Source organism: Pinus tabuliformis, chromosome 9 (assembly GCF_031772625.1).
Source record: "Pinus tabuliformis cultivar Carrire ecotype Pingquan chromosome 9, CPIR1, whole genome shotgun sequence".
Lineage (NCBI taxonomy): Eukaryota > Viridiplantae > Streptophyta > Pinopsida > Pinales > Pinaceae > Pinus > Pinus tabuliformis.
Genome location: NC_142307.1, coordinates 973,840,698 through 973,984,876, shown reverse-complemented (window position 1 = coordinate 973,984,876; position 144,179 = coordinate 973,840,698).

The following is a 144,179-nucleotide window of genomic DNA, read 5'->3' as shown; positions in this document are numbered from 1 at the left end:
AAACACAATCCCCTCTCCATGATAGTGTACTTAAGAAATAAATATCTTCTACCTAAATGGTTAGAGCGCATATACCAATATGAAATTTTTTCTCATTCACATTCCATGCTCTCAACAGAAAATCTAGAAGTTCTAGCTGAGCTCTCATCCCCAAGATCACAAAGAATTTGTATAATCCCCACTCTCGGAGTTCCAACATGGTGTTGGAATCATTGCATGTAATGTGATGTTGTGCCTCATGCTCTTTCTCATTCCATTGAAACATTTTGGTAGATGAAGAACCTGTTAACAAAAAGAGGAAAATATGTTAGATGACAAACACAATTTTTTTTGAGTTATCTCTAAGAAAAAATTAAAATTTGTTTTACCCTCTTTAGCTAAAGAAACTATATTTTATAGACAATGCAATTTTTTTGTATCCATGCCTTTCGGGCTCTGCGCCAATCTTGGGTCGGTGTAGGTCTCGAAATGGCATGCCTGTGATGGTCCAAGGGCACATTTTTCGTCCTTTGGGAAGCCAAAAAACAAAAAAAATGATCATTAAAATTGAAAATAAAGACTTTATAAATGGAGAGACATAGAAATATTACCTAAAAAAATGATGTCTGAAATCGTTCATTGGTTTTCCTATAATCAACTCCTAAAAATCAAGGGTAAAAGAGTTTTTTTTGCTCTGAAATTTGGTAAAACACAAATGGTAAAATAAAATTGCTTTTCATCCTTTTATAGGAATAAAAGACATTTATTATTATTATCTTTACTCCTTCTGCCTAATTTTCAATAATTATATATATATATATAGGGAAACTATGATGATTTTTGGGCTAAGTGTGCAGATAACATGTTAAATATTGAAATAAAATATTACAGTGTGAGTATAATTTTATCGCTTTTTTGGGCTCATTAAAATTGTACAAAAAAGGAACCCCCTGGAGTTCTCTTTAAGCTCTTTTCAAAATCTCCAAATATGAAAAGATAACTGAGCAAGCTTGATTCTTTCACACTCTAAAAATTATTTAAAAGAACATCAACCTAGTATAAGTTTAACACTTTTCTCAATTGAGTAGAATAATTATGAAAATGGAAAACTTTATTCAATCATGATTAGAAGGTTTCTCCCTTATATGGTTTTACCCTTTTTCAGTTTCAAGAGACTAAATTTATGAAAAAGAAAATTCTAAAGTTTCCTTTTTATTTCATTTTCAAACACTGTAAACATGAAAATAAGTGTACTTATTCCTTATTGGACTCATAAAACATAAACAATGCATGATTCATCCATCATGATGATACCAAAGAACCCATTCCTAGGGTTCATTAAAAGTACTTTAAATGACTGATCTAAATGATAAGCATATACTTCAAGCATATGTTATCCTCCTCAAGCTTGTGTAAAAATAAAGAGGTACTTGAGAGAGATGTCAGGGGAAATTGGGAGAGGTACATAAATTCTATATTTGAAAAGGAAACAAGTCACTCTCGAACATGACACTTTGTCACTCTTTATGTCAGAGTTGAGAAATCCACGTGTCTCTCTATTGATCATGTTTCATTGAAAATATTCATATTGGTCTCTGGTCCCATTTTGATTCAAGTGCTACCAAGTCATTGTCGTGTCGTCAACATGTTCAATAGAAGTTAAACCTAATTCAAATAAATTTGTATTAGTTAAAGAATTCTATCACATTAGCCATCCTTGAGTTAGTATTGAATCACTCCTATTTTTTTTATACTTCAAATATTGACACCTTTTTTGTGTCGCTGGTGGGGGATACATCAAGTCCCTCCTATGATGGATCACTTCCTATCGAATTTAGCGCTTTATTTAGGAATTCACCTTAGAAACTTTTCAATACCTTGGAACTTTCATGCCTCAATGTAAGTTCTTCTCACTTTTTATGATAGGTTTACATCATTCAGCTTTGATCAAATGATTCTAGGGGTGTTCGACCTGAGAACATTTATTCACACTCCATAGAATGTACCAATGTACCTTGAGGGCCATTAACACCATTAACGGTTCCTCTTTCATCTATTAAATATTCTCATCATTGACTGATAATAAGATGATTTATACCATGTTCGATCTCAAGACCCTTATTCACGTGGTTAGATTCAAACTATGGATAGATAGAGATGAAGGCCCTGGATTTTATTTTATTTACAGGTCACATGGAGTTTTCAATATAACATAGATCCACGGTGTATGTCTGGTGGCTATGGCCTCACTTTATTTACATGGATTTTTTTACATTTCCATACTTATGCTTAGAGTTATTTTTATTATGAGTGTGGGAATGCCTACCTCAGAGATGATAAAAAGATATTATTATCATCTTGCCTACCTCAAAGATGATAAAATAACTCTTATGCTTAGAGTTATTTTTATTATGAGTGTGGGAATGCCTACCTCAGAGATGATAAAAAGATGTTATTGTACTATAATATTTTGATTATTGACTTACAAGTTTCCAACCAGGTGTTCCTTGATTCAAAACTTTTCATGATAAAGCACTTTAATCATCATACCTTTTCTGACTTTGTACTTTAGGGGGAATTTGTTACACATTTTTTTTTCACAACTAGGAAATTGATGTCAAATATATATCTTCTACTATTCGAAGAAATATTGTCATCAACCCCCCCCCCCCCCCCCCCCCCCCCCCCCCCCCCCCCCCCCCCCCCCCCCCCCCCCCCCCCGAAATCCAAAATCGAAGACATGCCTCTCCATAAAAGATAAGAATCCTACATTACATACCTTAAGAAACCTATTTTTGAAGACCCTTGGAGGTACCAACATTATAACCTGCGACATCACACCTTAAATAAATAAAATCTTCCGTTGTCATTGCAATTTTATTTATAAAAAATGTGTTGGTATTTTTACATTGTGATGTTGGGTAATTTAATTGTTGGTTAAATTACTTATCATTAAATTATCAATTGAGGTTTGTATACTTGTGAAGTTCACTTACACAATATATGCTAAGGAAATCAACTTTCAATTTTAATTCTAAAAGAATAATTATAATAGTAAGAAATGAATGGTAAACCTACTCAAATGAATAAAAATAATGTGATGAACTAAATGAAATCTTAATCTGAAAAACAATTGAATTTTAAAGGCTACAAATGCAAGGAAAATCTATGAGATGAAATCTAGTCAAAGGACACACACATAATTATAATGGAAGCAATGAAATGACTATTCCCGAAGGTAGTGAAAGCAAAGGAAATATTCTAATCTAGTGAAAGCAAAGAAAATATATTCTAGGAAAGAAAATAACTTTTAATCTAATGAAATTGAAATGAACTTATGCTAATTAAAGAAATAAATCTAATCTAATGAAAGCAATTGAACTTAATATATCAAAGCATGACTAATTAGTCTATGAAAACATTTGAAATTTAGTCTATGAAATCATGGAAACCTTTAATATAGGAAAGCAAGTAAATATAATCTATGAAATCTTATAAATTTAATCAATCAAAATGATTCCATTTAACTATGAAAGCATTGAAGACTGTAAAGAAATTCAGAAATCTAGTGTGTGTTCAAAGCTATAGTTCATTCATAAATGAAAACATGATTTGCCTAAGAATGCTCATGCAAGAAAATTATTCTATGAAATAATTTATGCAAATGAAATGAGTGCACCTGATCTTGAAAATAATATAAATATAATGAGAAACAAAGAATCTAATGAAAATACTTGAAATAAGCATTGTAGAAAATGAGCATAAAAGAAACTAATCTGTCTTGCAAAAATGAAACATTAAAATACACACATACTCATCAAGTGACCATCTTGAAGTGCACGATAGGTGGAAAGTTCAAGAAACTATTGATGAGACACCAAATATCATCATGAAGGAGCAATTATATCAAAGGATTGTAATAACTGAAGTGAAATTCAATAGTATTCATACCATCAAATATAAGCGTAGTCAATCCTTAGCATTCCAGAACTTAACACACCTTTGAATGGATAAGGAACTCCTATTTATACAAAACCTAAGATAACTAATGAATAAATGTAGATCCACAAATATCTCATGTGGTTACAACCATGTGTTATCATCTAGCAAGTGACATCTCTACATATCCTATCAGCAATATCTCATAGCGTTTGATAGAAGACACATAACCCTGCTAGGTTGTGTCCAAGTTCAGTTCGGCGAAACTATTTGCCTGAAACTTTTGAGAGAGTAAATTATTTTGCCTGAAAGGGATGTATTACTCTTGAGTTTGATACTCAGTCATTTTGCACAGCAATAAGGCAGTTTTTTTTGTGTAAAAACAAAGGCATAGGCAATTTTTTTTTAAATTGCTGGTATTTAAACATTGGTATTGGAGATTATTGGTTTTTTGATACAAATGGCGAAAACTCAAAGTGCCCGTTTTGAAATTGAGAAATTTAATGGTAAGAATAATTTTGAGATCTGGAAGGTGAAGATGCACGATCTGCTGGTTCAACAAGGTGTGGCGAAAGCACTGTTGGGGAAAAACAAAAGACCTCCTTCCATGACGGAGGATGATTGGGATGAGATGGACGATAGAGCTCTGAGTGCAATTCGGTTGTGTCTGGCGGACGATGTTCTGTTCAACATTGTGTCAGAGAAAACCGCCGCAGGCTTGTGGTCAAAGCTTGAGAAGCTCTATATGACGAAATCTTTGACAAATCGGATTCTCCTGAAACGGCAGCTTTACGGTTTGCGGATGAAAGAAGGTACCTCAATTGCTGATCACCTAAATGTTTTTAATACTTTATTGGTGCAATTAGACAGTCTAGATGTGAAATTTGATTCAGAGGATAAGGCAATAACTCTATTATGTTCTTTGCCTGAATCCTGGGATCACTTTGTTACTTCCATAAGCTTTAGTACATCAGAAATCCTTGAGTTTGACGATGTTGTTGGAGCCTTGTTGGCTGAGGAGACGAGAAAGAGGTCGAATGCAGACACCTCTACATCAGAGGTAATGATGGCCAGAGGTCGCTCACGAGAGAGACACTCCGGGGGAAAGCATAGCGACTCTCGCTCAAAATCCAAAGGAAAGAAGCCAAAGGTGAAGTGGTGGCATTGTGGCAAGGCTGGACATCTGAAAAAGGATTGCTGGAAGCGAAAGCAGGCTGCTAAAGAAGGCTCTTCGACAGAAAAGAAGGAAGCCAACACCACAGATACAGGTTCAGTATCCGGTTCAGGTATGAGTGATGAAGTATTGTCAGTTAATGTTTCAAAACATGATCAACATTGGTTGTTAGATTCCGGGGCATCTAACCACATGTGTATACATAGAGATTGGTTTAAAACATATAAATCAATTGATGATGGTGTTGTGTACATGGGTAATGATGTAACATGTAATATTGTGGGAATTGGGAGCATACAACTGCAAATGTTTGATGGGACAACAAAAATATTAACTGATGTGAGACATGTACCAGATCTAAGAAAAAATCTAATTTCATTAGGAGCACTGGATACGAAAGGATATAAAACTGTAATTCAAGGTGGAGTTATGAAAATTTATAAAGGTATCTTACTAGTGATGAAAGCTAAGAAAGTAGGAAATCTATTTCAGTTAGAAGGTAGAACTGGGTCAGATCATGTGTCTGTGTCTGAACATGACAGTAGCTCCATTCACTTATGGCATCAAAGATTGGGGCATATGAGTGAAAGAGGATTGAAAATTTTGGCTGACCGAAAGTTACTTCCTAATCTAAGATCTGGAAAATTGGATTTCTGTAAACATTGTCTGTTTGGTAAACAAAGTAAACAAAAGTTTAAATCAGGCAAACATACTAGTAAAGGCATACTTGATTATATCCATTCAGATGTGTGGGGTCCAGCTCCTACAGCTTCATATGGTGGTTTGTCTTATTTTGTATCATTTATTGATGACTTTTCTAGAAAAGTGTGGGTCTACATGTTGAAACGAAAGTCTGATGTTTTTACAGTTTTCAAGCAGTTTAGATCATTGGTAGAAAACAACACTGGTAGAACTATAAAATGTTTAAGAACTGACAATGGTGGTGAGTTTTCCTCCAAGGAGTTTGATAGCTATTGCAAGGATGCAGCGATCGAAAGACATAAGACCACGGTTTATACTCCTCAGCAGAATGGAGTTGCTGAACGCATGAATAGGACTCTTCTAGAGAGAGCAAGGCGTATGCTGAGTAACGCCGGGTTGCCGAAGGAGTTGTGGACGGAAGCGGTGGCAACAACTTGTTATGTGATAAACCAATCTCCATCAACGGCGATAGGCTGCAAGGTTCCGCAAGAGGTATGGAAGGGACACCCTTGTGACTATTCTAAACTCAGAGTGTTTGGTTGTGATGCATATGCTCTAGTGCCTAAACATCAGCGAACTAAATTAGATCCGAAATCGAAAAAGTATGTCTTTGTTGGGTATGGTGATGGAACAAAGGGATATATATTGTGGGATCCTACTACCCGCAAAATCATCATCAACAGAGATGTAAAGTTTGATGAATCCTCTCTTGTATAGTTAGATGTAGATAGAAGATTGAAACAGGATGATGTATCTGGTTTCCAGCATATTTAGTTTGACAGCATTTCTAATGATAGTCATAACAACCATAGTTCAGATTCTAGTCATGAACAGGTTTCAGAATCAGATTATGAACAGGGTTCAGATGGAGGTCATGAACAGGTCTCAGATGGCGATCATGAAGAAGTTCCTACAGTTGATAGACAGCCAATTGTGGAAGCACCAGAAACATTCTTAAGGAGGTCTACAAGGATCAAACGCCCTCCGAGAAGGTATGATGATCATGTTACTTCAGTTGCTTTGATCGCTAATGATGATGAACCTTTGTGTTATCAGGAAGCTGTAGAAGGTTCAAATAGTGACAAATGGAAAGCAGCCATGAAGGAAGAAATGATGGCCTTAGGTAAGAATGGCACGTGGGATCTGGTTGAACTTCCCAAAGGCAGGAAAACTGTGGGATGCAAGTGGGTGTTCAAGGCGAAACGGGGTGTGAATGATACGGAAGACAGGTACAAAGCAAGGCTGGTTGCAAAAGGGTTTTCTCAGAAAGTTGGCATAGACTTTCATGAGATATTTTCACCAGTGGTTAAAATTGTTTCAATTAGACTTGTGTTAGCATTAGTGGCTTTGCTTGATTTAGAGTTGCAGCAGTTAGATGTTAAGACTGCATTTCTACATGGTGATTTAGATGAGGAAATATATATGGAACAACCGGAAGGGTTTGTTCACCGTCGCAATGAGAAATTTGTCTGCAGGCTCAAGAAGTCATTATATGGCCTGAAGCAGTCGCCTCGGCAGTGGTATAAGAAGTTTGATTCTTTCATGTTGAGTCAGAAATATGTAAGAAGTGAATATGATCATTGTGTTTATTTTAAGCAGTTAAATAATGGCATGTTCATTATCTTAGTGTTGTATGTTGATGATATGCTTTTAGCAAGCAAAAGCATTGAAGAAATCAACAGGTTGAAGACTCAGATGGCAAGGACGTTTGATATGAAAGATCTAGGAGCCGCAAGATAGATTTTGGGCATGGAGATTTTCAGAGACAAGAGTAATGGTAAGCTGTGGCTATCACAACAGAAGTATGTTGAGAAAATACTTTTGAGGTTTGGTATGAATAATGTGAAGCCTGTTTCAGTCCCTTTAGCTTCCCATTTTAAGCTTTCTTCGAGTTTATGTCCTAATATAGATGAAGAAAAGGATTATATGTCTCGAATTCCGTATGCCAATGTAGTAGGGTGTTTAATGTATGCGATGGTTTGTACTCGACCAGATATTTCACATGCAGTTGGGATTGTCAGCAGGTACATGGCAAATCCGGGTAAAGAACACTGGTCGGCAGTAAAATGGGTGCTTCGGTACTTGAGAAACACAAGTAGTTATTGTATTTCTTACAATAAGAGTAGTGAATTTGTTTGCGGATATGTTGATTCCGATTTTGCAGGTGATTTGGAGAAGAGAAGATCAACTTCAGGGTACGTCTTTACTCTTGCAGGTGGAGCTATTAGCTGGATGTCAAAGCTACAAAACATTGTTGCTTTATCCACTACTGAAGCAGAATACATTGCTGCTTCGCATGCTTGCAAAGAAGCAGTTTGGTTGAAAGGTTTGCTTGGTGAGTTTGGTAGGTTACAGGACAACATCAGGTTGCTTTGTGATAGTCAAAGTGCAATACATTTGGCTAAGAATCCAGCCTATCATAGTAAATCAAAGCATATTCCAATCAAGTATCATTTTGTAAGACAGGTTATCACTGAAAGGGGCGTTTCTCTTGAAAAGGTGCCTACAAAGGAGAACTGTGCAGACATGTTCACGAAACCAGTTTTGTTGGAGAAGCTACGCTGGTGTTTGGCTTCTCTTGGCTTGCAGAAAAGATCAAATAATAATAACAGGGCATCAGGCGAATTGTTGTCAAGGTGGAGATTGTTGAGATTTTCTGTTTGTAATGAAATAGGAAAAATCTCAGCTGGTGACAACAATAGGAATTCAGGTCCTAGATTAACTCCAGGTTGTTGGGAGGGAGTTAATGGCTCCTATATTTGATGTGAGGGAATTAATGAGGCTGTTAGATTCTCTAGGCTATATAACAGGCAACCATTCGGATGTTTGCTAAGAGAGTGTGAGGATTTCTTGATGTAATCTCCAATTTGATTAATAAATTCCTGATGCCTATGTTTGGTGGACGTAGCCCAGATTGGTTGGGTGAACCACGTTAAAAATTGTCTCCTATGTGCTTGATTGTTCTGCTGTGATAATTCTGTGTTTATTTAATTTTGTTGTGCACCTGAACCAACATTCCTCAAATATTCAAGATTTTGAAGAGAAAATTCGAAAAATATAACTTTGTTGGAATCTTCAAATATGTCTACACACATCACAAAACTCATCCAACTTTTATATATAAGTGAATACATGTTACTTGTTTAATATTTAACCATAAATTCACTCAAAATACAAAAATAAATTCTTTGGAAGACAATAAGTATAAACCATATATAATCATGAAAATCGTCTTAGTGTAGGATGATGGAGCCACATAATATGGTAAATAATGAAGGAAAGTGAGAAAAGAGAGTGAACACAAATGACATTTTGGAGACCAAACATTTCCCCCAACTGAAGATGTTTCATGTCCTCATGCAACTTTGCATTGATTCTCATGGATTGAAGTCTTCTTATTTTATATAACTTGTTTTCAATAGCCTTCAGGCATGTAAGACTTGTCTACAAGTCATTTTTTCCACTTTGAGATACCTCCAAGACTTGTGAAGTATTCTTCAAATGTTTCTTCTTTTGAATAGCTTGCGTATTGTGAATCTTATTTCTCTGAAAGATATCTAAGCCACAACTCTTGTGGTTGGTTCTTGTGTGGAAACCACAAGTATTGTATATTTTGGATCTTGTGTGGTAACACTTTCCTTTTATTCCTTTTCTTGCTAAAACAAAAAATACTTGAAAATACATTCAAAATTAATACCCATTCATATACATATTAAAATATCCTTACTCTTAATTTGAATCTTTTCAAAACATATCAATCTTTGAACCAAGGAGAAAAAAAAATCAATTGGGAGAAATGTATTGATTAGCAATATATGACGTTACGGAATATGGAATTGAAACATGGTAATGAATATCCCCTCCAACTGAAGGTGCTTTCTGTGTTTTGAAAATGCGGAATGAAATGTCACATGGGAAATCTTCGAAATACATATATTTTAGCATACAAGGAATTAATGATTAAATATTAGAAAATAACATACCTTCACCTACTTGAAAATTCAATAAGCTATGTATGAGATCTTCATTATTATTGATGGATCATGAAATATGAAGTGAAAGAATTGGATATCCTTCTTCATCTCTTGGTTGTATGAATAGTGGGTGAAATCTAAAATTGGAATCTTTGTTCCTTCTTATTATTGGAACTAAGATATAATTGTTTAACTATGAAAATGAATCTTCATTTATTGGAATGCTACTGTAAACTACTAAAATCATATAGTCTTCATTCATATCCACATTGTGGCATAATTCTTATCTATGTGAATACATTTTTTCGATCTCGAATACCAACCTTTAATTAATTACATTAACTAACACAGACTACTAAGCATTAGTGCTAATGAGAGTTAAGATGCCCAAGTACATCTTAGTAGGTGAAAATAAATGCATTGTAGTCGATTCACCTAGAATATCCAACAAACAAGGGACATTGATGTATTCTCACTTTTTACTAGCGAGGGAAATTTCCATTAAGGCATGCATGCCTCAATGTACTGAAAATATCTCTGGTCTCGAACCAAGATAATGTGTTGAAGTCGATGGGTCAAGAATTGTTAAAAGGGAGGCCTTAATGAATCCCCTGTAATCTAACAAGAGAATAAAATAATGATGTAGAGGCCCATAGATGAAATATTTGAAGTTATTAGCTAAGATTTATTTGGCAAAAGGAAGAGGATAATAGGTTAAATTAACATTGTAAGTGAGCTTAATAAAGTTATTCATGGGTTAGGGTGAATGTAAATGAGGCAGGAAATTATGAAACTTGCAAAGGGAAAATGGTTTTGAAGTCATGATCTGGTAGTAGGAATATGATAGAAAGTTGGACATCAACATGAATGGACTATAATATTAGAGAGAAGAAAATGGATGGAGTTCAGTTCTTCATGTTATTTCTGATAAAGAAATTGGTCTTTGAAAATAAATTGTACATAGATTGATCTTCTTTGACCATCCTGGAACCTACAAAAACTTAGCACTAATCTATGATAAAACATAATATTACCGAGGGAGAGAGGTGAGAAATCTCTCTTCATTTGATATATATGCGAAAAAATCACAAATTGTGGTAATAAAACAAATCCAAGGAAGATAAATAAAATTGAAATGCATTTTTACCTATCAGGAAGTGATGCATCTTGGACTATCCATCAATGTTTCATTGACAATTTATTCATTTGATATGTGATTTGAGTGACTAAAAAACAAGGTTAAATAAAATTCATATTAGAAACATGTTTTAATTATCTAATAATGTTTTTGAAGTCCAAATGCTACAAAATAAAAAAAAGGACCATTTTTAATTGTCTCAAATGTTCATGAAAACTATCCCACCATGTATAGCTTGTTGATATCCTTCCAATGATGCTTGAATCACCTCAAATGAATGTCGTATGAGAAAGTTATGCACATTTGAAGTTTTTGTGAAATAGTAAAAATAACTGCCTAGGGATGCCACATGGAAGCACTCAGAGTGATGCGTGGAAGCACTAGGGACATACACATGGATTGTAAATGCTATTTGTATAAGGTGATATTGCATGCTGATTTGGAATATTGACATGGACACTAATGTGGAGTGCTGATGTGGAAGTGACTATGCGATGACATGGAAGGTGAGTGGTCAAGTTGACATGGCATGTTGAGGTGGCACTTTATGAGGTGAGGAGGTTGACTAGATTTGATGATGTGTAGTTGCCACATAGGTCAATTGCGGGCTCCCATGTGGCAACCCATATTTGACCAAAATGGTTTTTAACTTACCATGTAACCTCGATGGGATTCAAACTTAGGATCTTCTCTGAAAAAACATAAAGACTTACGCTTATGGTACAAGAAATTTACGTAATATGAAATAAATAAAACTTTTTCTGAATTTTTAAAACTTAACAATGAAACAAAATGACGTACAATGCAACATAATGACAAATATCCAACCGACTGGATCTGAGATCTCAGCCCAACAAATCGGATCACACAATCATAATGACAACATGTTGCCTTATATTTTTGCACCGAGATGTTTATGTTTAATTAAAATCCTTCCACTTACCAAAAAAAATGCAACCATCCGTGGAATTTGATTTGTCGTCTTTCCATTATACAAATCAGAATTATGAGCTTATAGCTTGATGACTCGTGCAGGTTTTCAACGGCCAAATATTCCTACGACTCAACATTACCTTAATGTCGAAGCTCAAAGCCCATACGACCATTATAGTGTTTGCAAAGTCATTTTTATTTGTCCCACTTTTCTTTTATATAATCGTTTTCTTTTATTCTTGCATGTAAGGTTTTATTTTTTATCTTTCATGCATTTTTCTTTTAGATTTTATTATTGTTATCTATCTATATATATATATATTATGTTTTGTTTTTATGGTTTATCATTTATTTTTTAATTAACTTTTGTTTTATGTTTTAGTTCTTTTATATTTATATATTTATTTATATATATATATTTTTAATGTTTTTTTTGTTTTTGGGTTTTATTCTTTTTTTTTTTATATTTATTAATTATTTTTTTAGCTATTTTTTATTCGAAATGAATTATTTTTTTTTTAATTATTAAATTATGTTTTATTTATAACCTATGATAAAACTATGTGTTTTTTTTTCAATTTAAAGAAAAATATTATTAGCAATTTGGAGACTTGGACAAACATTTTTTTTTTTTTAATATTTTAAAAGAAAACTCTCTTTAGAAAAATTGAGACAAATCTAATTGAAAGTTGAGATCAAAATTTACTTGAATAGTAAATTTAGACTCCCTAGTCATTTCTTTTTGTTTCTACGAATTTTATTGTGAAATTTCAAAGCTAACTTATCCAAATTTCTTTTATATCTTTCAGGTTGCAAACATGTAGGAGAGGAAAGCATGCTTTGGAATTTTTCCAATTATTTAGTCATTTCAAATCTGAAATTTGAAAATCGAAGTAAGAAGAATTGATCTTAGGACTCAAATTTTAGCTCTCGAAACTCTACTTGTTCCCCTTCTTTACAAATCTACCTTTTCTTCTAGATCATCTTGCCAATTGTTAGTGAACAAGGTGGCTCTTACTGCACCATGAAATGAAATCAAATTTTAAAACAAAAAGTTCAAAAACTCAAAAACATTACCAAGATTTGTTTTATTCATTTATTCTATCCTACTCTACTTTGAGAAAGAAAAGCTTTTATCAAGTGTAGGAGAATTTCAAGTGAAGCCATTTATGGATGAAGATCTCTAGTATGCCCGTATCCAACTTTTAAAAATATACCTCAATGTACACTATCATATGAGGGACCAACTGTGGATTTGGAATTGGTGTTGGAATTTGTTGAAGAATGGAATAATTTTGTGATGTAGTACTTGTTTGAAACTAATATTCAATGTAGTCCTCTCTTTCCAAGAAATGCTTGATCATCATTCTAGATCTCATATCACAAATGGATTAGTATTGAAACTCTTATAATACCAAAATGGTTGAAATTCATGCATCCTAAATGATTTTTAACATGAATTTTAACTATGCATATAAAAATTAATGCAACCAAAATGAGATGCAATTGCAACAAATTTTATTAGGAAGAACCTCACAATTGTGATGTGCAAGTTCTTACCTCTCGTCTTACCGCTCCTCCTAAATAGAGTTTTGTAAAATAAAATAAATTCTAGATTGAAAGCTAATGCCTATGTATACTTCCCTCACAATGACACCAAAATTGATGGGTAATTTAATTATCGGTCAAATTACTTAGCATTAAATTATCAATCTAGGTTCATGTACTTGTGAAGTACACTTTCACAATATATGCTAGGAAATAAACTTCAAATTTTAATTCGAAAAGAAGAATTCTAATAACAAGAAATGAATGTTAAACCTATGCAAATAAATCAAATGAATGCGATGAAGTGAACAAAACCTTAATCTAGAAATAAATTTAATTTTAAAGGCTATAAATCCAATGAAATCTATGAGATGAAATATAGTCAATAGACACAATAATTCTGATGGAAGCAATGAAATGACTATTCTTGAAGGTAGTGTAAGCAAAGGAAATATTCTAATCTAGTGAAAGTACATACAATCTATTATAGGAAAGAAAATGACTTTTAATCTAGTGAAAGAAAAGACACTTATGCTAATTAAAGCCATAAATCTAATCTAATGAAATCATTTGAACTTAATCTACCAAAGCATGAAATATTAATCTATGAAAACATTTGAAATTTAGTCTATGAAAGCATGAAAATCTTCAATCTAAGCAATAAAGTAAATCTAATCTATGAAAGATTGTAAATTTAATCAATGAAAATGATGCCATTTAATTATGAAAGCATTAAAGACTATAAAGCAATTCAGAAATCTAGTGTGTGTTCAAAGCTTAGAGTTCATTCGTAAATTAAAACCACGATTTTCCTAATAATGCTTGTGCAAGAAAATTATGCCATGAAATAATTTTATGCAAATGAAATAAATGCACTTGATCTACAAAAGAATATAAATAGAATGAGAAGAAACGAATCTAATCAAAAGACTTGAAATAAGCATTGTAGAAAATGAGCATAAAAGAAATTAGTTTATTTTGCAAAAATGAAACATCAAAATACACTTGTACTCATCAAGTGGCCATCTTGAAGTGCATGAGAGCTAGAAAGTTAAGAAGTTATTGATCAGACACTAGATCCGATCATGAAGGCACAAGCATATCAAAGGATTGTATTAACTGAAGTGAAGTTCAATAGTCTTCATAACATCAAGTATAAGTATAGCTAATCCTTAGCATTACAAAACTTAACACAAATTTGAATGGAAAATGCACTCCTATAATTATACAAAAACTAATCTAACTAATTAGTAAATGTAGATCCAAAAATCTCTCCTATATCCACATATATCTTCTAGACCCAAAAATATTGCATGTGGTTACAACCATGTATTAACATCTAGCAAGTAACATTTCTACATATCCTCTCACAAATCTCTTACAGCTTTTGATAGGAGACACTTATGAAAACATCCATGATTCTTTTCCATGAAATGTGCTTGATCAATGATCTCAAATCATCCTCAAATCTTCAAGAGTTTGAAGAGGACATTCGAATTTGAGACTTAGAGGCCAAATATGACTTTGCTGGAATCTTGCAATATGCCTACACACATCACAAAACTCATACAACTTTTATATATAATTTAATACATGATATTTTTCTAATATTTAACCATAAATTCACTCAAAATACTAAAATAAATTCTTCTGAAATAATAAGTCTAAACCCATATATGATCATGAAAATCGTCTTAGTGTAGGATGATGGAGCTATGAAATATGGTAAATATTGAAGGAAAATGAGAAAAGAGAGTGAAGAAGAATGAAATTTTGGAGACCCAACAGGTAAAAAATAAAAAGGATCACAAAGCTTCCATTCTAGAAGCCTCATGGAGGTGTATTTCCAATCATTGAGGATGTGGAATCAAATCCATGAGCAAGTGGTTCTCATCCCTACCATAGTGGATCCCATTCTAGTGTTGTTTTAATCAACCTTAATTGACTCAAACTGCAACATTAATTGTCAGCCCAGGGTAGGTCTTGTTATTTCAATGGAGTTCGCACTGTCTGTGCCGATACACTCCAACCAAGAATAAGAAAGTGTAGAAAAGCTATAAAAGATGTCGATGATCTAAATTGTTGAATCAAACCATGTGTGTAGATACAAAAAACACTCCACATAATTAAATCACAACTTGCAGCTATTGAAGTAAGGGCATGCCACACAAGAACTAACATCTATTCCAGCTGGTTCCTATTAATCTGTTGTTTAACTCTATGTAACAACATAAGATAAATAGAAACAATAGCAAATGAAATCCACGATTTGTACAACAACAGTGAGAAACCATAAATCAATGAACTAAACTAAAATGTACAATACCTAATCACTGCAATCCCTGCCAAAGAGGAGGGCCCTTCCTCCTTAGTAGGGTGCAGGAAGAACACAAAAAGTGATTAATGAATCAGTTGGAAAGTAACAACATCACCGTGTCAATTGATATTGAATAAGTTCAGGATTACAGAAATACAGTAATGGTACTCTCCTATATGCCGTCTCCTAATACATAAAAGGTCGACTCTTTTATAATTATTACAACCCAAAAATTAGAAAGAAGATCAGTCATGAGAATATCTCTATTCTCACGCTGATAAAAAATAAAGAAGTTAAAACTTATTACTAAATAAATATACATCGGTTGCAACTGCTTCAGTCTTGTTACTTCAAAAATAAACAATCCTACTGCTGACAATTGTTATGTGGAATAATACCAATATTTTTAGCTTCAGTGCAACAACATTGAGCAAATGGTGGTTCTGGATGATGTGGCATAACTGACAACAACACTATTGATGTGACAGTGGATCCACTCGAGGTGTAACAACATCTGATGTGTAACAACAATCTGTAACAGTAGCAGCCTGTAATAGTAGCGACCTATAACAACACCTAGTATATAGCAACAGTCTGTAATAGCACTCAGGGTGTAATCGTGAACCATTCCACCCTTTCCTGTAGTTAAGCTTTGCTCCATGTTTGCTTCATAGCTTCATTCACACGAGCCAATACCCGAAAAAGATGAAATTCACAAAATACTCCTTCAATGCTCTCCCAGTTAGCCACAAAAAGGAATAAGGCCTTGTATTATTTGGTAAAATACAGCAAAGTAACATGACAATAAAATGGATTAAAAAGGTAAGAAAATAAAGAGCTTGGTCATATAAGGGCATAGGCTTATAGGAGAGAAAAGTCAAAACAGGGGAAGTAATGTGTAGAAAATAGGTAAAAAAACACACCCAACATCTCCCCCCAATTGAACCAACTACATGTCCCCATGCAGAATCTCAGTTCCTTCTATTATGCCCCTAGTGGAAATTTGTGAAATTGTAGGCAGCAATAGTATCATCACTCGGAGCTCTGAATCTTTGATCGACCATTAACTCACGTGGCCAAGATTCCTCTTCATAATCACATAACCGATAATCGGGCTGATACTCCTCTAATGACAACTAGATCAAAGGGAATTTGAACTTGAGGCCAATCCAGAATGCCCCTAGTGTCAGCACAATCTAAACATATTCCGACACTCGTGTAATAGTAGCCACGAAGTTCTTGTACTCATAGGGGTCTCCTTCTTGCAATTCTGCACTACAGGCCTTAGTGCACTTGAGACATCCGACTAGCACTTGGCTCCTCATGTTTGCAAACAAGTTGAGGTAGATCCTCATGATTCTCCTTTTGTAAATGGCCGATTGATCTCTGATTTCCAGATTTCTCAGGAACCATCTTAACTCTCGCCGGAGTTCGTAAGCCATTCCTGGTTCCGCCCTGACCCACATTGTTTTCTTTTCCTCGTTGGTCTCTATTGTTTTCTTGGCCAGTTGCCACTCAATTTGATTCCTCATAAATGAGAGGAATGCCCACAACTGCAAGTCTCCCATGAAATAAATGACACTCGCCACCATCCTCGCGCTCACATGTTCACACATCATATTGTGCAATAACAACTCGCACAACAAATTCTGATCATCAAAATCAAGAGAACGGAAAATTTCCAAGAATGTGCGGGTTAAAGAACCCATATAGGACTTGTTCTCAGAAACTACCCTTAATTGGAATAAGTAGTAACGTTCCCACAGGAACACAGAGTATGACAGGGATGGCCGCCTGCATGTTAGTAGGTTTAGAGCAAGTTCATGGAGTTTGGTCTTATCAAACATCAATTCAGAGACCTCCTAATGCAGCTGATGCAGCTGTTCATCCTTTTTCTTCATAATTTCTTTATGCCTCTGTGCCTCCTCTTCTCTTTCCCATTCTTATTTTAACCATTTTTCTCTCAGGGAATCCATCATTCTCTTGTGCGTCTTGAGTGGAATCACTCCCTCCTATAGAAAGAATTCTAACTGCTTCCAGTTTTTCAGCTCTACCAATATCAATAATTTCTCGAAATGCCATCCTTCAACAGGACCTGACATTCCCCCACATGCATCATCAATTAAAGGTGTAGCAGCCTCTTGAGGGTGAAACTGTCCCACCTCGGCTATTGGTTCTTGTGTAACAACAACTTCGTCAGTGGGTTTTATCACAGTTTCTTTATTTTCCTGGTCAACTTCCATTTTTACTGTTGGTTCTTGTGTGGCAGCAGTAATATCTGCAGGCTTCTATTCATCATTTTCCTTCAGACCAGCTTCAGTCTTTGCTATTGGTTCTTATGTAACAACAGCAGTGACCATCGGCTCATGGATATTACCTTTCTCTTTCTCCTCTTGGATGATTACCTCCTCCAGTGTTGTTCCTGGTGAAACAACAGTGTCAGCCAAGGGTTCCTGTGTATCCATTACTTGATCACTCCCTGTGGATTGTGTTGTCTAGTCTGTTGGTTCTTGTGTATCAGCAATGTCCTCGATAGGTTCTGGTGTAAGAACTTCCTAGTTTTCAGTTTGAAACCCCCTCGAGGTAGTGTCTGCTACACAAACTTTGAATCTGGCTTCCACCAACTTCTTAGCACAGGCTACGCACAGAGTGCCCAGGTTTTCTCCCCTTATGGCCCTGTCCACGACCTCTACCAAAGTATCCAGCCCTGGGGCTCTTGGCTCTTCCTTTCCTACTGTTGTACCTGTTTCTCGTAGGTAGTCCTTGGTTGTGAAAACTATGCTAGGAAACCAACTCAACTAGCCTTTAGGTTCAAGCTGGCCCTTGAACCAGAGGGGGCTCCCTTAGTTGTTACGAGGCTTTGTTTAATGCTATTCACCTATCACTAAACAACAGCCTTTGAAGCACAATGGCCAGATTTATTGTTTTAATTGGGGGTGGTTGGCGATCAATGACAATCCCTAATCATGATTAAAGGCCTCTCTCACAGGGTCCCTTCTGAAAGTGTCAGCTTCCAGCTTGACAGAATGACTTAGCTTTTTCAAGAATTATGGTAGAAGAATGTAAGGGGATTCCTAATAATTGAGCAGTCAAACTGACTACTAAACAACTAGGGAAACTTGGATGCATGTAGAATATTTCTACATCCCAACGAAACATATTCAGAGTATTCAAGAAGGCGAAACTGAAACCAATTCTAAGAGGAGCTATTTCAGATAGATAGTCCAATAAGCTGATCTCTTTTAATGGTTGTCAGAAAGCACAAAACAAAACTAGTTAAAGAGGAGTTATGATGAACAAACAATCCAATAAACAAATCTCTTTCTAAAGATAATGATTTTGCAGACCCTCCTATAAACAATTTTATCATCTGTAGAAGTAAGATATGAAAAACTAGAAAAACATATTCAAAGGAAAAAAATTTGTCAAAACTAGAGCCATAAGGCTTTCATTAGAAAAACTACAATAGAAGCCTTATTAAAGAGTGAAGAGTCTTGGCATCAAAAGCCAACACCAATTACTTCAATTGATGAAGTATTTATACAAATTCTAAACTAAAATATCTTGAAAAAATATCAAGATTTGTTTACAAATATATTAAACTGTTTTACACAAATAGAATTGAAATATAGGACTTTAAAAACTAATGTATCTACTTGGCACTATCATTATGCATTGCTGTTTACAAAAAATAGAAATTCAAATTCAATTGCAACTCTTAGTTGATGAGGTGGCCTAACTGTCTTTGATCATTTTCCTCCCGAAATTCTGCAAAATAGGGTCTAGTCATGCCTTTGTATATATCAATCCGAGATATTTCTGTAACAATTGGTAGAGGTTATTGTAGATGAATATGTTCTTGAGATAAATCTCTCTCAGTTTCCCAAAGTTCGGCTCCAACTGTTCACAATACGTTCTACAAAACGATGTCCAAAAAGGAATTTACACAGTCTGAAAAAAAGGCTATGAAGATGTACTTGTATCTCTAATTATGTAATAGCTGAGTAAAATCTGAAGTAGGTTATTGTACTTTAGCATCTTAGAAACACAAACCTCCATTTTCTCAAGAAGCATATCTGATTATATATAATAGTTTCTACAAAAAGGTGTCTTAAACAGGACATTGCACAACCAGAAAAATAGGCTAAACATGATGAGAGTGTATATACCAACCCCTGATACCTGTGTGAAAAGTGAGATAGGCTTTTTTATTCTGGAATCGTATGAACCAAAACATCTTCCAGTTTCCAAATATTCATCTTTTTTTAGTCACACTATCCTCTGCAAAAAGGTGACTATAATAGGAAATTTCTAGAAAACATTCCTTCAAAGATGCATTTGCATCATCCAATCCATAATATCTATTACAAAACTAAGAGATGTTTTTGTACATGAGGATGTTATCAACAAAAGAGTATTTTAGTTTTTGAAAATTCGTTCTCAGCAGTTTGTAAACCATGTTTGAATTTACTTTATTACATAATTTAATCATGTTTAAATGCATGATTAACTAAATCAACCAGCTAATGAAACTTAAATTTACAGTTTGAGGGCACATTTACTCTTGCAGACCCATTTATTATTTCTAAGATACTAAAACCTATTATATCATCAAATTTAAATTATCAAAACTAATCATGTTACAACATCGGCTCCAATGGGGACTGCTTCCCCTTGTGGGATGCAGAGAACTAGTATACGAGTTGTCTTTAGTGTTGGGCATGGAGTCATACCATAAAAACACCAACCACTAATTTGCCATATTATGTAGAAATATAACCAATCCCCATGGATCAATGTTGTGATTTGAATACTCTTCTACTACACACTGCAACCTACAATTGTAAAATGCAACCATAAGCCTGCACTAATTCAGATACTCTTTCACATTGAAATCTGAAACTTGAAAACTGCTGAAGTGAAACAACAGATAATGTAAGTGGAAATAAGCATAAGAGTTCCTAATTGATGGGCTATGGAGTTAATCAATTAATCCCTTGGAAGTCATTGCACTCAACCAAACCAAACTTAATACTGCAATCTTGAAATATAACTGAAACAATTGTAGATCTACTACACCTTGAATCTGAAAGTAGCTAATCAATCCCATACCTCTATCTAACTGAATTGAGAAACTTTACATTGTTAGGCGTAATATGATTTCCAATGTAACCACGTGCAGAGTGGATTTATTGACAAACCAAGTTGCCAGCAGCTGAAAATCTGAAGAATATATCCAATATGAACATGAAATCCCATGGAAAACTTATACTCACAAGTGTACTTTAAAAGTTGTATACTCCATAGACATTTTAGATTTTTGACCATGGTTGAGAGGGAAAGACATATACTACTGATTGTAAGTATCGATGAACCTTGCATTGTAGTAAAGGAAACTGAAATTTCAAAACAAGAGTGGGATCGGTAATCCAGTGGAATCACCATCCGACAAAGTGGAGTTGCCAAGTGAAAATAGTGCAACCAATACAAATGCCTATTCCTTATTCACCAGCAAGAAATAGATCTAAAATTTATCATTCCTCAGAGAAATATCTCTGTTACTTCGCTCCCCGACAATGGCGCCAAATGTTGTACCTGTTTCCCGTAGGCAGTCCTTGGCTACAAAAAGTACACCAAGAAACCAACTTAACCAGCCTTTAGGTTCAGGCTGGCCCTTGAACGAGAGGGGGATCCATCAATTGTTACGAGGCTTTGTTTAACGCTATTCACCTGTCACTGAATAACAACCTTTGAAGCACAATGGCCAGATTTATGGTTTTGATTGGGGGTGGTTGGTGATCAATGACAATCCCTAATCATGATTAAAGGCCTCTCTCACAGGGTCCCTTCTGAAAGTGTCAGCTTCCAACCTGACAGAATGACCTAGATTATTCAAGAATTATGGTAGAAGAATGTAAGGGGATTCCTAATAATTGAGCAGTCAAACTGACTACTTAACAACTAGGGAAATTTGGATGCGTGTAGAAGATTTCTACAGCCCAACAAAACATATTCGGAGTATTCAATAAGGCCAAACTAAAACCAATTCTAAGAGGAGCTATTTCAGAAAGATAGTCCACTAAGATAATGTCTTTTAATGGCTATCAGAAAGCACAAAACAAAACCAGTTAAAGAGGAGTTATGATGAACAAACAATCCAATAAACAAATCTCTTTCTAAAGATAATGATTTTTCAGACCTTCCTATAAACTCTTTTATCATGTGTAGAACTAAGATATGGAAAACTGGAAAAACATACTCGAAGCACAAAATTATTTCAAAACTAGAGCCGTAAGGCTTTCACTAGAAAAAATACAACAGAAGCCTTATTACAGAGTGAAGAGTCTTGGCATCAAAATCCAACACCAATTACTTCAATTGGTGAAGCATTTATACAAATTCTAAACTAAAATATGTTGAAAAAATATCAAGATTTGTTTACAAATATCTTAAACTGTTTTACAAAAATAGAATTCAAATATAGAAAATTAAAAACTAATGTATCTACTTGGCACTATCATTATGCATTGTTGTTTACAAAAAAAAGAGAAATTCGAATTGAATTGCAACCCTTTGTTGATGAGGTGGCCTAACTGTCTTTGAGGATTTTTCTCCCGAAATCCTGCAAAATAGGGTCCAGTAACTCCTTTGTACATCTCAATCCGAGATATTTATATAAAAATTGAGAGAGGTTATTGTAGATGAATATATTCGTGACATAAACCCCTCTCAGTTTCCCTAAATTCAGCTCCACTTGTTCAAAATGCTTTCTACAAAAAGATGTCTAGAAAGGAATTTACACAGTCCGAAAAATAGGTTGTGAAGATGTACTTATATATGTGATTATGTAATAGCTGAGTAAAATCTGAAGTAGGTTATTGTACTTTGGCATATTAGGAACACAAAACTCCTCCGGTTTCTCAAGAGTCATATCTGATTATACACAATAATTTATGCAAAAAAGTGGCTTAAACAAGACATTGCACAGCTGGAAAAATAGGCTAAACATGATGAGAGTGTATATAGCAACCCCTGACACCTGTGTGAAAAGTGAGATATACTTTTGTGTTTTGGAATTGTGTGAACCAAAACCTCTTCCAGTTTCCAAATATTCATCTTTTTTTAGTCACACTACCCTCTGCAAAAAAGTGACTAAAACATGAAATTTTTGGAAAACATTGCGTCAAAGATGCATTTGCATCTTCCAATCCATAATATCTGTTACAAAACTGAGAGAGGTTTTTGTACATGTGAATGCTATCAACAAAAACCACTTTCAATTTTTGAAAATTAGTTCCAGCAGTTTGTAAACCATGTTTGAATTTACTTTATTACATAATTTAATCATGTTTAAATGCATGATTAACTAAATCAACCAGCTAATGAAACTTAAATTTACATTTTGAGGGCACATTTAACCTTGTCTACCCATTTATTATTTCTAAAATACTAAAACCTATTATATCAGAAAATTTAAATTACCAAAACTAATCATGTTACAACACCTACTGCTAGATGTTCCCTCAATTCTTTAATTTCTTTTTCTAAAATGTCAATTTTCGACAACAAAGACTGGGTTTCGCTCTTACTAGGTGAAGGAGGTTTTTCTGGCTAAGCTTGCTACTCATCCTTCTTTTCGGCTACTTCTTTGTCCTTTCTTGACATGGATGGGGAATTTGGGTTCCCACTAACCCTTATTCTTTGCTTCGGCCTTCGTTGGCTAATCGGTTTATCAACCAACTTCTTGCTGACCCTCATTGTCAAGGACTGGGGTTGCTCCTTTGTCACTTCTGGAGTTTCCCTAGCTGTCTGTATTTGCCTTCTACGAGTGGTCCTGGGCCTTTTCTGCATGGTTTTTTCCCAATTTTTGCCCTGTCAGCTCAAGGCATCCAACACAATGAGTTTAATAACGCCATGGTTCATAACACACGTTTCTAGATGTGCAGCCATTTTCACAGCTGCAACCATGTGCCTAATATTTCCGAGCAAGAAATAAGGAAGGTTGATCAGCTGCTGATGGCAGAGATGGTTCAACAATGGAAAATTGTAATTAAACACAATTGTTGCCTTTCCCTCACAAGTAGTGTACTTAATGAGGGAGAGAGCAACATTCACCCACAACTAGGGGAGTGGCAGTCTATCAATTCCCCTGCCCTTGTTAACCAATGACTCGCTTTCCTAAAGAAAATCCCCTTTCAGTGAGGGGTCACTAACCTTCCTAGTAAACCATCTCTTCCAATTTGCTGGCAATCCTGTTACTCTGATGATAACTTCTTCTGTGACCTCTAATTTCAATCCTGTGACTCCCGTCTAGTTTCTTTCCAAGTTCTTTGCAAATTCCATGGACACGCCATTGTCTGATCCTTCCAATCTCTAGAAGAATTTGAACCAACCTGTGTCTTTGAAAACATGGCATGCCTCAGGGCAACCTTCTAGGGCTTCTGTGGACCCTGGCTCGTGTCGTATTGCTACTCCTCCCATTGGCTATGCAATTCAGTGTTGTTTCACCTACTTATCCTTCCCTTCGGCACACACTCTATGTGTTTCAGCCTGTAATATTATCATCCTCCTCTCTGAACAATCTGAATGGGGATTCAGTGCTTCCAGCAGAGGTAAATGGTAGGGTGGCAGGGTGGCGTAGGTGAAGATTTTGAATTAAGATTTTGCACGCATGTTTCATACTGCTTAAAGAAATTTTCCTTAATGGTGAGTCATGGGGAGGTCTCGTCAATGGTGCCCTTACCCTTTTTGGTATGTTTTGGCATTAAATAATGATAACTACTGGGTCACATGCCTTAATTACTAGATTTTTCAAATAATTACAAATCATCTGGCAGTCATGTCGTGATGTGATTCATTCCCCCCCTAGCTTAATTATGATAGTCATCTTCGGCCATCAATAGTCATGTTAAGTTACCATAATTACAAAATAAAATGAATTCATTATTACCTTTTTGATGACGTACCTAAGTGATGTGGAACTAATTAATGGGCAGCACAACGTTGAATCGTCCTTGGGCGGCGAGACGTGTGAACTTAAATCTGATGATGAGGCTCACGGTGATGTTTTTGTTGTTCATTATAATAGAATATCTTGTTTTATTACTGGAAATTCGTCGGTTGTTACAGGTGTAATAGCCAAGACAACTGATGCATATTAATTTAATATCTTCAAAAAGATAAAGAACAAAATATCGTGTAACAACACTTATCACATGATATACTTTGGAATAACAAACGCTGTTACAGAGGGTCTAACAGCTGCCACTAGGTGGTTTTCAACTGCTACACTTATTGGGAAAAATCATTTTTTTGCAGCACAATGGGGCTTTCCCGTGTTCTCATAAACTGTAGATTCGAATTTGCGACAATGTTGACAAATGAATCCTTCGAGGTAGGTTTGTGATACAACCAAAGACGATGCTCCTTTACAAGTAATGATGTCCTTGCACTATCAATGGTTACTAAATTTACAGTCCCATTGTCAAAGACTGCATCTACCTCATAAGGACCTTGCCATCTGGTGCAGATCTTACCCTTGAAGTCTTTAAATATTGAGTCATATAAGAGAGCCCAATCTCCTTTCTAGAGCTACTTCTTCTTTATAAATCCATCGTGCCACTTAGCTCTTTGATGTTGGATAATTTCTCTTTTTTGGATAGCAGCCAACCATTTATCCTCCAATTCATTGAGCTGGTTCAATCTCTGCATTTGTGCTATAGCCAAATCCAAATTGACCTGCAATGCTATCCTTAGTGTTTTGATTTCAAATTCAATGGGGAATAAAGGGTTATTGCCATACACAAGTTCATATGGTGAGAATCCAGTGGTGTTCCTCCATGTAGTCCTGTATGCCCATAACACTTCTGGGAGTTTGTCAACCCAATTTCTTCGATAACTAGCCATAGTCTTAGTAAGGATTCCCTCAATGACTTTATTAGTTCTTTCTACTTGGCCATTCACTTGTGGATGGTAAGGCGTTGTGATTCTATGATGGATTTTATATTTTTCAACCAACTCCCGGATCTTATGTGATGTGAGCTGTAGTCCTCCGTTTGTGACTATCTCTCTGGGTATGCCAAACCGAATGAAGATGTCTTCAAATAGAAAGTTTGGGACATCATGCTCCGTGGCTCTGGTTAGTGCCTTCACCTCAGCCCATTTCCTGACATAATCAGTACAGACCAAGATCTATGATCTCTATTTAGATGAAGGATTGATTGGTCCTACAAAATCAAAAGGCCACTTCTCAAAAGGTTCTATGATGATCTGGGGCTATAATGACATCTCATGTGATTGTAGTGGTTGGCCCATCCTTTGACAATTGTCACAACCCTTCCCAAACTTCTTGGCATCCTAAAATATTGTCAATGAGTAGTACTGTGTTGAAAGGAATTTCTATCCTATTCATTTGTCTGCGAAGTGTCCTCCGCAAGGTTCCTCATGGCAGGCTTTGAGGATATCAAATACCTCGTCCTCTCTAACACAACGTCTGATTTGGAAATCAGGTCTAGTGTGATAGAGGTTCCCATCTATCAAGGTATATGTAGCACTTTTTTGTATGATTTTCTTTTTCTCCTTGGAGGATACATACTGGGGAAACTTCCTTGCGGTAAGATAATTGGCTATATTTGCATACCAAGGTGAGTAAGTAGAAATAGCAAAAAGATATTCATCATGAAAAGACTCTTTAGTAGGAGTGCAACTGTCATGAATAGTTAGCCTAGAAAGAAAGGCAGCTACTACATTGTCTTTTCTAGTCTTATCTACAATAGTGATATCAAATTCTTGTAACAACAATAACCAGCGTGTAATCCTACCATTTGTAATTGGCTTATTCATTAAAAAATGAATGGAAAAATGGTCAATGTGTACAAATACTTGATATCCGGTGATGTAATGCCAGAATTTATTGATGGCATGCACAACTACTAAGAACTCCTTCTCGGTCACTGTGTAGTTGAGCTCAACTGGAGTTAGATTTTTACTTATGTAGTAAATAGTGTAAGATTTCTTATCCTATAGTTGGCCCAAAACAACACCTACAACAATATCTGATGCATCCATAGCTATTTGAAACGCCAATTCCCAATTAGGTCCTTGCAAGACCAGAGCTGCTGATACACATCATTTCAGCTTTAAGAAGACCTGCTCACACTTCCCTATCCACAAGAAATCAACATCCTTCATGAGCAAGGAAAATATTGGCGATGCAATTCTTGAAAATTTTTCTATAAATCTTCTGTAATACCTTGCATGACCCAAGAAACTACGTACCCCTTTCTACATTTTGGGGGTTGGAATTCTTAGAATTACCTCTATTGTTGCAGTGTCTACCTTGATTCTGTCAGCAGAAATGTAATGTCCAAGCACGATCCCTTCAGTCATCATCATGTAATATTTTTCAGTGCTCAAGGAAACATTAGTCTGTACACAACGCTCTAGCACTTTTTCCAGATTGACTAATGCTATTTCAAAAGCATCTCCATAAGGTGTGAAATCGTCCATGAGGATTTCTAGATAGTCATTCAATAAGTCAGAAAAAAAAATCCCAATATCGCCCTTTGAAAGGTTTTTGGCGCATTATAGAGCCCAAAAGGTAGGACTCTGTATGCATAGGTTCCCCAAGGACAAGCAAAGGTCATTTTATCTTGGTCTTCAGGGGCAATCTATATCTGATTGTAAGCACTAAATCCATCCAAAAATGAAAAGCTTTTCTTTCCGGAGAGAGTATCAAGGACCTGATCTATAAATGGTAATGGAAAATGGTCCTTCTGAGTGGCCTTGTTGAGTTCTCTATAATCAACACAGACTCTCCACATGCCATTCCTCTTAGGAATGGTGACAAGCGGTGACACCCACTAACTATCAAATATTGGATAAATAAACTTATCACTCAAGAGTTTTTATAGTTCTTCTTTCACCAGTTCCTTTAGTATAGGGTTCATGCGGCGTTGTGGTTGTCTGACTAGTTTGCAACCATCCTTCAAATAAAGACAATGAGTGCATAGGTTAGGGTGGATACCTTTCATATCCATATAATCCCATGCAAATTCCTTTTCATACTTCTGTAACAGTTGTAACAGCCGTTGATTCTATTCAACAGTCAAATTGGGATTTCAAAAATTTTCTAGATTCAATCTAAATTAGGCTGCTAGCAGTATTTGGAGCAGTTCTCATTTGTTCAAAATCTATGTCTTCCACCCTCTTCCTCCTCATTTGCATTTTTTACAGAAGCAACAGAAAGTGAATTACTAATAAAACCATTAATAACATCATCTTTTGTCTCATCTTTGAAATACTGGGTTTTCCCCAGAGTGAGGAGTGGTAGGGAAATATCTGACTTAGGCTCAAACTCATCCCACCAAGGGTTGTACACATTGACAATTCATTTTGGGGGATAAAGGTTAAGGTTTTTGGTTGCTTGGCCATCTAAGCTTACCATGGATCCCGTCCTGCAGCTTATGAATGCGTCTGTAGTGGCCAGCCAAGGTCTCCCTAAGATCAAAGGATGCCCCCCAAAATTGGATTTGGGCTATAGGGTAAGGAAATCAGTCGGGTATCTTCAAGAAGCTATCGTAATAAGTAGATCTTCTAACATCCCCTCGGGTTTAACATGGGACCCGTCTGTCAATTATAGCACAGTAGGAGTGTGTCTGAGTCCCTGTAGCCCGAGAGCGATAAAGAGACCTTTCATCATTACATTAATGGCAGCCCCAAGATCAATCAATGCATTAGCTATGGGTTGATCATTAATATAGATGATGACTGTGCGATTTCTTGGATCATGGTACTTAGTAAGGAGAGGTCAAGAAGACATTAATTCGAATAACTTCATAATCACATGTATGGTAGCAAGGCCTTTAGGCTTCCTCCTAGGCTTCTTGATGCACAAATCTCTCACTGTCTTGGCAGAGATGGGTACCTCTTTAAGGGCTTGCAGCAAAGGAATTTGTGCATACAAATTTTGCAACTCCCTAAGGAAATCAGATTCAGGTTGTGAAGTCATCCTAGGTTCGGCCAGTCTCTAAGGGTACAGGGGCTCCTACGCAACAACAGTTGAATTTGATGTTACAAGTGTATCAGCCTTCCCTGAATTAACTGTTACAGATGTAACAGTTCTTTGCGGGTCGGCTATTAAAGATGTGACAACTTCCTCTGTATTAGTTTTTGTAGATGCAGTATCCACCTCAGAGCCTCTGAATTCTCCTCTAGATGGTTCGCAGTCCTCCTCTGTAATGATAGGGGAGTGACTAGGGTTAATTACCATTCCTAATCGCAATTATATTTCATTAAGTTCCATGGGGGTAATAAAGTAGGTATGGAGGGTTGTAGGTGCCTCTATGCCCTGTGCTACTTTATTGTTTGGGTTTGGGTTAGGCTGCTGCAGGAAGAGTTGAATTCTAGGAATTTCCTCTCCAGTTCTGGTTCCAAGGGTATGGTTGGGATTAAGGATATTGAATAGGAGGAGATGGAGACCATTGGTTCTACGGTGAAGGGAATTGAGCTGAAGGAGGGGAAAAATATTGCCATGGATATGGTTGGTTATTATATGCATTTTTCCATGAATTGAAAGAGGAAACGTCTTGAGACATACCTAGAGGTCGCAGTTGCCATGGCCTCCTTGGTGCAATGAAGTAAGAGGGTTGCACCTCTTTGCTTGATTCTCTAAGTACTGCCTTTAGTCTAGGAAGCTTCGGACACTTCTCTGTTGAATATTCCAGCTCGCAGATGTTACACATGTAGATTCTATTCAAGTCACATTCCTTGTGAGGATGTTTCTTCTGACAAGTTAGATAGAACACGGCCAGGGGTGTTACACTAAAAAATGTCACCATGACTATTTGCAGTTAGTATGGCCCCATCCACTGTCATACTATCCTCCTTAGCAAGTCTCATGCCTCTGCTTTCCATGTCAAACTCAAAGAAAGAGAGAAAAGTCATTTAAAGTCAATTATCTCTGGGTACGCAGTTTCTCTCAGCCTTACCTGCGTGTACGCAACCCAAGTTCACAATACCTGCGTACTTGTACCCTCTGTATGTAAAGGGGTGGGTGCGTACCCCTGTAAAGGTCAAAAGGCGCGAGTTTCATCTTTAAAAAGTTACTTGTGGTCATTTCTAGAGCATTCTAGAAGCTTGTTTGACGTGTATGAAGCGCCTCCAGATGGTTCATGTATCCCTATAGAAGAGGAACTTATCCCATCAAGAGGGGAGCTAACCCACCCAAAGAGGGGCTTATCCCATTGATGGTGGACCTGATTAACTTCTTCTACAGCACTATAAATACATGCATTGGGCCAGAGGGAGGGGAGGTTGAAAGCTGAACATTCCTAAGGGTAGATGCTGCTGGAATTAGGACTTCCTTGTATAAGCTTGTGAGGAGAGATTACCATCTTTACTTGTTGTATTTGGAAGTGGGTGAGCTGATCAGAGTAAAGGAGGACTCTTGTGGACCCTGGGAGGAACTTGCACAACACCAAGGCTCAGGTTGTAATGGTTTCTTTTGTTACCTTTTAATACAAATAAGTCCATTCTTCTCAAAAATTTGTTATTTATGGGTTGTTTCATATACTCCTTTGTCTATATGTTAAATGTGTTTTATTTTATGTGATATTCAGGTGCTATTTAATCGTTTGATTGTTAGTGAATGTAATTTTCGAAGAGAAGGAGGAGCTCATCCGGATCAACAAAGCTGGACTACTACAACAGTGTTGGGTTACAGGTAAGATCTAAAACACTTGATTTCTCATAGTATAAATGCATATTTAGAGAAGGATTGCTCCTATTTGTCTTGTTTGTCACTAGAAAGTCTTAGGCTTCTAGGGAGGTTGGTTGTGTCCGCACTATCAACTCTTTCCGTGTGACAAAATGGCGACTCCACTGGGGACTCCATGAATGTGTTTGAGTTCTTTTTGATTTGATATTTTGGTCTGAGAAAAAGCGCTTGTTTTCTGATTTTTGGCTGTCTGACTGTGTGTTTGGGTGGGTTAGCTTAGGGTTAATTTAGATTTTCATTTTTCTTAGCTTTGCCAGCAGTACGCAGGCTTTGAGTTCAGCACAGTGCGTACTTGTACGCACTGCGACTGTGTGCACAGAGCGTACCCGCACCTGTGTAAACAGGTCACCTGCGTACCCCTGTCAAATTTGAGAAAATTGCAATTTTTTGCTTTTTTCTCTTTAGATTTTGTTTTTAATTTGTCTTTACTGCCCAGATCCATTGGTTTGCTGTCAGAGATCTTCACCTGATCTTGTTCCGTTAGTGTCGAGAGTTTTGGTGGAATTCATAGGGATTTTGCCTTAGGGTTTGATTTTTAACTGGTCCTGTAGTGACTTTGGCGTTAGAGGTTGTCAAACTTTGGATCTCCCTGGTTTTGTTCAACCCTCTTAGGAGTCGGGCCTGTCATAGAATTCACCCTTGTGAGAGACCTACCTTTGTGTCTTCTCTTTGCGAATCTCGAAAAAGTTTATTGATTGAACTTTGAATTTTATTTTTTTTTAAAAAGAACAAAAAGATTTCGATTTTGTTTTTTGATCAGTTTATGATTCTGCATGGATTGATCCTTAGTTACATTTTGACTGAGTAAAACATCCGGGAATTAACTTTGTAGGCTTTTGTCCTCATTAGTTTTACTTTTAGGTAAATTTCCCTTTGATTTGCTTTTGAGTGAATTTGCTTTGATTTTCTTAGATTTGTTAAATTTGATTTTTGATAAATAGTTTTATATGCTTTATTAATATAGGAAAAATACAAAAATTCTTTTGGAAAAAGTTTGCTTTGGTAGCATTTGTAGTCTTTTGAAGAGAAAGGAAATTTCGTGAGATAATTAGTGGTCATGAGTTGTGTGCTTTGAAAAGATAAAAAGAATTGTTTCTTTGATTGTCTTTGCCAAGAAAGTTGTTTTCTATAAAATTTGCATTCTCTCAACTCTCTTAGCTAGGAGTTTCATTGAAAAAGGAAAGTAGTGTAAATCATCTTAGGTGCATCGTTGTAGTTGTTAAGAGTCGAGTCTACACATCACCAGTTTCATCTCCACTACCTTTTGTCTTAAATAAAACCATAAAAATTAACGCTTAAAGTAAAATCAATTTAGTAACTTTTTATTTACTAGGGCTCTGAAACACCAATATAGATCAGGCTAGTGTCTTGGAGTAGGAGAGTAATTAACTCTCCAAGACAACAAAACCAAAAAAGTAGCTTATCTTGTGATAGATTAAATCCAGCTGTTTCATTTATACTCTGGGAAAGCTCCTCTTAAAGGAGAAGCACGAGCTCGTGTCCGAACCAGTGAGGGGATCAATCGTCCCTCGTTGGGAACGACGCGAGACACGCACGTATTACAAACGGTAAACCTCGGATTAACCATTGTCGAGGAGCCAGGGGTCACTTGTCGGTAAACCTTGGATTATTGTCAAGGAGCCGGCAAGGGGATTGAGCTTGATACTCTGCCCTTGCGTGCTGTCGGAGTGTAGACTGTTCCCCCAGGTGTATTTGTTGCTGTTGGTAACCTTAGTGACCATTATCTTTAGGATTCTACCGAGGTGACGGTGGAGGGAAGATCCCACTGTACCTGGAGCAGACGTTGGCTAGACTCACATGGATTTTCAGGGGGATTCACTTCACTCGAGATGGTTAAAGTGGAGGAACTTGTGCCGGTCTATTCATTAAGCAGGTTGCCGGGGTAATTGTTCCACCCGCCACTTCTGTATTGAATCCGGCGATGTTGGGTTTCATCTCCAACTAGCGTTTTCGGTCCGGAAGGCTACTGTTTGTGCTTGGTTTGACGCCCTAGATTCTTTAGGCGTGTGCTTCAAATTTGTTTGGTTCTTTAGAGACTTTAGGTGGTTTGCTTTGAGATTTTACTTTGTTTGTGTGTGTGGTAGTTAAAAGTTTTTAACTGTGGCGGAATTACCGAGACAGACCCGTAGACTTCGGGGCCAGTCTCCTGAGATTGTTTTCGTGGCCAAATTGTTGAGGACATCCCGTAGAATTCGGGGTGAACCTCCTCAAGACGTCCCAAGTCATTACGAAGGTTTGAAAGTCCTTGTAACTCCTCCTAGTGGCAGTAGAGTAGGTTCACCTGAAGAAGGAGAGTCTTTGTTGGTAGTCCATCCAGATTACCAAAGTCTAGAAACAGGTTACAATCCTGAAGCTGTTGCAGTTTCTGAGCTTGCTGGTAGTTTTTCATCTGCTAGTGATATAGGCGAAGAACCTGAAATATCTGAACCTGTTACTCCAACTTCTAGTGTTCCTGATTCACCTAGGGTAGAAAGAGTCATAACCGAAAATCTTCCTTCTGGTTTGATAGCTATTGAAGAACTTGCTCCAGAAGAAGAAGTAGGCCCTATTCTTGAAGATCAACCTACCATTGATCTAAGAGAGCGTGAATCTATCTTTTACAGTCCACCTAGAAGTACTACTTGGTACCTTTCGTTAACTAATTACTTAGACAACTCAGGGATAAGTTTTTCTCCACCTCGTACTCCTTATCCACCCGGAGGTATTTATACTCCTGTAAATATGTCTAGTCAGTCGTCCGTGTTCACTCAGTCTCCTGAATCTTTCTTGTATGGTGGTCCTTCTGTTCCTGCTGGGTATCAGTCACTTTCTGGTACTTTTGCAAGAGCATCTCCTCAACCCATTGGACATGGGTCATTAGCTGGAAACAATGGTAATAAACCATTGGGTGTAGGAGACATTTACATGATGTCAGGTTCAATTCCCGGTTCTCAACCTCAAAGTGGTCAATTACCGCCTGGGGGGCAGCCTCAATTAACGCCTGGGGGGCAACCTCAAGGTACACAACTTGCGTCTGGAGGGAAACCACAAGGACAGTATATACCTGTGGTACAATACATTCCTCAAGGTCAACCCCAGCCTCAATATGTACCCCAAGGTCAACCTCAGTATCAGTACGCGCCTCGAGGGTATCAACCCCAAGGTCAATACTCGAGTCAAGGTCAACCCCAGTATCAGTACTTACCTCAAGGGTATCTACCCCAAGGTCAGTACTTGAGTCAAGGTTATCAACCACCTCAAGGTCAATCTTACGTTCAAGGTACGGGAAATGTACCTTTCAATTATCAATCCTACCCTCAACCTGGTTACGGATCTCAGTATCCTCAACCTGTTACGGGTCAATACCCCGGAATGATAGTGTGGGATCCATCACAAGGTCAACAGGTGTTGCAGCCAAGTATACAGTTGTTACCTCAAACTGGACAACCTGTAGTTTCTGGTTCACCCCAGCAACCGCAACCCATCCAGTCAAATATTCAAACTTCTGTAACTTCGGTAGTTACTCAGTCGCCAATTGCACCTAGTACTCCATCTCAAACGACTGCTGCAACTACCGCAACATCTGTTCCTTCCACCACACCGACTTCTGGAGTATCGACAGCTCCGGTTTCTACTGTCTCTGCAACCACCCCTCAGACATCTTTACCGTTGTCCGGATCTACGATTCAAACCACGTTCCAGATGCCTGTAGGGCAGCCTGGTTTAAGTACTGTTGTAACAACTCAACCACAATTCACTTATCAATAGTACCAGGGACAGTACCAATTCGGTCCTGCTGTCCAACAACCGGTTTACCAGTATCAACCGTATCCTCGGTACACTTATCAACAACCTCAGCAACCCCAGTACGGTCCGGTTAATCCTGGTTTTCCAGGAGGATATAATATCCCGAATGCGATTCCTATTCCAAGTTATCCTGGATATCCTCCTCCTGGGACTGGTCTTGTGACCCAGAGTTTTAGGGATCCGAATCAATAGTTACCGTTTATCGCAACTTTGGATTTACCAGACTTGTCGCGCCTAACGAACGATCCAATACAATATCTTCCGTTCTGGCCGCCAATGCCAAATAAGTTGCCCAGCGATATACCCAAGTTCGAAGGTAAGTCTGGAGAGGATCCGTCCAATCATGTGATGACTTACCACCTCTGGTGTGCTTCAAATTCCATCTCGGATGATTCGATCCGCTTACGTCTTTTCCAGCGTACGCTCATTGGTCTCGCGGCCAAGTGGTACATTGAGTTACCACGGGCCTCTTTTTACAATTTTAGTCAGTTAGCTACCTCGTTCCTAACTCATTTTCAGTTGCCGGTCAGATATGATAATGGCACGAAACTACTAACTTCACTAAAACAGTCGACGTCCACTTATATTTCCGATCATATCCATGAATGGAGACGTCGACGGCGATTAGTGAAAGTTTTTATTCCGGACCAAATCTTATCTGAATGGTTTGTTAAATCATTATTACTGAAGATGTAGCTAAGGCCGGAGTAGTTACTGAAGAGCAAGTAATTGCTCAAGCGCAGTACCTTGACTTAATTTACACTCAGTCAGGTACGTTACATGAAAAGATCCCAGATCTTCCAAAGTCAAATCAAATCGCTGCTGCTCCTTCGGGATCTCATGCTGCTGATGGTATGATTGGTACGGTAAATACTAAAAGCAAGAAGAAATCTTCAAAGAATTCTTCGCCCATTATAACCTTACCAGATTCCCCGACAGGAGAGTCTTCTCCTGAAATTACCGCCGACGTTCACGCTGTAGAGTCATTTACGGCTAAATCAAAAAAAGGTGGTAAGAAGAAAGGCAAGAAGAAGGATAAAGCAGACAAGGCTCCAAAGGAGAAAAAAGAGAAGTCGGAATCTAATGACGAGAAGCGCAAACCTCGCTATCCTTGTTTAATTTGTGAAGAAGATCATTTCACAAGAGATTGCCCTCATCGGGCAGAGGTTGTGAAAATCGTTAAAGGTTCCCCAACTCCTGCTGTTTTGAAAGATCCATTTCCAAAGCAGGAGAGTAAGATGATAGGTTCTTCCTCAAGTGCCAGTGAAGAACCCATATTGATGATGTCTCATGTACGGATTGCGACTCGATCGCAAGATTATGGTAGTAAGAGTCCTGTTGATGGCAAAGAAGCAGAATCTTCTCATTCTAATCCATCAACCTCGGCTCCCGGTTCTGATCCACTACAGATCGAGAAACCTAACCCGGACTTGGTAATCAAACCGTCCGCCAAGGGTATACTTCGAAAGTCTGCTTTCAATCCACATGCGAGAGCAGCTCAGAATTATAAAATTGTTGAGGACTTAGCTGTTTCACCCTCAGCAATGTCGGCTTTAGAAGTGCTGCAATCATGTCCAGCACAACGAAAATTACTTTTGTCGGCTATAGGAGCTGTCGATATTCAGGACCCGAACCTGATAATCTTTGATCTAGAAAATAGTACACCGCGTCTCCCTCATCAGATGGCTTTCCAGATCCCAGTGATAGTCAAAAACAAGCCTATTCATCGGACTGTAATTGATGAAGGAGCTTCTACGTGTATTATGTCGATTCAATGTTGGAGATCACTTGGTTCTTGTTCATTGAACCAATCCCCGACGATTCTTAAGGCCTTTGACGGCCGTGGGTTCCATCCGTTTGGCATTCTACAGGATTTGCCCATAGGGGTTGAAGGAAAAACCGTTAGTCTGGATGTGGAGGTGGTTGATGCCCCTCTAGACTACAACCTTCTTTTGGGTCGAAGTTGGTCTTACGCTATGACAGCGGTCGTGTCATCGATCTTCAGAGTTATAAAGTTTCCACACAATGGCAAGATCGTGACAATAGATCAGTTGGCTTACTTTTCATCCGACCCAGCCTCTTCAGAGAGTATCCAGCATGTCGGTAAAACGACTATCCCTTATAAGGATGTTGGTGTAGGATTAGTTAAAGATTCCGGTTTACTGGGAACTTTTCCTTTTCCTCCAATCAACGTAGACCCTTCATTTTCTTTCATTCATATGATTACTTCAAACACTATTATTTATGATGATCCTTGGATTGTCCCATCTGAATCTGAGATAGACTCTTTCGGTGATGCTATGCCTTTGAGTCCATATGAAATTGCTTATGAGGCCGTGCAGTCTTTTACCAACTCGCGTTCAACCCAAATTGACCAAATGAATGTGGTCGGTGAAGAATCACTTTTCACATCAACCTCAGAACGCATAGTGTTTCCTGAAGTTGTGTCATCTGACGAACAACTTCGCGAAATCCTAAGTGTAGACGATCTACCATGGGAAGATCTCCATCATAGATCTTCGTTTTTACCTGAGAGTGATGACTTTGAAAATGATTTTTCATCAATCTTTACAGCTGAATATGTCAAGGACGCTCAGAATCCCATGAAACATCCTAATTCAGAGTTGAATTTGGGAAATATTTCCCAAACTATTGCCATTGACATTTCAGTCAAAACCGGAACTATTGAGAACATTCATATAGGTGCCTCGTGTACAAATGACGAAATTCAAACATACAAGGCCCTATTTCAAGAATTCCGTGACGTGTTTGCCTGGTCCTATGAGGAAATGCCAGGAATTGATCCCTCCATTGTTGTTTATGAGATCAAGACTTACCCGGACACTAAACCCGTTCGGCAATGTCTGCGTCAGATACACCCTAGGAAAGCGGCTGCAATTAAAGCAGAAGTAGAGAAGTTGTTGAAAGCAGGTTTCATTTATCCGATCCCGTTAACGGATTGGGTATCGAATATTGTTCCGGTTAACAAGAAACAAGGAACAATAAGAATATGCATCGACTATAGGGATATAAATCGTGCTTGTCCAAAAGACAACTATCCCACGCCCTATATCGATCAAATAATTGATGATTGTGCCGGCAGTGAAATATTTTCCTTTATGGACGGTTTTTCCGGTTACAACCAAATCAATATTCTACCTGCCGATCAACCAAAAACGACTTTCATTTGTCCTTGGGGGACATTTGCTTATTGCAAATTACCTTTTGGACTTAAGAATGCCGGAGCCACTTTCCAACGGGCAATGTCTTATGCGTTTCATGACATCAAGCACATTGTGCAGCCGTACCTCGATGATTTTCCTACTCATTCTTTACATCGAGCTGATCACCTTGTCCACTTACGATCTATTTTTATGAGGTTTCGGCATTATCAAATTCGGTTGAACCCACACAAATGTGTCTTCTGCATAGAAGTGGGACGATTGCTAGGATTTGTCATTTCAAAAGCCGGTATCCGCGTCGATCCCTCGAAGGTAGAAGCTATCATCAAATTGCCTCCTCCTTCGAGTCTGTGCCAACTCCAAAGTTTGCAGGGGAAAGCAAACTTTTTACGTCGATTCATTCCTAACTACGCCGAGGTTACAAAGGGTTTCACCCGGTTGTTAAAACAAAATGCTCAATTCTCTTGGGATGAGATAGCTCAGAAATCTTTTGATGCACTTAAGCACGCGTTGACCCATGCACCGTTGCTGCATCCTCCCAACTACAACCAGGATTACTTTTTGTATCTCGCCGCCTCCCACTCCACCATTGGAATGGTCTTAGTTCAGGAAGATGAATTCGGAACGGAACATGTGATATATTACCTTAGTTGGACGTTAAATCCAACCGAGCTAAAGTACTCGCATGTGGAAAAGTTGGCACTGGAAGTCGTTCAAGCTGTCCAGCGTTTTCGTCACTACATTCTTCTCCGTAAAACTACAGTGATTTCGGATTGCAACCCTATGATCTATATTATGACTAAACAATTTCTAGGGGGCAAGTACTCCAAATGGATCGTTATCCTGCAGGAGTTCGATTTGGAGTTCGAGAAATCCAAGTCTAAGAAATCCTTAGTCTTTGCCGAGTTAATGTGTGATTTCCCGCGTGCTGACACAGAAACAGTGGCAGAGGAGCCCATTGCGGACGAATCTTTGTTTCTTATCAGCACTTTAGATCCGTGGTATGGGGATATAATTGTCTATCTCCAAACCCAATCCTTTTGGCCCGAAGCTTCTAAGATGGAACGTCGGAAAATTCGATTCCAGTCCCAACAGTACAAAATAATTGGAGATACTCTTTATCGCCGTGGGGCAGACTTGGTTTTCCGACGTTGCTTAACTCACGAAGAGGCAGAAAGGGTTTTGAATGACTGTCACTCTGGGGCGTGTGGCGGTCATATGTCTGGGTATGCCACAGCTCAGAAGGTGTTGTGTGCTGGCTATTTCTGGCCGTCCATGTTTAAAGACTGTATCATTGCGGTCCGAAAATGCCACAACTGTCAAGTGTTTGATCGCAAGATGCGCGCACCACCAGCTCCTCTCCACCCTATAATTGCCATCGGTCCATTCGCCAAATGGGGTATCGACTTTATTACTTGTAACCCTCACTCGGCCGGGGGGCATGCGTATATCATCCTTGCGGTTGATTATTTTACAATGTGGGCCGAGGCGATGCCTACATTCAAGGTAGACGGCAAGACAGCAGCAATTTTCGTATTCAATCACATTATTGCTAGGTTTGGTGTCCCACAAGCGATAATCACTGACCATGGGCGCCATTTTCAAAACATTATGATGACAGAACTTACAGGCCAGCTTGGTTTACGTCACGATAGTTCTACTCCTTATTATCCCCAAGCAAACGGTCTGGTTGAGTCTATCAACAAAGTTCTAGTTATCGTGATCCGACAGATCATTGGTATTCATCGCTCGAATTGGCACAACATGTTATTTTCAGCGCTTTGGGCATACCGAACCTCAGTGAAAACATCAACAAGGTTCACTCCTTTCCAACTAGTTTATGGTTTGGAAGTCGTGCTGCCCATTGAATGCGAAATCCCGTCACTGCAAATGGCCATCGAATTACTCCCAGCTACTTTCGAAGAGGAGAAGCGTCTGTTATGCTTAACTAAATTAGATGAGACTCGACGTGAAGCTGCTTTAGCAATCGAGACTCACGCGAAACGAATGAAAGCTCAGTATGACCGAAATGTGACTCCTCGAAATTTTTCGGAAGGAGACCTAGTGTTGTTATATGATCAAGCTAATGATAAGTTAGGTGCTGGAAAATTCGTTCCTATGTGGCATGGGCCCTACATTGTCAAGCGAAAGCTAGCAAAAGGAGCCTATGAGCTGGTAGACTTTGACGAGGACTCTTTGGGTAAACCCAGAAATGGACTTTACCTAAAGAGGTATTATGCTTAAATGATGGGTATGGAGATTTTAGTTAGGTTAGTTTTCTCTTTCTAGTTGCTATGTGTGCTTAGTTTAGACTGTGTGATTAGTTTAGACAGTGTGCTTAGTTTAGAGAGTGTGTTTTTCGTCGTTATTCTGGCTTATCTTGGTTTTACTCTTGATATTGCAGATGTCGACGCCTCTCCAAACGTACATTGGATTTGCTGATGGTGCTTGTCGTAGTACACGGAATATCTCTTCCGCAGCTTGGGTTATCTATTCGCCCTCTGACGAGTTAGTTTCTATGCATGGGGTGAGCCTCGGTCAAACAACAAACAACATTGCAGAATACAGTGCAGTGATTGAGTTATTATCTGAATCTATTTCATTTGGGATTCGGAGTTTGATAGTGAGGTTAGATTCTGAACTCGTTGTATTACAGCTTAATAGAGTTTATGCCATTAGAAATCCAGTGTTATTAAGATTGTTTTTGAGGGTGCGTCTCTTGGAACGTGAATTTGATTACATTGAATATCAGCATATTCCAAGGTCTTTAAACACATTAGCATATGCAATTGCGTCTCGAATGTTAAATAGATATTTGCAATAATTGTAAATTTACAAACATTTCATCACACATGTTTAACAAAATAAGCCGGTAATAATGATATATATAGATAGAAATGTGTCAAAAAATATACATCGTCTTCGATCATAGGTTTAAAACACCTTATGATCGGCAAAAATGATAAGTACAAAAAACCAAAATGTCACATGTGTCTACAAAGTGACCATCCAATCACTGGTGATGCTCCCTATACGACACCACTGCACGGGCCACTCTACACAAAAACCTCCTAAAAGGTCCCGGGACTTCGACTACATAGCACTGAAGTCTGATAGGAATATCATCTATAGTAGTCTCTGGTATACCTGTCGTCAGATGCTCTAGATCCTGCTCCAACTCAGCTAGTGTCTCTACAGCCGCGTCCTGTGGGGCCGGTGCCGGTGCAACTGGATGTCTCCTCTCAAAAGTCCAGAGATTGGCTGGACGCCGTGGACCTACATCTACATTTTGAACATTTTTACTGTCAGTTTGAGATGATATATATAAAAAATAAAAATAAAAATTAGATAATTTAAAAACTTGTGAAAAACGAAGTACCTCTGTCGTCCCATTGTTCTCCCTGTGGAAGAACCATGTCCGGATCATTCCGAAAATCCATTCCGGCATAAGGAAAATCCTGAATCGCAAAGACCTGGTTCTCCAACCAGTGAAAGTAACCGTCAGGAAATCGGACAACTGCCGCTCCCTCATCAGGATGCCGGGCCATTACCGCAACCCATCTCGTCAACTTAGGCTCCCGAGGAGGCCCAACTGGAACAGTAAGATGCTGGGGGATCAGCATTGGAACTCTCTCTAGGGCAAAGCTCACAACTAAAGGCCCATATCCAAAGGTCTTCAATTGTCCGTTCTTTGCCCTAGTCAGTTGGCCCTTCATATTGGCCAACACAGCATCGCACCAGTTGAAAATGGTGCCTCGGAAGCAATCTATAGCCATCCGCATTTGGGACCCGGTGGCATTGTGCAAAGCGGCCGCGCCGCAAAGTCTGGTAACCGTAAAGGCAATTACCATAAGTTCAGGTCGGGATATGTATTTGATTTCTATCCCCTTCTCCTGGTTTTGATTGTTGCACCACTCTAGCCGGAGACTAGCAAGGGATTGGCCACCCGGCCTAGTCCCGAATAGAGACAGTTGCTCACCCCTGTTAGGCAAGCTAGTGAGAAAATATATGTCGGAGGGCTCTATCTCGAGCTGGTGCTCTCCGATGTAGAAACATTGATCCTGAATGTTCCGCCTTTCAACCAGCCACTCTAAGAATGGCACCTGGGCCCTCATGCCAGGTATGGCCCAGTACTTGTAGAGACCGCATGCCTTTAAAGCATCAATGGAAGGTTGATGACCTATTGCGGCCAAATCGACGTCTTCGTGTTCTCTTTCACGCCAATCTAGCATGGTGGGTGATCTACACACCAAAAAACAATGATTAGAATTCATTAAACAAAATTTGGTTGGTTAAATTTGGAGTTTGGGGTTTGAAAATCCGCTTTGTGCGGAGTACGCACCCCGCGTTCAGAAACAGAGCGGCGGTACGCAGCTGTTCTGACGGTGGGCTGCGTACTCCAACCATTTTCCCATTAACGAAAATGTCGGGGTACGCAGGTCGCCCATGGGGCACCTGCGTACCTCGAAAAGTGTATCCTAAAACCCCAAACCCTCTAAAAAATCAAATAAAAGCTTAAAATGAAATTCTAAATGGATGAAATTGAAGAGGAGGATGTTGTGAAATACCTGAAAGAGACGGCACTCGATTCCGACAGTCGGATTCTCCGCAATGTCCACGGGAAGTTTCTTGTCAAAAGCCCTTTTCTCTCCTTCAACAGTAAAATGGTAAAAATGACATGGTAAAAAGTCTTTTTATAGGTTTTTTGGATAAATGAATGCTAAGTTTGTTTATTTTTCACCGTGAAAGGATATTTTTCAATGTATTTTTGCCCATCTTAAACAGGTATGAGTAATGTGTTTCTTTTGTGCAGGACAAAGGGACTTTAGGCTAAATTATCATTTTTCACGTCAGAGTCATCTTTCAAGCCCTTTTCTGACTCCTAAAACATGAAAAGATTGCCGAGCGTTTCTTTTACACTCGTTAAAACGGAATTAAAAGACGGTCCTCTTATAGCCCTTTTCTGACCGTAAAAACACGAAAAGATTGCCTGGTTTTTGTCATTTCAAACTCGATATTGGAAATAAAACGACGTGTCCTTGATCGCTTTTTACTTTTCAGGTCAACGGCACTAAACATGAAAGTACTCCTTGGTCGCAAGATCAAGCGGTTCTCTCAGGTATTATTTTATACTTTTTCGGGCTTGGGAGACACAAATTTATGAAAAAGTTCACCTTGGAGTCTTCTTTAGTTTTTTCAGACTCTCTAAAATTGAAAAACGCCGAGTTTCTCCTATACTGGACTCGTTAAAATTTCACAGTAAAGGACCTGTTCAATTACAAACAAGAATGGACCACTCCTTCTTAGGGTCTGAATCTAAACTAAGTTGGACTCATCCGAAGGATGAGCTTATAATCAAGCATATGTTATCCTCCTCAAGCTTGTAAAAAATAAAGAGGTACTTGCCAGAAATGGTGGGGGAAAAGAGAGAAGAATGAACCTATTTGTTATCCTTTGTTACAGAAGAACCTTATCACCGCTCTTGAACACGACACTTTTCATTCACCTGGTTTGGGAAATCCTTTGCCTTAAAGTTGATCAAACCACTTTGAAAGACGTCAACCGTTTCTGGGTATTAACTTTGGGTCAATCGTCACCAAGCCATCTGTCGTGTCGTTATGTGTTCAAGAGGTCTCTGCAGATAAACCATTCATATGCAAAATACTTGTCATCCATTTTGACCATCCCTCAGTCAGTCCTTACAGCAACATTTCTTCAACTTGAACAATGATTTCGTGTTGTGGGCTTGCCTGCAACGGGTCGCTTTCTATCGACATCAGCACATTATCTAGAAAGATGACTTAGAGATCGTCAGTACCTTGAGGTCTGCATGCATCAATGGCAGGTTTCTCGCCTTTGACGATAGTTTACATCATTGACTTTCGATCAAAGGATTCCGTGACATGTTCGACATCAACTCATTCATTCACATTTCATGGATTGTACTGGGTACTTTGAGAACCATTGACATCACTGGTGGTCTCTCTCACACTTGTTAATAGTTTACATCATCGACTGGTAATCAAGTGGTTTCTGCCATGTTCGACATCGACTCATTTATTCACATGGATAGAATCGTACCAACTCGGGAAGTAGAAATGAAGACCCTGGATCTAGTTTCCACCATCCAGGCTGCGAGGAGTTTTCTATTCATTATATAGTAGACTGATCATAAACAGATGGTTGCGTCCATACTGTGTCTACAAAAGTCTATAATTGTGATGTACTGCAAAATCATTCCTGTATCAGAGCAGTAGTTAGATTGTTAGTTAAAGTTTTCAATCTGAGTATGGGAATGCCTACCTCAGCGATGATATCATCTTATATATGTATTTTGTGTTGAATATTTGCAGGTTCTGACTAGGCTCTCCGCAAGATACTCCTTGAAATGATAAAGTACTTCACCCTTCCTAGATCATATAAAACCCTAATCTACTACAGGCTTCGCACTTTAGGGGGCAGTCTGTTACACTAAAAAATGTCACCATGACTATTTGCAGTTAGTATGGCCCCATCCACTGTCATACTATCCTCCTTGGCAAGTCTCATGCCTCTGCTTTCCATGTCAAACTCAAAGAAAGAGAGAAAAGTCATTTAAAGTCAATTATCTCTGGGTACGCAGTTTCTCTCAGCCTTACCTGCGTGTACGCAACCCAAGTTCACAATACCTGCGTACTTGTACGCTCTGTATGTAAAGGGGTGGGTGCGTACCCTTGTAAAGGTCAAAAGGCATGAGTTTCATCTTTAAAAAGTTACTTGTGGTAATTTCTAGAGCATTCTAGAAGCTTGTTTGACGTGTGTGAAGCGCCTCCAGATGGTTCATGTATCCCTATAGAAGAGGAACTTATCCCATCAAGAGGGGAGCTAACCCACCCAAAGAGGGGCTTATCCCATTGATGGTGGACCTGATTAACTTCTTCTACAGCACTATAAATACATGCATTGGGCCAAAGGGAGGGGAGGTTGAAAGCTGAACATTCCTAAGGGTAGATGCTGCTGGAATTAGGACTTCCTTGTATAAGCTTGTGAGGAGAGATTACCATCTTTACTTGTTGTATTTGGAAGTGGGTGAGCTGATCAGAGTAAAGGAGGACTCTTGTGGACCCTGGGAGAAACTTGCACAACACCAAGGCTCAGGTTGTAATGGTTTCTTTTGTTACCTTTTAATACAAATAAGTCCATTCTTCTCAACAATTTGTTATTTATGAGTTGTTTCATATACTCTCTGGTCTATATGTTAAATGTGTTTTATTTTATGTGATATTCAGGTGCTATTTAATCGTTTGATTGTTAGTGAATGCAGGTTTCGAAGAGAAGGAGGAGCTCATCCGGATCAACAAAGCTGGACTACTACAACAACGTTGGGTTACAGGTAAGATCTAAAACACTTGATTTCTCATAGTATAAATGCATATTTAGAGAAGGATTGCTCCTATTTGTCTTGTTTGTCACTAGAAAGTCTTAGGCTTCTAGGGAGGTTGGTTGTGTCCGCACTATCAACTCTTTCCGTGTGACAAGGGGTATATTAGCTTTTTCTTGTGTCTTTTTGATCTGTGCTATTGTTATTTGGGCTGAGAGAGCACTGAGGATATTGGTCTTGAAATTTTTGAAGAAATTTCTGATCTCTGCTCTAGTTACTCCTCCACCTGTAGATTTTTGTATGCAAACAGAGGCAACCTGAATTGTAGTTCTTCCTTTAGACGATCCTCGAGAGCATTGTAGTTAGAGCTTTATAATTTTAGCGAATGGCTCCTGTGATATATCCACTTTTCCTAATAGGTTTAGGGTGTCAAGGCAGTCATCCCTCATTCCTCTGATGAATATAGTCTTCAAAATTTCTGGGTCTAAATCACTTTGTTTAGACCTCTGCAGATTGTAGTGGAACCATTCCACATAATCTTCCAGGCTTTCTGCCTCCTTATGTGTCATTCTAAATATCTCTTCCCTTAAGTCCCTAGTCCTACAATAGTCCTGGAACTTTGACAAGAACATCTCCTTCATAACATTCCATGTTGAAATGGAAGTGGGACCTAATCCCATGAACCATCTCAAAGTTGCTCCTTTTAAAGTAGTAGGAAATAGCTTTATTTTTTGAACATCAGTTGTATAATCATAACTTCTACATAGGACATCAAACTCAAACATAAATGTATCTCGATCTTCCACAGTCATCCCCTGGAAGGATGGTAAGGATGATAGAGGAATGTTTTTCATAGGAGCTTCACCTCCAATATTCTCGATTGGGAACTCAAAGGTGGTGGTAGTGGTGTCCTTTTTAGTATTGTTATCATTGTTGTCTCCCATGATGAATTCTTCTAACCCTTCCTATAGTATAAATTCTTCGAGCTACATTTTTGATGGCCCTGAAGGTGTGATTAATGCCTCAGATACCACTGGGGTTGGTTGTTTCACCGCACTACCTATATCAAGATATTGATAAATCAATAGGCGATTTTCCACCTCAGGAGTCTAATGTTCCCCCTTAGTTTCCCCTTGACCCTCGGTCCTCAAATTATAGCTACGAACTTCCCCTTCTTTCTCATAAATCAAATCCTTGATCTTGGGGGTATGAGTGCTAGCCTTAAAACGATATGGTCATGAGATAGAGGGATTAGAGGTTTCTTCTTTCGCTATGAGAGTAACAACCTTCTGCAGCCCCATTTTCCTTGCATTCCTTTGAGAGCTAGACTGTTCCTTTTCTGCCTTGGAGATTAATTCTTGGATAAATATCTTCCTTCCCAAATCTTCACCCTTTGTTTCCTTTTTACGACCTGTCATTCCTGTGACTTATTAGAGTGGGGGTTATTTCACTGTCTCTATAAGTCCTACAAATGCACACATGGACCCTATGTGTATTAAATCACACTCTACGTGCCTTAGTCTTTGACAATGGTGAACCCACCCAAGTATGTTAGAGTAATGCACAGGTTCTTACCTCTCGTCTTACTGCCCAAGGACTGAAGAGTTGAAGACACACTAATTAAAGTATCAAAATGTCCTAAGTGTCCTAGTGATCACAATGGTGGGCTCACCCAGGTATGTTATAGCGATGCACAGGTTCTTACCTCTCGTCTTACCACCCAACAACTGTGGACTAGGAGCACTCTATATCAAACAAACAACTTGGCTGATTATATCGTCAACTTGCCATCCCCAGAAATACTGCAAAAATGTAGTGCTATTTTAATCAACCTTAATTGACTTAGACTGCAACATTAATTGTTAACCTAGGGTAGGTCTTGCTATTTCAATGGAGTTCACACTACCTATGCTGATACACTCTAGGCAAGCATAAGAAAGTGCAGAAAAGATGTGAAAGATGTCGCTGATCTAAATTTCTGAATCAAACCATGTGTGTAGATATAAAAAGGCCTCTACAGAATTAAATCACAACTCATAGCTGTTGAAGTAAGGGTGTACCACACAAGAACTAACATCTACTCCAGCTTGTTACTATTACTCTGTTGTTTAACTCAGTGTAAAAACATAAGATAAATAGAAACAATAGCGAATGTAATCCAAGATTTATACAACAACAACGAGAAGCCATAAATCAATGAACTAAACTGAAATGTACACTACCTAATCACTGTAATCCTTGCCAAAGAGGAGGGCCCTTCCTCCTCAGTAGGGAGCAGGAAGAACACAAAAAGTGATTAACGAATTAGTTAGAAAGTAACAAGATCACCGTGCCAATTGATATTGAATAAGTTCAGGATTAGAGAAACAGATTAATGGTACTCTCCTATATGTCGTCTCCTAATACATAAAAGGTCGAATATTTTATAATTATTACAACCCATAAATTAGAAAGAAGATCAGTCATGAGAATCTCTCGATTCTCATGCTGATCAAAAATAAAGAAGTTATAACTTATTACTAAATAAATATACATCAGTTGCAACTCCTTGAGTCTTGTTTCTTCAAAAATAAACAATCCTACTATCGACAACTGTTATGTGGAATAGTACCCACATTTACAGCTTCGGTGCAACAACATTGAGAAAATGGTGGTTCATGATGACATGGCATAACTGACGATAGCATTGTTGATGTGACGACGGATCGTCTTGAGGTGTAATAGCATCTAATGTGTAATAACAGTCTATAACAGTAGCAAGCTGTAATAGCGACAACCTGTAATAGCACCTAGTATATAGCAGCGGCCTGTAATAACACTCAGGGTGTAACCGCGAACCGTTCCACCCTTTCCTGCAGTTAATCTTTGTTGCATGTCTACTTCATAGCTTCATTCATGTGAGCCAATACCTAAAAAATATGAACTTTCCAAAATACTCCTTCAATGCTCTCCCAATTAGCCACAAAAAGGAATAAAGCCTCGTATTATTTGGTAAAATACAACAAAGTAACATGATAGTAAAATGGATTAAAAAGGTAAGAAAACAGAGAGTTTGGTCATATAAGGGCACAAGCTTGGAGGAAAGAAAGTTCAAAACAGGGGAAAGAATGTGCAAAAAATAGGTAAAAAAAACACACCCAACACCCATCTCTTCCATTATGGATCAAATTACTACTGAAGTGGTCTCAAACCTCCATCCTTGGCCTATAAATGTAATACACTAAATGTGAAAGGGTTGGATTTGAGGCTTTGGAAGTGTACTTTCACTGTGCTAAAATATCCATTGAATTGTTTTAAATGTAATGTTTGAGTTTAGGATTATTGGGAAGAAGATATCCACATTAAGGAATTTGTTGTAACTCTCTTCTTTTCCTTATTAATATAAAATATATTTCATTTCCACATATGTTGTTTTAGTGTGCAAATATTGTAATGGAACTCCTTCATCATCCATTTAGAAGTTGGTGAGTATTTTATATATCAAATTCTTTGATTAGTTATTTGTTGGTGACATCATAGGTTTTGGTTTTGAGGATCAAAGGTAGAAAGGGATCTACAACAAACAAGGAGTAAGTGAGGACAAACTTCATATTACCAGGTATGTCCATGTTTACATTTTCAATAGTATTCTATGGAAATTTTCTATATTTTTTTGTGTGTTTTGTTTTAGTCTTTGGTTTCTGAACCTACGAAGATCACTCTTGTTCATAAGAGAGATTACTCCATGAACAATGTTCACTAGTCATATGGATGTGGTTGTTGTTGGGAAAAATACTGATAAGGGGGTGAATCAGTATCGTTAAAAAACTCACAATAATAATTTTATTTTCTAAAATGTATACGTGACTTTACTGAACCCAACTAGTGTATATACACAACTGTTGTAAAAGAAACTAGCGTATGCTAAGTAAACTTGTAAAACAACTAATTATTTATTTGTTAAACTTGAACCAGAATGTAAGAGATTTATCGCGCATTTGATAAAAAGTAAATAGGTGCAGTAAGAACAGAATTAAGTATCACACATAAGTAACACACATTAACACCAGGATTTAAGGTGGAAACCTAATGTGGGAGAAAACCACCGCTACTATCATCTTAGTCTTCAAAACGTATTAATATCAAAAACTTATTACATTCTTGTACTACTGCAGATTCATACCACTACATAGGCACCCACCTACTGAAGGCTACACCCTTCACTCTTTCCCCAGCCCCTACTAGAAGGGAGCTCCAACCCTCTGATTTGATCACCAACTACTACTAGCAGGAAGCTTCAACTTCATAATTTTTCACCCTCAGTAACATCTGTGGACCACGTTTCATAATTTTTCACACTAGATCCAATATCAACACTTAAGCTCAATATCAATAATCAAATTGTAATTCATCATTGTAATACAATCATCAATCTCTGACACAACTGAATAAACCAATCACTGAAACCAAATCAACTGACACTTAATCAAAACTCAACCAATCAATCTAGAATAGTCAGATCACTATAACTAGTACACAGAACTAAACTCATAATACTACATCAACACACAAAATCAACTGCAACCCTAATCATTCAAATGCCAAAACATATACATTACTTCACTTAAGGCAACCCGCATGTATAAGTGCTTTTCGGTAGAGAAACCTACATACAAATCTTAATATATTGAAAACTGAAAACTTGTAATTCTGAATCAAACATAGAGTTGACCAGAGGTATTCTGAAATATTCCATTAGCTTACAAAACCCTCATATGGTCAGAAACATCAATAATATTTTCAACCAATCAACATGAAAAAAATTCAACTTCATCATCAGTTCTACTTCAGACATTATTACTCAACCCAATTCAACATGAGGACATCATTGATAGACAACAGAGAAGCAGCAGCACAGATCAGGTTGATCTATCATTTATGAATAAAAACCCTTACTTTATATACATGACTTTGAAGAAGAGAACCTGCGTGTATATGCAACTTTACCGATACCAACCTACATAGATCTGCAAATTTTGACTTAAAATTGTGCAACTCTTCAGAACTTCAGAAAGACCCAGATCATAATATTCAAAGATAAAACCATGTTGAGTACTTAGATCTAGTCAATCCATAAGTAGATCACACAATGGAAAGTTATTTCAGGACTCATGATCCTAAGCCATCATTTTATTCATCGGTGAATAAATATTTCAGATCTATGTGTCAACTATGGCCCTTATAGTGAAAATATACTTCAGATTGAAGTATTCATCCAAACCCCTTTCACATACACACTTAACATTTTGATATTTACCTCCTTATATAGTTTAGCCCTTATCCAATACCACGGGTAAAAACTACACTAGTGTCTATGGTAATCTTTGATAGGATCAATATCTATTGTTGTGCTCACTACTATGGGCCAATACCATGTTAAACACCCCTAGTATTTAGAACACCATCTTGCAAGAACCATACGCTAATTTTCTTCACCAAACTCGTGTGTATACATGAATTGGCCTTGACGAACCCACGTATAGATTTTCAAATATTCACCTATATCAAAATTCTGATTCTGATCTGTAAACCTTTGACCCATCATTTTTTCACCTCTAAACTGAACTATGGATTCATCTAGTTACCATATACTTGTTCTGTTACAAGTGAGTTTCCATCAAGGACAACACATGCATCATAATGCCAACAATCTTCCCCTTTGGACTTGATGGAAACCATGTTGGTGTTGATCCCCTCAACCCGTAGAAACTTGTTAGATACATCAAACAACCATTATTAAAACACCAAGATATTCCCCCCGTTTGACATCAAGGGAAAAGGGTAGATAAAAGCTCATGTTTTTGGATATGATTTGCATTATATTGTCCATGCTCCCCCTGAGCACATGCTCAATCTTCAGAAATGTTTTGAAATGAAGAGCATGATTCTATAACTCAATAGAGTATGACCTTTCTATCACCAAGGACTCATACTTGCACCAATCACCCAACCAAGTGGGGATACATATTTGAATCAACCACCCAATGAAGTGGGATTACATTTTTGACACTATTACCCAACCAAGTGGGATTACATATTTTACATAACCTCAAAAGTCCATACATGATTGAATATGACAATTATTACATCATAGGTCTCCACATGAGCTTTACATCAAATGACAGATATGACATTAATAACTGAGACGAAAATATCTTAATAGTAGCATAATTCAGCAACTAAAATGCCAACAATGCATTATATTGTACAAGGCTAATGCTCCCCCTGAGCCTGTGCTACTTGTTCATTTTCAACAACTCATTCATCAAAGCATCTTCATAAATTAGATAAATATCAATGAGAAAAATATAACTCAATACCATATCAGTAGACTATACCCATCAACAGCAGACCAAGAAAAATCAAATCATAATTGTCAGAAGCATGTCAGAGGCTGACCTTGTGTCTGTCCCATTGTTTTTCTATCAGATAAAAACATACGCGACTTTCTACAAATAAAATCATGTATATACGTGACTATAATTCATGCAACCCATGTATAGATAACAACCTTCTAAATTTTCACCTGTAGACTGAGAAGAATGGATTAGCAACAAATTGAGGCAGAGACAAATATTAGTTTCTATCTGAGATATTCAAATGCTTCTCTGGGAAGGGGTTTAGTAAATATCTCAACAATTTCTTCTTCGGAGGGAACATACTCCATTTTAACCTTTTTCTAAAGTACTTGTTCTCATAGAAAGTGATACGTAATAGGAATATGCTTGGTCCTGGAGTGCATAACAAGATTTTTCTAAATACTAATAGCACTTGTATTATCACATAGGATGGAGATCGGTGGGGAACATTTGATTTGTATATATTATAATGTTTGCATCATCTAGAGAAGTTGTGTGCAACAAGATGCAATAGCCACATAATTTGCTTCCGCTATAGATAAGGCAATGGAACTTTGTTCCTTGCTGAACAAAGATACCAATCAGGGCCCCATGTAAAATGCGCCTCCACTAGTGCTTTTCTGGTCATCAACATTTCCAACCCAGTAAGCATCTATCTATGCATGAAGGTTAAGATCTGAATCTTTAGGAGACCATAGACCAAAGTATAGGGTTCCTTGGAGATATTTGAATATTCTCTTTACTTCCTAAAGACGTTATTCCTTTGGATTGGCTTGGAAATGCCCAACAATCCCAACTGCACGCAAGATATCTGGTCTAGTACCTATTAGATAAAGCATACTTCCAATCATAGACCTGTACTCTGGTTGGTTTACTATGGGAGAATCATCATCAGAACTAAGGCTACATCCTGTCATCATAGGAGTACATACAGGTTTGCAAATTTCCATCCCATACTTCTTTAGAATATGATTGAGATATTTTGTTTGTGAGAGAAAGATGCCACCTTTTTCTTGTTGCACTTGTAGACAAAGAAAATAGGTTAGTTCCCCACTTAAAGACATTTCAAATTCTTGCTGCATAACAAAAGAAAATTTTTACCTCATAGATTCTTCATTACTACCAAATATGATATCATCAACATAAACAACAATAATTAGCATCTTATCACCCTCAATTTTTGTGTACAAGTTGTTGTGTACAGATCCTTTTGTGAAACCTTGTTGTTGAAGATATTTGTCAAGATGATAATACCATACCTGCGGATGTTGTTCTAGGCCATATAAAGCATTTTAGAGTTTGCATACAAGGTTTTCATAATTCCCCAAAATGAATCCTTTTGGTTGTTCAATATATACTTCTTCTTATAGATCTCCATTAAGGAAAGAAAATTTTACATCCATTTGATAAACTTTGAAATTTCGAAAACTTGAAAATGCAAGAAACATTCTTATGGCTTCAAGTCTAGCTCTAGGTGCAAATGTTTCTTCAAAGTCTATACCTTATTCTTGAGCATAACATTTAGAAACAAGTCTATATTTTTTCCTAATGACCTCCCCATTTTCATTCAACTTATTTTTGAATATCCATTTTGTCCTAATAACATTTATATCATGAGGCCTTGGAACCAATTCCAAAGTATCATTGTTTTCAATTTAATCAAGTTCTTCATTCATGGCCTTAACCCAGCATTCACCTTTTCTAGCTTGATTTATATTTTGTGTTTCAATGGTGGATAATAAAGCTAGATAACTAGAGGTTCCTACAAGGGTTCTTCTTGTTTGTACCCCAGGTTCCTTTTCTCTTAGAATTTGAGTTTTTGGATGATTCTTTTGAACATACCTAGATGTAGCTTTTTCTTTGTCTCATGTGCTCTCCTACTGCTTCATTAGTTTCTTCTTATATATCATTGTGATTTGATGTGGGAAAGCATTCATCATCATCATCCTCTTTTTCTTATTTTACATTTTTTGGCCTTGTGCATGCTTCATATAATCACAACATCAATGCATTCAACAATTTTCCGATGTCTTTTATTGTAACATTTGTATCCTTTGCTTATAAATGAGTAATCAAGAAGTATTCCTTCATCTTCTCTAGCTTCAAACTTATCAAGGTTTTCATCATTATTTTTTATGAATTTTTTTTTCCAAAAACTCTAAAATTCTTTGCAGTCGGAGGCTTACCATGCCCAAGTTCATACAGAGTTTTATCACTATTCACATGAACATGAGCCTTGTTGAGAATATTTATTGTGGTATGTCCAGCTTCACCTCAAAAGGTGCCTAGAGTTCCAAACTCATCAAGCATAGAAAGAACTATTTGTTGAACAGTTCTATTCATTATTTCTACCATGCCATTTTGTTGAGGATTTTTAGCTACAAAAAATTGTCTCTTTATGCCATGTTGTTCACATAAATCAAAGAATTCATTTGATATGTATTCTCCTCCTTGGTCAAGTCCAAGACATTTGATTTTTAGAACTAATTCATTTTCAACTAAGGCCTTGAAGACTTTAAATTTATCAAATGATTCATATTTATGTTTCAATAAACCGATTCAACACATTCTAGAAAAGTCATCAATTAATAAGATATAGTGTTGTTCTCCACGAGGTGAATTCTTCCTTACTAGTCCACGCAAATCAATATGTATAAATTCAAGAGGCTTAATTGCTGATCCTTCTTTGGCATTGAATAAAACTCTGGTTTGCTTACCGAATTGACATGCCTAATATATGGTACTTTTTGGTATGGTGATGTAGGGTAGATCATGAACAACTTTGAGCCTGCTTGATTTTCTTATTTAAGAGAAGCTTAGATATCCCAACCTTATGTGCCATAGCTAGTTTTCTTCTGCCTTCCCTAGGTAGCATTGTTCGTGGCCACCTTTCAATATATACAGAGTTCTCAGGGTTCTTGTTTCTTTTATTATGGTCTTTCCTATGTCAAGTTCACGAACCACACATTATTGTGATCAGAATACCACCTAATTTCCTTCATCACACATTTGTCTAACACTCAACAGTTTATTCTTTAATCCATCAACATACATGACATTACCAGATTTAACTTTTTCTTTTAGAAAAACAAAACCTTTACCCTTAATGACAATAGGTGAGTCATTTCCAAAAGTGACATTCCTTTCTGTTTCTAAAGCATTGTAAGAATAAGTTTATCTTTATCACATGTCAAGTGTGTTTGAGCATCTTCTATCAATGTAGTATTGATTTTTTTGTCCTTCTGCAAACAATGTTATGCCACAACTTTTAGACTGTAACTCCTTACTTTTCCATACCATAGGATTTGTTGATATTTTCTCCTTTTGAGATGTTGGCTGTAATTTGCTCCTGCATTCAGATTACTCATGTCCAAAGTTATTGCAAAGTGAGCATTCCATTTCATATATAAGAGGCAAGAAGTTATTATAGGTGTTCTTCTTGACTCTTGTCTCATTCCTTTGTTTTCTTGCTTATCTGGTCATGATGGTTTTGAATGCAACACATTGAGAAGCCTTATGACCAAAATTATGACATGAGAAACATTTTCCATTAGAGAAGAAATTTTTTTGATCATAGAATCTTCTGGTGTTTTTTACCTTATGATTGGTGCTTCTCTTGTTGTTCATCCTTGGATTGGAGTGAACGTGATTTAACTATGGAATGCCTTTATTCTTTTTCTAAGGACCGAAGCTTTGCTGACTGGTTTTTGTTGCCTTTAGATAGCTTTCGGTGGTGGCTGAAGACTTTTCCATTTGAGATGTTTCTCCAGTGTATTCAAGATCCGTCTTCATAAGACGATATCATTGTACCTTTATAATTTCATTTAAGGTTTCAGATCCTTTAGAAAATCTAAGATTTAGAGTTTTTATTTTCTCAAGTTCCTTTCTTAGACTTACTACTTCACATTCTAACTTCTCATTATGTTTTTATTTTTCTATGAGTTGATGCTTCAATGTATCTATGGCTACTTTGTTTTCTTCCAATAAAATTTTGAGTTGAGTAATTTCTTCCAAGAAATATGTTTCCTCTAAAACATCCACAAATTTATCATTAGATTCATTAGTATTTTTCTCAAAAGTCATGAGTAATTTAAGATCTTGATCAGATTCTCCTTCTTCACTATGTGACATGCCATCACTATCTTCATGAGTATAATAACTCCTTCTATTGTCAAACCGTCTCCTATTACCTTTAGCATTATCCTTCACTTTGTCATTATTGTCTTTATGAGGACATTTCACAACATAATGACCAACTCTATCACAAGAAAAACATTTGAAGGGAATCCTACCTCTAAATCTTCCAGTGCCTAGTTGAATTTTATTTACAAAGTTCACCTCATATTGTTCTGATATGTATCCTAATTCCTTGTGCTCTTCCTTTTATTTTTCTTTTGCAAATGCTTTAAATGTGGCTTCTCTGACTTCGGAGGGACCCCCTTTACTCATTTCAAAAGTAGTCAGGATCCCATAAAGATGAACAATAGTAAGAGTCTATAGATCCTGCTTATCTTCAATAGAAGATACTTTTTACTTGAATTTAGGAGTTAGAGATCTTAAGATTTTCTCTACTAAAGTAGTGTCCCTTATTTCTTCACCCATATTTTTCATGCGAATTACAATCTCATCTATACGTAGAAAGAAACTAGCAATACTTTCATCATTACGCATTTTGAGAGTTTGGCGTTTAGCACCTTTTACTTTGGTATCACCTTCATAGCTTTGAATAATTTTGTCCCATATTTATTTTGTTGTGTTTAATTGCATAAATTTGACAAATTCATATTTTTTCAGACTTCCCAATAATGCATTGACAACTTTGGCATTGGTTTCAAACGTCTTCTTTTCTACTGCATCAGTGGGAGCTGCGGTTGAATATTGGTAACCTCCTTCCATAATTGCCCAAAGATTTGCTCCAAGATATTGAATATAGGATCTGATTCTTTTATTCTAATATAGAAAATTATTTCTGTTGAAGAGTGGTGGTGTGATAGATCACATTCCATCTTGATTTCTCATCTTGGGAGATCTTCCTTCAAGCGATCAAGCTTCTTTTGAAGGACCTCCTCTGATACCAATTGTTCGGAAAAATACTGAGAGAGGGGGTGAATAAGTATTTAAAAAAAAATCACAATAATAATTTTCATTTCGGAAATGTATAAGTGACTTTACTAAAGCCGACTAGCATATATACAAGACTATTGTAAAAGAAACTTTCGTATGCTCAGTAAACTTGTAAAACAACTAGTTCTTTATTTGTTAAACTTGAACTAGAATGTAAGAGACTTACTAGAAATTTGATAAGCACTAAATAGGTGCAGTAAGAACAAAATAAAGTATCACACATAAGTAACACACATGAACACCAGTATTTAAGGTGGAAACCCATTGTGGGAGAAAACCACCACTGTTATCGTCTAAGTCTTCAAAATGTATTAATATAAAAAAATTATTACATTCTTGTATTGGTGTAGACTCATACTAGTAAGCAAGCACCCACCTAATGAAGGCTACAACCTTCACTCGTTCTCCAGCCACTATAGGAAGGGAGCTCCAACCCCTTGATTTGATCACCAACTACTACTGGAAGGAAGCTGTGACTTCCTCATTGAAGGCTTCAACCCTCAACAACATCCATGGACCACGTTTCATAAATTTTCACACTGGATCCAATATCAACACTTAAGCTCAATATCAATAATCAAACTATAACTCATCAGTGTAATACAATCGTCAATATTTAACACAACTGAATCAACCAATGATTGAAACCTAATCAACTGACACTTAGTCGAAACTCAACCAATCAATATGTAATAGTCAAATCACTGTAACCAGTATACAGAACTGAACTCATAACACTGCATCAACACACAAAATCAAATGAAATCCTGATCATTCAAATGCCAAAATGTATACAATACTTCACATAAGGCAACCCACCTGTATACACATTATTTTGTATAGAAACCCACATACAGATATTAATATACTGAAAACTTGTAGTTCTGAATCAGACAAAAGGTTGACTCGAGATATTATGTAATATTCTATTAGCTTACAGAAACCTTATACAGTCATTAGTATCAATAACATTTCCAACCAATCAACATGAAAACAAATTCAACTTCATCATCAGTTCTACTTCAGACATTATTACTTAACCTAGATGAACATGAGGACATCATTGACAGACAACAAAGAAGTAGCAGCACAGATTAGGTTGATCAATAATTTATGAACATAAACCCTTACTTTATATACGCAACTTTGAAGAATCAAACCCGTATGTATACACAACTTTACCGAGACCAAGCTGCGTATAGATCTGTAACTTTTGACCTAAAATTGCGCAGCTCTTCAGAACTTAAGAAATACTCAAATCATAATATTCAGAGATAAAAACATGCGTCAATACTTATATCTAGTCAATCCATGATAAAATCATACAATGGAAAGTCATTTTAGGTCTCATGATCCTGATCCATAATTATATTCATCAGTGCATAAATATTTTAGATCTATGTGTCAACTATGGCCCTTACAACGCAAATACACTTCAAATTGAAGTATTCAGCGAAAACTCTTTCACATGCACACTTAACACTTTTATCTTCGCCTCCTTATATAGTTTATCCCTTATCCAATACCACAGGTCAAAACTACACTAGTGTCAGTGGTAATCTTTAACAGGATCAACATTCATTGTTGCACTCATTAATATGGGGAAATACCATGGTAAAGACCCCTTGCATTTAGAATACCATGTTACAAAAACCATATGCTACTTTGCTTCACCAAAATTGTGTATATATATGACTTGGCCTGGATGAACCCACGTATAGATTTTCAAATATTCACCTATATCAAACTTCTGATTCTGATCCATAAACCGTTGACCCATCATTCTAGTATTTTGTTCCATCATTTTGTCATCTCTGAACAAACTTGTGGATTCTTCTAGTTACCATATACCTGTTTTGTTACAAGTGAGTTGTCATCAAAGACAACACATACATCATAATTCCAATAGTTGTATGGGTTAACATTTCGTATTCAGAGGTTTCGATCTAGGGTTAATGCTCATGGTTTATAGGTTTGAATGTTGATACCATGTTCCCTCACATACACCCCAGACCACTCAAAAATGTCTATATGTGTGTGTTTGTGTGAATTTCTATGGCCTTAAGTGTGTAAAATGATCTCTTATGGAGAATAAGTAGCATAAAATAACTATGGAAAATATTGATCATAGTTCTGAGAAGTTACACTAATTATGGTTCTAAGTTCAAAGAAGTTACATTGATAATAGTTATGATTTCAAGGAAGTTACACAGGTCGTGGTTCTGAGTTTGAAGATAGAAGATGTATTCTATTCAAAATATGATTGAGTTGTTTTTTATATTGTTTTGAGCATGGTTTCTATGGTTTTATTGTTATGTAACTGGTTAAATAATCCATTAGTTGAATTTGAACTTGCAACCAAGGATGCCATTTGAAGCAAAGGTCGTAGATCTAGAACACACACACACACACACACATAATTATATATAACAACTTCTGGTTTTAGATGTATAAATAACACATGGACTCACTATTCGTGCTACATACATATATCTTTCCATTCATGGTCCTAGTCATGGATTGATGGTAGATGTTCGACTGAGGAAAAAATATTGGGCATAATACAACAAAAGACCAATGGTAGAATGTTGTCAGTTAAACTCCTAAATATAATGTAGAAGAGGGTCAATTGTACTAACTAAAATCTTGTTTTAGGTCATGATTGGTGTCAGCCCTATTGATGCCCAAGACTACCAAATAAAATATATACAAATGGTCTTTTGTTCCTAACATATCATGGCATATACTCAAATGAATAACAAGTAGTTATATGAGTTATGGTATATCAATTGTGTTTGCGATTTGATCGAGGGTTCTTGTCATGATTACAAAGTCTCACTTCTATTTTTGGTTACAAACGTAGAGAAGAGTTATATTATACCCATTTGAAGGGTTGTAACCATTTGTTGGATGTTTGTAGTGTTAGCACCTAAATCTGCCTTAGGCTAAAGGAAGGCAAAATTCAGGGTAACCACAAACCACGCTTAGTCTGGTAGCTAGCCCTACCAGAACAGGAGAGGGCTCTCTCCGAGTCACACTCAGCGAATAAGTAAACGGAATGGTCTCAGATGACTAACAGTGAAATATTGATCTTAGGCTAGTAAGTAAATATGGATACAAGAAGCAATTTTTTATGAATGACTGAGTTTATGGGATGGTATGGGACCAATGGACAGCAATGAGCAGAGAATTTAATACAAAGGCACAGATTACTTCGCGAGGCAAGACAGGCGGAAAGTCTAGCAATTTAGTTTGAAATAACGTGGAATGGAGGAATTTATTTGGAGGGTGAAAAGGGCATAAGTACATGAATCCTTTTCAACAGAAGAAGAACACTGAACATGAAATTTTCCCACAGGAAGAGCAATAAAAATGAATTCTACCTTATCTAACTTAGAAAAATTCACTGGAAATGAATATGAAATGAACTGTGAAACATTACGAAATACATATGAAACATAAGAGACACATTTGCTACACTCAGAACCACATGAATCTCATGAAACAGAGCCGCTGCCTTTCATTAATCCTTTGTCAAAATATACAATGAAGAACTAAGTTTCTCTCCCACAGTCTCCCAAAAATTACAAGCCAACCCTTTGCAAATGGTTTGCATACAATAAATATACTATGCCATGGGGAAATAGAACGACCAAGAGTTGGGGAGTTTTTCAAATCACTACAAAGTGGAAGTGGAAAGCCAACCATTAGTTACAGGTGCAGCGTTACAAAAATGACAAATGGCTTGGGTGACTACTCGCCTTCCTTTGCCACTTGGATAGGAGCCCACCTTTAGTGAAAATACTTTTTAATCATTGCCTTATTTGTCGAGAAAAATATAGTGTAAATGATCAGGCCCACTTGGAGAAAGTCGCGAATCGAAATTTCGGGAAGCAGGCGCGATTTTGGCCTTTTTCTCTATATGCGCCGCGCCCAAATCTATACGCGCCGTGCAAATTTGGAGGCTGTTTTGTGGCTCCTATAGGCGACCAAAATGTGCCCAAGTGTGCTTGTTGGAAAGCCTGGCCTGTCTACTTTCCAACCCAAGTGGTATTTCTGAATTTGGTGCTCATTTGCCCCTCCAAATCTTCATTCTCCCAAGACTGCTTCCTGTGTGTCAAAATAGGGGTAGAGAGGTCATTTTTTGAGTGTTTTCGACCTCCTGGGGACTCAAAACTTGCCCAAACTTCTTTTCCAAGCACCAACAGTCATGATTTTTCATGTTGAATCCAAAAATTCAAACCATTTGTGAATTGGGGCTCCCAATCCTAAGCGTTGCGCCAGTGGAGCGGCGCACAGATAGAAAAACCCTGTTTTGTGCCCAAAAATTTGTCATGTGACCAAAATTGCCCCAAATTTCTTGCAACTTGGGCTAGAGCTTCCTTATCAAGTGTTATGCTAGGCCAAAGAGGCTTCGGCCAATATCTAAAGTTGATCGAGCTCCCTTTGCCTCTTTTGCTTCTTGATTGCCTTTCTCAATTTCGCCTTCAAATTCCTGATTCGGGCTTTGCATACTTTGTTTCGCACCATGTAGTGGAAAGCCATGTGTCTCAAAAATGGATGGTCCTTATCGGCCTTGTCAATCAGCCTCTCCAAGTGCATGTTAACTCTCTCGAGATTGGCCTCCTGATCCTCATTAATCTCTTGCTCTAATGACGTGAGCTCAACTCTTCTCCTTTGTGCAACTTGGCGATGCTCACGAATGTTTTGTAGCTCCATGATCACTTGCTGATCCTCAAGCTGTTTGTTCCTCTACTCCAGATATTTCATGTTCCACTGAGCCCTCTCCAAGTCAAGGGATAAGGCTTCGATCTCTGATTGCTACTCCTGGATGATCTCTCTAAGCTGTGCACTTGGCGGATCTCTATCTGTATCATCATCATGAAGGAGAACAGATTCGGTCTCTCATTCAACTGATGGCTCACCTGAGGGCCCCTCATCCTGCATTGGCTCCTTGCCTTTGCCCTGTTCCTGTGATGCTAATGGAGGAAGCGAGGCCCCTTCCACCTCGGGTGGAGATAACACTCACTTTGTCGCTGCAAACAAACGTCTGGTGCCTTTTTGATATGTGATGAAAACCGGCACACTAGCAGTCTCATGGCGCTCATACCGACGAGAAGGTTCACCCTCATGCTTAACCTCTGATAATACCTGTGAAGTGTTGAAGAGGTCACGAGAGATGAAATCATCCCAAGTAATGCCCTGAAATCCCAGCTGATGAACCACCAAAATCTTAATAAGAGAAAAATGATAAACACTATTGAGTTGCTGTTGAGGGGTCTTGTGCTGCATGAAGGTGTTCATCCTCTCTATGTTCCTACAAATGAAATATGGGATGTTCATCATCCGTACCCTGGTAAAGTGCATGAGCAACCTGATGTGATAGGCATATAGACGAGAGAGAACCTCCCCTCATAGCTGAAGTACTTCATGATCAACTTCATGAGTGGAGCATATTCATCTTTCAAATATCGGAATGGAAAGACTCTTATGAGCTGCCTCAAGAAACTGGCTTTAATGTAAGGCTCATAATGTTGCCGATCAACCTTCTGTTTCTTGTGCCATGGTTCCCCAACATTCGGTATGCCGATTGCTAATGAGACAGTTTTAGGTGTCAGTGTGAAGGTGACACCGGCCAAGATAGAGTGATCTCCATGTATGTGAAGCACAAAAAGACGGGCCAACTCATGATGAACTTGAAAATTAGCCACCCTTTGACAAAACTAAAAACATGATAGATGCTAGAAGCATGACATGGCAAGAGGACAGGCCTGCAATTCATTGAGGGTGGTTGGCACATCCCTAACATGTTTGCCACTCTTGTGATGTCTCCTAGGAGCCTGTTCTTTTGAGGATGAATCACTTTGTGTCTCCATCTCATACTTTGATGAATGCTCAGTTGCCATGACTGATGTGTGTACTGTACTTGGGCTGCCCTTTGATGATGGTGTGAAACTAGGTGTTGTTGTGATATTTGCCACCAAGGGGAACAATGAAAAAAAAGGAGTATTAGGAGGGGAATAATATGATGGAAATAGGGGTTGTGGGGAGAGGTTTTGTTTAGGGATATATAGGAGGGTTTGGGGATTTGATAGGGTAGGGTTTTGGGGTTTTGATAAGGTAGGGTTTTGGGGTTTATATTGACTAAAGAGTGGAGGGATAAGGAATAGGCGTTTGGTAATATTTTAGGGTAGTGGTAATAGGGAAAAATGAGATAGGGGGGAAGGGAAAAATTGAGAGGAGGGAAAAGATGAGAGGTGAAAGAGGAGCCTTGGCATCAACACCACAATTTTGCAACCCTAGCAACAATGGCTTTAGTGTTTTCTAGTGGTTGGTTTTATGAATTTTAGTTGCCACTATAACTAGCCATGAACCACCATAACCTTCACAAAAATACATGAGCCATCGAGATTTAGAGCCTACTTGTCGATTTGAGGGGTTTCAAAGGCAACTTGAGGCAATTTGGCATGGTTTCGGGCCTTTATGGGTGTGCCCCGCACCCATTTTATGTGCCGTGCCCTTGTAAACTTTGCACTGTGGGGTGGCTCCGTGTGCGCCGTGCTCTGTATGTGTGCCGCGCCCCTTTGTGTGTGTGCCGCGCTCCTGAAAATGACTTCAACTCCCTCCAAACGCATGCTTTGCACTCTCAAACACTTTGCTATGTTTCTCAATAACCTTGATTTGCACAATGACCTTGTTTCCTTGTGGAAATTCTTATATAAAGACTTTGAAGTCATGGGTTAAATTTTTGCTTCTTCAAAAACCCACTTTGCTAATGTTTCCTTTTGACACTTTTTACTGACTTAAAGCAACACTGAATTTCTTTCTTCCCATTGAATTTTTAGCTAGAATGATGATATTTTCTACACTTTTTGCAGGGGTTTCATGACAAGGCATTTGGCCATGGAAACCATGACTGCACTTGAAGAAATAAACTAACGACTTTTTTGAAAATTTTATCACAAATGACACTATTTGAATTTTCTTCAAAACAAAGTTTTGAAGAACAGTCGAAGTCTGTCATCATGACGATGAAGATCTCTGAACCATAACTTTGTAAGGGCCTCCCTCAGGCCTGCAAGGCTTTATTGGACATATTTGAAGACCAAACTAACTAATCTCTAGACCTAGTGACGGAAAATGACTCTCGTCCATTAAAAGATCGAACATTGACTATCATGGACTTTAGTGAACCTTGACAAAAGACCCAAGCCAGCAGGTGCCAGATATGAGGGGGACTAACTAACAAGACCCTTTCCATCAGATTATGGCATGCCCCTAGCAGAATGCAGCTGAGTGAATGGAGAGGGACTCCTAAAAATGAAATGCATAAAGAGTTTTGATCTCTGACGGAGGACTGCCAAGACCGACTCTAACATTGGCTCCAATGGGGGATGGTAGCTCCAGCTCCTTGGAGGTGCCAAGAACTGCAGATCTTTGGGTGAGCAGACAGTGCCTTCGTCCATTGGGCTATGGAGTCATTATTTCGACAAACCACACAAGACTCTGACTCATTTATTGACTGAAACCTGACTCAGACCGACTTAATTATGGAACCAACATGACTGAAAAACTGACTCAATGCAAAAGGAAATGACTCATGACTGACTTAACTAAAACAAGAACTTACAAAACTTGTTTCAATGGCAGCAGTCCATCAAGATTCGAGGGTTTCAAATCATGATGACAGCCACCTGCGTACTAATGCAATATGTACAATCATGTGTAATGTGTCTTCCAATGTAACCAATCAAGTAGATGCCTCCCTGATTGATTCTCCTGATCAGATCTTCTGGTCAACAACAGATACTAGTAACTGGGCTTCCAAAAACATAATTGACCATGATCTCCTTCATCACTGAATACTACAATAATCACCTTCACTGCTGACTGCAACAAATCTGCCATTGGATCCTGAAAAGCATGAAGATTGACCTCTTGCCGGAAAAACAAGGTATCTTTTTCTCTTGATTCTAGTCTTTCTTCATAAATAAGAGTATGTTCTGGGTCTTCAAAAAATTATGAACAAGTGGATGAACAAATCTCCTTTTCAAAGAACATTTCAAAACATGAGACATATGAGGAGGAATCTGAAAGGGAATCTTGAATGGTCTGATATTCTGAAGTCTGAATATATGGTAGGTCATCTTCATATGATATGATAGCCAGATTCTCATTACATTCATCACATTCATCAATCATGAGAAAAGAAACTTCAGATGTTTCTTGAAACCTAACAATAACATTTCTATCATCTACCATAAATTCATCCAGAGGAACTTTTTCACTTGCTTGAGCAAAGATCCCATCTTGCTGTTCATGAGCTGACTGGATTACCTCTTCATGAAGACTGTGTTCTGATGACATGAGAACATTTGGATCCAAAACTCTGTCTTCTTCATCCCAGATGATTTCAGCAGTAGAGTTCTCTTTCATGGGACTTAGTACAAGGTTTTCTTGGTCATCACAATCTGAATCTACATCTGAAATGGCTGTCTTAACATTATCACATTCTGAATTTGAAACTTGATTTCTCTGCATGTTGTCTTCTTCTATGGACAGATCTGAAACGACACTTTTTCTTTCATCACTTTCAGCCATATGGAAATCTTCAACCTGCTGATCTATTTCATGTAATTCATGTTGACTGTCAAGATGCAAAATTCCTTCATTTTCCACCGTACAAAGATCTTGATTCTGCTGCAACATTTCCTGAGCATCTTGATGGGACTCCTCTAGTTTCTCTTCATGTTGCTGAAATGGATTCTCGTACAAGGCTTCCATGATCTCATCATCCATAAAATTATCATCCTCATAGTATTTTTCAAGGCTTTCAATAAAAGTAGAAGCATGTTTGCAACAGTCATGAACTAGATTTAATGATGGATAAGATTCTTGATATCTTTCAATGAACAGGGCATGAAAATCCTTTAAATAGTAAATACAAGCAGGTGGCAAATTTTCATACCAAGATTGGGCTTCACCTTCCAGAGTGGCCAGGAATATCTTCATCAAGCAATCTTCGGGAAAATCAACTTTCAACTTGCGAATATGCATGTGAAATCAAACTAGATGTAAAGTAGCGTCCTTCTTACCATCATCTTTAAACGTAGGCAGATTCCTTGACCAATCTACCTTCGAAATTTTATTTGGAAAACCTAGGATGTGATCTCAGCTCATGGGAGCGTATCTTCTTACAACCTGCTCCATTTTGAAAATCTCAAAGCTACTGATCTCTCTGCAGTGGAGTCACCGTGAAGGATTGATTGCTGGATTCTTCAGTGAATGGAGTCACCAGGTGAATGATTTCAGCCTTCTTATGTTTGATCGCTGTTCACCATCAACAATCAGCTCTGAACTTGAGATATGTACTGGGGCAAAACAATCTTCAAGCAAACCATTTTCGTCCCCAGTGGAGTCGCCACTATGTTAGCACCTAAATCTGCCTTAGGCTGAAGGAAGGCAAAATTCATGGTAACCACAAACCACGCTCAATCTGGTAGCTAGCCCTACCAGAACAGGAGAGGACTCTCTCCGAGTCACGCTTAGCCAATAAGTAAATGGAATGGTTTGAGATGAATAACAGTGAAATATTGATCTTAGGCTAGTAAGTAAATATGGATACAAGAAGCAATTTTTTATGAATGACTAAGTTTCTGGGATCGTATGGGACCAGCGGACAGCAATGAGCAGAGAATTTAATACAAAGGCACAGATTACTTCGTGAGGCAAGACAGGCGGAAGGTCTAGCAATTTAGTTTGAAATAACATGGAATGGAGGAATTGCTTTGGAGGGTTAAAAGGGCATAAGTACATGAATCCTTTTCAATAGAAAAAGAACACTGAACATGAAATTTTCCCACAGGCAAAGCAATAAAAATGAATTCTACCTTATCTAACTTAGAAAATTTCACTGGAAATGAATATGAAATGAACTGTGAAACATTACAAAACACATATGAAACATAAGAGACACATTTGCTACACTCACAACCACATGAATCTCATGAAAAAGAGCCACTGCCTTTCATTAATCCTCTGTCAAAATATACAATGAAGAACTGAGTTTCTCTCCCACAGTCTCCCAGAAATTACATGCCAACCCTTTGTGAATGGTTTGCATACAATAAATAGACTATGCCATGGCAAAATAGAACGACCAATAGTTGGGGAGTTTTTTGAATCATTACAAAGTGGAAGTGGAAAGCCATCCATTAGTTACAGGTGCAACGTTACAAAAATGACAAATGGCTTGGGTGACTGCTCGCCTTCCTTTTCCACTTGGATAGGAGCCCACCTTTAGTGAAAATAATTTTTAAACATTGAATTAGTTGCCAAGAAAAATATAGTGTAAATGAGTGAGCCCACTTGGAGAAAGTCGCGAATCGAAATTTCGCGAAGCGGGCGCGATTTTGGCCTTTCTCTCTATATGCGCCGCGCCCAAATCTATATGCGCCACGCCAATTTGGAGGCTGTTTTGAGGCACCTGTAGGAGTCCAAAATGTGCTCAAGTGTGCTTGTTGGAAATCCTGGCCTGTCTACTTTCCAACGCAAGTGGAATTTCTGAATTTGGTGCTCATTTTCCCCTTCAAATCTTCATTCTCCCAAGACTGCTTCCTGTGTGTCAAAATAGGGGTAGAGAGGTCATTTTTTGAGTGTTTTTGACCTCCTGGGGACTCAAAACTTGCCCAAACTTCTTGTCCAAGTGCCAGTAGTCATGATTTCTCATGCTGAATCCAAAAATGCAAACCATTTGTGATTTGGGGGTCCCAATCCTAAGCGGGGAGAAAAACCTTGTTTTGTGCCCAAAAATTTGTCATGTGACCAAAATTGCCCCAAATTTCTTGAAATTTGGGCTGGAGCTTCCTTATCAAGTGTTATGCTGGGCCAAAGAGGCTTCGGCAAATATCTAAAGTCGATCGAGCTCCCTTTGCCTCTTTTTCTTCTTGATTGCCTTTCTCAATTTGGCCTTCAAATTCCTGATTCGGGCCTTCCATACTTTGTTTCGCGCCATGTAGTGGAAAGCCATGTGTCTCAGCAATGCATGGTCCTTGTCGACCTTGTCCAGCAGCCTCTCCAATTTCATGTTAACTCTCTCGATATTGGCCTCCCGATCCTCATTAATCTCTTGCTCCAATGACGTGAGCTCAACTCTTCTCCTTTGTGCAGCTTGGCGATGCTCACGAATGTTTTGTAGCTCCATGATCACTTGCTGATCCTCAAGCTATTTGTTCCTCTACTCCAGATATTTCATGTTCCACTTAGCCCTCTCCAAGTCAAGGGATAAGGCTTCGATCTCTGATTGCTGCTCCTGGATGATCTCTCTAAGCTGTGCACTTGGCGGATCTGTATCTGTATCATCATCATGAAGGAGAACGAATTCGGTCTCTCGTTCACCTGATGGCTCAGCTGAAGGCCCCTCATCCTAAATTGGCTCCTTGCCTTTGTGCTGTTCCTATGATGCTAATGGAGGAAGTGAGGCCCCTTCCACCCCGAGTGGAGATAACACTCACTTTGCCGCTGCAAACAAACGTCTGGTGCCTTTCTGATATGTGATGAAAACCGACACAATAGCAGTCTCATGGCGCTCATATCGACGAGAAGGTTCACCTTTATGCTTAACCTCTGATAATACCTGTGAAGTGTTGAAGAGGTCACGGGAGATGAAATCATCCCAAGTAATGCCCTACAATCCCAGCTGATGAACCACCAAAATCTTAATAACAGCAAAGTGATAAACACTATTGAGTTGTTGCTGAGGGGTCTTGTGCTACATGAAGGTGTTCATCCTCTCTATGTTCTTGCAAATGAAATATGGGATGTTCATCATCCGTACCTTGGTAAAGTGCATGAGCAACTTGATGTGATAGGCATATAGACGAGAGAACCTCCCCTCACAGCTGAAGTACTTCATGATCAACTTCATGAGTGGAGCATATTCATCTTTCAAATATCGGAATGGAAAGACTCTTGTGAGCAACCTCAAGAAATTGGCTTTAATGTAAGGCTCATAATGTTGCTGATCAACCTTATGTTTCTTGTGCCACGGTTCCCCAACATTCGGTATGCCAGTTGCTAATGAGACAGCTTCAGGTGTCAGTGTGAAGGTGACACCGACCAAGATAGAGTGATCTCCATGTATGCGAAACACAAAAAGACGGGCCAACTCATGATGAACTCAAACATTAGCCACCCTTTGACAAAACTCAAAACATGATAGATGCTGGAACCATGACATGGCAAGAAGGCAGGCCTGCAATTCAGTGAGGGTGGTTGACTCATCCCTAACATGTTTGCCACTCTTGTGATGTCTCCTGGGAGCCTATTCTTCCGAGGATGAATCACTTTGTGTCTCCATCTCATACTTTGATGAATGCTCAAATTCCATGACTGCTGTGTGTACTGTACTTGGGCTGCCCTTTGATGATGGTGTGAAACTAGGTGTTGTTGTGATATCTGCCACCAAGGGGAACAATGAAAAAAAAAGGAGTATTAGGAGGGGAATAATATGATGGGAATACGGGTTGTGGGGAGAGGTTTTGTTTAGGGATATATAGGAGGGTTTTGGGATTTGATAGGGTAGGGTTTTGTGGTTTTGATAAGGTAGGGTTTTGGGGTTTATATTGACGAAAGAGTGGAGGTATAAGGAATAGGGGTTTGGTAATATTTTAGGGTAGGGGTAATAGGGAAAAATGAGATGGGGGGAAGGGAAAAATGGAGAGGAGGGAAAATATGAGAGGTGAAAGAGGAGCCTTGGCATCAACACCACAATTTTGCAACCCTAGCAACAATGGCTTTGGTGTTTTCTAGTGGTTGGTTTTATGAATTTTAGTTGCCACTATAACTAGTCATGAACCACCATAACCTTCACAAAAATACATGAGCCATCGATATTTAGAGCCTACTTGTCAATTTGAGGGGTTTCAAAGGCAACTTGAGGCAATTTGGCATGGTTTCAGGCCTTTGTGGGTGTGCGCCGCGCGCCAAACCCAGTGCACCGCGCCTGTTATATGCGCCACACCCTTGTAAACTTTGCACTGTGAGGTGGCTATGTGTGTGTCGTGCTCTGTATGTGCGCTGCGCCCCTCTGTGTGTGCGCCGCGCTCCTGAAAACGACTCCAACTCCCTCCAAACGCGTGCTTTGCACTCTCAAACACTTTGTTATGTTTCTCAATAACCTTGATTTGCACAATGACCTTGTTTCCTTGTGGAAATTCTTATATAAAGACTTTGAAGTCATGGGTTAAATTTTTTCTTCTTCAAAAACCCACTTTGCTAATGTTTCCTTTTGACACTTTTTACTGACTTAAAGCAACACTAAATTTCTTTCTTCCCTTTGAATTTTTAGCAAGAATGATGAAATTTTCGGCACTTTTTGCATGGGTTGCATGACAAGGCATTTGGCCACGGAAACCATGACTGCACCTAAAGAAATAAACTGACGACTTTTTTGAAAATTTTATCACAAATGACACTGTTTGACTTTTCTTCAAAACAAAGTTTTGAAGAACAGTCGAAGTCTATCATCATGATGATGAAGATCTCTGAATCATAACTTTGTAAGGGCCTCCCTTAGGCCTGCATGGCTTTATTGGACATATTTGAAGACCAAATTGACTAATCCCTAGACTAGTGACGGAAAATGACTCTTGTCCATCAAAAGATTGAACATTGACTGTCATGGACTTTAGTGAACCTTGACAAAAGACCCAAGCCAGCAGGTGCCAGACATGAGGGGGACTGACTAACAATACCCTTTCCGTCAGATTATGGCATGGCCCTAGCGGAATGCAGCTGAGTGAATGGAGCGGGACTCCTAAAAATGAAATGCATAAAGAGTTTTGATCTCTGACGGAGGACTGCCAAGACCGACTCTAACATGTAGCATCAAATTGATTTTGGTCTACATGTAATGATGTGGCTCTTCGTTGAATGATGATTGGATATGACCAAGATGCGGAAAAATAAAATGTATAAGTTGTGTTTTATCATAGGAATTGGTTTTTAATTTTCCACATCAACAAATACATGGTATTGGTTGTTGATTGGGACATCAAATTGATTGTTGATCAGGGTCATCGATTTCATTTTTGTATATTTTCACTTTTTTGATCATGTGGTTGGTCACCACAAAATTTGGTTATACACACATAGTGATTACTTGTGGAAATTCCAATCATAGATATATAATGACATTTGGAAAATATTAGAGGCCAATCATCTACATATAGTGGAGGCAGTGGGAAAAGGTCTATCGTGAAGGTATGGTTTTGCCTATATAGCTTAAAAATCTAGCTACGGTTCTAATATTGGTTTTGTCCAAAAATAATGACCAAGTTATGTTGTAATTTTGGTGGAGGTTTGATAGCAATGACTTGGAAAAGGGAGAAATATTGGCTATAAAACCACAGGTCCAATTTGAGTTAAACATTTGAAATCATATAGCAAAGGTAGAAAAGGTTTTACTGCTCCATTGAATTGATACATCAATTCAAACACCCTATCTATGAAGATTGGACGACATTTGGACACATCAACTAGTGCTTGGTTGGAACACATATAAATTGGTTAATTTATGTTTTGGTGATAGCCATGAACCTTATGATGTTTGATCAACACACATGTTAACAAAATTGTTCGCAACCATTGAATAATCCTTATAGTGCTATGGTGGGTTGGAAAACTTAGTGGATTATTTTTTGCTAATATGGATACTAACTAAATGGATGTGGAAATTTAATGTTGACTAATCAAATATTGAGACCTATTCTTAGTTTATGTTTGGTCAAATTATATGACATCAAATTAAGGTTATATGCATTATATATTAAGCACCATCACATAGAAGAGTTGGAAGAAGATGTGTATTGCACGCCTAGTGTCACATGTCATAATCTCTGACAGTTAACAAGTTACAAAATTATTTCCAAAAACATACATTTTGTAGATCCAATGTCAGAAAGGAGCCATTTTGTAGAGTGCACCCTAAAAAGGGCACTTTGTAGAACAATTAATTTAATATATGTTTTTTAATGGTTTCTGGGAGTTTACGGGCTCATTTTGTAGCCAAATTGGGTTCTAGATGAAGGATGGTGATCATGATTTAGAGGTGGAAAATTTTTAAGGCGGGAAAAGGCTTATCGACATATCCTTGATGATGAAAATATCTACTGTATGTTTTTAGGGATTATGAGCATGTTGCAATGTTTTGAGTATATGGCAGAAATAGGTTCCAAGACGAGTCTTTTGTGACCAAATTGATGAACAGGTTGAAGAATACTTATTGATAGGGTATGTTAGGGCATTAGTAGTAGTATGAAAAGAAACATTTATTCAACTTGAAGATTTATATTGTTTGAAAACTATGTGGCTTTAGTTTGAAATATTTGGAAAATAAGTCCATAAGAGGTTGAAGAAGGAGATGGGTGCCTCGACTAAGGTTGGAGCCTCAATCAAGTTGGAGCCTAGTGTAAGTATAAGCTTTCTCATCATCATAGTTGGTTCCTTAATCAATTTTTAACCTACAATGAGTTATTGCTTGCACATTTTTTAGTTTGGTTCCTCAATCAGGTTGTATCATACTGCAAGTAGTAGATTGCGTATTTTGGTGATGCGTGCCTCTAGTAGGTTAGTTCATACAAATATATGCAATGAATTGAAGAAGAAGAATAAAATAATTTGTGGTTTTCTCTCATATGGTTTTCCACATAAAATATTGTATCCTATTGTGTTGATGTGATGGATTCTTAATGTATTACTGATGTGATGATAAATTCACGATACATTGTTTTATTTATTGATATACTGTAAAGGGTTATGATTCATTGATACCAAATTTTTCATTGATGGAAATTTGTGAAATGGTAAAATTTCTCTCACACTGATTCACTCCCCCACTCAATGTGATCTTTGGTCCAACATTGGGAATACATATCTATGGACTAAAAGTCTATTCTTCCTTTAACCAAGCTAGGAAATGACTATGTATTTGTGGTTATTGATTGATTTTATATAATCACTATTATAACAACCTGCAAAAATAATATCACAGCGAGGGTCATCACAAAAATCTTCTTCAAACGAGTGTGGCTACATTTTGGGATACCATGGGAAATCATATCATATTGGATTGGAAGTTCCTATGCACATTTTAGTCAAGCCTTTGTCCACTACTAGACATCAAGCAAACAAAATTTATTTCCTTACACCCTAAACTTATGGCCAGACCAATATTGTTAATAGAATCATCATGCACATGTTGTGCATTTATTACTTGAAACATCCAAGCACATGGGATGAAAGTATCTCCTATATTCAACACAACTACAATAGAGCCCAAGATAGATATATTGCCCATAATGTTTTTTATTTCGGCCTAGGATTTGAACCATTAGGTCCAATTGATGTATCACAACCCCTTTGGTTGACAAGTGTTGAATCTTCCCATGCTCAATCTGAAGTAGAAAAATCTGCCAAATTCACTGAGAAAATTTATCACATTCATCAATAGGTCCATGATATTTTATAGAAAACCAATACTGGGTATAAAGAGCACCATGGTTAGCATTGGTTTCCACACAAATTTTAGGTGGGAGACAAGGTTGGTTACCATTATGGAAAGAGAATCTTACAGGACCTATCCACTTCGCTATGGAACTTACACCATCACCAAGGCTATGGATAACAATTATTTTGAGATAAGTATTCACCCATTCCTTGAGGTTACACCCAATGTTTAATGTGGACCTTTTTCAACCATACTTTACACCATTATTAGATGCATCAGAGATTCTAGATTAGTTCAATCTAGTAGAGCTCTACCCTAAATACAAGGAAGAAAAAACCATTGATTAGATCATGGACACACATATTAAGGGAAATATCCAATGGAGGATACAAATTTATCAAGTTGTCAAAGCAAAGCAGACTTACACCAAGGTAAGTTTGTCACCCAGGGCCAAATTTAGTAGAAATTTCCCCATATAATAGGGGCACTCAATATAAGAGCGACCATTGCTTCCTAAAGGGGTAGGATTGATATGAGTGTAAATTTGTGGTCATCCACCTTTTTCATGAAATCACCATGGTTAATAATTATTTTCTACTGTTGGTGGTTTCCAAACTGATGGTTTTGGTAAACACGACTATCCACCCATAGGAATTGAGAGGTGGAAGAAAATAAAAGAAAAATATATTTACACAATTAGATTTTACCATATAAACCTATTCATTAGCTTTTACCATAGTGATTTATGTGATTCACCCATGATATTTACAAGTGGTATTGGACTTGTGATGAAAGTGAATGAATCTAAGTGAAAATGAACCTGTTGTCGCTGCGAAAACGACCCTCCAAATGTTTTTCTTATGTCAATTTTTGAGCCTACAATAACTATCATCTCAAGCCCCTTTGAGTCATCATGTTGTTAGATTTGTTATCTATGTGTTTTTTCCTAGTGTTCCATCCTACTAAGTCAATGTTTCCTAAGCGTTACCACTTAACCACTAGAAAAGATTGAGTTATTTACTTCTTCGTTAGGTGAACTCAAGATCTTTCTTGACTTACAAACTTGCCTTATTGCTATGCACACACTCGAAAAACACTCAAAATCACAAAAAATAAAACAAAAGAAAGAAAAACACTCAATAAAGCAAAAGCACACTCTAGGTTGGTGAAGACATGTGCTTAGCTTGAGCACACTACTTCAACCCGAAGGAGTGTGCCCTCCTTGAGTGCACTCCTTGATGATGAATAGACACACCTCCATGAATGCACCTCTTTGTGTCTAAGATATGTTCCCTTTCTAGATGCATGCATGAGCCAACCTTGTTCCATGTGGTCACAATCCTAGAAAATAGGATCCCACTTAGCTTCTTTAACTAAACCTCTCATGTGACGACAAGTGACGCTCATGCATGAATCAATTTTTCATGTAGATTTCTTTAAATCTACTCAATTTATCATTCTTCTTGCATAAAAGTTCTATCTAAGTTAGGCACATTGTTAGGAATCAAGTATCTCTTCATCAACTAGTGTAGTAAGTAAGTTTTGCATGTCAAATATTTTCATCACATTTCATGATTTCACTGCCGAATCTTACTATCGATCGTTTATTTTTCATCTCATTTTCTTGCATTTATGTTGAATATTCATGTTGAAACTGTTAATATGTTGTCACATGTAGAAATTCTTCACATTATTGAAACCTTTCATGTTCAACCATGCATGTGAAAACAACAATAAAGCCTTGCATATATGTCTTCTTCTAATCTTTTCAACAAATCTTGTTGTTCAACCTTGTTTTTGAGCTTCCAATAGATAGATAACACTTCTTGGGCTTGAATCCAAATCAGTATTGAAAACTATGCCCTGTTTAGTTAAGTTTTTTTGTAGAGCACACTTCTTCACCAGGAAGAAATACGCCCTCTCTTGAGTGCATAAGCACATCATGAAGGCAAAGAGCTTCTTCCTTAAGTGCATTGGTGCATTGTTAAGGAATGAATACCTATCAACTCCTTCCTTTGTCCCTACTTTTCCTTGAGTGCATGGGTGCATTGTGAAGGCCTGAATACCTGTCCACCGCTTCCTTCATCCCTTCGGAGTGCAATAGTGTTCCCTCCTTATATCCTTAAGTCCACGAGCACATAGGGAATATACAAAGGCCCAACATTCCATCACTTTGACCCTTCGAGGTGTGGTGATGTGCCCTAGATGTGTTTTTCCCACTTTCTTGAGCACATGAGCGCACTAAAAAGCTCTAAATGACCCTGAATGTCCCTTCATGCTTTGAAAGTATACCCTCCTAGTTTGCATTCTAGTGTTCTCATGCATGCGATTTTTTTTGTGATATTGATAATAGTTTTTCATGTTCTATCATCTGCAATGGCTCTTTTTACATGATTTACAAGTATTACTGCATAGTTAGGTTTGTTTAAGTTGATATTTTCACTATGAGTGTGTTGCCCCAAACAAGTGTTCATGCTACAATTATTACCCCCTTGTCATCATCTATTGGGGCCATGCTGCCTTTCAAAGTGACCTCCAAATAACCTTAATAGGCAATTGCTGATGAACCTGTGGAAGTTACAAAGACAAATATTCTCATATATGTAGATACATAGTGTTTTATTGATAAGAGCACAAAGATCATATGGAGAAATATTTACAGCACATTCATGCAGGAAAGGTTTTTTGAGGACTTAGAATACTTGCATGCATACATCAACATAAAGAAGTCCAGAATGCACAGGATCACATGTAGATTCTTGATCATGCCATGTGTAGAGGTGATCAAATGGATCATTACACATATAAATGATTGTCACCTTATGTTATGCAATGAGAGTTGAAGTCATCTCACCACCTATTTTTTTTAATACATGTAGTCATATTATAAGATGTTCAAGCCCAATGAATATGCAAATGACTACTTATACATCAGATGGGCTACCCTCCACACACATGGTGTTATCAAATCGTGGTGGCAAGAGCCTACCAAGTTTCACCATCTCCCATCTGCATTCTATCCGACAAACATTATCATAGATGGATATTAGAATTTAATAGCCATGTATTGTCAGTTGGATAGGCACAAGAATGCTGAGGTGTTTGAGGAGAATTGCCTATACATGCTTAATATAGTAGTGACCAGTGGTATAAATTTTAATTGGGTGGATATCCTATCATTTGAGTTGCATCCAGGTTGGGAAGGAAAAAGCATCTTTACAACAAACTAGGTAGCAAAAACATTCATGTCCACATTTCTCTTAGATGGAATCTATGCATAATATATGTTCTTGAGAATTAACTAGAACTGGACCCCTTCAGAGAAGTTCCTAGTTTACTTCCACTACAGAGTGTTTTCAGAAGCAAGCTTCATAGGCGTATATGACAAAATGGTTGAACACTTCTTTGTAGTTATATTTCACATGATATTTGTGAGATCGATCCTCATAGCATGAACGATCAGGTAAAGGAGTCACTTTTAGATATCAGGGAATAGTTTGAAGATACCAAGGGGCCATACATCATGCACCTTGGTTTTCATATATCTCCTCATATTATGTCACGATATATGATCAACAAGGTGGTCATGTAAGAACTTTCAAATCAACTAGACAAGGGATTTTCAGAAATTCTTCACAGGAAGAAGAAAGCCCCATGGCCTATCTTTGCATTGAGGATCAGACTAGATGAGTTAAAGAGCTATAAGGTGAAAACAACAAGGATATAGTAGCTATAACTCCTACATTTCACTATTAGTGATTTCCATGGATACGATCCTAGGCGAATTGTTAGGCAACATTGTCAAAGGATCAGTCATAATACAGGGTACTCGTCGATGTCCACATCTAAAGATGAGAAGCCAAAGAAATGGTACAATTCCAACATGAATACACATCCCACAATGGAGACCCATTCACCCCATGATCCACCAGCTCAAGACTTGCAAATGCAGGAGGAGAAGGAGATAACACCTAAAGAAAAGAAAGTAGCTCATTAGAAAAGGATTAAGCATTCCTCGACATGCGAGAGCAACAAGAAATGGAAAGTTGATACTTTAAACTCAAGAGCCATTCAAGTAGAGTATAAGGGAAGAGGTGTGAAAGAAGAAGAGAGGAAGAGTCCACAAGATCAGTTTCTGGAGAAGCAACAAATAGAAGAAAAATAGAAGAGGAGGATAGGAGAAGAAAAACAAAGGCAGTTCCAGGAGGAGGAAGCAACATAAATATTGGAAGAAGAAAAATTAACTTAAAACATGGAAGAGGAACAATTCAAAGAATAAGATATCAACTAACCAATGGAGGAGGAACTAAACACTCTAGTAGAACATCATCTCACAGGCAGTCATCTTCCATTTGATGATATGGTGATCACACCTCCACCAATAGACAAAGTCGTGAATGTATTAAGTATAATGATCCATCAACTGAAGAAGAGGATCATTCAAAAAGGACATATATATTTCTCAAAGGATCCTTAGAATCCAATCTCAATATCTACTGAGAAGGTGATAACTCGTAACACTAGAAGGAATATGAGGGTAGTAATGGAAACAAAAGTTGTATTCACTATAGAAAATAGTATAACACTAAGTATGTTTTCAATGAGAATTCCAGGTCGAAAAGAGAACTTGCTATGGTGAATCTATAGGCAGAACATCTTCCAGAAAAGAATCAGTCTCTATCATCACAAAACTTCAACATTGCATAATGGTAGTCGTCCATGCAAGAAAGGATGGGACCAATGGAGGACACCATGGTGCGACTATATGATGAGATGATACTTATAAAGTAGGTCATGACTCCTCTCAATAGCATTTAGAAGAACGCACATGAAGTGGTGAAACTCCTGAAGATAGCAAATAGATAAGTTGATTAGATGCAAGAGTGGACTTCCAAATATCTGAATTCTATGCAACATTTGGAAAATAAGGAGAATATTGTTGTAGAAATAGATAGAGTTCAAATGAGACTCCACCTACAGAATTGGTCACATCTTGGAGCATAGTCGGTTAGTACTATGGTTATGTATAATCAACTACATAATGGGTTTGAGCCTCTAACAGAGAAACATGGGATGCCCACCATCATATCTCTTGAAGTAATTAGAAGCAGAGAATTCATCTTCAAGGAAATCAGAGAATATATTAAAAAAAATAAAAAAGGAAATATAACGGGAAGGCTTGGAGGTAAATAAAGACATTATTTTATAGTATTCGTTTGCTCCAGTCAAAGCACACATGAAGTTCTTATGGCTATGGAATAATGCACATTCAAGCTCCAAGAACATATTAACGGAGGCACTGGAGGTGAAGATGGGCTACAAAGAGGACTTTCAAGTTTGGGGCGAAGCCATCACAAAGGAGTTGAGAGCATGGCACATTTACATCACAATTGAAATCCACGAGGAAACAAATGATTTATCCATTTTATGAGTCTTTGTCCCATTTTCATTTTTTTCTTTTTCGGCCACCATATCATTTGGGAATTATCTTATGTAATAAATTTTATGTAATGAAGTCCAAGGGACACATGTGGAAAGTGAAAACCCACACATTGGATTGTAACGAGTCATGTAAAGAATATGAAAAACCATAGGAGTCAAAGAGTCATGAGGAAGGTTAAAGGTCATTGTCAATTATTATAAATAACTCCTCATAACTCAAGCAAAGGGATTTTGGAAGGCTTGAGATTCTAGAGGTCTTTCCTTGGCTTCTCTTTTAATACATAGGATATAGATAATTATTTGGAGAAGCAAGTTGTGGCTTCGTGTTCCACTGTTGGAAACAATGTTTCATTCATGTAACAGTGTACTTGGGATCTTACAATTTTAATCAGAAGCACAATGTGCCAACATTTCTTCATACATGTATCGTAGATGTATTTGGAATACATTGGTTATGTTTATGGTATATGTTGCTTTATTAGCATACTAAGTTAATGAACTAATTTGTTTCTTAGATATGACTATTATTTAATGAGTGTCATTACGTATTAATGATTTTTGTTTATTATGTGAACTAATTTGTAGGTATTCAACAAGTCTTTTTGTTTATCCCCAAGCCCCCCTTTAGGATAGTACTATTACTTTTCTAGCCGGTGGCTCATTTCCCTCACCTATCAAGGAAGTCTACCTCATATACCTTACATTGGATGTCTCACAAAGCTCACATTCTTGCTGCCCCAAAGTAGTGTGTGTTGTGTTGTGTTGGTTGGTAAACAAGGAGTATCTTTATATCATTGCAACAGTGGCCAAATCATATGACTGGATGGGACTCCTATACCAAATGGTATGAGTTCTAATTAGAACTTCACATCGAGGATATCCCTTTACAATGTTAGTGACATCAAGCACCTGCGTCAAAATTTTTGGTGCTAAAAGGAGGGCTAGATGACATGCGGAGCCTGTGAAGTTTGTTTGTTCTTACCTTTAATGGCTTCGTCCTAAATCATAATCTCGAGGTGGTTTACTGAAGCTTTAGATATTTCAATCCCCACGAAATTTTCACATAACTTGTCACGTCTTAAATTCGATAGCAAGGAACTACAACCATCCTTGATTGTGTGATTGAATTCATTCAATTTTGTTTTTCAAATGGTGCTTATTCTGAAGAAATTATTTGATGGTTGTTTACCCTTACATTGGATGGTCATGCAAAGAAATGGTGCTATTGTCTACCCATTGCTTCTATTACATCTTTCAAGCATTTGGTTAACAAAATTCATCATGTCTTTGACAAGTACAAATATAAATATGTTCTTAATGAAATTGATCAACTTAGAATGGAACCGAATGAATCCCTTGAACATTTCATTGACCAATTCCTTAATCTTTACTATGAGTTCCCAAATGAGGATGTGGAGTTGCAATTCTTAGATGATAAATTTCGTTTCCTAATCCATATTTCAAGGAAATATTTTGAACCTAATCTCTCATGTCCTCCTCATCAAAAAGAATTTTAGCATCATGACGAAGAACTAGACATGCCTTTTGTCCATGTCCTCCTCTTTTTGATGTTTTTTGTTTCGAACCTCAACTGATTATTAATCAATAGATCAATTCATTGATGAAGAAATAATTTTTCTTTCACATTTTTCCCTCAATGGTGCTTTATCCAATATTATAGATCAACCCTATACTAATATTGATATTTTTCCAGTCGACCCTTGCCCCGTTAATCAAATTCAACCCTTGGATTATGATAACCCTGATGATTTTCTTCTCTATGAATTATATGGTGATGATTGTTGAAGTAATATGGATGAATATCTGTTCTTACATGAATATTTGAATGTCCAATCATTTCAAATGGAATCTGAGGTGATTATCAACCACCTTCTTTCAAATATATCTCCTTTTGACCAAGACAATGACATGCTTATCATTGAATATTTCTGCAGGTATGTGGAAAATTTATCTTTTGTTGAATCTCATGATTTGAATAACGAATCATTTTTTCATAAGAAGTTGACTGTGTATTCCCAAATTTGTTATCAATCTTGTCAGGATTCAAAGTTAAGTTAGGTGAGTAGGACACTTCAACTACACTGATGGCTATGTCAAATTCCTATCATCATAATGATATTTTTTATTTTGGTTAGTTTATAATTGTTTTACACTAATTTTATAATTTATTTCATCACGTGGGACATAGAATCTCTCCTGATGGATTCTTATTTTCCTCACGTCTAATTTATCAACCCTCAAAGGAAGAAATTTATTTTGACTATGTTCTTCCACAGCTACCTCCCATCTCAAGAAAATATTTGATCTATAATTTAGAAACAAGGAAGAATATTAACGAATCCTTTTCATCATATATCAAGGAATCTCATGTGCATGACAACTTGGATTGTGGTCAATTTGATAATAGTTCTTATGACATGTATATGTCTTTGTTTAGTCTTTTTTATCTTTCTTTCGCTAAAGGTTATTTCCCTGATCCCATTACAGACTCACTAGAAGTCTCTTTTAAGCCGAGACCCATTTCATATGGCTTTTACTTGCACGCGTTTTGCAAAGTTTTGTATGGTCATAGTCCGGGCAGTTTTTCCTCTTGTGGGGTTTATTTCCTGAGAGTGTGATTGAGTGTAATACACCATTGTGGTTGCACTTCTTATTTCTCTTAGTCAATGCAAATGGTTGCACAGTTTCTTTTGTTCATCACACTGCTTTTTGTTTCAGTTATTTAAGATCATATGTTATGGTCTAATGGTCAGGAGAAACTTCTATATATGCATTGGAAATTCCAATTTACATGACATGCCCTTGTATATTTAGGTGAGGTTAGAATAGGTTCCATGTAGTTAGATGTATTGCATTCTTGTTTTGTATTTTCATCTTCCATATTTTGATTTTATTCTTTTGGTTTTATTTGTCTCTGAATAAAGTTGGTTTTGAGCTTTGAGATGACATGGCTAATATTTTCTGAATGAAAAATTGTAGTAGTGTGTAATCCTTGGCTTATTTGTTACCCTATTCCTCAATTTGGTTTATCACTTTCGAGTCGATGATTTTTTGATGAAAAATATGATCCTTCAGTCGGTAAGCTATAAGTAAACCATGAAGCCTGCATCTATTTAGGGTTCCCATTCCTACACTTGGTATTGTTATGTATCATGTGCTCTTGCTTATCTATATGTGTAGAGTAATGTAAGGGGAAAACTGTTAGTGAAAAAAGAATCAGAGATCTAAAAACATGCTTATGAAGGAACAACCTCCTCTGATATCAGTAGGTCAGGATCCCTCTTTTGCCAGTGAAAAATAATAAGTGGCTATGCACAATCCTATGAAAAGAAAATAAAAATAAAGGGTGAAATAAGAGAAAGGCTTCCTATGTAGGGAGGTGAAGCAAGCGACTTCACCGGTGCATTGTCCAAGATCGTTGGAAGTGAAGAATTATTTTTTTTCCTGAAGAGACACCATTGGGGTACTGTCCAGGATTTCTGGAAGTGAAGAACACCAGAGATGTAAAAATCACACTATAATTTCCTTTATTTTTCCATACTATATTAGCCTTACTTACATCGACAAGATAATGATACAACTTGTTATATGTTGTGTTTCATTGAGTAATGGAACAGGGGGAGACTATATGTTTAACAAGGTAAGAATGGGGAGCAAAGGTAACCCACTGACTAATTCAATACTTACTCAAGAAATGAGACTTTGTGCTTATAATGAAACCATTTCAGAGAAGCTGGGGTTCTCCCGACGTGTGGCCAAGTTTTGTCTCTATGAGAATGGCCCTCCAAAAAAATTTCTTATGTCAATTTTAGAACCCACAATTGCTTTCATTTCAAGCCCCCTTGAGTCAAAGTTTCCTAAGCATCACCATTTAACCATTAAAAGTGCTTGAGTTAGTTAGTTCTTAGTTAGGTGAACTCATGATATTTATTGACATGGAAACTCGTCTTATCACCATGCACTGGCTCGAAAAACACTCAAAAGCATGAAAAAATAAACAAAAGAAATAAAAACACTCAAAATAGAAAAAGTGCATGCTAAGTTGGTGAAGACATGTTCTCAACATGAGTTCACTCCTCCGGCCCGAAGGAGTGCACCCTCCTTGAGAAAATTCCTTCATGCTGAATAGATGCACCCTCCATGAGTGCACCTCTTCATGCCAAAGACATGTGCCCTTTTGAGATGCATGGACAAGCCAACCTTGTTTCATGTGCGTGCACTAATAAAAAATAGGTGCCCACTTCACTTCTTTAATTGGTGGTTTCATGCAACGATAAGTGGTGCTCATGCATGAATCAATTTTGCATGTAGATTTCTTTAAATCAACTCATTGAATCATTCTTCTTGCATAATATTCCCATATGATTTAGGCACATAGCTGGGAATCGAGAATCTATGCATTTCATCATTTCACTACTAAAACTTTCTTTCAATCCTTTTTTTTTAATTTGTTTGTTGGTGTTTATGCTGAATCTTCATGTTCCAAGTGTTAATTTGTTGTCACATGCATAAAATTTTCACATTCTTGAAACCTTTCATGTTCCACCATGCATGCGACAGTAATGATAAAGCCTTACAGATATTTATTCTCCTTATATTTTAAGAAAATATTGTTGTTCAAACTTGTTTCTTAGCTTCCAATAGGTAGATTTCACTTGCTGAGCTTGAAGCCCGATCAATCTCGAAATTTGCATCGTGTTTGATCAAGTTTTTCTCTAGAGCACACTTCTTCACCACAAAGAACTACGCCCTCCCTTGAGCACATGAGTGAATCATGAAGGCACAAATAATATTCCTTTAACCCTTCACCATGCGACATTGAGACCTCCCTTGCCTTGAGTGCATGGTCACATTGTGAAGGCTTAAAGACATGTCAACCCCTTCCTTCATCTCTTCAAGGTGTGAAAGTGGATCCTTCTTGTCTCGTTAAGCCCATGAGCTCATGAGTGGGCCCTCTATGATTTTTCCTTGCTTTCTTGAGCACATGAGTGCACTACAAATATCTGAATAACCCTACATGTCCCTTTGTGCTTGGAAAGTGTGCCCTCCTAGTTTTCATGCTTATTTTCTCTTGTATGAAGGTTGTTTTGCACTGCTAATCATAGTTTTTTCATGTTCTATCATTTTGTATGGCTATTTATATGTGATTTACAAGTATTTTTCATAGTTAGGTTGTTTTATGTTGATATTGTCACTATGAGTGTGTTTCCCCAAACAGGTGTTTGTGCTACAAATATTACCACCTTGTTGTCATCTATTGGAGCCATGCTACCTCACAAAGTGACCTCCAAAGAACCTTTAGAAGTAAGCACTCATGAACTTGTATAAGCTACAGAGAACAATATTCCCATATATGTAGATACAAAGTTCTTTATTGACAAGGATACAAAGGTCACATAGAGCAAGATTTACAACACATTTATGTAGGAAAGGTTTGTTGAGGACTTAGAAGATTTGCATGCATACATCAACATTAAGAAGTCTAGAATGCATAGGATCACATGCATATTTCCGGTCATGCCATGTTTAGAGGTGATTGAATGGATAATTACACATATGGATAACTCTCACCTTGTGCTACAGAGTGAGAGTGGTGGTCAACTTGCCCCCTATTTTAGTGAAGACATGTAGTCATATTATAAGATTCTCATGCCCAGTGAATATGAAAATGAAAAATTATGCATGATATGGGCTACCCTGGACATAGGTGATGTTATCAGATCATTATGTTAAGAGCCTACCGATCAAACAAAAGGAAAATCAAGTATCTTAGGAGAGTTGTGGCAATGGTGACCATCGGTGAAAAAATAGGAAAACCAATGCGAAACTTGTGAAAGGAAAATAAAAACTTAGAGAAAAACTTCTACAAGTTAAAATAAGTTGAAACACCAACGACCATGAAGATAAATAAGTAAAACAACACTCACACAAGCAAAATGATAACAAGTGATAGAAAAAGTTGCAAAAGACAACAAAAGTGAAACTCACATGGAAAGGCGATGACAATCCTACCAAGGGTTCCTTGATCTCCTTGGAAATGTTAGACATCCAATATCGTATGTGAAAATGAGCTCTAGAGGCATTGATTAACTAGATTTTAGGAAATGAGGGTTTATGACGTGCATGTCTAAAATCAAGGAAAAGCGACACTTGGCAAAAAAAATTAAAAATAGAAATGTGGCACCTTTAGGAAGCTAATAATAGATCCCTATTTCCTAGGGATGATTTTTTCCCTTTATTTTTCTTGCTTTAATGGGAAACTTGGCATGCACATTATTAGGAAATATTGCACAATTCTAGGGAACTAGGAATCTTTTTGGCTTAGTGCACTATGCATTTTCTGATATCAGTGAGGGATTGCACAATTTCAGGACTCAATGCTGGGTTTCCTTCCATGGATGTTTAGTTTCTGAGATCAAGATTAACTACTAGTTTGAACTACATAATTCCAATCATCAAGGTTGACCACCTTCAAGGATTTTGCAGTTTTAGGAAGCAAGCGCAAAACTACTGTGTGGCCAAGTCAGGAGGTTAGCTTGTGACTTAGAAATATCAACTAAGTGTGGAAACAAGAAAACAAAAGAAAAAATGAAAAAGATAAGTCCCAATCGAAGCATGAATACCTGAATCAGTGTAAGATAGGATCCTATGGATCTGAAGGAAGGATCCAAAATTGAAGCATAGGAAAAGTTTTGAAGGGTGGTTTTAGCTACTACAACACTAGCGATACATTGATAGAACTCCATCTGTCTGTATGGATCTTTTCTTATGAAAAACAAGTCTAAATATTCTAGAAGTATTGTTAAATTCATTGATTTTCACAACTTCTTCACTTAGGTTGAGTTAACGATATAGTCCCTACCGTGCTCTTCATCGGAAACACACATACCAAGGCAAGTCAGGATGATTTGTTTCAATTGGGGATGAGGAGTATATAAATGCACAAGTAAAAGAAAATATCAGAGTCTTAGTTTTCATCTCTGGTGTTGCTACACTTCTAGCAAGCTTGGATAGTACCCCGACGGAATCACTTTAGGAACACAAGCATTTCTCCACTGCCAGTGAGCCTAGATATTACCCCGGCAGAGTAGTTTTCTTCATCTCTCTACAAAGAAATCCCTTCTGTTCTTTCACCCTTCGTTTAATTTTTCATTTTTTTTCATTTTATTTGTTCAAATAATTGTGCATAGGCACTTATTTATTTCATGGGAGCGGAAGAGGGATCCTGACTTATTGAGAGCAGAAGAGGTTGTCTCTTCAGAGAAGGATATTTATATACACCACTTACATAATTGTTAAGGTTTTCCTCCCCTCCTTACTCTACTCGACTTATTTGACAAGGATTAACAGAAAAATAGAAGACCGATTAGAGTAGATGGTACTAGTTAAAAGTGTAATCATCATGATTTCACTATGACTTTCCCTGAAAGGAACATATTGTCCATCAGAGTATTATTAACTAAAAGAAATGCAAGATTCACATAGAGAGAGGGAATAGAAAGATAACGAAGCATTGATAACAGTACAACTTCCTCTTGGATTTCACTGAGCTTGTCTCAGAAGTCAAACACTGTCTCCTATGGAAGCTATCCTATGACTGAAAGAAAATGAAAAAACGGAAAGAAGTAGAGTGAAAGCAACTCAAAGTAAATAAAATAAAAGGAAAAATAAAAGAAAATAAAATCTACTCCTACTCCTAACTTAAATAGAGCATATGCTAAACTCACATGAAGTGATACTTCCAATGCAGCCATCAACGCATTGGTTGGCCTATGTGGGCGAGGAAATGCATGTCAAGAAAGATACAGGAGAAACATAGTAAACAATAAAGATAAGACAATATAAACCAAAACATCTGAAGTTTGAATGAACACACAGAAAAATAAATACAAAACGCGCATAAAAGACATTCTATGGATCCACCATGGTGTCTAGATACACGGAGAGTCAAAGTCATTGAGGCACAAACTCTCGATCTACGAAGACGGGTGAACATAAAGAAAGAGGAAAATTTTTATTTTTCCACAGTGATTGCCATGTATGACTCCTCCAATTACTGAGTGATAGGATCTTGCAATACAGATGGAGGATGTGAAAATTGTAAGACAATTTGATTTTGAATAGGTGTGATAGAGTGATGAGGAGCCTCAAAAGATTCAATACTTTTCAGATCAAAAGTGGAACTAGCCTCAATACTATGAGAACCTGACATAACCATCATCTCATGCTAAAGTTCCTTGGCATCTTGGAGAAGTTCCAACTCATCAGAAGGTATATCGTCACAAATCAGTGTTTGGGAAAGATTGGCAGTGGAAAAATAAGAATCATGACCAAATGAATCAATGAAGTGGTCGTGACAAACATCATCAGACATTTGAAGAGTGACAGACAGTGGAATCCTCATGATCTGATGAATCAGAAAGAGGGGAAGATGAAAAATGATAAATTTCACCCACTAAGTATTCAGAAAGATGAGGTAAGAGATTGGGAAGATCAAGAGTGGAAGATTCATCCTCTCCACATATGGAAGATGAACTGACATCCCACGTGTTTTGTAAATGATCTAAAGTAGTAACATCATCAGAAGCTAAAGTTTCCAAGATTCAACAAGAATGAAATAATCGTGCAAAATTTCATGATGATGAAGGAGTGGTGTGGAAGGAATAAAATCATCCTTCATCATAGATTCATGTTCAACTATGTGCTCCCACTCATAATCATCCTGAATGATATCACAAGTTGGATGATCAAAACCAACTAAATCCAACACTTTATCCTTATGAACATTACAAGAGAGAGTAAGAACAAGTGAACACAAAAGCTCACACTCTGGAGGATCAAAGGGACCAAAGGATGGAGGACGAGTAGATAACACTTCATTGTAACCATCAAATTCATACTACAAACCTACTCTAAAATTCTAAGTATCTCAGGTGGGAGAAGATGGTGGTAGATATAGAAATTAATTATCAGTCTCTCCCACCTCAAATTGTGGAACTAGAGATGTTTTATGAGAAGGGGATGGAGGGTCATTGCAACAATGACCTTTCCCATTGCATATTTAGAATTGCTAACACTGAGGTATGTTGGGAGTGGTTTGAAGGATTCAAGCATGTGTGGATTTTCTGAAAGGTGAAGAAGATATTGGAATATCCTGATGAGAAAGGCCAATCAACTTCATCTTTAGTAAATTCAAAATAAAAATGCATGAAGTGATTGTGAAAGCGATGCAGTGATTCATCAGGTGTTTTTCGCAATTCCAAAAAATTTTTTGCACATACATTTACGATGATACATATCAAAAGCGTGAAACAACTCTGTGACATGATGTTCAAAAGAGTGTATGAAGGCATTACACAATGTGCGATACCATTGAATTACCCACCCTTCGAACATGAGAATGAAAAACCTACAACCAACACCCTCATAATGGATGTTGTTCTCTGTGCATAATTGAAGAAAATGATAGTATGATCAAATACGGTTGTTTCATCCTCACCATTGAATTTTAGAGTTGACAAGTCATCTGTGACTGTCTCCAGCACTTGCAGACTTTCGTTTATGGAAAAAAAATCCAATTTTATGATTGTGGAAGAAGTCATTAGATGAGTGAGGAAATTCAAAATATATTTCAAGGGATCATCTTGTCATTTGGACCTCCTCCTAGCACTAGAAATGTTGATGGTGTTGGACCCACCAACGTTGAGGGGTTCTCCACGATATGAAGTCCCAACTAGACCTCACATCGTTTCGAGTAGGAGTCCCATTGAAAATGGGTGGTAATGTTATGCCTTCACTGCGAAAACACACAAAGTGAAGTACAATAACTTTGGGTGAGATAAAGTGTGTGACCTGTTAGAGCCTAGATTTACCTCAGGCTGAAAAGGCAAGATTCTAGGTCCACATCAAACCACGCTCAACCTCGTAGCTACCCCTACAAGGACAGGAGAGGGCTCTCTCTGGCTCAATCTCAGCAAAAGATGATCTATGGGGCTTGCGATGAGTGAAAAACAAACTAATTTTAGGCTAGGTATGAAGTGCAAGGATTTGATTTGATTTTTTGGGAGTTTTGTTGGAATCAAGGGAAAGGCAAATTCGGGTCCAGGGATGAGGCCAAATTTTTGCAGAGTTCCGGTTGGGGCAAGGTAGGCAGTAGTTTTGATGCTTTAGATTAAATGAATGGATGGAAAAGACCACTAAGGAGCTGAAGAGGGCAAGAGGCTACAAGAATCCTCTCCAAACTGAAGAAAACATTGAAAATTAAACAAACTAACAGGCAGATCACAACAAGCTAATGAATTCCACCTTTTTTCACTCATTTGTTTAATTTCAGTAGCAAATAGAAGGGAAATGGCATACATGAAGCATCAATGAACTTACAATTGCATGAAGAAAAGCACCATCAGAATACAGAGCCACAAGGATCCCAACAAGTGTCACAAAACCCTGGTCTTTCCTTTGCAAAAAATGCAGAAATCAAATGTACAATGAAGTGCCAAGCAATCCCAAGTGTCCAATCCTAAAAATGACTGAGAAATTACATGATATAGACAAGCGTAACTCCTTCCCATGCCTCTAGGGGTCGAGCTCACATGTTTAGGAGCTGATCCAACTGATTCTAAACTAGGAACTAGAAATTAGGCCATGAAACTGCCTGCCTCTATAAACTAGGGAACTGATTCATTCAGTTTCAAACAACTTTTTAACTGATGAATCTACCTTACCAAGTGAGAATTTGACATATTTACATCATGATCCATCAATATACATGAAATTACATCAAAAATTTTCCATTAAGGAAATGAAGAAGTCAAACTGGCCAAAACTGGGCAAAAAACAGAGCAATACTTCGTCAAACTGGCAAAATTTCCTTTATGCGCCGCGCTTGATTCTCTATGCGTATTTCCTGTTTGGACCCACTTTTGGAGGCCTTCCTGATGTCAAAAATTTCTCTAAGTATGCTTGTTGGAAGGTTCTGCCTGTCTACTTTCCAACCCAAGTGGAATTTTTCAATTTGGCCTCCATTTCCCCCCTCCCCCCCCCCCAAAAAAAGTCCATTCTCCCAACACTGCTTCTAGTGTATCAAAATAGGGGCAGTGAGGTCATTTTTTGAGCGACAAAATTTGACCTTGACACCTTAAAATCACTTTGTAAGAGCATGTTTGATCACTGGAGGAAGGCTACAAAGACTGACACTAACATTGGCTCCAATGGGGATGGTAGCTCCATGGAGGTGCCAAGAACTACAGATCTTTGGAAGAGCAGACAAGTGCCTTCATCCATTGGGCAATGGAGTCAAAAACTCAAGCTGAAATGCATGATTGAAAACTGAGGACTCGAAGACACAAATTGACTCTCACACCACTAAAAACTGACTCGATACTTAAACACAACTTACAAACTAGAAATGATGCTCAAAGTAGAGCTTATTCATCAAAACCTACTCTAACAGTTCTTTTCACAACCCGATCAAGTGAAATGGAACAGCCAATGCAACCATGTAAGCATCATGGCTGATATTTTATTTCTTCCCAAATGCTTTTTGATGTGCAAGAAAAGGGAAGAATCGAAAGGCAACTCCCATGAAAAATTGGAATCAAGTTGACTGCTGATAGACTTGCAAAACATGAATTGACTGGTTGACTTCAAGAATACTGCGAAAGGATCTTCATAAACATCGCTATTGATTTCCATTAACACATTACTACTCTGGTCCAAGTAGTCTTGATAGCTGAATATTAAGATTTTCCTCACATCTATGCTATCTTTCTTTGGTGATAGCAGCAGGCTGTCAAAAGGATCCTGAATTTCGTGAATAACCAAACTCTGTTGCTAATTCCAAACAGAACAAAAGTCTCCTTTATCAATCTCCTCATATGACTGCAAACCTTGGTATGGGGTATGCAATGAACAATCTGTTAAACAAGACAATGAAGGCAACTTTTGAATAAGATTATTATCAACATTCTTATCTGGCACATGGTTAGCCAATGGGGGAGAACTTTTACAGCAAAAATCATCCAACACATGAGCAATAGGATCATCAAAAATCTGAGAAGACTGCTGCGATGTATCCATTAAAACTGTATGAACTCCTACTAGCTGTTCATCTTTTCCTTTAGAGGTATTACGAAGATTCTGCCTTATAAACTGAAATGCTTCGAAACAAAAGGGTACAGAATCCTCTTGCATCATTAGATCCTGTATTTTAGATTCCATGCCTTCATCTATAATCTGATCTTCAATTTCGTTTGGTGGCTGCAAATCTGGTGTTAGGGAGGGTTTTGTATCCAAAATGATTTCATCAATCATTTCAGGGGAAGATTTCTCATTAACAACTTTCTCAATAATTTCGCTATCTGTCCTTCCTACAAGTTGTTCATTTGAAGATTTACTATGCAATTTACCCTTCAAAAACTGAAATGATTCAAAACAGAAAGGTAGGGAATATTCTTGTATTATTTGATCATATATGCCAGTTTCCATGTCGTCATGTGCAACTTGAAAATCAATGGCATTTGGGGGCTGGATATCTGAATATGAGAAGTCTTGAACAAGGTTTTCATTGCTCTCAAGATGGTCCAGATCAAGACTTATTGACAATTTATTTTCGAATGCATGAATGTTGTCTCTGATGAACTGAAATGAAGCAAAACAAAAAGGCAAAGATCCTTCACTTACTTCAAAATTTGTTGCACTTTCCTCGTCATTGTCATAGCTGATATGCATCATTTGATCACTGTATTCGAGTTGCTGAAAATGAACTTCCTCCTCCCACAAACTAGCTACTGTTTTGTCTGCAAGATTAGCTTCTACTTGGAGGACATAATCATCATCATAATGATCAAACTGAGGAAAATCATCAGTATACAACACATCATCAAGCATATATATCATATCAACAGATTTATCTTCTCCAAGATGATCTATAAAACAATCATTATCAGATCTATGACAACTAGGATAAGAAAGAAGATGTTTTGGAGCAACAACTTATTCTTCCTCAATCAACAAGCTATGGGCTTGAACGTCATAATCTTTCCATGTAGTGATCTTTTGCATCATCTCTTCCACTGCACTTACCAAAATGTCAAGCTTTACTTCTAGAGATGTTGATTTCTCCAGATCTCTGTTTTTCGTCTCTTCTTCTTTCAACCTTGCCCTTCGAATCAGCAGATGAGCCTCTACGTTTACTGCATTGTTCTGTATCTCTTCAAGTGTTGCAAGATTCCTTTCTCTCAACTGAAACTCCATTTCTGGATCAAAGGCACCCAGATAGTGCAAGAGAGCAGATCTAGTAGGAGGCCTTATATCAACTAGCATCGAATAATAAACATGGTTAAATCTAGTAGAAAACTGTTGTACTGTCTCCCCTGGTAGTCTTTTCAGCTGGTTATACTCTTCTATAATCAAGAAAGGGTTTTGTCTTACCACCCACCTGTCGAGGAAAACATTGACAAACTGCTGGAAATCAGAGATGCTCGCATCAGGTAGGGTTTTGAACCAACTCTTGACTTTGCCTTGTAGAGAAAGAGAAAAAATCCTAATACTAACATCTTCTTCATCGACTTCAAAAAGATCAAGAAAAGTCTCAACATTCTGCACATGTTGCTCAGCGTTGACATTCTTACATTCACCGTCAAATCTCGGCAAATATAGGTAATAATTTGCAGGGAAAGCATGGAGAAAAGAAGGTAAAACAAGAGGTTTATACCTATCTAGGACTATAAAAGGTGTAGGAGTATATACAAGAGCTACAGGATCAGGTTTGTTTTCTTTAGGCTCATCACGCTCAAGAGAATCATCATGAGATGTGGGAAAAGTTAGGAGGCTAGGATCAAAGGGAAACTCAGCATTTACACTTTTTGAATAGGTCGAGTGAAGATTTTGATCACCTTTATCATACAACAAATTCTGAAAAACTTTTAGGACAGCTTCAAGAACAACAAAGAAGTAATTTACAAGAAAGCAGAGTGGATCCTGAATACCATTCCACTTTGGATACCTAGACTTTGTGTAAGATCCTTCCATTTTCTCAGAGAAGAGTTAGTCCTCGAGTGGAGTCTCTACATTGAATTGGAGTCACCAGGTGAATGATTTCAGCTTTCTTATTTCTGATCGTTGTCCACCATCAACCACCAGATCTAAGTTGATACACGTACTGGGGTGATCATTTAGATCAGATGTTCACTTTATAAACTAGACCGGAGATTGACTGAAGCAGCCTTTATCTACTTGTGCTAATGCAAAGAAAAAGCGTTTTGAGGGCTACCTGGCTAACTTTAGGCCCTGTTTGTAGTTTATAAAGCAAGAACACTAATAAACAAATAAACTTTTCTTCCCCAGTATGGTCGCCACTATGTTAGAGCCTAGATTTACCTTAGGCTGAAAAGGCAAGATTCTAGGTCCACATCAAACCACGCTCAGCCTCGTAGCTAGCCCTACGAGGATAGGAGAGGGCTCTCTCTGGGTCAATCTTAGCAAAAGATGATCTATGGGGCTTGAGATGACTGAAATACAAACTAATTTTAGGCTAGGTATGAAGTGCAAGGATTTGATTTGATTTTTTGGGAGTTTTGTTGGAATCAAGGGAAAGGCAAATTTGGGTCTGGGGATGAGGCCAAATTTTTGCAGAGTTCTGGTTGGGGCAAGGTAGGCAGTAGTTTTGATGCTTTAGATTAAATGAATGGATGGAAAAGACCACTGAGTAGCTGAAGAGGGAAAGAGGCTGCAAGAATCCTCTCCAAACTGAAGAAAACATAGAAAATTAAACAAACTAACAGGTAGAGCATAGCAAGCTAATGAATTCTACCTTTTGTCACTCATTTGTTTAATTTCAGCAGTAAAGAGAAGGGAAATGGCATACATGAAACATCAATGAACTTACAATTGCATGAAGAAAAACACCATCAGAACACAGAGCCACAAGGATCCCAACAAGTGTTTCAAAACCCTGGTCTTTCCTTTGCCGAAAATGTAGAAATCAAATGTACAATGAAGTGCCAAGCAATCTCAAGTGTCCAACCTTGAAAGTGACTGAGAAATTACATGATATAGACAAGCCTAACTCCTTCCCATGCCTCTTGGGGTTGAGCTCCCATGTTTAGGAGCTAATCCAACTGATTCTAAACTAGGAACTAGAAATTAGGCCATGAAACTGCCTGCCTCTATAAACTAGGGAACTGATTCATTCAGTCTCCAACAACTTTTTAACTGATGAATCTACCTTACCAAGTGACAATTTGACATATTTACATCATGATCCATCAATATACATGAAATTACATCAAAAATTTTCCATTAAGGAAGTGAAGAAGTCAAACTGGCCAAAACTGGGCGAAAAACGGAGCAATACTTGGTCAAACTGGCAAAATTTCCTGTATGCGCCGCGCCTGATTCTCTATGTGTAGTTCTTGTTTGGACCCACTTTTGGAGGCCTTCCTAATTTCCAAATTCGCTCCAAGTGTGGTTTTTGGAAAGGTATACCTATCTACTTTCCAACCCAAGTGGAATTTTTCAATTTTGCCTCCATTTGCCCCCAAAAAGGTCCATTCTCCCAACACTGCTTCCAGTGTGTCATAATAGGGCTAGTGAGGTCATTTTTTGAGTGTTTTTTGACCTTTTGAGGGCTCAAAACCTGCCCAAACTTCTTGGCCATAAGTAGGCAAGCATAACCTTTCATGAAAAATCCAGAAATGCATAGATTTTGTGATTTGGAGCCCTCTAGCAAAAGCGAGTGCCACGTGGCGTGGCGCATAGGGAAGAAAACTCTGTTTTTTGTGTAAAAAATTTCCAAAATGCAAAAATTGCTCCAAATTTCATGAAATTTGGGCTGAGTCTTCTCTATCAAGTGCTATGCTGGGCCAAAGAAGCCTTAGCCAATGTTTGAATTCCTTCATCCTCTTTTTGCCTCTTTTGCCTCTTTGATGCCTTCCTTAATTTTTCCTTTAAACACCTGATTCGCGCCTTGCAAACTTTGTTCCTCGCCATGTAATGAAAATCCATGTGTCTTAGAAATGCCTTCTCCTTGTCAATCTTGTCCGGTAGTCTCTCTAAGTGGATGTTGGCTCTTTCAAGCCATGACTCTCGATCGGCATTAACCTCCTGCTCAAGTGAAGTGAACTCCACCCTCCTCCTTTGGGTCGCTTGGCGATTCTCTCAAATGTTTTGCCACCTTTATGAGGTCTCCTAGGTGCATGTACTCCTGTTGGTGAGTCACTATGTGTCCCCTCTTCATATTCATATGACAGATCAAATGCCATCTCTGCTAGTGGATGAACTATCTTGGAGCTGCCTTGATGAGAAATAGGTGAGTTGTGATGTGTTCAACTGTCTTGATGGTGTATTTTGACTTTTACCACCAAGGGGAAGAGTGATACAACTATAGGGGGAAGAAAAAATAATGAGGGATTTAGGGATTTCTAGGGGTAGGGTTTAATCAAGGGAATAGGGGTTAGGGTGTAGTTTGGGTGTTTTTAGTATGGGACTAGGGTTTGGGAGTTTGAGTTTGTGGCTTTGGGAATGGGGAGAGGGGATTAGTGAATTTGGGGAATATGGAAATCAAGGGAAAATGGATTAGTGAGTGATTGAGGTGAGGGGATAACTTGGCAGCCAAAAAATTAACACAAAACCATAATACTGTTGCTTTGGAGAGAGAGGTATGGTTTGGTTTCTTTAAACATTCACCATGCATCAACCACCATGAAACAACCATCAACCTGGGATGAAAGCTATGAGAGAAGCTCAACCTACTTGTACCAATGGAAATCCATGCGTTTTGGGCAATTTTGGAGCAAAATTTTAAAAAAAATTGGCCTTGGCAACTCTATGTGCTGTGCCTCAAGCCCAATGTGCCGCGCTACCTGCCCTATGCATAGCGCTTTTTGCATGAGACTTTTGGAGGCCTTCCTGGTGTCTAAATTGGGCACAGGATAGCTCGTTGGAAAGGTATTTGAGCATAGCTTCCAAACCAACTATAATTTCTCAATTTGGAGTTCATTTTTCCTATCAAAAATCAAATCTCCCAAGACTAGTCAAAATGTGCAAAATGAGGCTGCCTAAAGGCAAAGTGCTGTTGTAGTCAACTTTTGAAGGGCGTTTTCAACTCCAAATGGAGCTCATGATAGCTCATTGGAAATATTTTTGTGTCTAGTTATCATTTGACTCATCAGGAAAGTCATTTGGCCAACCAAGCTAGGAGAAAACGTGATTTTCCCAAGGTCACTCCAGAGGTGCATCAATTCTCCCGAGGCAACGGTATTTTTGACATTTCTCTAAAACCATGACACCTGTGTAAAGAGTGAAGGAGTTTTCTCTTCCTTGGCCTATTTTGGACAAAACCCTCTCTCCGTTTTCCAAAATTCATCTTTTATTACTCAGAAACATCATTTTAGTAAAACCTACCCCAATGTGTGGAACAGGGGATTTGTCAAAATGAAGGGAAATGAAGGAGATAAGGGCTTCTATATTCTTGAGAAAATTTTGGGAAGTAGGAAGGGATGTTAGGAGGCAAGGGAAAGTGGAATTTCAAATATTGAGTGAGGGGAAGGGGTCCAAAAGGGAAAAACACAGGCCTAGCCTAGAAAATTGCTAAGTTGTAGCAAGAAACTAGGGTTTGTGCGAAAATGAGGAATTTGGGGGAGCTGAGTGATGGGAAGTGTTTAATAAGTTACATTAAGGATAGAGGAAGGTGTATGAATATCAGGATACAAGTTTTTCTGATGATTTGACCATCCAAGAGAAAATGCCTTCAAAAGCCTAGGAGAGGGAAATGAACCTTACCTAGGCGCAACTGAAGCATGAACAAGGTGTAAAATGACCCAGTGGAACTTGACATGATGATGAAAAGCCTCTGAGTTATGGCACACTCATCTGAATGGTGACATGGACTGACATTTCGACAACTTTGGAAGGAGTAAAAGCAAACCCTAGACCTAATACCTAGTGACCAAATTTTGCTTGAAGACTCACTGAAATGACAAAATTTGACCTTGACACCTTAAAATGACTTTGTAAGAGCATGTTTGATCACTGGAGGAAGGCTGCAAAGACTGACACTAACATGACCCTACGAAAAAGTCAAGTGTGATGCATGAAGGTTCCAACATAAGAAAGGAAAAGGAAGTGCGCCCCTTGGAAGACTATAATAGTACACAAATTCAAAGGAACACATGAACATAATGAAATCAGAGGCTATGATGTAGAATAGTCCACAATTTAAAGTGATGAATTAATACAACAACACACATTCAACAAGATTTATACAAAATTTGAATGAAGTAGTTCATAAGCATAAGCGTAAGTTAAATAAAATACATTGAAAATACAAAAATAATAGTCCTACTATATTCACAACATATGCATGAAAGTGTGTCAGCTTTGATATTATTATAAGTGAAAGTTCCATTCATACATACACCATTAATGACCACTAACCTCAACCCTAGAACATTAAAGGAAAGAACACCTACTCCTCCAAAGAATTATACTCGCTCTACGCTACTGTTGAGCATGTTGGAAATCTGCCAACCAAGGGGATCTCCCATATATAAAGTCCCAATCAAACCTCACATCACTTGGTGTAGGAGTCTCCTCTGGTATAAAGGCCTAGGTCCCAAATCCTTAAAGATTTGCCTCGGCTCTAGTTATTAGCACAAGAGAGTGATGCAATGGTGTCTTCAAAAAGAAAGGTAGGTGTTCCTGGTGAGTGTGTAGTTGCAACAATGTTAAGCTTCCTCTAATGCACAAGGGAGATAAAAGTGAGCCTCTAATTAAGAGGTGATAGTACCACCTAGGAAGAGACTCACATGAAACATAAGGCTTCATCTAACATCCAACGGAATAGTCCACAGTGGGTGTGATAGTTGTTACAACCATCAAACAAGGAAAGATATGTCTAGTATCAAACAAAATAGTCCACAAGGATGGGACAACAATAACAACCATTACTACGCATTCTCAATAAGATAAGCACTAAAATAACCAGAATAGTTCAACTCTCTTAGTACATGTGAATGAAAACATGAAATAAAATCGTCCACATAATCATCTTACAATTATTCATATTCCATGCATGAAGAACATGCTAGCCTTAAAAGTCTTCTATTATTAAGCAAAAGTTCCAAGACACATGTTTACAATGTATATCACTAGCTCCAGTAGTGGGACATTGGAGGAACTCATTGCTCCTCAAAGAGCTTGTTGATCTCTCTAATTCCTTGTAGGAGGAGCCAAGATGAAAAGTCCTCTTCTCAACAATGAGGGGATATATATAACCAAGGGGTGATGCTTCCCCCTTGTGACTCTTTGACTACCCTCATGATTGTTAACTTCCTATGAAGTTTTAAACTTACATGACTCTTCATATTTATGGGTATCCTTTGGACTTCCACTTTACAATACATTTAGATACAATACACATGGTCCACAATAGTGATGTGGCATATGACTATTTATGACATGACATGACACTGTTGACATGTATTGCTTGATGATATGGCAATGTCAAGTCACTATTGCTACTGAGTGGTAGATGTTCTCTTGGATATTCTTTCTCTTTTACTCTGCATAGCTTCGTAATGTGAAGTATTCAATGATATTAAGTCTTGGATGGTAGTTGCAAACTTGTGTCCCTTTTCTTTCGCTTGATATATCCACTTGTGAGTTCGGCTACAAGAGAGTCTTTTGGCATGCTTCCCTCCTCCTTTTCATTCTTCATCATCTTGCCATGAATTGATAGTGTACTTCTTCCTCTAATTCACTCATGATGGGACATCATCAATTCGAAAACCCCCTAGTCTAAGATGATGCATTATTATCCATGAACTGACCCCGGGACAAGTCACAAGCTGGGCGAGAGGGATCAGTGGTTATGCATTGTGCAGTTCCAATAGACAAGGGGAGACCTTGATCACTGAGACTATGTAATGCGCAGCTCAGGCCAGACTAAGGGAAAATTTTGCACAATGCCCAATGAGGGAAAATTTTGCGCAGCGCCTAGAGAGGGAATTTTTTTTTGCAGTTCAAGCAAGCAATGGAGGCTGTGGGATGGGGCCCTGAGAGGAGAAACTACGTAGTTTCAGGAAGCTAGGGGGACTGGGAAACAAAGAGGCATGATGGGAAAATCTGTGTATTTTCTGAATGCAGTGAGCTCTGGCTAAGGGAAGGGCACTAGAGGAAGCATCTACGTAGTTTTGGAGGTCCAAGGAGGTAGGGATCTTTGTGCATTGCATAGTTCCAGCAGGTAAGGGAAAATCTTGAGGGTGGAAGATGCGAAGTGCGTAGTTCAAGGTAGATTGGGAGGCACAACTACACAATTTGAGTGGTAAAGGGACATTGTTGGACTCTGGAATTGTGTAGAAAAACAACTTTATATGAGAGTGACTGTGCAGTACACGGTTCCAAGCTGTAGAAATTTCACCTATAGAACAAACTGATATATGAAATGTCGTAAAGCATAATACTTATTCTACTTCTACAAAACATTAAGCAGAAGCATAATAGAATTCATGAGCAACATCAAGTAGAAACATGAATAACTGATCAAGAGAAATAATCACACATAACACAAGATATATCCAGGGGAAATCACCAGCATAAAACCCCAACCATGTATTATCAATCAAGTGGAAATCCTCTTCACAATACAAAAAGAATTAGCTCTCAAGCTATTCAGTTCTCAATGAACTATGAAGATATGAAGATATGTCTCATGAACCAACCAAGCCTTGTATATAAAGGCTTTACCTATGGTCCAATCCATATTTCCTTGCGTAGTTTGCTTAGGAAATAATAGCAAAAGCATATGCAATTAATTCCAAACATACCAAGTTAACCAATGGTCCAACTATGCACTCCTTGAGGGCACTAGTTCCTCAACAATGCAAAAACTACTTACTAGAAATAGTCAAGCATCTGATCTCAACTGGGTCTCTGACAGAATTGACATGCAACAATTATCCATGAGTGAATCCTTAGTTATCTAAGATAGTATTTGTCACATGCATGCAAGCATCAACAAGCTATATTGTATTATTTTAACAACTTGTTAAAATAATCTAACTGGACTTGACTAGTTAGAACTAAGTCCACTGATTCTTTCATTATATAACTCATACTTATTCCCTTAATCAATGGAGGAAATTAAGGATAAATTCCTCAATCAGTGGGACAACTCATGTGCATGCTCACAAAGACTTCAAATTTGAATTTCCTTAACTAATTAACTCAACTAAATTAATTAATTAATATTTCCAACTGCTCTTAAGACCAAAATTAATTTTAGTTCCTATAGATATACTAGGGACTGCTATAAATAGGAAGGGACCTAGAAATGCTACTTTTAGAGCTTTCTATTTTTATCAGTTTCACCTCTCATCCAATGTGGCCAATGACCTCACTAGTCAAACTGTTATTTTTAGACATACTATTTTTAGAAGTCCTATTTTTAGCACATTCTAAATTTTGCATTTCTTGTTGCACATTTTTCAACACTCCCTCTCAACAAGAAAGGCTTCCTCTCGAACCTGTAACTCTGGAATGTTCTACATGCAACACATCTACTCGGTCCACTTGCTCCAACAACTCTTGGAACAAAAAAGACTCCCAACTAACCTCTCTGTTGGGCTAGAAGCATACTCTGATGTTGAAGCTCTACTTGTTGCTAACAAGTGCTCCCTCTTTGACCTCTACGCTACTGCAACATCTCCATGCATCTCGCACCATTGCACACCTCTCTATGCCACCTAGCACTGTGCAAAACACTTGTGCCTCTCACATTGCTGCAACTTGCTAGCTATGCGCTATCCTGGGATTCCCTGCATTATCGCTCTCTCTGCCACTCCATCCACATTTGTCTCTACCCAATCAGTCAGTTTCGGCTACTCCACATTGGGGCTCCCGTAGCAAGGTCTCATCCAAGAGGTTGGGTACCTTAAGGATCCTGCCCCTCCTCCTTGGACGATCACTCTATGTCGCCCCACCTCCTACCTGGAGGTATGGCTACATGTGATCCCTCTACCCACTTAGCTCAAAGTTTCCCCCTACTGGAGGTCTCTGCATGAGTAGATGTCTCTACTCGATCTCCTTTCAGCTTCCCCTATTGTGGTTGCTCCATAACCTCCTGAAGCTACTGCACCAATCATGGCTCTTCCACAATCATTTGAGACTTCTTGTGGCACTGCATGTTGAGAGGTAACATACCCTCCCTCTCAACAACCAAGTCTCCATCAGTTGCCTTGTTGGTCAAGGCTTTGCATGCATCTTGAACCTCAAGAGCATATAGGTTCTTGACCCGTGAACCAATCTGCTTCACCTGTCTAGTGATGATGTGTCTAAGGAAAACCCTTCCCTTACTGAAGACTACATCACAACCTCTATCTTCCAGCATCGCGATCGACATCAAGTTTCTCTTCAGTCCTGGTACATACTTAACATCAGTCAAGGTAAGGTGAGCTCCATGCTCCCTCTAAAAAATAACCATGCCTACACCTAAGACACTATACTTCTCATCATTACCCATCGCAATGAGTATTTGGAGATCTTTATCCTCTAATGTACTGAACAAACTCTTGTCGCCGGTAATTTGGAAAGAAGATCCACTATCAAGAAACCAAACACTTCCCATCATGGATGAAACCATGCATGCGAAGAGTGTGAAATCCAACTCAAACTATGAAGCAAGTGCCTCACCTTCAGATCCTTCCTTGGATCCCTTCTTGGATTTCCTTCGTGGACAATTTGCATCATAATGGCCCACCTCATGACAACGAAAGCATCGCACTTTCGATTTGTCAAACTTCTTCCTATCATTGGAAGAACTGGATTCAGAAAGAGAAACCTTCTCTTTCCCCTTCTTCATCTTACTCACTAAGGCACAATTCTCCTCATCCTGCATAGATGAAGAATTGTCTCTGGTGCTTCATCTGATCTCCTCATGCATCAAATCTGACCATAGTCATTCCCAATTTGGCAGTTTCTCCCTTCCATTCACTGAGTCCTCGTAGCTATGCTAGCTCTTAGGAAGGCCAAGGAGTGTTAGACTCACCATATCCTCATCCGATGTCACAACCCCTACACTTGCAAGCTCATCCCTGCATGTGATGAGCTTGGTCAGATACATAGAGATCATCTCATCCCTTTCACACTTGATCTTTTGAAGTTTGTCCTTCAGTGCTAGCTTCCTCTCATCACTACTATTCTAATATAAATCCTTCAATGTTTTCCACATTGCATGCGGAGTCTCCTTCCCATGGAGGCTCTAGATAATGTGATCTCGCACTCCCTCCAAGAGAATTATCCTAGCTCTAGCCACACACTTCCTCCATTCCACCTGCTCAGTCTTGTTAGTAGGCTTAGGGATTTCTCGATCAATGAAATCCTTAAGAGCATTATTTTCCAAAACTGCCTTCATGTGATCCTTCCAAGCTATATAGTTTGAGCTACCGTCAAGGGCATACTCAAGCCTCAAACCATAGAATGCCATCGATGAAATAGATGTGATAAGAATTTGAGATCTATATCCTGAATAATAAACTTCAAATTTCTCCTGGTAGTATACTATTCTTGCTGATCACCTGTGCTCTGATACCATGTAGAAATTTCACCTATAGAACAAACCGATATATGCAATGTCCTAAAGCATAATACTTGTTCTACTTCTACAAAACATTAAGCGGAAGCATAATTGAATTCATGAGAAAAATCAAGTAGAAACATGCATAATTGATCAAGAGAAATAATCACACATAACACAAGATATATCCAGGGGAAAGCACCAACATAAAACCCCAACCATGTACTATCAATCAAGTGGAAATCCTCTTCACAATACAAAAAGAATTAGCTCTCAAGCTATTCAGTTCTCAATGAACTATGAAGATATGAAGATATGTCTAATGAACCAACCAAGCCCTATACATAAATACTTTACCTATGGTCCAATCCCTATTTCCTTGCGCAGTTTTCTTAGGAAATAATAACAAAAGCATGCGTAGTTAATTTCAAACATACCAAGTTAACCAATGGTTGAACTACGTAATCCTTGAGGGCACTAGTTCCTCAACCGTGCAAAAACTACTTACTAGAAATAGTCAAGCATATGATAGTACATTGTCCCACATCTGATCTCAACTGGGTCTCTGACAGAATTGACATGCAACAATTATCCATGAGTGAATCCTCAGTTATCTAAAATAATAGTTGTCACATGCATGCAAGCATCAACAAACTATATTTTATTATTTTAACAACTTGTTAAAATAATCTAACTGGACTTGACTAGTTAGAACTAAGTCAACAGATTCTCTCATTATAGAAATCATACTTATTCCCTCAATTAGTGGAGTAAATTAAGGATAAATTCCTCAATCAGTGGGACAACTCATGTGCATGCTCACAAAGACTTCAAATTCGAATTACCTTAACTAATTAACTCAACTAAATTAATTAATTAATATTTCCAACTGCTGTTAAGAAAAAAATTAATTTTAGTTCATATAGATAGACTAGGGACTGCTATAAATAGGAAGGGACCCAAAAATGCTATTTTTAGAACTTTCTATTTTTAGCAGTTTCACCTCTCACCCAATGTGGCCAATGACCTCACTAGCCAAACTGCTATTTTTAGAAGTCCTATTTTTACCACATTCTAAATTTTGCATTTCTTGTTGCACATTTTTCAACAGAGGCGACAAGATCACATCCAAGAGGGTTGAGACTGTGTAGTGTGTAGCTTAGTTAGGGCTTGGTGAAGCTAAGTTACCCAATCAGGAAGATTTTCCAAAAATGGCTAAGTGTGGGAAGGGAGATGGACTCGTGATGAACTTGAACTGTGATAAAAAACTTAGCATAATTTGATGACATGATAACATATATGATCAGAACAAAAAAACAAATCCTTCCCCTCTGTGTGACTGTCACATGGCAAGATGTGACAAGTGTGACACTTAAGATAGACTTTGGGACAACCGTGACAACACTTGTACAACAATTCTCAAGACTTTATGTATGGTTGTGACATATCTTTACATGGTTAGGAAAACTCATATACACAAAGATTGACCTTTGAAACCACTAGAAAAACGCTCACAAACATTATACAAAAGACAAGCTGGTGAGCACCAGTATTGCAGCAATAATGCTACAACTCCTGGGTTGCCTACTTTACTCTTAGCAACCCGGTAGTTTGTAACAAACTTGGAAGCATCGGTGTTGTATACACAAGTACTAGTTCTTACTGCAGGTTGTCACTTGGTCAGCCGGCGCAAGATTACTAGGAGCTGAAGCCAACTTCTATGGATTCTAGAAGAAGCTCTATATGTGATGAAAGGAGAGAAATATTACTCTACAGATGCTACTCTAACTGCAGAAATGAGAAAGACTGAAATGTAAAGCAAACCTAGTAAACCCTAATTAACCAACTAATCCTAGTTTTGCAGAAAGCACTATGAAAACCATGAAAGGAATTCCATTACCTACTCAAGGAAGTAAACAACATCTAACTAAGTTGTTTCTGGAAGTAAATAAGAAAAAAACATCTTTTTGGATTTTTATGTACTTTTATGTGGATTTGACATGCATGTAATTTATTGTGTGTGAATGTGGCAGCGAATAGGTGGCATTGGAGGGTGGTTTTGAGACTTGAGAGGATGTAGGATGGTGTGGATGGGTCCTAGGAGGTCTCAGGTGAACTTCTGGAGGCTTTTCCCACACTTGACCTTCAAAAGAAAGCCTACAGGAAAATCTACAGGAGGAAAACAACGTTCTATAGGAGGGCTATAGGAGGATGTCGAGAGTAGTTTTCACTTTTCTGAAGGTGTGAGAATGGGTGGAAAAGGTAGATGAAGGTTGGAGTGAGGTGTTAGGGCATGTAGGGTCCACCAAGAACCATTAGGAGAGAGAAAGATGATTGGATTTGCTCAAGGAGAGAGGGAGAAGTTCTATGGAAAACTGTAGAAAACTAAGGCAGAATTGAGGTGAGGTTTGGGTGACATGTAGGGCATGGATCAGATGGAGGGTGTGATGGCTGATAAGTTAGTCTACTACAAGAAAGGATCTGCTACATAAAAAACTAACAGTCAACCGATAAGATCAAGCAAGCAATGAAATAAGTGCATCTAGGAAAACAGAGTTTTGCATCAAAATAGTCTAAAATATGATCTATGGAAGGAAATGTTGATAACTACTGCAAGAAAGGAAAGCATGAAAGAAAAATATTGTAAATAAAGAAGTGTGCATGATGAAGAAGATCTGAAGTAAAGCAAAACTATTAACCTACAAAAAAGCTGCAAATACTAGAAGTCCTATGAATGAGGAAAGTCTGTGTTTTTGGGGTAGCAAGAGGGTCTTTGCCTCAAATCATGGTCCCAAAGGGAGGAAGAGAGGACAAGGCACTATTTATAGCCTTTTGGATCTTCTTTTTATCACTGCTTAACCTACTATAGAATTCACAAATGGAAGCAAACTACTGAATCATCAAAAGCAACCTATTCTTAACCATCAAAGAAATGCATTTAACAGCAACCTAATCTACAAATTGAAATAAAACATACAAATACAGGTAAAGAGTAGCTTGGCTACTTGGATTGGGCCCTAACCCAAGAGCTTCAGCCCTCTAAGGTAACTCAGTGCTAGCTCAAAAAGGATTCCGTCTTTATTTCCAAAACCATAGCAAGATTAGATGAAACTGTCACAAAAGTGATTATCTCGAATTTGGAGCAGAGTTTACATAATAAAAAATCCAAAAAAACTTCGACCCTAGTGAGGCCCTAGGCCTCTCTACTTATACAACTAAAGCTACCAGTAGCTTCCTTAAAATCAGGGAGGCTTGTCTCCAAAACCTCGAGATAATCATTAGTCACCCTCCACTTACTCGGTTGCCTTCTAGTGTATGACTTGGCTGCTTGTACTCCGAGCTGAATGAAGGGGAATTCGAAGTGAGGAGTAACAAATGAGGGGGATTCCCTCCTATAGGTCCTCTTCTTTGTCCACTTCGAGTTATTGCTACCATTTTTCCACTGGATCCTTGACTTTGACCTCAAAATTCATCAATAATTTGCATTAAACACATGTGAGACCACATGGCATCATAACTAACTCAACTCACTCCATAAGCATAAATATAATAAGAAAAATCATATAATAAGCTAAGAGAATGGTTGATTTCACTAGGTTAGGAGGTAAAATGAGCCCATATAATTACCCATTTATGAGGCTCATCATCACCCCCTACTAAAAGTGTTGCTCATCCTCTGAGCAACTTAGTCCATCTCCTCATCTTTGATGGCCCTAGTGGCCTCCCTAGCATCCTAAGCCTCTGATGTGGTCTCCTCTTCCTTGTCATAGAATCTTGCCTTCATTTCTATCTCTTCCCACTGCTCCTTCTCTTCTTCTTGTCTTCTGCCTTCCAGCATGCCTAACAGCAGTGGGGGACTCAATTTGAGGCCAATCCAGTTGACCTTCACCCTCTGCATGGAGCGCTTGTACAGTGGCACTCTTCTTAATGCCTCCTTCATCTTCATGGGGGAATGATATTCCCTGATCTGTAGACTGTGTGGTAAGGTGTTGCATCTCCTCATGTATGCATGCACATAGTCATCCCCAAGTATCCTTTCCATATCCTCAATGTGTGCAATGGCTTGTGCTTGATTAGTTATATATCTAGGGGCGATATGAGGAATATTGGCAAGCAGGTTATGTGTGTTGATGAGTGTCATTGGATCTGATGGCTTAGCTCTGATCATTAATGGCTCATTCTGCTCTTTTATCATCAACCTTCTTATTTATGTTTCCCTAAACTCTTTATGGTTCATCCATGAGGCCATGGCTATTAGTTGTAGGTCCACTAGCCTGGCATTGGGGTCCCACACATTCATGTCTATGAGGGCCATGTTATGTAGGTAGAAGTCTGCCATCTCTGCCTTATCTTCTGATGTGCTTTGGTCACACAGGTCCATAAATTGCATGTAATCTTGGAAAGGCATTGTGCCTCTTTGTGCCAAAATCTTTATCTAAAATTGCAACCATTGGTCCTTGAGATATAGGCCATAGGATTTTTTTGGTGTTCTACATTGCAATGTCTCCATGGATAAGCTGGCCATGCATGCCAGCTGGGTATCTTTCTCTTGTAGTTGCCTCCTTAGCAATTCAGTTTCAGTTTCAAGGTGGCTTCTTGTAATTGCTTCCCTATGTCTGATAGCACTCAACTCTCTACCCATTTCTCTAAGTTTGTTCTCCATATGGCCAATATCCTCAACTCCTTTGGATTTGTTGATTTGCATCCACCTATGTGTTCTTAGTCTCTCTTTCTCTAATTCGAAGAATAGTGGAATTGCAATTTTTTGTGGAATTATTCTTCCTCCCTCAAGTAGATTGTAGTAGGAGGCAACATTGGGCTGGTGATCAGGTTCTTGTAGCTCTGTTTCTTCCTCCTTTACCTGTGGCTATCCTTCCATTTCTTTCTCAAGATTTTGGGTCTCCTGTAGTTTTGACAGTGTCTCTTGTAGAACCGTTTGAGCCTCCTGTAGGACTGTTTTTGGGTCCTGTAGTTCTACCTTTTCTTTCCATGTGGAAGATCTAGGAGTCCCCCTTTCATATGTGATAGGTGCCTTGGAAGGGGATTCTTTTCCTTAGGCAGAGGGTGAATCTTCAATTGTAATTGGAACTTTTGAAGAGGGTTGAGGTTTCCCTGCTTTGATTCTTGTGATCTTCCTAGCCATGAAATACATGGAAGCCTACCTTTTCCTCTTTTGTTTTGGCTTGATTGGTGTACTGAGGGTAGTGAGAGCAGTTTCTGCCTCTCTTTCTAGAGTCTCAAGGGACACTTCTCCTTGTTTTGTATTTTTTTCCTCTTTCTCTCCTCCTTTTGTCTCTTTTTTCTGTCTCTGTTTGGTCCTGCTCTATTTCTTCAGGTTTCTCCTCCTCTATCTTAGTTTCTTCCTCCTTCCTTTCTTGTTCTGCTAAGTCACCAGTTGCTTCATCTTCTCCCCCTTGCTCCTCTTCCTCCTCACTGCCAGTAGGATTGATATCATAGGTTAGGGTCTTTATGTCATCCTCTGTCATGTTTCGGAAGATTTCCCATGCTATAGGGAGTGTAAATGTATGGAGGACTTCTTCCACTAAAATTTTAATTAACCCATGGTGAGCTAGCTGCTCTAAATTTCTTGCTTGGACCTTACTGCTGGAGTCAATGAGGGACTACAGGAGGAAGTAGGGGATGCTAAGCTTGTGAGGTGCTAGAGTGTCCATTCCATACCTTAATTCATGGAGGATTCTAAAGTGATAACCATAGACAATGTTGTACCTCCCCTCATAGGAAATATATTTGATTATTGGTAGCTAACCTCATCCCAAGGATATGGTATGCTAGCCCTTCTAATGCCATTTTTATCCTCTACAGGGGTTTCATTGTTTTGGAAAAAGTTTTTCTTAGCACTTTGGCCAATTGGTTTCTCATCCTTACTCCAAGGCAGCCCAAGAGAAAGGGTAGTGACTCTAATGATAAATTTAGGGGTTATCTCCATGGAAAGACCTCTAAAGGTGATAGTGGCATGTGTTTTTGAGTGAGGGACCAAAGAGTGGGAAAATTCTTGGCAGTCTCCTCATCAAACCCTCGGAATTTCTCAAAAAGTTCATCCAGTTTTCCCTTGTGAATATGTCCACTACTTGGGGATGTGCATGGAGCTTGGAGGAATTGGTGGGCTCCTTCCTCATAAATCCTCTTGTCATTTTGTTTATACTTCTTTGGAAAACCAAATGTAGAGATGGAGACAACAATTTTTGAAGAAAAACAGAGAAACAGAGGAGACTGTGTTTTTTGTTTTTTAAAAGCAAAAATTCCTTTATGTATTTTCTCCTCAAGTTGAAACCACTGCTTGCATATATTGATATTCAATGGGGGCATGCATGGGACCTACCTCCTCAAATCAAAAATAGAGTTAAAACCCATGTTTTCTCCCTTCAAACAATTCACTTCCCCTCCTGCAGAAGCTTGTTGTCCCTCCTATAGAATTCGTGTAGGTGCTCCTGTAGAACCTATAAGTGCTCTTGTAGAGAATGCCAAAAGTAGGAATATGGGAGATATCAATGGAGAACGATGGTTACGAGGTTGTGGGAGCACAAAGAAACTGATGTAGCTGAGTTTTGAGGAGAGAATGAAGGAAAAGGTGGTGAGAGTGCTCAGAGAGGTGTACTTATTGCCCTTTTTGGATATTTCTAGTGATTGAGGGTGAGTTGGAAAAGTGTATGTTGGCTAAATTTATACTGTTGGTCCCCACATACCTTGTCATCATGGCCCCTCCTCATAATCATCCCTCATGATTGCATGAGAGTTCACACTTCCTCCACTACCTGTCCTTGACATCTTTCTTGAGTTGACTATGCGCACGTGTGGGTGACATCTTCGGATGAGTGGAGTCAACTAGATGAAGGTGGCCAAGTTAACTGGCCACATTTCCCTCATTCAACCTCAACCATCTCATTACTTTTTCATGCCTTCTAATTACACAAGTGAAAATAGAGGAGCAGGTTAGTTACCTACCTGAGATCCGAATGTATTTGCTATGAGGTGTTATGGCTCTCTCTTTGCTGCATGCCTTTGTTTTTTTTTATGCATGTTGTCTTCTTGTTGATGTGTGGCTGTGTCTTGTGCAGGTTCTTCTTTGGTTGGATCTAAGCTTTAGGTGTCTTCTTCAACCTTCATGTTTGCACTCTCTTGTTGCTGATGCTGGATTTTAATGGGATCACTTGCTATAGGAATTCCTACATGATCTGATAATCACCCTATGAGTGACATCAGTTGAAGATTTATTAAACAAAGGTATTACAGACTCATGTGCTGGTGTGTGTTCTATGTTATTTAAGCAATGGATCGATCAGATTGCCAACACATAGACATTTAAATGGAAAGACAACAGAGAAATATAGTAAGCAACACAAAGACACAAGAATTTTAATAAGGAGTTCACCCTATTCTCTAGGGCTACATCTTTGGTCCAGCTTTTAGTGGTGGCCTTGTTTTATTGTGTCTTTAAGTAGAGAATTACAATGCAGGGACTCAATGTGAGTTCTCCTAAAGAAGATTTGCTTGGTAGGGTGGTTCTTGGATTCCCCAGGCCATTGGAGTACACAGACTCTTCTTCTTCCTACCAGCTCTGTGACCTTCTAGTCTACAGTGGAAAGAGCCAAATGTGGTGCTGAGTCTAGACAGATTCCTATATGGGATGGCTTGAATCTCTCAAGCTCTCTAGTGCTCGATGTTGCCGCTATTCAGCTCGGCCCTCTATCTCTTTCTGCTTCTGCTTTACTTCCTTTTTCTCTGGTTTTTGTCTCCCAGTGTTCATTCCTCCTCTCAGGGTTTTCTCTAACTAAAAAACTAACTGTGTATTTTGTCTCTATTCATGGCTTTTAGCAATTTGTTTCCATGCCTGTTTAGTTCCTCTTCCACCTTTGTCGATTCACCTTTTGCAGCTGCGCTTGGAGTTCCCTGTTTAGCATCATCATGAATGCTCACAGAGTGGCCACATGTCCTCCTCTAAATAGCGCCAGCCTGCTTCATTGGTTCGTCTCTTCAGTTACATCGTGGATGAAGTCTTTCCTCCACCGTGGTGGTCAAACAGACTCCAAATCTTTACAAATCGTGGTGTATTCCCTCATCAATTTTGCTTCCACCATCGAGCGCAATCTCAGTTGTTGGATCTGGGTCCCCAAGATCCAACATCATACGCACATCCCGCGAGGTTGACTTGCTTGACCTTTAACGCACGATCAACGGTGGTTTTCTCTCACCTCCACTTGCCACGCGTCGATTGATGTATGGAATCACTCTGCTCTCGTCCAAAACCTCTTACCGTTTTAGGGCACCCGATCAATACCGCTGGTTTCCAGAGTGCGGGTCCTGCCTTTGTACGTTTAGCATTTTTTGCCTTTTTCGCCCATGGTTCTCTGGTTCACCCTACATCCATGTGTTCGGGCTTCCCCCATTTCAGCCCTTTGCCCAGTGACGCACACATCAAAATCCACCTCCTTTTCTCGATCCGGGGCTCCCAGGGGCTACTTTCACCTCCTGAGCAGTCTCCATGGACCTTGGTCAGCACACTTTGACCGAGGTCCTCGTCATTCCACACTGGCTGCCATTGCCACTGGTTCAGGGGTGTTTTTGATCATTGCTTTGGAATTATTTAGAGATTTGTCTTGACTTGATACAGTCATGGTTCTTTGACAGTCTTTTATGGATCTAATTTGGATCACTACAGGAGCTCCTGTAGTTGTTTCTCCCCTTGAAAAGTCACCTTCTTTTTGTGCTTGGAGCTGTGAGGATGATACCAGAGATGTGGATAGAGATGGAGAGGTAATAGGTAGGCTTCGGGTGAGGTGGATGGTGTTGCTTCCTCTCTTATTTTTTCTTTTCTTTTCCTAAAAACTATTTTTTCTGTGTTTTTCTTGGACAAGAAGAAGAATGATTCTTGGGGTTGTGATGTAGGCTTGGAAATGGTGGCAAGGAGGGTTGAAGACTGCAAGAGGGTTTATAGTTTATTCATGAAGCTTCCCTGTCCCTCAAACTGCCTTTTATACCCATTTCTGGCTCTCTGTAATTCCTATTGGAGCCTCCTGTAGAAAACACAATTTTTGAAAAACAAGTAGAGTGAGGTGAAAGAAATGATAAGACTGATGGAGAAACGTATGGTAAGGTAGGATTGGTGCTGGTGTTGGTTTCAAGGCTCCCTTAGCACCTTCTTATACTTCCTGCAGTCCTCCTGCAAACCTGCAATGAAAATGAAAATTCATTTTTTCTTTTTCTTTTTTCTCTTATTTTTTGTTTAAAAACAACTAGGGTGCCTCAGGGAGGCTTTCACCCTAATTTCCTACCCTGGGCACCTCCAAGGTAGGTTTTCACCCAAGGGTCTTATTTTTCTCTCTTTTTTTTTGACATCACTGGGCTGCCTCAAAAGAGGTTTTGAACCCAATGATGGGACTCAAGCGCCTCATGGAGGTTTTCACTTGAGTCCTTATTTTTTATTTTTTATTTTTTCTTCAGTGAGAGGGTAAAGTGGAGGCTAAGACATGCTCCACTACCATCACTGTCTTATTCAAATCTTCAATGAACTCTCACTTAGAGAGGGGTTTCTTGTTGAATTTCAACTAGTGTCCATTTATAAGCATGTGGATGGCTTCATCATCAATGGTTATGATCAGAACTGAACTATTGTCATTGTATTTCTCCATAGTGTAGGGTCCCAACCATCTTGTCCTTAGCTTTCCCTTGAAATCTTTGTATCTTGAATCATAAAGTAGTGCCCAATTTCCCTCTTGGAATTGCTTCTCCTTGATATTTTTGTCATGCCATATCTTTCTCTGAAGCTGAACTACCTTTGCATGGAGAAGGGCCTGCATTCTGTGTTCATCCAATCCATTGAGCTGAAGTAATCTTTCTTTCTATGTATGGCTAAAGTCTAGGTCTAGCTGAGCTGCCATCCTTAGGGTATTGAATTCAAATTCTATTGATAGCAAAGCCTTCTTCCCATATACCAGCTCATAGGGTGTGAACCCTATGGTGGTCTTCCATGTTCTATTGTAGGCCCAAGTGGCCTCAACTAATCTGTCCGCCTAGTCTTTTTTGTTGCTGTTCACTACCTTTGTCAGGATCCCTTCCAATGCTCGGTTAGTGACCTCCACCTACCCATTGTCTTGTGGATGGTAAGGGGTCAAAGTCCTGTGCTTGATTCTATGATGTGTGAGTAGGTCTTCAATCAAATTGGAAGTACACTGACTACCTTGGTCTATGACCAACTCTCTTGGATACCTGAACTTGTAGAATATGTTCTCTCTAAAAAATTTAGCTACTTTTTCCTCTGTCGCTGCTTTGATTGCTTTTGTCTTTGCCCACTTTGTCAGGTAATCGGTGCGCACAATGATGTATTGTTTGTGCTTTGAAGGAGGGTTGATAGGCCCCACAAAGTCCATGCCCCACTTCTCAAATGGCTCAAAGGTCACTTGATGTTGCATGGGCATCTCATCCTTTGGAGTAGGTTCCCCATCCTCTGACACTGATCACACTAGCTAGTATATCTCCTCACATCCTAATGAAGAGTGGGCCATTAGTAGCCTGCTTGCAGTATCTTGAAGGCGGTTCTTTTTGCTGTGAAATGACCTCCACAAGGCCCGTCATGACAGGTCAGGAGGATGTCAAAGACTTCCTCCTCCCTGACACATCTTCTTAATATCTGATCTGGGCCAAGTTTGAAGAGATTGCCCCCAATCCAGGTGAAAGGGGCACTTTTCCTTACTATCTTGCTCTTCTCTTTTGAAGGCAGGTGTGGTGGGAACTGTGTTGAAACCAAGTAGTTTGCTATATTGGAAAACCATGGAGAGAGTACTAAGATATAAAACAGATGTTCATCTGGCATTTGTTCATCCACCATTCCTTCTTCACCTGCAGGAAAATTTACTCTAGACAAAAAGTCAGCAACAACATTTTCGTTACCAGGCTTATCAATAATGGTCAAATCAAACTGCTGTAGTAAAATCAACCATCTAATAGTGCGAGCATTTATATCCAGTTTCTTCATTAAATATCTAATTACAACATGATCAGTGTGCATGAAAGTTTGATAGCCTATGATATAATGTCTGAATTTGTTTAAGGAATGCACGACAACTAGGAGTTCCTTCTCGGTCACTGTATATGTTTAACTCTGCCTTTGACAAGTTTTTGCCTATAAAGTATATGGCATACAGTAAATTTTCATCAATTTGTCCTAAGGCTGCTCCTATTGCTTTGTTTGAGACATCTATGTGAATGTGGAAAGGTAGGGCCCAGTTCGGGCCTCTCAGAATTGGGGCAGTCATGAGCTTGCTCTTCATGGTATCTAGGGCTTCTTGATAGTTTTCTAACCATATGAACTGGACATATTTACCTAAGAGGCCAAAAAAAGGAGAGCCTAGCTTGCTAAAATCTTTAATGAATCTTTGGTAATACCCATCTAAGCCTAGGAAACTTCTAACATCTCTCACTTTTTGAGGAGGTGGGACCCTTTGGATGATGGCAATTTTGTTGGGGTCCACCTACAGTCCTTGTTGAGATATTACATGACCTAGCACGGTCCCTTCAGTCATCAAGAATTCACATTTTTCTAGACTAAGGGATAGGTTCATCTCAATACACTTATCCAAAACCTTTCCTAAGTTAGAAAAAGCTCCCTGAAAGTCAAAACCATAGGGAGTAAACTCATCCATGTATATTTCTAGTGCACCATGAACCAATTCAGAAAATATACTCAATACTGCTCTTTGGAAAGTGGCTGGAGCATTACACAAACCAAAAGGAAGGACTCGGTATGCAAAGCTACCCCAAGGACAAGTAAAAGTGGTCTTATCTTGGTCTTCTGTGCTGATTTGAATCTGATTGTACCCGATAAACCCATCTAGGAAAGAGAAAAAAAATTTCCTTGCCAAACTATCTAACACTTGATCTATGAAAGGTAAAGGAAAATGGCCCTTTTTAGTGGCTTTTTCCAATTCCCAATAGTTGACATAGATTCTCCACTTACCATTTTTCTTTGGCACTAGTACCAAAGGAGAGACCCCTTCACTGTCAGAGATGGTATAGATGAATCCTGTATCAAGCAATTTCTGCAGTTCTTCCTTAACAATATCTTTAAGTGCTGGATTCATCTTCCATTGAGGCTGCCTGACTGGCTTGCAATCCTCCTTGATGTATATATGATGAGTGCATACTGAAGGGTGCTCTCCCTTCATCTCCTTATAACTTCAAACAAAGGCATCTAGGTGTTTTCTCAGCAGGCTACACAATTCCTTCTCCTGGGAAGTGGATAGGGATGGATTGATTTTCAAGGTTCTTTCTAGGTTGAACTCTATATTCTTAACACAGAGAGGAGTGGAGTCGACTGCATAGAGATCAGTTGATGGGTTGTTTTTGGTCTCTCTTACTATGTCCTCTAATGGTGATACACTTGGAGGTGGATTCTGAATCAAATTTTCAATCATATCATCCTCATCTTGTGTTTTTCCCCCCCCTGGCGATTTCTAATGCACAAAGTGGTGCAGAATAGACTTCATTCTCATCTTCCTCCTCCAACCAGAGAGGTAGATCATGTTATAGCAAGGGTTGGGCAAGAGGATATAGGATTAACTGTTTGGACATACGCTCATTCTTTATGGTCATGTTCTCAGCTCGACAACTAATGTAGGCATTGATGGTAGCCAACCAGGGTCTACCCAGAATGAGAGGATAACCAGTGAGCTTTGCCTTTGGCTGGAGAACTAAGAAGTCAGTAGGGTACTCCCAAGAATCAATGCAGACCATCACATATTCCACAATCCCCTCAGGGGTCACGGTGGAGTAGTCTGCAAGCTATAGCACGGTCGTGGTCTTCCTCAAGGAGCCCTAGAGGTTGAGCTTGAGCATTCTGTCCTTTGTCATCAGATTAATGGTAGCTTCCAGATCAATCAAGGTGTATGGGATCATGGTTCCATTGATGTGGACATCAACTACTAGGCTTCCAGGGTCCAGATATTTTGGACAGATTGCCTGCCCTAACATCAGGTCAGACAGTTGCCCTATGACATTGATGGTTGGGGCATCTCTCTTGCACCTTCCTAGATGCCTAAAGCACTTCTCTTTGATCAACCTATTGTAGATGGGCACATATTTTATGGCTTGGAGAAGTGGTATCTTCACACATAAATGTTTCAATTCTCCCAGGAGTTCGGTTTCTTCTGGGGTAGGTTGGACTGTCGCAGATAGTCTCTTAGGAAAGGGTGGATTTGATTTAGGCTTGCTCTCCTCTTTATCTTCCTCAACCTCCCTGGGTGGAGGCTAGCTATCTGGAGAACATTCCCATATTGCAAGTTAATTTCCTGAATCTCCACAGCATAAGTTGGGCATGATGGTTCCCCACTATACACTTGTTGAGCCTGTCTATTTTTCGGGTTTGGATTTGGCTGGGTAGGGATTTGGGATTGCTTTGGTGGAGCAGGAGGTAATGGTTGTGGTTGGGCAGGTGGTGCAGGCAAAAGAGCAGAATGAAAGTTTTATTGGGGCCTCTACCCCTGATGAGATGCATTCCATTGAGGCTGCGGTTGAGAATAGGATTGAAATAAATGGGTGGCTGGTTGGGCATGATATGGAGATGTGAAGGACCAAGGAGGAGGTGTGCACTAGGAAGAATGACCAGGGGGCCCCAAGAAGGTATGGAAGTGACTTGGTTGGGGTTGTTTTGTGCCTGATATGTCCCTTGCATCCCCTGCTGATATGGTCTAGGTCCATGCAGCCTCCTTTGGTTTATGTAATAGAGTTGTTCAGTGACTCCCTTAGCCCCTTGATATACAGCTTCAAGTCCAGGTATGTAAGGGCATTTGTCTATAGAATGATTTTCTTCATAGACTAAACAAACCTCTATAGATTTCAATGGGCATTCATTCCTAGGATGCCTCTTGGTGCATCTAGGGCAAAAAATGGCTAAATCCCTCTCTGCTTCCTCTTGTTTCCTTTTGATATGCAAGGTATCCATTTGCATGGGAAGAGTCTGCAACATCTCACTCTTGAAGTCTTCCAGCATGTTTCCAATTTCTCCTTTAATGGATGAGTTAGAGGAAGAGGTATTGGCTATGGGTTGACTCCCCCTACCTTTCTTTTTGGCTACTCTAGAATGGTTCCTAAAAACAGTCTTTATGTCCTCATAGGATAGTTGGTAGATGTCTCCACTGGCTAGTAGATGGAGGGTGTCTAAAAGATCTTCAAAAAATCCACTGAGCAGGACCAACTTTAGAGACTCAGGGTTAAGTGTACACTCGACCCTTTTGTAACTAAGTTGGAACCTTTCTTCATAATCTTCCAGGGACTCATCACTTCCTATAGTCATTTGGAAAATTTCTTCTTTAGTATATTTTGACCTACAATAGTCTCAATACTTGTTGTTAAAGGCTTGTTGCATCTGAGCCCAAGTTGTGATGCTATTGCAAGGTAATCCCATGAACGAGCATAGTGCTGCATCCTTGAGAGTAGAAGGGAACATTTTAAACTCTTTTTCATCTTCTACATAGTCATAGGTTTGACAGATAACAACAAACTCAAACAAAAAGGTGTCAGGATCTTCTGTAATCAAACCATGGAAATGAGGTAGGGCGGAAGGGCTTATATTCTTCATTTTGGTGTCCCCATTGGTCTCCCAACTGGGAAAGGTACCCTCTATTCTCTCTCCATTCCCCCTATCATTTTTGTGTTCCGCCATTGGCTTCAAAGGAATGTTTTCTTCTTCTTCTTCCCCTATAGGTTCTTCAAATATGTCTGGTTGTTCACCTAAGGGTTCATCTTGATCGTAGCCACCGAAGAAGAGAGAAGGTAGGCTATGTGAAGAAATGGGGCTGTTGGGAAAAAATTTTCTTGAGTTATCTCTATTCCTACGAGGCATGAAAGACAATATTTTTGGTTGGTTTTTGTTTCTTTTTTCCCCACACTGATAGTACCTGCAAAACTGAAATTGATTGAACAAAAAAATTGCAACTAACTAAAATGAATTTGCTGAAATGAAATTTGCATAATTTGAAGAGGAAAGAAAGGAAATGCAGAACTTGAAAGGAAAGGAAATGACTACTCTACTCTTGCTGAAATGAAATTTGCAGAATTGAAAAGGAAAGCAAGGAAATGCAGAACTTGAAAGGAAAGGAAATGACTAGTCTACTCTTGCTGAAATAAACTATTAACAGAATGTTGCAATAGAAAATAGAAGAAAGCAGTAATCAAAAAATACTCTGACGCTTCCCTGACAACAGCACCAAAAAGTTGTGAGCACCATTATTGTAGAAGTATTGTTGCAACTCTTGGTCTGCCTTATCAACCCGGTAGTTCATAACAAACTTGGAAGCATCAGTGATGTATGCACAAGTACTAGTTCTTACTACAGGTTGTCACTTGGTCAGCTGGCGCAAGATCGATAGGAGTTCAAGCCAACTTCTATGGATTCTAGAAGAAGCTCTATATGTGATGAAATGAGAGAAATATTACTCTGCAGATGCTACTCTAACTGCAGAAAGGAGAAAGACTGAAATGTAAAGCAAACCTAGTAAACCCTAATTAAACAACTAATCCTACTTTTATAGAAAGCACTATGAAAACCATGAAAGGAATTCGATTACCTACTCAAGGAAGTAAACAACATCTAACTATGCTATTTCTGGAAGTAAATAAGCAAAAAACATCTTGTTGGATTTTTATGTACTTTTATGTGAATTTGACATGCATGTAATTTATTGTGTGTGAATGTGGCAGCGAATAGGTGGCATTGGAGGGTGGTTTTTAGACTTGAGAGGATGTAGAATGGTGTGGATGGGTCCTAGGAGTTCTCAGGTGGCCTTCTAGAGTATTTTCCCACACTCAGCCTTCAAAATAAAGCGTATAGAAAAATCTACAGGAGGACACAAGAAATCTACAGGAAGAAAACAACGTTCTACATGAGGCCTACAGGAGGAGGCCGAGAGCAGTTTTCACTATTTTCAAGGTTTGAGAGTGGGTGGAAAAGGTAGATGAAGTTTTCAATGAGGTGTTAGGGCACCTAGGTCCACCAAGAATCATCAGGAGAGAGAAAGATGATCGGATTTGCTCAAGGAGAGAGGGAGAAGTTCTATGAAAAATGCAGGAAACTAAGGCAGAATTGAGGTGAGGTTCGGGTGACTTGTAGGGCATGGATCAGATGGAGGGTGTGATGGATGATAATATGGTCTACTACAATAAGATATATACTACATAAACAACTTATAGTCAACCGATAAGATCAAGCAATAAATGAAATAAGTGCATCTAGGAAAAATGAGTTTTGCATCAAAATAGTCTAAACTATGATCTATGGAAGGAAATGCTGAAAACTGCTGCAATAAGGGAAAGCATGAAAGAAGAATACTGTAAATAAATAAGTGAGAAAGATGAAAAAGATATGAAGCAAAGAAAAACTGGACTATTAACCTACTAAAAAGCTGCAAACACTCAAAGTCCTATGAATGAGGAAAGTCTGTGTTTTTGTGGCAGCAAGAGGGTCTTTGCCTCAAATAATGGTCCCAGAGGGAGGAAGAGAGGCCAAGGTACTATTGCTAGCCTTTTGGATATTCTTTTTATCACTACTTAACCTACTATAGAAAACACAAATGGAAGCAAACTATTGAATCATCAAAAGCAACCTATTCGTAACCATCAAAGAAATACATTTAACATCAACCTAATCTACAAACTGAAATAAAACATACAAATACAAGTAAAGAGGAGCTTCACTTATTTTATTGGGCCCTAACCCAAGAGCTTCAGCCCTCTGAGGTAACTCAATGCTAGCTCAAAAAGGATTCCATCTTTATTTCCAAAACCATAGCAAGATTACATGAAACTGTCACAAAAGTAATAAGCTCGAAGTTGAAGCAGAGTTAACATAAGCAAAAATCCAACAAAAATTCGAAAAAACTCTGACCCTAGTGAGGCCCTAGGCCTCTCTACTTATACAACTAAAGCTACCAACAGCTTTCTTAAAATCAGGGAGGCTTGTCTCCCAAAATGCAAGATAATCATCAATGATCCTCCACTTGCTCAGCTGCCTTCTAGTGCATGACTTGGCTGCTTTTCCTCCGAGTTGAATGAAGGGGTTTTCGAAGTGAGGAGTAATAAATGAGGGGGATTACCTCCTATAAGTCCTCTCCTTTGTCCACTTCGAGTTATTGCTGCCATTTTTCCACTGGATCCTTGACTTTCACCTCAAAATTCATTAATAATCTACATTAAACACATGTTAGACCACATGGCATCATAACTAACTCAACTCACTCCATAAGCATAAATATGATCAGAAAATCATACAATAAGCTAAGAGAATGGTTGATTTGACTAGGTTAGGAGGTAAAATGAGCCCATATAATTACCCATTTATGAGGCTCATCACAAGCATGCCAAAAGAGGACATCTAATCCAACAAGAAAAAGGGGTCAAAGAACTTCAAGAAAGTTCATGGAATGAGCTTGAGTGTTTGCAACAATGAATGAAATGCCAAGGAAGGCTCTGAAATATGAGTGCAAGCTAAAATTTTGGAGGGTGTTACAACAACTACAAGACTTGGTGACACACTGGTTGAACTCCAACTTCCCTATCTTGGTTCGTTTCTTCTGTGTAAGGCCTCGCTTCCTCAGGGAGTATTGTTTCATCATGCATATTAGTTTGGTCTTCCCACTTACCCCATGGGCAGACATTTTCCCCTCTCTACCTTCTCAGTTGAGCACATCATAAGATTCAGTGTAATCTCAATGTTTTGAGTTGCGAAGGGTATTTTAGCTTGTGAGCTTAATATTTTTAGAGTATATATTTTCATCTCTGTTGTTGCCCCTTTGCTAGTAGGCTTGGACAATACCCTGATGGAGTCATGAAGGAACAAAAAAATTTGTTCACTACCAGCGAGCCTAAATAGTACCCCAACAGTTTTTCTTGCTTCACCTCTCTACGCAAGAAGCCATTATCTTCTTTCGCCTCTATTTATTTATTTAAAGAGATCTATGCACCGAAACTTATCTATTTTGGGGCGGAAGAGGGATCCCAACTTATTGAGAGAAAAATAGGTTGTTCATTCATAGAAGCATATAGAGACCTGTAATTTATGTTTTCTCATTCAGATTTTTCCCCTTCTCTAGACGCAGTTTCATGGTTGGACCAAAACTCTCCTTACAGACTGATTGTATTTTTTGTCGGAACTTCATCGGCCAAAAGATGTAACGAACACAAGGAAGACAGACATAATGATAGAAAAATGTTGAAGTGTCACAAGACTCTTTATAGTTCGGCCACACACATACTAAGAAGCCAAAACAGGTTCAGGCACAACACTTATTCGCATGATAAAAGGAAATGATAAACTCAACAAGAAAGAAAACACACAACAAAGAAACAAAGCCAGAAGAGAAGAAACAAAATGGCTAAACAAAACATGATGTAGAAAGAGAATAAAGAAACAAGGAAAAACTACAAGGAATGAGTGCAGAATGAGTGTAAGAGAGGGAAAACTAGGATGCAACTAATCCTACTCCTAACCTAACAACTAGAAGGTCAGGATCATGTATAATGAAATTTCCAATGAAACCACTGTAGCTGTTCTCAACCTACATTCACACAGATATGGACAATTAAAACAGATATAAATAAATATGCAACATAAAATATAAGAATTTGAATAAGTTGCACAAGAAAAGGAAGGTCTTTATTATGGGCAAAAAGATATGTCACAACCACTACTTTCATCCAATTTGCATTCTTACCTTTATGATCAATACCATATTTCAATAGACCTTGGAAGCTTCTCGCTGATGTGACCCCATCCACATTGAACTCTTTAGCAAGTGTGAGATAAGATCAAAACTTGTTGTTCACAACAAAACTTGCCAAGTAAGATTGCTCCAACCATTCATTGATTGGATCATACAATTCGTGACAACCCTCTTGAAATCTAGTAATATTGCAAGGGAAAATAGATCTGATCATTTTCAATAGTCACATCGAGAAAGTGAGGACTCAACATAGCTATCAACGAAGGTTGTAATGTTTCAACTACTTGGCACAAATCTAAACAACGAAATATTGAACGATGAAGGTCAAGAGATGTAAAACCATTGTCCTTGGATGTGTTGATGGGAAAATGATAAGCTGAATGCCAGTCATCAAGGACAGAAGAATGATTAGATGTCCTGATTGAGGCATCAAATTCTCTGTTTGCAATCAATAAAGACAAATTAATTTGAAGAGTTTTGCGAGTGCTTTGAATAATAGAATCATCTTCTTCATGTGATGAATGTGACAGTCCATTTCCTTGTAACTAGTTACACACTGTACTAGCACCATAATAATCAGGAGAAGCGAGAAGGGATGCTAGTAAAATAGACACATGACACCGATCAGGATGGAATGAATAGAAATGAGATTGATTTTAACAATAATGCGTGCATACATTCACACTCAACAGAGTTTCATGTGCAATGAAGGACAAGATTTGAGATATGATATTCACAAGGAAATCTAGGTGTTGTTCATCATGAAATACATATGATGGATATGATTCTTTTAGCCAAAGATGGTGTTACACAGCATTTTGTCACTGTCCCTATACTCCCCATCCATGATCTTTGATGACCTCTACAGTGAACCTGACATTCTTTCCCATCATGAAGAAACTCCCCATATGTACCTCTTCATGAGAAGAATAATTCCCCTTTGCATCATTTTCCAAGAATCTTCCTTTTATCCTAGTTTACAAGACTAGTGCTACTGACCAATTTCCTCCTCACGCCAATCTATAGAGATTAAAATTATCCCTTGAGCCGTACGAGTTATTGACCCTTTTCCAGTCACATCGATCCTCTTTTGGAAGGTTTTTTAAATAAGAAGCCAAAGCTTCCATGTCTAGAAGGTTCGTGATAGAATTCTGGTAGATGGTTGGGCCGGATGGAGCTGAGGAAGTCAGTTTGGGCTCCTTTCCACTATTAGGATGGAACAAACTAAAGAGATAAGACCTTCTACCATGATGAGAGTAACCATCTCCCATCAATCCAAGATATGTAAACCTCCTTTTTCCCCAAGAAAAAGCTAGTTGGAGTTTTTAGTTTCGGAGTGTATTTGAATGATCAGCAGGTAATCTCTAGCTTGTATCTTTCTAGTGTATGTTTGAGGGAGGATAGTGTGTTTTTGGTTTGGTTTGAGAATAGAGGTAAAGAGGCCTTAAAACTTCCATTGTTGGGGTTATCCACGAAGTGCTAGCAGAAGTGTGGGAGCCTGGATATGTCAGAGGAGACCAGCGACATCAAGGCACTAGTTGTAATCTCTTTCTGATTTATATAAATGCAAATATTGATTGATTCCCTGCATGAAGTGTCATTTTACATCTTTATGGTTTAATATTGCTTGACCTATTAAGTAGGTTGAATACAATATTGTATGCTATCACATTTGTTGCTTTTGTTTTCTTGTTTTAGGTATTCGAAAGAAGGAAACAGAAGATAGCTAGAGTGAGGAAGCAGGATCATCGCCAAGCAGAATAGCATTCTAAGAGGTAGGCCCTCTTAATTAATTCTAGCTTAAGGATATTTTCCATAGATTGTTTGTTTGTGGCTAGACCCACTCTCTTGGGTTAGAGGAATTGTTTGTGTCCGCACTGAGAATTTACCTGCACCACAAATTGGCGACTCTACTGGGGAGCCAATCCTTCTGTCTGATTGATTATCATTTTACGGTTTTGTGTGAACTTTTATAGTATCACCATTTCCCTTTAGTATTATCAACTTTTCTTGGTTTACTGCTTTGAGCCTGAAATTCATAGTGGCAAGTCTTGTCTTAGCCTTTGAAATTTTTTATTTTTATTTTCTTGAATCCTTGGTTAGCGCGTTTATTTTTTTGACATTCACACTGCTTAGCACTAGTTTCTCAAAAAATATTGCGTTGACCCCCTTCTGGCACTTGTTTTCAGTTAGGCAGTCGTGGCAATTCCTGTAGGTGAAGATCAAGGTTTACCATAGATCCTAGCCAGTGTGTCTTTCCCTTTTGATTTCTCTCTCTCAACTTGTTTTGACTGTGTTCTCCCTGGCTAGAAAGATCTTTTGGATTGGTTTGTATGCTTGTTTGATTTTCATTTTCTTCACTTGGTTTCTTGAGTTCTTGGATGGTGCATAACCCTAGGGTATCTATGTCATCACCCATTCACTTTTTTATGTGCTCAACAAGTCAAATAGATAGTCAAATTTTCTCCTTGCATTTCGTTTGATTAGTCCTTTTGTTTCTTTGATTTCCATTTAACAAGTTTGAAAAGTTTCGTTTGATGTTTTAGCATCTCTTTTTGGGCATAGATCACATTACTCATCTTGTTTTTGGTTCAGTATTTGCTTCATTGGTTTGAAAAGAATTCTCTTTTGTGCTTTGTGTTTGCCTGTGATTGATTGTATTGGAAATACTTCATTGAAGTAAGAAGTGTTTGTGAAAGATTCATTCTGTCATTTCATCGAAAAATACATACATCTAGTTTGCTAAATCAATATGCTACGGTAGTTAGCATCATTGAAGGCTAGAGTTGCATCGTCACTTGCATTGGAAAAGAAATGAATTCTATTTATTAGTGAAAGGACTACTTGAAGTGAATTTGATAGGAACGTTAGGAATTTGAAAGAGTTTTTTCATCATTTTGTTTTCAAAAGAGAAATAGTGAAAAAGTCATTTTGTTTTCAGTTGCTTGTTTTGTTGCATTTAAGTGTGTTTTCTACCCTAATTAGTGTATACAATTCATTGAATTGAAAGGGTCTCGTCTCATTTAGCTTCATATAGGTGTTTTTCAAGTCAAATCGATAAGGCCTCAAAACTGAAACATAATTTCAAGATCAACTCTAAAATGTACTCAATTAACCTAAGGCACATTTGAAATCTAACGATCATATTTTATAAGGTCTAGGCTAGATACGTGTTCCGACATCTTAAAACCTAGCAATTATCATTCGCTTCGGAACTAGACAACGGTAGTACGGACTTGTGCTCCCTGTACCGTTGAGTATATAAAGGGAGACACCACTAGGTTGCAATCCTTTATCCACAGGAGGCCAATTCTGCCACCTTGTAAACATGATACATTGAACATAGCATTCGGGGAGATTTCCTACCCATATTTCTCAGTTCACCAGGAGGTATTCTACAGTTCATGGTTACCTAGTAATCCTTTTTGCCTAGATCATCCTGAGTAGTAATTTTTATCTTTTTGACTCCCTAAATATAAAATATCACCTGAGCACTTGTCCTTTTGAGCTTGTTTCAAACCGAAAGTGATAGAGTCATGTTTTCTTCTTTCTTGACTCTTAAAACATGAAACAGCACTAGTTTGTTTTTGCGTCTCAAAATTTGTTTCCCACGATCTTATAAGATTCATGTTAGTCTTTTTTAGATCGCATCATGAGTATACCTTTAAATACATTTTAAAGCCCTTGAAATCAATCTTTCTTTTGGTTATTTGACACAAAATCATCGTGGTTGAACCAACTAGTTTTCTCAGTTCCTCTTCCTCTCCTCTCTCTGAAACATTGTCTGAGGAGTCTGCTCCTGAATTTTCGTAGTCGCTTGAGGACCAAGGTGTTGAGCTTGGAATTGTTATGAGTATCAAAAAAAAATCATATCGTCCTCCCCCTTCAGATATTGGGTCACTTTCTGACATTGGTCCATAATCTCTAGATAATCCTATCTAGACTCCTGAGAGTTCGCTGACTTCTGAAGGTTAGCTTGGATTGGTTGTTTATCCTCTGAATTCTTTCTTGAATCTAGTTGTGATATCACCTCAGCGTCCGTACAATCCATATGGTTAGCTGGTAAATAACTAAAATACCTTCAGATAAGGGTTTGTAATAGGAGAAAAGATGTCAAGCCCAGCTGAGAAGGAGCAGCAGCATGATGAGAAGGAACTGGAGATGGAAGCACAACCAGACTCCGTTGAAGTTGTTTCCATGGAGCTTCCAACTCCCCCAGGATGGAAGAACCAAAATGAGCCGAGGCAGGTGCGAGGTCACCTCTATGAATTTTCAAGGTTTTTCGAGATGGGTTCTAGAAGTAGTTCTCCCTACTGGTGCCATGCTTGCAGTCGTATGTCAATATTATCGGCCAGAGACCCTACCCTTTGTCCCACCTATGGCGAAGGGTTTATAGAGGAAGTAAGTGATGGCATTTCGATCTCTTAAACAAACCCCTTTGAGGGCTTCTTAATGGAGGATAGAGAGAAGCCTTTTGGGGCTGACCTCATCGCCGCCTTGCTCAACTGGCTAACTAGCCAAGAAATCAATGAAGGCCATGACTACGTCCATGACCGGATGTTCTCCAGTCTGCTTTTGATTCTCACACAAGGCTCGATGGGGTCTAAGGGCCACATGGAGTTAATTTTGGCGATACAGTAAAAGAACCAAGGGCCTTGCCTACAAACTTTTGGGATTATTTCACAGGCTCTATATTAAAACAACTCATAGAACATCAGTCTCAGAATGATAGATGTGGCCCTCCTATTGCCCCAAGTGCAGCCGTGGATGCAATGCCCATGATTATGATCAATACTCGGCATCTGGTTAACAATTCGCACTTCCCTATTTGCAAGGATCTGTTTGAGGTCAGCAGCAAAGCCAGGGAGATGCCCTACAAGCACATTCAGATGGAAGCAGATTGCATACTTCCTGCTATATGGACTGTTTGTGGAGACACCTAGAGCACAATCTAGAAAACTTTAGATGGAAGTAGAACCCTTGGTAAGCCCTCAACAATATAATTTTTTTATTAAAACCCCTTTGGGGATATCTATAATGATTTGGGTTCTTGCAACAGACTCTGTTTTACATTTGAAGAATAGCATTTTCCACCATATTGGATATCCTGTTGGATCTCAACGTCTGATATATGGGGGTAGAACTCTCCAAGACACCAGACCTCTAATGAACTATAATATTATATCTGCATTTACAATAATACTCAATATGAGACTAAGAGGTGGCACAACAACAGACTATAGTAAATCAAAAAAAATAGGAGGTGACATAGAGATTAGTTCAACAAAAAATATAGAAACACAACAGAAGCGCAAAAATGCAGGGCTTTCCTTCAAGAACATCCTCTGAGGGAAAAAGACTCCTACAACGACACCAAAGAAATATGGAACTGAACATAGCCCATATATTATGGAGAAATTGAATTACACCCCAGAATTAAACATAGATATACTAGAAACAGATGAGCATTGAAATATTTTTGAAAAACAAGCTATTATTTGTAGATTCAATTGTTTTTGGCCAAAACCTGTCGAGCTCTTCCATTGGATTTTCAAAAACTAGATTACACACTGTGAAATTCATCCCTTTTCCAAGGGTTTCTTCATCACACCATGGTTTCCAGAATTTGAAGAAGATACTATGGTTGTATCCAGGATGTTGTATGGGTCCATTTACACAATCTCCCATTACATCTTTTGAACCAACAAGTCCTTGCAGGTATTGGCAACAACATTGGAGATACATTAAAACGGACTCACAAAGACCTGAGGAAAGAATTTTCACTTTCACACAAATCTGTGTGGAAGTAGATCTCTACAAAGGGTTTCCAGACTACATACAACTGAAACAAAAATAGAGGTTTTGGACACAGATACTAGATTACGAAAATATATCATTTAGATGCAGAATCTGCCAGTAAACAGGACACCTACAAAATATGTGCCTCGAAGCTGGCAATTTCCCCCACCATTGTCAGATGAGGAGGAGGAAGCTGATGTGGAACATTCCATATCCAATGAGAACAATCATATGGACAAAGACCCAGAAGTACAGGTAACAAATCCACAAGATCCGATGGACTCATAACCGGCAAAAATACCAGATACAATGGATACTAGCGGCTCAAAGAGACTACATACATCAAACAATTCTGATTCTAATAAGGACAACACTCAACTTGTGGTTGACACTTTGCTTGCACGTGTATCTTTGATGTTGACTCAAGAGGAGTGGTGAAAGGTTGAGAAGAAAAAAGGCAGAAAATCATGACCTTTCTCCCCATCTGTACAATATTTTTTTCTTTCTATGAACATCTTATCAGCAATCTTTGACTTACTGATCAATCCGTCTCCTATCTACAACATGTAATTTTGTTTTCATTAATAAAATTATGATTTTTCTTTTAGAAAAAATCCATACAATCAGATGGGTATTCCTTTGTAATTATCCCCTCAAACATCTTTGGTAGTTCATCGTCACCTGTTTTCACGCATGGAATCAAAAGGCGACATCCCAGTCTCCTCTCTGGGTCACTCAGAGGTTTCCACTCCACGCATAATCGAGGACCGAGAATATCCTTTCCCTCCTAGAGGTTTCCCTTACACGAGAAGAATTCTAGCCAGTGTTCATCCTCAGTTACCACGTAATTACATGACTTTAGCTTAGTTGGTTTTGGGCATGCCTATTGCATCATCACTATATCATAACCCTATTTGGGAATCTAGCGCTATGCCTACCACAGGTCCATTCACTCAGAACTTGACCTCCCAACAGATGGCGATTTCTATAGTTACTTCAGTCCCAGTGAAACCCACCATTCCAAATCCTCTTGTTTCGTCAGTTCAAGTAGCCCCTCTAGTTCAACTGATGATCTCAAGTCATTTCACTGTCAGTTCTTCGATCCCTCGAGTAAGTGGATACGTTGTGCCACTGCCTGGGGGGAAAGTTTGAATGTTTCTATGATGTCTAGCACAACCAATGTGAGCGGCTCACAACCTCACGTGGTTGGGATGAACCAACCATCTTCGGGTGCCATTTCAAATCCTACTGGTCCTGTTGGATCAAGTAATGTCTAGTACCAATAACCCAATGTTTATCTATCTCGGTCAAGTCACGTCTAGTACCAGCAGCCCAATATGGCTCAAGGTAAGTACCAACCTCCTTATGTTCCATATTGTTCACAAGCGATGGATAATTTGCCATACATCCCTCAGCCTGGACCCTATGTCCAGCCTGGTGTGTCCGCCGCGCCCGGTTGGTATGGGCAGATACAGTTCGAGAACTTTCAAGGTGTCATTCTAGGAACTGTCCAAGTATCTTTGCAGCAACAGGGACAGCTCCTGCAGTAGCAAGGGCAACCTTCATTGCAGCAAGGGCCATTCGTGCAGCAACAAGGCCAAACTTCATTCCCACAAGACACATTAATGAAGTAGCAAGGCCAGATGATGCTGCAACAAGGACAACTGCAACAACTTTAGGGGAAACCCTCACAACAGTTGCAACAAACCATGTAGCCGCAAATATAGTATACGCCGCAATCCTCCCAGCCTATGGTCTTGCAAGGTCAACCTCTACAACTATAGGGATAACCTTTACAGCTGTAAGGTCAGCCCTTGCAGCAACAAGGTCAACCCGGGCAGCAACAACCCTTATACTCATGTCAACAGGGTCAACCCTTGCAAGGGTAGGGCCAGGGTGAAGTCTTGCAATAGCAGGAGCAAAATCCTTATGTCCAAGGGCAACAAGTTCAACCTCCTTTTGTCCAAGGACAACAAGTTCAAAATTCTTATGTCCAAGGACAGTAAGAGCGAAATCCTTACGTCTAAGGGTAGCAGGTCCAAAACCCTTTTGTCTAGGGGCAGCAGGTCCAAAACCCTTATGCTTTGGGACATCAAGTGCAAAATCCATATGTCCAAGGTCAGCAAGCTCAACATCCTTTTAACCAATATGTTTCTTATCAACAGCCTCTGGCTAGATAGTTCCAAGGCTTTCAAGGTCAGAATCCTCCCTACGGGCAGGGTAACCTACAGTGAGGGCAAAATCAAATTCCTTATGGAAAATATCCTCCACTTTGGGGACAAAATCCTTACCAGCGGGGATGGGCCCCACTTGTTGGGCCCCTTATCGACCTCAAATTCCTTTCAATACCCAATTGTTCTTCTTGGCTATGGTGGAATTGCGAGATGTGCCTAGACTCATGAATGACCCGATCCTTCATTCACCACACTAGCGTCCAGTTTCGTCCGAGATTCCAAGTGATTGTCCAAAGTTTGAAGGAAAAGTGAAGACGATCCTCAAGCCCATCTGATGACATATCACCTCTAGTGCTCCTCGGATTCCTATGTTGATGATTCCATTCGTCTTCGTCTTTTCCAATGAACTCTTATAGGTGCTAGAGCCAAATCGTATATCGAGCTCCCTCGTAATACCTATCATGACTTTAACACTCTCGCATTGGCCTTTCTCACACATTTCCAGCTGCTGATTCACTATAAAAATGGAACCCATCTGTTAACGTCACTCAAGCAAGAGACTGCAACTCACATCTCTGATCACATCCATGAATTGAGACGTAGGTGTCGTCTAATTAAGTTTGAAATTTGTGATTAGTTTTTCACTGAGTGGTTCACCAAATCATTTGTCAACAAAATTGTTAAGGACATTGCTATGAGTGGATGCGCCACTGAGGAGCAAGCCATTGCGTGTGCCCAATATCTAGACCTCGTCTATTCAGAATTTGGAACGTTATATGATGTGTTACCTAATGTGCCCAGACCATCATTTGATATGACAACATCTAAGTCTCCGCCCACACCTCTTGTTAATGGAGTAATTGGTTTAGTGACTCAGACCCCTACAAAATATTCTTCCAAACATAACTCAATCTCCAACACTGCTCCCAATGATTCCTCTCGCAATTCATCCAGCCCCAATAAAACCTCGGGAGGTTGACGTTGTCCAGTCTACCACAGCAGATAAATCCTCTAAAGGTAATAAGAAAGACAAAGGCAAGGGTAAAGTCGATGCCCCAAAATAGGGTCCTCCTAAGTCATCTGCTAGTGATGCTTCCCAACGGAAACCCAAGTATCCATGCCTCATCTGTGAGGAGGATCACTATACTAAGGATTGTACCAGACGGTCTGAAGTTAGTTGTTTGCTCAAAGGGACCCTAGCTTTCCGGAAAGAGCCTTTTCCATCCTAACAGACTCAAATGGTAGACCATCCTTAATCATTCGCTTCCTTGGGTTCACAAGTGTTCATGATGAGTACCCCAATCAACGTGGCTACCAGGTTAAAAGTCTATCAAACTACTACCTCGTCAGCAAGGAAAGAAAAAGAAGGTACCCCTTCTTCTTCTGCTCCGTCCAATTTTGGTCCTCTCCATATAGAGCGACCTAATCTAGATTCTACCATTTGACCACCTTCTCAAGGTGTGCTTCAAAAGTCCTCGTAAAATCCTAACGCTCAAGGTGCTCAACATTATAACATTGTTGAAGATTTGGATCAAGCACCATCATCTATGCTTACTCTCAAGGTCCTTCAAAGTTGTCCTTCTCAGTGGAAATCATTATTGTCTGCTATTACAGGTATTGATCTAGCTGACTCTAATCTCATCTATTTTGACCTGGAGAACCACATTCTACATTTACCTCATTAAATTTCCTTTCTCATTCAAGTAATCATAAGTGAGAAAACCATTCATAGGACCACCATTGATGAAGGTGCTTCTACTTGCATCATGTCTATCACTTGTTGGAAGGAAATTGGTTCTCCTACTTTGAACCAGTCCCCTAACACTCTAGAATCTTTTGACAGATGTGATTCACAACCATTCGGTGTCCTTTCCAACCTTTCCATTACAACCCCCTTATTATATTGTTGTGCCCATTTAGTCCCCATATTGTTATTATTGTGCCCCATAGAAGCCCACTATTGTTATTATTGTGCCCTCACATTATTAGTGTTATGTCGGTTCTGATTATATTATGACCCTTTAGATTTCTATATATAGAAATGTGGTCTTGTCATTTGTATCATCTAATAATTCATTTGTGTAATGTAAAGGAGGTTCCCCCTCGAAGAGGCTTATTTCTAAGGCATTGATCTATCTTTTCTATCTTTCTGTGAGCTGGTTTCATAACATCCATATTGGACCATGGTTAACCAGGGAACAATAAACCCAAGAGATTGATATTATAAACCAAAATGAGCAATAACCCAAGGGATTAATACTAAAACCCAGGGGATTATGAACCTAAGGGAATAATATTAAACCCAAGGGACTAATATTATAAAGCCAAGGTATATAAAGCCTATGTGGAGACAATTTTTGTCATAATAAGAGATCCAACCATGATTGACCACAGTTGACCATGGTTGGTTATGGTTGACCATGGTTGACCATGATTGTTATTATAAACCAAAGTTAATAATAAACCCAAGGGATTATGAACGTAAGGGAACGACATTAATCCCAAGGCACTAATATTATAAACCCAACATTGGTAAATCCTAATATAAAATATTACAAACACTAAATAAACATGGTTTATTTTCATGGTCAGACAATCCTTGTCACAACGCGACATTCAACCATGGTTGACCATGGTTGGCTCTAATTGGCAATGGTTGACCATGATTGACATTATAAACCTAATGGAATAATAAACCCAAAGGGTTGATATTATAGACCCAAAGGAACAATAAACCCAAGGGATTAATATTAAAACCCCAAGGGATTATGAACCCAAGGGAATAATATTAAACCCAAGGGACTAATATTATAAAGCTAATGTATACAAACCCTAAGATAAATATTATAAACACTAAATAAACATGATCGACCATTATTGATTTTCATATTGAGACAATCCTTATCACAATTCCATGTTGGAACATGGATGACCATGGTTCACATCATAATAAACCATGGTTGACTAGGGAATAATAAACCCAAGCAATTGATATTATAAACCCAAAGGAACAATAAACCCAAGGAATTAATACTAAAACCCCAAGGGATTATGAACCTAAGGTAATAATATTAAACCCAAGGGACTAATATTATAAATCCAATGTATAAAAACCCTAAGATAAATATTAAAAATACTAAAACAAAGATGGTTGAATTAATAAATCCTAAGAATTAATGTTTTAAGCTCAAGGGGTTAGTAAACCAAAGGGATTATTAATAGTATAAACCCAAGATATAAAAGCGCTAAGATAATATTAAAAATACTAAAATAAAGATGGTTGAATTAATAAATCTTAAGAATTAATATTTTAAACTCAAGGGATTAGTAAACCAAAGGGATTATTAATAGTATAAACCCAAGGAACTAATAAGCCCAAATGTTTACTAATATAAACCCAAGGAATTAGTGAACCCAAGGGATAAATATTAAAAACCTAAGGGATGAAGAAGTGCAAGGGATCAATAGTACAAACACAAGAGATTAATAAAGTTGACCATGATTGATATTATAAAACCAAGTTAATAATAAACCCAAGGGATTATGAACCCAAGGCAATAATATTAAACCTAAGACACTAATATTATAAACCTAACATTGGTAAACCCTAATACAAATACTACAAACACTAAAATAAACATATTTTATTTTCATGGTGAGACAATCCTTGTCACAATACGACATACAACCATGGGTAACCATGGTTGTCTATGATTGTCAATGGTTTATCATGATTGATATTACATACCTAAGGGAATAATAAATCCAAGGGATTGATATTATAAACCCAAGAGATTAATACTAAAACCCCAAGGGATTATGAACCCAAGGGAATAATATTAAACCCAAGGGACTAATATTAAACCCAAGGGACTAATATTATAAACCCAACATATATAAACCCTAAGACAAATACTATAAACACTAAAATAAACGTGATTGACCATTTTTTATTTTCATATTGAGACAATCCTTATCACAATCACATGTTGGACCATGGTTGACCATGGTTGGCTTCATAACAAACCATGGTTGGCCGTAGAATAATAAACCCAAGAAATTGAAATTATAAACCCAAAGGGACAATAAACCCAAGGGATTTATACTAAAACCCCACGATTAATATTAAACCCAATAATAAAAACCCTAATATTATAATCCCAATATTAAACTCTAAAATAATAAATCTAATATTAAACACAATATTAGAAACCTAATATTTGAAACCCTAATATTAAACCCCAATTTTCTAATGTCACATTACAACATTGAATAAATTTCAATGAAATATAACATTGGTTGACCATTATTAGATTGATTATCGCATTGAGACAATGTTTGTGACAATGCAATGCTTGACAAATTTTTAGACAAATGTGACATTCGACCATTGTTGACCATGATTGACTATGGTTGACGACGAGTAACAATGGTTTACCATTGTTTACAACAGTTGACCATGGTTCATTTTCATATTAAGACAATCTTTCTCTAGAAATATGAACCCTTAAATTAATAAACCTAAGGGATTGATATTATAAACCCAAGGGAATAATATTAAACCCAAGGTATTAATATTATAAACCCAAGGTATATAAACACTAAGATAAATATTATAAACAACATTGTTAATTGTTGTTTACCATGGTTGATTTTCATATTGAGCTAATATTTGCAACAATGTGATGTTGGACCATAATTGAAAATAGGTTGATCATGGTTGGTTTTCATATTGAGACAATCTTTGTCATAATGTGACGTTGCACTATGGTTGAGCATGGTAGACCATGGTTGATTTTCATATTCAGACAAATCTTTCTCATAATGAGAAATATTGTCTCAATATCATAAACCTAAGTGCTCAATATAATAAACTGAAGCAATTAATGAACCTAAGCAATTAATAAAACTAAGCTATTAGTAATATAGACCTATGGGATTAATAAACCCAAGGGATTAATATAAATAGTAGGATTAATATTACAAACCCTAGGATTAATATTAAACCCAATAATAAAAACCCTAATATTATAATCCCAATATTAAACTCTAAAATTATAAATCTAATATTAAACACAATATTAGAAACCTAATATTTGAAACCCTAATATTAAACTCTAATTTTCTAATGTCACATTAACACATTGAATAAATTTCAATGAAATATGGCATTGCAACAAACATTATTAGATTTATTATCACATTGAGAGAATGTTTTCCACAATACAATGCTTTACAAATTTTCAGACGGATGTGACATTTGACCATGGTTGACCATGATTTACCATGGTTGAGGATGACTCACAATGGTTTACCATTGTTGACAATAGTTGACCATGGTTCATTTTCATATTAAGACAAAATTTATCTTAACATGAAAATGAACCCAAGGGATTGATATTATAAAACCCAAGGGATTGATATTATAAACCCAATGGGTTAATACTAAAACCCCAAGGGATTATAAACCCAAGGGAATAATCTTAAACCCAAGGGATTAATATTATAAACCCAAGGTATATAAACACTAAGATAAATATTATAAACCCTAAAATAAACATAGTTAACTATGGTTTACCATAGTTGATTTTTATATTGAGCTAATATTTGCCACAATGCGACGTTGGACCATCATTGACCATGGTTGATCATGGTTCATTTTCATATTGAGACAATCATTGTCATAATGTGACATTGGACCATGGTTGACCATGGTAGACCATGGTTGATTTTCATATTCAGACAATCTTTCTCACAATGAGAAAGATTGTCTCAATATCATAAACCCAAGCAATTAATCATCCTAAGGGATTGATAAACCTAAGAGATTAATAAACCCAAGGTATTAGTATTATAAACCTAGGGGATTAATAAACCCAAGGGATTAATATAAATAGTAGGATTAATATTACAAACCCTAGGATTAATATTAAACCCAATAATAAAAACTCTAATGTTATAATCCCAATATTAAACTTTAAAAATATAAATGTAATATTAAACACAGTATTAGAAACCTAATATTAAGCCCCAACTTTCTACTATCACATTACAACATTGAATAAATATCAATGAAATATAACATTGCAACAAACATTATTAGATCAATTATCGCATTGAGACAATGTTTGTCCCAATACAATGCTTGACAAATTTTCAGACGAATGTGACATTTGACCATGGTTGACCATGATTGACCATGGTTGATGACGATTCACAATGGTCTACCATTGTTGACAACAATTGACCATAGTTCAGTTTCATATTAAGACAATCTTTGTTTAGGAATATGAACCCTTAACTTAATAAACCCAAGGGATTGATATTATAAACCCAAGGGGTTAATACTAAAACCCCAAGGGATTATAAACCCAAGGGATTAATATTATAAACCCAAGGTATATAAGCACTAAGATAAATATAATAAACTCTAAAATAAACATGGTTAACTCTGGTTTACCATGGTTGATTTTCATATTGAACTAATCTTTGCCACAATGCAACGTTGGACCATCATTGACCATGGTTGATCATGGTTGATTTTCATATTGAGACAATATTTGCCAAAATGTGATGTTGGACCTTGGTTGATTTTAATATTTACACAATATTTCTCACAATGAGACATTGGACGATGGTTGGCCATCGTTGACGATGATTATAAACCCAATGGATTTTTATCAAACACTATGATTAATATTATAAAACCTATGAATGATATTAGAACCTAGGAATATGAACCCTTGGATTAATAAGCCCAATGTATTAATATTATAAACTGAATGAAATCATAAACCCAAGAGATTGATATTATAAACCCAATGAAATAAGAAATCCAAGGGGTTAACACTAAAATCCCAAGGGAATAATATTAAACCCAAGAGATTAATATTATAAACCCAAGTTAAATAAAACTTAAAATAAATATTATAAACCCTAAAATAAACATGGTTGACTTTGTTTACCAAGGTTTATTTTCATATTGAGACAATATTTGTCACAATGTGATGTTGGACCATGGTTGATTTTCATATTGACACAATATTAGTCACAATGTGACATAGGACGATGGCTAACCATGACTTACCATGGTCTACAATGATTTCTTGATAATGGTTTACCATTGTTGGCAGGGATTTTGTTAGGCACCTTAGTATATATCGATGGATGTTATCTTACTGTACTTCTGTATTGAGTAGGTTGAGGTGCTCCTATAAGAAACCTAATATCGGTTGGAAAAAGCCAAAGTGATTTGATATATATTATTAAATATAGTATCACCTCATGATTAGTGGTTTGCTTTATTTTATATTATATACAATTATCTTCACTAAAGTGCTGTTGGTTATTGTATTAGTAAATGATTATAATATAAGATTGGAACTAATAGGCATAAAAAATAACTCTATATTTTTAAAAATGTGATAAAATTTATACTTTTATTATATTCTATTAAATATAATAATTTGAAAATATATTTAAATTCTTATTTGCTATTTACATATATTTTTACATAAATTTTTTAAAAATTAATCTAGATCTATCTAACTGCAGATTTATTATACACAGAGAGATCAAATCTCTTGAAATGCAATATTTTTCTCAAAATATTAATCCAAAATTATTAAATCTAATATTATTAATATTATAATATAATGATAATAATAATAATTTTAGATTTAATAACGTTTTTTATATGGGATGATAAAAATATATAATAAAAGTACATCAAATTAATATTTTCAAATATTACAATTTTGATATTGAATAAGATTAGATTTTCATGTATTTTGATTGTGTTGAATTATATTGTAATTTTATTTATTTACATGATTAATTTCATTTTTATTTTAGAAAGACATTAAATTTTATATTTTTATTATTATTTTATTAGAAACATGACATATTTACACATCCCTTTATACTAATTTAATTTATATTAATTTATATAATAAACCTCTAGGCCCAATCAAATATCATATTATATCTATATCTATATATATATATAAATAATATAAAACTTTCAAACTCTAACCACACAAGTTAACAAATGAAATATAACAAGTAACTATATTACATGCAAATGCAAATGAAAATGATAGGAATAGAGGATATTCATAGGTGGGTTTCTGTCCAGAAATTTTCTAAAAGCGGCCCCTATTCGTAAGTCTGAAAAAACCAGTTTCACAATCACCATTTATCTACTAATAATTTGATTTATTCCTAAGATATTCATCGACCTCACCTGTCATGTCATAAAAATGAATTTTCATTGTTATTTTTAAACGAAACAATCGGACCGATTATATATATGTTTTATTCCAATGAATGCATTATAATATCCCTCTATCGTCAAATTCGACTCATGAAGTCGATCCTTATTACTTACATTGAGAGTGAGTGTGGAGTGAATTCATGATAGGCAGTGGAAGAGATTCCAGGGCTCGCATCAGCTTCACTAATAAGCCCGCCTCTTTCTGACCATCTATTCGCACGTGATATATTCCCCTTCCCCAGCATACAGATGTCTACCTGTTCCCTCCCAACGGCATCAACCATCAATCAACCAAACTCCTTTCAAATTTCAATATAATTGAATTAAACTATTGCCGGAAAGAACAAGAAAGAAAATCGAATTTCGGTCCGCCAAAATCAGTTCAAGACGTGCAAAAAGACCAGATAGTTTGTTTTGTTTGTGTTGTTGTTTTTTTTTTTTTTCTTCTAATTCTGGGCATTGGATACCGTTCTTGGAAGATAGGCAGCGTCTCTCTCACCCTGAAGGCAAAATAGATCGCTGTACTAGAGTTATTTTATTTTAGAGCGTCAATATTTTAAGTACGATAAAGTTTATTTCAAACCGTTAACATTTGAAGTTTAATAAGGTTACTCTATTTCTGTAGGGTCATGTGGAGAGAATAGCAACTATTTAAACTAAACTCGATTGACATAAAAAAATTTGGACATTGGGTAAGGGGAGAAAGTCTATCTCTTTCTCAAGCCTAAGGTAAGAGAAAAGTTGTTGGTACTAGGTCAGCACTCAATATATAGATTCGAGAGCACTAACATGTCAACTTACTAAACTTGAACCTAGGTGAGCAACTAACCCTAAGGTAAGAGAAAAGTTGTTGGTACTAGGTCAGCTCTCAATATAGATTCGAGAGTGCTAACATGTCAACTTACTAAACTTGAACCTGGGTGAGGAGAATAACAACTAACAAATGTTTCGCCCAACCACCTAAACTAAACTCAACTAAAAATCTAACTATCAACAAAATAATTTCACTTCTAAAAATAAAATATTTTTAATTAATCAATATTCAGTAATTACCAATAATTAATCAATATTTAGTAATTACCACAATTATTAATTACGCCCATAGGCATCCCTTCTATTGGAGTTTGGCACTTTAATCATTTTCTTAATTAATCTTTTTTATCAGATGGCCTAAATTGAAAGATGCCAGTATATTCTCGTTGTTGCCACTATATCCATGGATATAATTCACACCACTAACTTACTTGCATGTCTAAATCACATGTTTAAAGCATACTTAAATTAATTTTTTACAAAGAATGATTAAAAATTTATTGTACCTCTTGTTGATAACCACGTATGTTCATTAGTGAGAAATGCATTTAAAAAATTATAAAATATATATTCAAACCAGCATTGATTCTAAAGTTCATTAGTGAGAAATGTATTTAAAAAAATTATAAAATATATATTCAAACCAGCATTGATTCTAAAACGTATGTCTATTTAAATTCTTAAACTTATGGCTCTTCAACCATTTACCAAGTGTTTTTTCCGCACTCATAAATATATTTAAAACAAATTATAAAACATATATTCAACCTAGCATTGATTCTGAAACTTATGTCTATTCAAATTCTTAAACTTATGCCTCTTCAACCATCTGCCAAGTGTTTTTTTCAGTCCATTAGCTAAACTAAGTGGTTGCCTATGCCTTTTGCACGTTGAAGAAATTCTAATTTTTTTGATCTGCTGAAGAAATTTTAATTTGTTTAAATTTTAAATTTCAAGGCTGCTTTACAAAGATAATGATAAATCACAGTTATAACGATATATTTGAATGCAAAAAAGTAAGTCATTACAACATAAATTTGAGATGCCATATTAGATCACATCGTTTTAGGTTTCTGAAAGCTTTAACTGTCAAGACTGTTCAGAATCAAAGTCAAAGTAAGCATGGGATAAAGCCTCGTTGGCTGAAATTCTCTTCGAAGGATCGTATAGAAGCATTTTCTGCATAGAAAAATCATAGCAAGACATTTTAATATAGTTTGTTTAATTCTAATATTCTAAATTGACAATATTTATAAATTTGAGAGCAATACTTCATTTAAATTAGGGATTTTATCCCGGATATACATTGATTTGATAATAATAATTTTTAATTTAATATAAATTAGTTTTATAAAAAAATACAATGTTTTAATGGACATTGATTTTAATACAAAACATAGGTTTAATTTTATTATTTCAAAATTTGTAATTTAATATATTGCAATTTCAAAATTTATAATAAGGTGCTAATTTTTTTTATTAAAGTGGTTTCATAGTTTTTTAGTTATAAAAAAAATGTGGAATTTGATATACATTGATTTGATAATAATAATTTTTAATTTAATATACATTGATTTTATAACCAAAAACAATGTTTTAATGGACATTGATTTTAATACAAAACATTGCTTTAACCTATAATGATTCCAAATCATTTTAATAGAATCCCTTTTTAGTCTTTAAGACCCTCATCAATACAATAATGTGTAGTTTAATATGCATTACTTTTACATAATAATTTGTAATCAATACAATATTGTGTAGTTCAATGTACATTACCTTTATATGATAATTTGTAATTTAATATAATATAAAATGATTTAATATAAAACATTGTTTTAATATATAATGATTCTATATCTTACTTTGTAATTTATGTGATTTAATATATAGTGATTCATCTATTATGAATGTTATAAATAATAATTTAATTAACGTGTTTAGTAATAAAAAATAATGTTAGATTTTAGACTTAGATCCATATTGATAACAAGGTTGTTTTTGGGATTAATCGCGTTGTAGATATTTGGTCTATGTTTTGAACCAACTAATGTGGTTCGTCCTCACCACAAATCGCATTTGTTGGATGTTTCACACCATTTGTCATGGGGAACAACCACATTGGTTGGTTCGAAAAGTCACCAAATCTCTACAATGTGATTAATCCGAAAAACAACCTTATTATCAATAAAAATTAAATAAGATATTAATTTTTTGATAATTACTTTAATAATACAATGCATTAATATATTAATATTTCATATTTCATATATTGTAGGTTTGAAGTTGAGATTTGGTACAATTGACATATTCTATTTTCTATCTTTCAAATCAATCTAGGATAAAAAAATCTTAAGGGAAATATTGTAAAGAAAACCATATAAATATATGAAATGGAATAGAAATAAATATGGAGGAGATACATTTTTTTTTTGCCCCACTATTTATACTTATTATAACACTAGGGTTTTGGACATTTATTTTAATACAAAACATAGGTTTAATTTTATTATTTCAAAATTTGTAATCTAATATATTGCAATTTCAAAATTTAATTTAAGGTGCTAATTTTTTTTATTAAAGTGGTTTCATAGTTTTTTAGTTATAAAAAAATAATGTGGAATTTGATATACATTGATTTGATAATAATAATTTTTAATTTAATATACATTGATTTTATAAACAAATACAATGTTTTAATGGACATTGATTTTAATACAAAACATTTCTTTAACCTATAATGGTTCCAAATCATTTTAATAGAATCCATTTTTAGTCTTTAACACCCTCATCAATACAATAATGTGTAGTTTAACATACATTACTTTTACATAATAATTTGTAATCAATACAATATTGTGTAGTTCAATGTACATTACTTTTATATGATAATTTGTAATTTAATATAATATAAAATGATTTAATGCAAAACATTGTTTTAATATATAATGATTTTATATGTTACTTTGTAATTTATGTGATTTAATATATAGTGATTCATCCATTATAAATGTTATAAATAATAATTTAATTAATGTGTTTAGTAATAAAAATTAATGTTAGATCTTTTGTGATCCATATTGATAATAAGGTTGTCTTAGGGATTAATCACATTGTAGAGATTTGGTCTACGTTTCCAACCAACTAATGCGGTTCATCATCACAACAAATCGCATTTGTTTCACACCATTTGTCGTGAGGCTCAACCACATTAGTTGGTTTGAAAAGTCGACCAAATCTCTACCATGTGATTAATCCGAAAAACAACCTTATTATCAATAAAAATTAAGTAACATATTAATTTTTTGATAGTTACTTTAATAATACAATGCATTAACATATTAATGTTTAATATTTCATATATTGCAGGTTTGAAGTTGAGATTGGGTACAATTGACATATTCAATTTTCTATCTTTCAAATCAATCTAGGATTAAAAAATGTTAAGGGAAATATTGTAAAGAAAATCATATAAATACATGAAATGGAATAGAAATAAATATGGAGATACAGTTTTTTTCGCCCCACTATTTATACTTATTATAACACTAGGGTTTATATCCATAGTCAACCATGGACAATCATGGTCAATCATGGTCGACCATGGTTGATGATGGTCAACCATGTTTTATAGAATCAAACATGGTCAACCATAGTCAATAATGGTCAAACATGTTTGAATGTCGTGTTGTAACAAAAATTGTCTCGATATGAAAATCAACCATGATCAACCATGGTCCAATGCTGCATTGTGACAAATATTGTCTTGATATGAAAATAAACCATGGTCAACGATGTTTCAACATGAAATTTTCATAAGGATTGTCTCAATATGAAGATCAACCATGGTTAATCATGTTTACATTAGTGTTTATAATATTTATCTTAATGTTTATATAGATTGGGTTTATAATACTAGTCCCTTGGGTTTAATCTTATTCCCTTAGGTTCGTAATCCCTTGGTGTTTTAGTATTAATCCCTTGGGTTTATAATATAAATCCATTAGGTTTATAATATTAATCATGGTAAACAATGGTCAATCATAGCCAACCATATTCAACTGTGGTCAACGATGGTCCAACATTTTTTCTCACAAAGATTGTCTCGATATGAAAACAAATCATGGTCAACCATGGTTAACCATGGTTCAACATTTAATTGTGACAAGAATTGTCTCTATATGGAAATCAACCATGGTCAACCATGTTTATTTTAGGGTTTCTAATATTCATGTTAGGGTTTATATACATTGGGTTTATAATTTTTATACCTTAGGTTTATTATTCCCTTAGGTTCATAATATCAATCCCTTAGGTTTATTGATGTAAGTGTTCATATTCCTATGGTTGAATACTATTGAACAATTGTCAACCATGTTCAACCATGGTCTAATGTCGCATTGTGAGAAGGATTGTCTCAATATGAAAATCAACTATGCTCAACCATGTTTATTTTAGTATTTTTAATACTTACATTAGGTTTTTTATACCTTGGGTTTATAATATTTGTCCCTCGGGTTTAATATTATTCCCTTAGGTTCATAATCCCTTGTGGTTTTAGTATTAATCCATTGGGTTTGTTGTTGCTTCTCGCTTATAATATCAATTTCTTGGGTATATTATTCCCCGGTTAACCATGGTTTATTATGATGTCAACTATGGTCAACCATGGTCCAACATGGAATTTTGATAAGGATTGTCTCTATATTTAAATCAACCATGGTCAACCATGTTTATTTTAGGGTTTATAATATTCATGTTAAGGTTTATAATTTTTATACATTAGGTTTATTATTCCCTTAGGTAAAATAATACCAATCGATTGGGTTTATTGATGTAAGCGTTTATATTCCGAGGGTTTTAATATTATTTAGCAATGGTCAACCATATTCAAGAATGGTCAACCATGGTCCAATGTTGCATTGTGACAAGGATTTTATTATTTTTAATATTTATCTTAGGTTTTTTATACCTTGGGTTTATAATATTAGACCCTTGGGATTAATATTGTTCCCTTAGGTTCATAATCTCTTGGTGTTTTAGTATTAATCCCTTTAGTTTATTGTTCCTTCTCGCTTATAATATCAATCGCTTGGCATTATTATTCCTTGGTCAACCATTGTTGATTATGATGTCAACTGTGGTCAACCATGGCCCAAAATGGAATTGTGATAAGAATTTTCTCAATATGAAAATAAAAGATGGCCAATCATGTTTATTTTAGTTTTTATAATATTTATCTTAGGGTTTATATACGTTGTGTTTATAATATTAGTCCCTTGAATTTAATATTATTCCCTTTGGTTCATAATCACCTGGGATTTTAGTATTAATCCCTTGGGTTTATAATATCAATCCATTTCGTTTATAATATTAATCATTATCAACCATGGTCAAACATGGTTGGATATGGAAATCAAGCATTGTCAACAATGGTCTAACGTTGCGTTCGACAATGATTGTCTCGATCTGAAAATCAATCATGGTCAACTATGGTTGACCAAGGGCCAATGTTGCATATTTGTGACAAGGATTGTCTCTATATCGAAATCAACATAGTCAACCATGTTTATTTTAGGGTTTATAATATTGATGTTAGGGCTTATATACCTTGGGTTTATAATTGGTATCTCTCGGGTTTATCATTCCCTTGGGTTTATAATAAAAATCCCTTGGGCTTATTGACCTAAGGGTTCATATTCCTAGGGTTCAAACATATTCAACAATGGTTAACCATAATAAACCATGGCCAACGATGGTCCAATGTCGCATTGTGACAAGGATTGTCTCAATATGGAAAATAACCATGCTCAACCATGTTTATTTTAGTATTTTTAATATTTATCTTAGGGTTTTTATACCTTGGGTTTATAATATTAGACCCTTGGGTTTAATATTATTCCCTTAGGTTCATAATCCCTTGGGATTTTAGTATTAAGCCCTTGGGTTTATTATTTCTTCGAGTTTATAATATCAATCTGTTGGGTTTATTACTCCCTTAGGTTTACAATATCAATCAAGGTCAACCATTGTCAACTATGGTGAGTCATGGGGTTTTAGTATTAATCCCTTGGGATTACTAATGTTGGGTTTATAATATTAGTCCCTTGGTTTTAACATTATTCCCTTGGGTTCATAATATCAATTCCTTAGGATTATAATATCAATCATGGTCAACCATAATCAACAATAACCAACCATGGTCAACTTTGGTCAATCATCATCCGATCTCGTATTATGAAACAAATTGTCTCTACTTAGGGTTTATATACCTTGGGTTTATAATATTAGTCCCTTGGGTTTAATATAATTCCCTTAGGTTCATAATCCCTTGGGGTTTTAGTATTAATCCCTTGGGTTTATTGTTCCTTTGGGTTTATAGTATCAATCGCTTGGGTTTATTATTCCCTGGTCAACCATGGTTTATTATGATGGCAACCATGGTCAACCATGGTCCAAAATGGAATTGTGATAAGGATTAGCTCAATATGAAAATC